Source organism: Streptopelia decaocto (assembly GCF_964273445.1).
Source record: "Streptopelia decaocto genome assembly, chromosome: 14".
NCBI lineage: Eukaryota > Metazoa > Chordata > Aves > Columbiformes > Columbidae > Streptopelia > Streptopelia decaocto.
In genome coordinates, this window is record NC_138669.1 from 7788632 (window position 1) to 7901131 (window position 112500).

Genomic DNA, 112500 nt, shown 5'->3' on the forward strand with positions numbered 1-112500 from the left:
AAATTGACATCTGTGAATAGTTTTTACTGATTCTACCAGAGCTATGTCTGAGCCAATTTTAGTCATTGGTTTTGCTGTGGACTTAAAACAGCATGATTGTCTCCACCATCTGTGTGAACTGGCCCCATTTTCTAGCTGACTGTTACAAACCTTTTCCCAGCTTTAAATCACTTGGACACATATTTGTTCAGGGCTCCCAAACCTTCCTGAGAAAATCTAAGATTCCCCCAGCATCCTAACACCACCTACACAGTTCCTTTCAAGCAATCCTTACCTGCTTCTGGAACTAGAGATAAAGCCTCTAAATTAGAGTTTCTTGACACATAGGAAGTGCTGCTTTCCGGAAATAGTTTCTCTCTTGTATTCGATTTGGAAGATAAAAAAGGGGATGCAGCAGAGGGAGTGGTCCACAAATGGAACCCACCATCCATTCACAAGGATTTCCTTCCCATCTGAATTGCACTGGAGAACGACTTAGGCTGGGTATAAACAGGTTTAAATTTTGCACCATAACAGCAATGGATCTCTGCAAACAAAAGCACGTTGCTGGCACAAGCTGGTTAAAATAAATTGGAAGCCATGCTCACAGCCAGCTCACAGTGAAGGCCTCCTAGTCTGGTCCATGTTCCCAAACTTTTAAAAGCGCAAATTAATCCTAAAGTCTTTTCCAAGAAGAAATTGTTCGAGAGAATTAGCCCTTACAGGCAACCAATTGAACTCAGAGGCTCTTGCCATCAAAAATCAGCCCCCGTTCCTCCTGCTCTAACCACTGACCCAACCTGCTGCCCATGTCACATACTCCTTCCTTGATTTTAAGATCAGAAAGTCCTAATTTTTCTGTGCAGGGAGGGTACTTACCAATAAGCTTACAGTGCAGCAAGCAACAAAACTGTCCTGGTCTGTTAAGATGGTTTTGAGCTTTTCTGAGCAGCTTTGAACAAACTCAGGCTGAGTCCAGAGCAGCTTCTCTGTCTCCTCTGAGCAAAAAGTCAGGAAACATTTGGGCTCTTGATGACTTATTTAAGTCTTGATGCTTTTTAACCCCAAGGGCTGCAGCTGTGTTTGCAGCAGTTTGCAATTTTAAGCCCTGGTTGTGCTCTGCAGATTGGGGCAGCTGAGCTGGTGGACATCACCCCAAAACCAGCTGGTTATCCTGCAAGCTTTATGTAAATATTTGTAAGTGGCACATCTGTCTGAATTACAGCCATGCCCTCCTGGATTGTTAATTGTGGGTGTTAATTCAGTTCTGGCGACCAGTTTACATAAATTAGGGAGCTGGCAATGAGCAAGCTTTGAGGAGATGGGATATGGATATAGTGAAGGCTGATTTTTTTTTCTCTCTGAAATGTATTTTCTCCTAAACTAGTACCCCATCCCAAAGCTTGAATTACTGGGGGGGGAACAAAAACAAACAAACCAAAACAAACAAAACCAGAGTGATCCAGCTCTGATTGTTGAAAGCAAGCAGTGTGGTTTTGTTTTTACCCCAGTGCTGGTGTGTCCAACTCACACCAGTAGTCTAGTTGACTTTAATTGGCTATATAAAAAGAAAAGGATTTGGCATTTAATTTTGATGGCTTACCCACTGGGCAAGAGACAGAACCAGTGTAACTCGGCACAGCTCCGCTGGCAGGTGAGCATTCGCTTTCTCCAAACACTGGCCTTAGGTCTGGCATATCTTTGGTTGATATTCTTATCCATGTCATTCTCTGTCTTCTGCCTGAAATTACTATGATCATGAGCCATTTTTCCTCTGTCACGTTCTTCTGTTCTCCCAAGCAATCATGCATTTAACACTGCAACCACTGACACAAATGATACAGCTGTTTAACCGTCAAGACACCCAGGATTTGTCCCAAAGCCGGTCAAGTGTCCCTTGTTTGGATAGAAGCTCTAAACAGGGAAGTCAGAGTTTCCTTTAGCAGCATATGTTTGTAAATAAAGTATTGCTGCCTTCAAGGAGCAGTAAGCATGTATTGCCTGCTGGGGGAAAAAAATCAATGTCTTCCCCATAAATATGTGTATTCTGCAAATGAAACAGAGGTGATTTTATCTTTGTCTGCCTCTTGCTTTCTTGAAACTCTGCTTTCTTCAGACATTTCACAACTTAAACTTGAGACTTACAGAAATACCCCCAAACGTGTGCTAGTAGAGAGAGATTCCTCTTTGTCAGTCAAGATGGATCTGCAGTCACCTACCCATATACTGTGTCAGACCATCATGCTGCACCTATGAAAAAATCCATGTGCCACCTGGCATTGCCCACCATAAACACTGTAATATTTACTGCACTGTTAGAAAGAGCTTTGCAAGAGGAACAGAGAAATGCATTATTAATAACCATCTATTTTATGGGTGGCTCTTTAGAAAGATCAGTGGTCAGGCAGGAGGGGTACGGGATCAGATTCAGATTAAAGGAAGGAAAGAATACGAGAAGCACAGGCTGGAAATCTACTGAGATAATCTGGTCAGATGCACATGTGCTTAAACTGTAATTAAACTGTCTAATTAACTGAAATAGTTGCTGCAAGCGTATTTTGCGCTGTGACTTTGTCTCGACTCAATTACACACTTCATATCTTCTAGATGGTTGGTGAATAAGAGGAATATGGCACCTCCTTGAAAAATGTCAACCTGAAAAAGCAAAACTAAGTAAAAATGTGGTTATTCCCTCTGTCCTGTCTGAAATGAGATTGCCAGCTCCCCAATGCACTGAGTGATGCCTGCTTGCTTGCTTTTTCCTTCTGTAAAATGCCTCTCAAGCCTTTGGGCCATCTATTATAGTCAGAGCATCCTGATCCCCATCCTTGCTGCCACTGCATGTTGTTTTACATCCCAGATTGTCTCAAATCCAAGGAGCCAAACCCACCATTGATGCAATGAATCTGAACAGGACTGCGGCTGGTTGACTTTTTGACCCTTCTTCCCAATACATACACTAAGAACAATGAATTTCATCCACTTTGGTGACAATTCAGCCACATCCAGGCTGGTCCAGAGCTCATTAAGGCTGGCAGGAGTCTTCCCAATGCTCCAACAGACGCTGGAGCAGACCTGCTGCCATGTGCATTGCAGGCGGGTGCCACCGCTACCGAAGCACGATCGCGGTGCATCACTGCATCCAGCAACCAGACTTTCCAGAACAAAAGCTTTAGGGTTTTTTGTTTCATTTTTTTTTGCTCTGACTGGCTGATACTTTTTATGGAACCACTCCAGGGCCAGGTTGTAGTTTTGTAATTGTACAGGGCTGTCATCCTCATAAATATTAAACACCGCTTCCAAGTGAAACTGTAGCTCCTTTTATTGCACAAAGCGATGGATATCCCAGCTGAAACCATCCTGCTTCCTTGCTGGTGCCTGCTGAAAAGTGACTGTGGTTCAAAATATTTATCGATGCTTTGTTGTATTGGGAGAATGCTCAGTGACAGATGGACACTCTCTTTAAAACCTCAACGTATGCAAATCTCCATACAAAAGAGCCCAGGATGTTTTTAATATCACACACTTGCCTCAGGACATGTTTTTAAATCCCCACTTACCAAGGGCCCTGGCTTTTTATCAGTCAAACGCCGTAAGCACTATGTCAATGTGGACATCTGGCCGCGTGTTTAAAAAAATTTTTATTTGCTAAAATATTTAGTGATGTGACAGGGGTTTTAACTGGGGACGTCAGGTCTAATGGCATATGTTTCAACCCAACTGCTCAGAGAGGACAAACTAACGAGGTAGCTGTTCGGGGCAGTTTACCATTTGGTGTGTAGGAAGGCAAAAAAAGGGAGAGGACCAAAACCAGGCGTTATTCTTGACTAGTGCCAGGGCATGAAGAATTTGGGTTAAACACACTGAAATAGCTCATTTGGATTATTCTGATTCCCCTCCATCACTTTGACATGCAAGAGAAAGTGTGGTAAGGATGTGTGTGGGTTTTAATAGCTTCTCCCCGGTTTTCAGGCTGTTGAGGTTGGCCAAGGAGGTTGACTCCAACTGTTCCCACCTGGGAGCCTGAGCAGCAGTGAAAAGCAGTTTGGGACTGGTGGGGAAGGTTGAGAGGAGAATCCCAAGGAGTAAAGGAATGAAAAATAACACATAAAAGTGTCTTGAGCCTTTCAGGTTTCTTTCAGACCTCTTGCATTTAGCACTGAGTTACTCTGACAATTCCCACTCAACGCCATCTGGGGAGCAAGTCTCAGAACTTCTCGCAGGTTTTTGGTGCTCCATCAGCATCCAGACCATGAAAGAGTTCTGATCTCAGCAATACCAAGGATCGACTTTTCTTTGGTCCAATTAATCCTGGCAAATACTCTTCAAGGAGACCATCAAGGTGGGAATTGTACAGAAAGTATTGAATAAAAAACAGCATCCTACAGTAAATCATGCCAGGGTTGTTTGCTGGAACTTTTTGAGGCCCCAGCCTGGTGTCAGAAGCCCTTTTGCTTTCAGAACAGTCACCTTTTAGCTTTAAAAATTGGATATGCAAAAGTGATTTCCAGCCTACTATGCACGGATGTGCCACGATACATTTTGTAATAGCAGGAGCATCAGCTAATTGTTGCTCACCTGCTAGAGCTATTCTGTTCCCAATTAACACCCCTATTATTAGAAAGTCACCACAAGTGAATTGAAACATCAGGCATGTTTGCCTTCTGCATGGGCAACCAGGCAGCCTGAATTGCTTAGAGAAATCCAGGCTTCCTCACCTCAGTGCTAAGGCTAAATCTGAGGATCGTCATTTAAAACCATCATTAACTATTTCATTGCTGCCATTTCAAAAGGAATTTATGTGAAACTGCTGCTGCTACAAAACGAGCTTGTGAAGGCAGAAAGTAATGTGGGTCACGTCACTGTTGTCATGTTTGATGGTAAGGATTGAAGAATCACTTCATTTGAGGGCAAAAGTTTCCTCTTCCTTCATTCAAGGAGAAAAATCAACCAGAAGAACCAACCCGCTGTCTGCCCCTTTGTCTTGTGCACACGGGATACCTGTGTTTTATGTCACTGCATTATTCATGTCTACATTTGATTAACTAAGACCCCTTGGGGTTTAATGGTATTCAGGGTGGATGCAGATATGTCAGCATGCCACTGAGTTTTAGGTCAATATGTTAGAATAAATGAAGCCACTTTCTCTTAAAATAAAGTGCTGCCTCTTGTACTGGCTGGCAAACGTTGCATCAGTCCATTTCTCTTGTAAAATGAATAAGAAAACAAATTAGGTGGAAGAGCTGCATATTACAATGCAATGTGATGATGTAAGGCTAATGAACAGCGAAATCAATTAATTTCAGCTCATTTATGCAGAAAAGGCCAAACTGTGTCAGAGCGCAGCTCCATCCGTATTAGTGTCCTGTCTCTGCTGGTGACCAGAACTCTGCTGAAGGTCCAACAGCCACCAGATGCTGATGTGATCAAGTCAGGTGTGAAATCTGAACACACCACCATCAGAAACAGGTTTGGATCCTGGAGCATGAGGTTCTTCTCTCTTCCAAAGTGCTGTTTATTGTGATCATTGGCGGGGGCGGGGGGGGGGCGGGGGGAAGTATTTAAATTGAGTTTATTAAAATTGGTTTTACCTGGGAGGTGCAGAGATATTACAGTAGAGCCTAAAAGGTCTGACAGGAGATACCTGGACCTTCTTCTGACGGTTGTGCCTGTAGAAAAGGGAGGGTTTCTGCAGGGGTGAACCAGCAGAAGACAATTGCCACACAGTTCCAGTGGTCATTCAGGGACCTCCTGGGTTTGGTGCCTCCCACCACAGAGTTCCCAGCTCTGCATCTGCTCTACCCTTGGAAGAAAAGATTTCTGCTTTCTGCCCTTTTCTCTTCTGAAAAGAGAAAAAATGTCAGGACTGGATCCAAGGCATATCGAAAGAATGAGACATCATGGTAGGCATCAAGCACTATGTTAGATTTGCTGCTTATTTTTCGAACAAGATGGTGATACAGCTCTCCTGAAGTTAAAGCTTTTTAGCAAACCCCTAAATTACTTCATTTTTTAAATAAAAAGTTATTTTTCTCCTGCATATATTACTTCCTTTGTGCCATGTGCTTGTCTTTGCTGCATTTCTCCTGAGAACAGTTGGTCACTCTATTTCTATGAAGTATTAATACCCCACCAGTGATATTTATGTACCCAGATCTCTTTTTTTTTTTACCTTTAGATGTTCAACAGCATGAATATTCTTATTTTTTATTTAAAACTAATTTGGAGTTCTCGCTCTCTAAGGGGTTTCTAATCACCAAAAAGTGCCTGAGGCTAGAACTGATTGACAGGAAAACGTTGTGGCTTCTGAAAAGTAAACTGGCTATTGACAGAGCGGTATACAAAGGAAAATGCTAAATGCTTATTATTTATGAGCTATTAGGGAAAATGTTATTAGCATCTGTTTCCCACATGGGCAAAAACACCTGTCAGACATCAGGAAACTATAAAACGATGCACAGTTAATAGTTACTTTGTTTAAAAAGTCATTAAAATTGAATGTCAGCTAAAACTTAGGAAAACATTATTCTTCAAACAACTTTTAATCTTGCTGTTCAAAAAAAAAATAGAAAAGACCTTGCCACATTTTAATTTCTGGGAGCAAAAAGGCAGAAGACGTTTGATTTGAAAGTGATGAGGTGACTTCTGGTACACAACAAACAAGGTATTGAAAAAAAAACACAGAGGAAAAAAGGACAAGTTGGCTCCTCTCCTGGACTTGTACAACAGAGGGAAAGCAGAGCAAGGTCAGGCGCTTACATGGGTTTTCAGCGCACATCTTGGGGATGTTTGCATTTAATTGAACCTGTAAATAGGATGCGTCTGTCTGTCTCTGCCACGATGCTCTTCCCAGGTGGAGCTAAATCATAGAATGGCAATGGTTTGACTCCAGAGCCGGCACTGGCCACAGACCAGGCTGGGGGCAGGAGTCATTGGTGGCCTTTCTGCAGCAATAGCAATTACCTTAACGGGTTGCACTTAATGGGCAGACTAATGGTTGACTCTTCTCCCAAGTGGGAGAAACCTCAGGAGCATCATGAGAGCTGAACCATGGCCAAACTCTGCTCTGCACAGGGTGAGTCACATCCAGGTTGGACTTTCTTGTGTCTGCAAATATAAAGGAAAATTGTGGCCCAGGTGTCCCAGAGAGACCGACACACTCCTGTCCCCCAGTCTGCATCACATCTGAATAGAGATTGACTGTATTTTTATGACTTTTCCAACTGCAGAGTTGCAAAGAGCTGTGTCTAAAAACACCCCAAGCATCTCTCTGCCCTACAGCAAGAAAGGGGGTAAGGCTGGGATAATCCAGGCATTTCATGCTCAGTATATTTAGATGTAGTCTATCAAGACTTGCCCTAAATCAGCACTACTTTTTAGAGTTACTGAAGAAAATGAAGACTCATCTGGGGTTTTCCACCTTGGATCTAGCCAGTATTACAGATCAGATAAATGGCCTTGATTCTTATTTTTACAAAAGCCGTAGCATCTTTTGCTGTTCTATGTGCCATCAAAATTTATTTACATAGGGAGCCATTTTCCTTTTACAAATTCATATATGTTTTTTCAAGCAGCCTTCTTCAGGAAGCGAACCTGAGCTCCGTGTTCTATAGAAAGCTGAGCACACCCCCAGCATTTTAACAGTCATATAAACAACCATGGTAAAACCAAAGGCTTTTTTTGACACACGTTGCAATGGCACTTTTCCCTCCAGCTTGGTTGCAACTTTAGCACAGGTGGTGAAACCAAACCCAGGGGGTCTTGAATGGATGTAGGGCCTAAAGGTGAAAATATGCTTAAAATATTCTGTTCTTAGTGTCTGAGCAAGTATAACAGCAAAATATACACACACAAGCCTTGGTGGTGAACAGAAACATGATCCATCTTCCCACAATTGCACAAAATACCTGATGTTGCAAAGTAAGAAAATCCTTTGTCTATACAATTTATGTTCCCACCTGAATAGGAATTTCATATCTGGAGTTTTACTTTGGGAAATAGAAAAAATAATCTTTAAAACAACCCCTCACCCCAAAGTCATCCTTGGTTTGACTTGCGGTGAATGGGATCTTAGTGATCCAGGACACAAGGACAAACCCAACGTGACACCAGTAAAAACGCCAAAGAAATAGAACATAAAATATTGCTTGTCTATTTAAATTACTTAATGTTATTAACATTAATTACCATATTCGGATACCCTGAGTGATTCACAGGTTTTCCCTCCCACATCTTCTCCTCCAAAGTTTAACTCTGAATTTTGACACCTGCTTGTTTTCTCCATCCATTTCCGTAGAGCAGCAGAAGGAGTTGGGCAGACGGCGTCTCCCCGTCCTGGTCCTCTTTGCTCCAAACCTTATTTCCTCTACATCTCCTTTTGCACCACAGCCACAAGTCCCAGTTTGGTGTGACCCAGTTTCCAGCTGTCACGTCCATGGGGTTATTGGGGGCTCTGGAAGGGTTTGGCCAAGACCCAGGGTGGGCTCAGTTAGTGCTGTTGGGTATCAGAGACTCACAGGTGATGAGGTTAAAGAGATACTGGTGGAGTTCAGCACTCCAGCACAATAAGAAGGTCATATTTTAATATAAATAGGAGTATAAATTATTTTCACCTGATGAAACTGTCTGGTCTGCTCAAAGGAAAGAGCATCCTCACCATGTGAGGGGCCGAGGAATTTGGATGTCCCCAAGACATGCTGGCAACATAATAGCAGGAAAAAGGATGCCTCATCTTCTGAAAATGGCCAGGTAGGGAGGCAGAAGATGCTTTTAGTTCATTATGAAATTAATTTCTGGGGTTGGTTCCGATGACACTGTTGACACTTCAACAGCATAGGACAAAGCAGTGACTTTCCAACCAGCATCATAAGCAGATGTGCTTTCCAAAACCCTGATCCAGACCCCAGATGCCTTCAGAAGGACATGGGGCTGCCTCTCGCCCTTCCCACCCTCTCTCCGAGGTCTCCTCTGCCTTGTCCCGTCCTCCAGGCAGGAGCCCTCCTGGGTGGGTGCTTCAATATCAGGCTGGAGCTGCCTTTGATGTGCCATTTTCTCTTTGAAATGCAATGTCTCGCTCATCTAATCCCCATTACATTTGGGAAGCTTCTCTTCATTCTTTCAGATCAGGATGTCAGGGGAGTAGAGTTTATTTTTGAAAGGGGAGAGCTTGAAGTTTTTTTGTTTTTTTTTTAAACGTAAATGCCTTTTTTTTGATCAAAATGTAAATGAACCCCTTTGGTGGTTGTTTTTGGTGGGGTTGGGTTGAGGTTTTATTTTTTTGTGGGGTTTGAGGTTCTTTTGCTTGAGATAGTAAATAGCTCTCAGGCACCTTGGATCTGTTTTCCCCAACTTTCCCTTGATGCTTACTGTATAGTCCATTTATTTCAAATCTCTAAATTGTCTTTACCAAGCATTTATGTGAGTACACTCGAGAAAAAGCTGTACTTAAACTCAACAGAAACCAACACCGTGCCCACTCCACTCCCAGGGAGTAAATCCTAATTAGTAGAATATGCAAAGACCAAAACCTGCTGTAATTTGTCCGATTTGGCTCATTGAAATGATCACCCCCAACCCCTGTGCCCATGACAAAATGATGGGTACTTTCTTTCCAAGGAACCAGTGTGAAGGATGGGAGCTGTGCTCGAGCTGCTCCCAAATCCCCCAAATCTGCATTTTTCACTTTGAAACAACTCGTCCTCAGTCTGTTTCTCCCCACACTCACCTTTCCCTCTCCCAATCTTGAAAGTTAGAAACATCTTTTCTATTCCAGAGGCCAAAGGGCTAAACTTGCCTTTAATTAAAATGCATATTCTTTAATTAAAGGCCCCATAACACATGAAGGGCATTCATTGAAATACGATGTGTGACATAGTCATTACCCTGCTGTTAATTACTAATTAATGAAGCTATTTCAATTAATAGCTTCCCCACTGTCACTCTGGCTTTGACAGGGCTCCGTGCTGAGAAGCCGTAGTGGAATCACAGGCGATCGTAACTCCTGGAACGGCACCAAAAGGCATCAGCTGAATATTCATGTCGGACGATGTTAACACTTTTCAATTAAACATAATAAAGTAAAAGCTCCGTCAAAAGTGTATATCAAACATGCGTCAGCCTTTCCCTCTCCCCCTGTTCTCTTCCAGCTTGTCAAAAATAACTAGAAAGAAGTAGAAAAAAAAAAAAATTGGGGTTTTTTTCTTTCCTTCTGACACTCCAGGCCTATCAAGCAAAGGATGCTGCTACATGCGGGGAAGATTTAAAATGAGCTCAGGCTCTCACAGGCAGCTCTTTTCCCTCCAAGGTCTGAGCGTCGCATCGTTCTCCTCTTTTCTCTCCCTTTCCTACCATAAAACTGCAGCGGGGACAGGTCCTCGGTGCCTTCCCTGCCTTGGGCTGAATTTGGGGAGCTCAGGAGCAACGTGTTTCCTTTCCCCACTTAAAGAAATCGCTTCCCAAGTGCAGGTTGTAATTACTGAGCTGTGTCACCAAAGAGGCTGCTGCTAAGGGCTGGTATAAGGAACAGTGTGAAAGAAGCTATTTTGCAGTTGACGATAATTTATATCAGGCCTAAAAAAAATGCAAAGCTGTGATGAGCTCTCTTGGGCGCCATCTGGTAGAAGTTTTCCATTCAAAACACTCGGAAAGTGAAACCAAGAGAAAGTCCTGTGGAGTATATGGGTATTGAACCGCAAATGGTTTATTTTAAGAGCTGTTTTTTTCAGGCAAACCTTGAGGAAGGAGAGGAATCTTTTAGAGAGAAACTATTATTTATAGAAAACAAGAAATTGGGGAGAAAGGAAGATATTTTCCAGCTATCCGTATTGTTTGGGTACACAGAGGTCTTGTATGATTTGTTGCAGAAAGCAAAAAAGAGGGTGACCTGGTGTGGGATACTTCTGCGATGGGAACAGGGAGGGGAGATGGAGATTCCTGTGGAAAGAAGGAGGAAAGCAAGAGGGACTGCAAGGAAATGCTTCAATGCATGTCCCGGCTTGCAGTTTCTCTCTGAAGCCAAGCAAGACAATACTCATTACGTTGTGTGTTGGCAATGCATTGCTGAGGTATTAGCTAAGAGCCCATCATGTGATGGGACTAATAAATAAATCACGTGGGGTGTGTTTATTCTTTGTGTTAGGTTGTGTTTCTGCATTTCAGTGTCTCAAATCGGGCTGTGGCACAGAGGGAAATGTCCTTACTGCCCAATCCTGAACATCAGCTGGAGAAATGATTCCTGGTAGTTCTAAGAAAATGCAAATCCATGTGTTATGTTTGTTGTTTAGCAATGGTAATGAAACTAAAGAATTGGGAGGCCATGTGGTTTATCAGCCCTGGGTGGAGCGATCCATCCCCCATTTCCTTCTCCATCCTTCCGGACATGTCAATGATTTTCTTTGACACTTCAGAATTTCCCACTCTGCTCCTAGACCAAGACTGGAAGCTCAAATCAAACCAGGTCTTAAAACCAAGTATTTCAGACTCTCAGAAAACTGTGGCTACAACACCCCGCGCCTTCCTTGGGTTGGAGGGCTGTGACCTTTTCCTGCTCTGCAGCAGCTGCCAGATGTGCTGATGATAAGTCAGGACAATTTCCCCTGCAGGCACCAGTCCCCAGCTGGCTTTCTAACACCTACTCTGCCTTACAGCAGTGTTGTTTGCAAACCTGGGACCATGCAAAGAGTACAAGCAGATGAAGTGGTCAATACGCAGAAGAAAATTCCCTGGGAGGGATAGGCAGTCCTTCTGAATGCTTTCTTTTGTCCCCATGCCAAAAATCTGATTTTTTTATTCCTTTTCTTTTTCCTTATGGCCATCACCATAAAGCCAAGTGAAAGAGGAGCCCAGATGATCTGTCCAAGCATGACAGAGGATCAATCGTTTTTTGTCTGGCTGATGAACATCTAAAGGCTGGTCTCTGAGGTCTTAATTAGGGTTCGGGGCTCATTCACCTCCACCTCTCCTGGGACAAGGTTTTGCTTCTTCTGCTCAATTATCCACAGTGTCTCCTCCACGTGCAGGACAGACCAGGAGGGACGGAGCTTTAGCTCCATTTTAGTTGTAACCTCTGAAGCATAATTCAGAACCACACATTGCTATAAAGGCTCCACAGATTGTTCTTATAACATAATAGGCCCTTGATCTGCTACTTTTGTGCAGGGTATGGAGGCCAAATTAGTTAATTGGACAGACCCTTATGTCGTTTGAATGCTGTGTACTCTTGCACGTGGTGGCAAGTGGTGCTACACAGGGATTTGTACCCAACTTCCTTGGTGCTGGTAGTAATTTTCTGTCTGATGTGTATCTGTTTTTATTCTTTATTATTAGCAAAGTAACAAAAAGGCAGATTTCACACAAATCACCCTTTGTATATTTATGATGGGAAATGCCGGTGTTAAAAAAGATACTGACGCTCCAACGCCAGTGCTGTGATCTTCTGCTGTCTGTCTCTGGCCATTAAAGATGCTCCTCCATGCCTGCAAAAGAAAAAATTGTTTCAGGATATGATGAGAGAAGTATTGGCTGAGATCGGAGTTGCCCTTCCCTGGAAATATTAATCCACTAAACATGGATGAATCTCCTGGAATAATCCTCTCTAATGCACGTCCAGGAAATCAATTCAATGCTTTATTCTTTAATCCAGAAATCTCCAAGGAGGAGGAGGAGGAGGAGGAGGGAAAGGATGAACAGTCACTAGTGGAAGAGGATAAAAATCAGCACTGCATTTAAGGAAAAGAGAGAAAACAGTGTCTTTACGGGGAGCAGTAACACGTTCTTACCAGCCCAGTGGTAAAGATTTACCTACAAACACTGAAGCCCTGAGCGATGCCAAAATGTGCTGTTTCTTACTCATGCTGTAGGTTTTGGCTCTGCATTAAACCTGCCAGAAAAGGGCAGGTGCTAAAGAAAACCCCTCCTGGTTGGCAGTGCTCTGGGACCCTCCTGCAGGCAGATGCCTTATTGGAGCTGTCAGCCTCGGCCCCTCTCAATCCAAACAGCAAAAAACCCCAGTAATACCGCACATTGCATCACCTTGGAGTTATATTTACAAGCCAGATTTTCATGTGTCTGCACCATGTGTGTTTTAACTGCGACCATGCACAAAGGTCCAACCCACACAGGCAGGTCTCAGCCAGGGTAACTTCCACGGCAAATTCGGGAGATTATTAGTGTGTGTATTAGCACGTCTGATTTTGAAACACCAGTGAATCTGGTTCGGTTTCCATCCTGAACAGCTTTATCCATATCCTTTAAACCTGTGAGTAATATATCTTAATGATGCTCTTCCAGGCATGGTTTCTATCCTAAGCACTTTAAAATACAGCCAGTTCCAGGCATGTTTATCTTTCAGTTGTCTCAAGAAGTTCCCATTTTCCAACACCAAGCTATTATGAAGGATTTCTAAAGCCTGCCAAGAAGAGTTTGTCCATCTCTCTGTTCCCGGATAGTCAGTAATTTTATCCTAACTTGTTTCAAAGCTATACAGTGCATTTCTGAAAATACTTAAATAACCTGGGGGTGCTGAGAGAGATCAGTTGGTATTTGATAGAGCTCAAAGGATGAAGAGCTGTATCTGGAGTTTGGTGACATAAAGGCTAAAGCTTTTCATCCAGTTTGTGACAGTCATGAAACAAGGAAAAAAAAAAATTATTTGGAGTGAATCAGAATTTTCCCACAGTTTTTAATCCCCCAAAAATGCATCACTTGACTAAGCTATAAGTTAAATTTTAATTTCGTGCTCTCAGCTGACTCCAGGCACAAAATCCCCAGAAAACAGGCACCCTTTTGAAAAGGTTTGTCATGGTCCCTGGATCTGAACCTTTTTGTCCAGGTGCAGAACAGCCCATCTCCCACCGGCCCTGGTTCTCCTGGAAGGACAGCCCAGGGCTGTGCAAATATTTCTCAGGTCACACACTTTGCTGCAATTTGTGTCCTACTTAGAGGGTTCTGTGTAATGAAATCAGGAGGATGGAAGTCCAGGTGGCTCCTGCAGTGGGAAGTGCAGCCTCCAGCCTTTTTCAAAGCACGATTGTGCCCCAGATGGGCTGAAAAAAAAATGAAATAAAGCAGATCACAATAAACTACTCACCTGGAGACCTCTCTCTGATATCTGATTATGCTCTTGCTGATAATACTGTTTGTTCAGGGAGGTTATAATAAATAAGTAAATAAATAAGTAAATAAGCGGGGTCAGGGGTGCAGAAGAAGAGGACATGTCCTTCCCTGAGCCTGGGGTGTGCAGGGACCTCATCTGCTCCCCCAAACCAGCTCAGGGTGCTCATGGAGAGGGGCTGAGAGAGGGAGGGACAGCGGGATGCAGGAGCCGGAGGGAGGATGCTGGAGAAGGCAGCACACAGAGCTGCAGGTACCGAGTAGCAACAGCAAAACCACACGAAGGCAACAGCAGCTGGGAGATTTGTGACACTGGGTTTATGGGCACGAGCCGTAGCTTCTTGTTTGGGGCAAAATAAGAGAAAAAGCATAAAAAGGCTTCTGTGACCAGCCAAAGTTTGCACCAGCTCTGGGTATTTGAAGGGCTGAGGATGAATCTCATAGAAGTGTAACCCATGCAGGTACATGGGAGAGACTGAAAATGAATGGCTTTGTACAAGACTCAGTAGGAAAGCAGGGAAAAATCCCAATGTGAAAGGAATTTAACAGCTGCAATGAACCTAAATGGTTGCACAGGAAAATCCCCTGTCAACCACAAACCATTTGCTTTTAATGAGAATGCAGGACACGCACGAGCAGGTTGCTAATTCTTTGTGTAAAATCCTACCGATAATTGCTACATGTGTACCTTTCCATTGTGTCCTATGGAAGTGGGATTTTTATTTTTTCATTTGGAGATGAAATTACAAGCTATTTATTAGGGAATAATTAATGCCGAAGTGCCAGAAGATCGTGCCTGGCGCTGTGTTTGGAAGAACAGGAGCGAGTCACCAGTAAATTGGTAGTTCGACAGAGCAGGGGAAAGCAATTTGGGAAAGACTCAAGGGATCAGCAGAAGCTCGTCTGGCAGGCACTTCCTCAGTCAAACCATTAATTTTTGTTAATCCTTTGCAAAAATCTGGTGATTTGGGAACAAAATTTCACAATAATTTCAGTACTGCTTTAGGAGGCCAAATCCTATTACTGGATAACGGGACTTTGGCCTCCCAGGAACAGAGACACTTTGGAAGATGTGGGTTTATAGTAGGTTCTCTTTTCATTATTGGATTAAAACCTACTCCACCCTTAATCCTGCACAGGGAACTGTGTAAGCGGGGAGCTACACCAGTCTGGAAACCAACTGAAGCATAAAACCCCAGTGACCATTCCTGCGGCTGGCGCTCACACTCTGATTTCGGGTTATTCCTGGGACTTTCTGCTGATGGAGCTGGGATAGCCTGGCTCAAAATGATGCCACAAGGATCTCCCTGCTCAGAGACACCCCCAAAAATGGCATCCCACGACCACTGGCATTTTGGAGGTATTTTGGTAGAGGAGAAAAGCTCTTTTCTTTTTCAAAACACACTGTACTTGTGGGAATTAAGATTGGTTTTCATGTGGTTTTCAGGCCACCTGCCCTGAGGACAGTTATGAACAAAACCAGGAAAATTATTTTGAAGAAAGAAACAAAACTGAGAAGAAAAATCAGGGAGAGCATTTAAAGCTGCTGGTGGGAGCTTGATGCCCTGGACCGCAACTCCCTGCCATTGCCCCCCCCCATTTTTAATTACAAGCAGTCAAACTGTAAAGACCTTAATGGACATCTTAATTATTGCATTAAAGTTTGAAATGGAAAATTCCTCATTACGTGCCATGAAGTAGGTCACGGCTGCAATAAATGATGATATTTTGCTTGTTACGGCACTGGGTGCCCTTTGCAGAATGGTTGTGACTTTGGGGCACGTCCCAGCCCCGGGGACCTGGCAGGTGGATGTTAGATCAGGTTTCTGCTGTGAGAGCATCTGCTTGTGTTTTCAAGGCGAACGTATCAGTGATAAATGCTCTTCGCTATTTCTTTTCTCCTCCACACAGTGCTTTTTTTCTTCTGTGTTTTGCTTTCCATCTGCTCGGATGGGTTTATTGATTTAGTGTTATGCAAACTGCAATAAAACAGTATTCTTCCAATGCTCCAGAGCCAGCTACTGAATGTGCCCCAAACAATTTAAATACAAACCAACCCTTCAATTCCAGCTCTCGGCAGGAACACAATGTACCTGTGATTTATCAGCCTTTAAGCCCAGTCACAAATTCCCAGTCCCTTTTGCACCGTACCAGTCCCAGCCCGTCCAGTTTAAGGAATATGGCAGAGCTCCTTTTCTCTCACGATTTTCACACTTGCAGGATACCATGAAGAAGAACAGGGCAAGGTTTAAGGTGGGTCTGTGACTTCTTAGAGCTTTTCAGGTCAAAATGGCTTAGGTGTGTATGTCAGGGGTTGGCTATACCTTTACAAGAGGAGCAAAAGGACAGGAAAAGTTAAGAATAACTTGCATTCTGCTGAATTACCTTCAGCATCACTTTCATAACATAAAGTTTCCTTTTTTTTTTCAGAGCACATTGAGAAGAGAATTAGTGGAGTCTGCAGTCTTTATTTTCTTGATTGTGTGACTCTAAAATTCCTTTAGTGGCTGCTCCTCCATGGGGCTGGGATCTGCTCACTGCCAGGTGTTACAGCTGTGCCACCTCTGCCAGCCAAACAAGCCATACCAGCCATTCCAGCTGTGCCAGCTGTGCCAGGCCCAGCAGCTCTTGGCCAGCCAGGAGCTGCCACATCCCAAATCTAACAGCTCCCTCTGTTGGCATCTGTTCGAACCTCTCAGTGAAGATGGAAAAAAGATGGCAATGTATTAATTATTTAGTCCAGTCTCCAGGTGGAAGGTGATCTGCCCGCAGGGGCACATCCCACCTCACCAAACACTTGTTTCATTTGTGTTATTACTCTAAAAATTTCTATCAGACTATGTCTCCTGATGCTGCAGTGACCACAGCTCTACTGAAAACAGCTTTTCAGTCATTTTTCCAAAATAAGTGGAAAGAAGATGTAGCTGGATGTGTTCTGAGGTCCAACATCCAAGTATATGTGAGGATACTGGGAAAATCTGCCAGCCCAGATATTCTCACAGCTTCCCCGTCCTCTCACACCAGCCCTAAGGAGTTAATCACACTAAACACACTTGAGGTCCGTCTGTCCCTTACTGATCACCAAGTTAGCATCTCTGCATTCAAAGAAAAACCAGACAGCCTGCAAATTATTCACTACCTTTATTTTTTTCAGGTCCTTCCATAAAAAAAACCCTCAGATGGCAAGCTTTGGCAAGGTTGCTTAAACAAATATTAGCACAGCAATGTCAAATGGTTTCAATACTTCACCAAAGAGGTAAGAATATAATAAAACCTAAACCTCAATTGTACTCCAAATATTTAACTTATTAGCCCGTTTACAGGGACAGATAATCCGGACAACCCACAAAAACGTTAGCTGGATTTACAGCGAAGGCCAGAAATGTTGACTTTCCTTTAACAATCTCAGTTCCAGATTTCCCAGTTTGTAGAACCAAGGGATGCCCAAGCTGCCTGGGTCAAATGTGAGTGATTCAAACCGATCAACTCGTCCACAGAAAATGGTGCAACCAGCAAAGACAACCAGAATTCACTCCTTGTGCTCCTGAACTGCAATGCTGAACAGCTGGGGAAGATGTTGGGTTTGTTTTTTGGTTTTTGTGGGTTTTTTTTTTATAAAAAAGCCACCTTTTTTTTTTTTTTTTCCTGTGTTGCCATAGAAAAAGCCATGCAAACAATCTGCTGGGACTGGGGGAGGGACAAGGCTGGCAGACATGTCTGCACAGCCTCGGGCCTTTGGCAAGCCTGGTTTCCATTTGCTCTGTGTGCCCTCCCCATTTTACCCGCTGATTCTAAGGTGCTTCCCAGCAGCATCCACGTGTCCTGGCTCTGCAGCACCCCACATACAGGGTTGTACCTGTGGTGGTAACCAGTCTTTTAGAGAAAAAAAGCACAGAAGGAGAAAAAAATACTTTCTTATCTCTCTGGCCCCCGACCAGACCACACTGATCCTCCATTCTCTTGTGAAGACATCAGGCAGCTGCATCTTTATCTCCTAATACCCCCAATAAGCTCAGCTTAGTTTAGTGGCACTCATTTGGATCTCTGCACTTAAAAGGCTGTCTGTATTTTCACTATAAACCCAGCTATTCACAAACTTAACATGGCTCCAAATGTCTTCCAAGAGGAAATTGGGCCAAAACAAAAAGAGAAGCAGGGGATAATTTATTTTTTCTTAAGGAAAATGCATCTGAACCTATAGCTTTCCCGCACAGCGAGGTCCCTTGGGAAATCAGCTCCCAAGTCTCAGCTGAAGTTTCCTTGTAAGTACGAGAGAAATCAAAGAGATTCTTTCAGGCTGCAAGCAATGGGTGCAAGGAAAAGCAATGAATTGGTTTAATATGAAATGTCCCATTTAAAATGGATCCTACAAAGCCAGAAACTGTAGGCTGGAATATTCTCTCCTTCTAGGAATACTGTGGGTTTTGGTGGGAGTACCACTCAAAATAAGAATGCAGAATCAGGCCTCACATAGATAAAATATAGAATTTGGTACCTAAATTTAAAAATATTTATAAATAACTTAAGACATTCAGGCTCAGAGGTGTGTACAGCCGAGTACTCCCCTCTGACAGGGGGAACAGCAAGGATCCACATACAGTGCTATTGATCCCCAGTGCAGAGATTTGCTTTATGCTTAATGTTGAAACAAAACCTGCCTGTTGCAGGCTCTTTGGAAAGCCTCCTGCACCCCTTTGAGAGCACATGGAGGACACGTCTAATCAAGAGGAAAGCATCTGGGAGTGTAGATCCATCGCACAGAACACAACCTGTTGTTCTTACACATTCACAGCACATGGCAAACCAGATCCCAGGGGACTCCTCGGCTGCACCTAGAGTGCGAAGTCAAGCGCAGCTAAGCCTGACCATGGGCAACTGCAGTTTTCCTTGGCTCAGAGATGGTCAACCTCGGCTCAGAGCTGAAGATAAGTGACCTGGGAGAGGAGGGAGCCCTCAAGCTCTGCCCTTGAGCAAAGCTGGGCTCAGCTGGTTCGGGCCATCGGCTCTGCAACCTCCTGGCTCAGCTTTCCTTCCACGCAGGGAAGGAAATATTGATGTAGTCTCATCATGCCCCTGGGTCTACAGGAGACATCCAGCCAGAAGCTTTCCCCTGAATGGAAGCCTTGAATCCATCTCACAACCCATTTTCTTGTACACCTGGCTTGTTCCTGCTGAGCAGATGGCAAAATGAAGGCACATGAGGGAGGGTTAAGGTCAGAGGTACATTCGTTTGGATTATTCCTTTCCTGGAGCTCCAACAACATGTGTCAGGTGGCAGCCGGAGAGCTGGCCATCGTCCCTGCTGTCACAGGATGGTGGAGAACAGAGGGACCCACTCCTGATACAGCAAAGCAGGTCCCCTTGGTGAGGGACCACTCCAGTGCAGAGCACCCGAACCGCAGCTCCCTTTGGGTTAAGCTGCTTTGGCCACGTAGATATTTGTCCACTAGACATGGACTGGGGTAAACAAGTCCCATGGGCCATATCTTCACTGGAGATGTTGAGCTGGATGGCTCTAGAGGCCATCAGCCATGCCCTGAGCAAAAAATGAACCCTAGATTTTCTTTCTCCCATAGGTTTCATTCAGACCCATTATGTACTTGGTCTCAGTATATTTTTTTTTCCCTGTTAATCACCTAAAAAAAAATAAAGTTCTTTGGCACTTGTGCGACAATGACATATAGATGTGACATTTCGGCTGCTTGCTGGACTCATCTCTAGAGGTCCATATATTCAGAGTCTGTGTCCACCCTCTGGGCTGCTCCAAACATGAGGAATGCACAGAGGCCAATGTTGTTAACAGCAGCCACCAGGTTGAAAACAGAAATCCAGGAGCCAGTCGTCTCAATCAGGTGGCCAGCCAAGTACACGCAAATGACACCTGGGACAGGAGAGAACAGAAATGCAAAGGTTCTGGGGCCAGACCCTGCCTGGAGAGGAGAGCAGGACTCCCCAGGAAAGGATGAGCTGCAGAGAGGTCTCTTACCTAGGAGGGCTCCACCTGTATTCCCAACACCTGCGAAGAAAAAAGAGAAATTGCATATTCAAAACACAGACACAAGATGAAATTTTGTACAATGAGGGTGATGAGAGCCTGTCCCAGTTTGGCCAGAGAGGTGGTGGATGAACCATCCCTGGAAACATCCCAGGCCAGGCTGGACGGGGCTCTGAGCAACCTGAGCTGGTGAAGATGTCCCTGCTCATGGCAGGGGGGGCACTGGGGGAGCTTTGAAGGTCCCTTCAACCCAAACTGTTCTGTGATTCTATGGGTGCTTTCATCCAGGCTCCCACCTGACACCCCAGCTGTGCACAGCGAAACACTTTGCCAATGGCTGGGACAACTGACACTCCCTTTGGTGCAGGGAAGCATTTGGCAAATCAAAGCCACATTAGTGCATTACCAGCCCCTGGCAATGGCAGGTGTATCACAGAAAGAAACTGAGGGTACAAATACCAAGTAGACGTTGCACAGAGCAACTCGAACCTTAATTCAAACGACCGTGCAACCCCCGTCCCGTACACCCCAGCTCTGCAGCAAAACCGACACCCCACAGGAATCCTCACCAAACAGCAAGCCAGCACACGAGGGGGCCAGATCCTGGACATTCACTGAAATGCCACTAGTGAGAAACAGAGAGGGGGAGATGGCTGTTTTAATGGAGCACGACTGCTTTTTCATCATTTACAGAGAGTTTAGTTTTTCAAACAAAAGGAAAGGATCCTGGACAATAAATGACACTGTCAGGAGAAAGGAGGAAAGAGGCTGAGAGTGAAGCAGCACAGTAGAGCACCAGGAGGAAAAGGATTCAAATTAAAGTGGTCAGAGAGACCAAAATGCAATTCCCTTCCCGCTTCATCTCTCTAATCTCTGCCTGGTCCAATGTGCCCTCGGTACATCCAGCCCTTCCCCATGACACAGGTTTGCCAGACCAGTCCCAACCCAGCGGGCACTGAACTCCACCGGCCTCGCACACGAGGCTCAGACAAGTGTTGGTTCTTGCTCTGACAGTCAGATGGAGGCAGCCTCCTCCAAAACCCCAAAATGCCGAGCGTGGGGTCAGAGCCAAGGGGCACAGCTCCTGGTGTTATCATGTTTGTTACCTGTGGTTAAAGGTCTGAAGTCCAACAGAGGCGGAAGCAAACACTATCGCCTTGCAAAAACTGGATGTCTGGCCCAGGCATAAAGCAAAAATGCTCGAGACACCAGAGCCTATGACCTGGAAGAGGGGAAAATTAAGTACCACAGCACATTTTCTGCAAGGAAGAAAGCAACTTCTTTCACAGACAAACTGTCCCCTTTTACAATGGCATGAGCTTGGATCCACCAGGTGCTTCTCAGGCCATTTTTTCCCTGGTGTCCTGCTGTTCTGTGCCACAGGTGTGTTGAGAGGGATGCGGTGCTGCAGAGGAGAGGACACTCTGTGCTCTACCCAGCATTTCTGTTTCTGCTCACCCATGTATTGCTATTTCCTAGTGTCTAGGGAGTCGTTTGAAGTAACAGCATGGGGTCAGCCTTTGCCTGGGACAGAACACCTCTTTGGAGCACTCACGAATCTCTGTGCTCAATGTTATTGTTGGCCCGTGCTCTGTTTCTCCATCAGGTTTTTCCTCCGGATTGCATTTCCCATACGCACTGAGCACTAGTCTATATGCAAAGCTACAAAGCCTTTCCTCCTTCCACTTAAACCCACCAACCCTGCTCCACCCGGGTCTCATGTGCCATGCAAGCTGAGCTCAGCAGGCAGCCCCAGTGTCATTCCTGCGGTTTCACCTCTCTCACCTGCATGAACTTACGGACAGTGATGGTTTTGTACCCTGGAAGAGAAAGGAGAGTCACAGTTAAGCACAGCTCAGCAGGTCTGAGCTCAGGTGGCCAAGAGACCACAGGGTAAGGGCATTTCAGAGGGTCAGACTTCATCTCCAGGTGGATGTTGTGACTGAGATCAAAAGGAGCCCCAAATACACAGATGGATTTGGATCCTACACTATTTAACCCATTTTCATATCAGAACCTCACCTTGTCTATTTGGTGGGTCTTTTCCCTACCAACAAGCCCACCTCCTCCCACTCAGATCTTCTTTCCACATCACATAAGAGCTGAGGAAAACCCAAAAGAGCTCTTACCCTGGTTGATCAAATGATCAGACAGAAATCCACTGAACAAGCTCGTGGGAATTGCAACCAGCCAGGGGACGACATTAAACACCCAACCCTGAAAGAGAGTGAAAAATCAAGAGAGGTTTGCTGTCAGAGATTAGTTTGTTTTCAAATATTGCATTTGATAGCCTGCAATATTAGTAGAAGGGAAGAAAAATGAAGTGATCAGCACTTCTTGAAGGATCTCAGCAAGCTCTCAGCTACAGCCTGCACCACTCCAGGGTGGCAGAAGCATCACAGGGCTGTGGCATTTAGTAGCTTTGTTCTTTTTCCTTCTGTCCTGGTGATTCTGCATCCAGTGGGGAGGCAGAAAACTCTGTTTGCTCTGGGAAAGAGGGATTAAATGTGGCAAAGTTTACTGTTCAGCAAGGTGATGTGGCAGAGAGCCACCAAGCCCTGGAAAGCAAGCTGGAGATTCTACTCTGTCCCATGGGTTGTCAGTAAAGCTGGCAGCAACATTTCTGACATCAGCTATAACCTCATTAGCAGCATTACTGCGAAGCTGGGGGAACACAGCTGGATTTTCTAATGCCAGGATTAGGTAACATTATGGCTAGCAGCATACTTTGGTCTATTTTCAATTAAGAGAGCTTGCTGCAGTTGTAATCACAGACGATTACTGATCATTTGGATTACAGCTGCTCAGATGTGTTTTGATGCCCAGGTCCCTGGAGGACCTGAAATCAGTGCAGGCTGAGCTGGGTTTCACCTCAGCTGGTTGAACCTCCCCATCCATCCATGGAGACAGCCCTCGCTTCCTCGGGAGGCAGGACGCCCGGCTTCAGGATGCTCAGGAAGGCTGAATAATCTTGGGTATAAATAATCCTCTTTCAGCTGCTCCTGGAAATCGTACCAAGACCCACCTGCATCTTTCATTGCCTTGGAAACTTTGGGTCTTTGTCACTTTGGAAAATGTTACCCCATAGGACTTGTAGTTTAATATCTCCAGTATCTGAGGTTGCTCAGCAAGTCAACCGCAACACACCACTCTTGTCTCATCCCTATGGCCCATCGCCCTGAGCAGCATCAGCTGAAATCCTCCGTCACCTCCATCCAGGTGGGCTGGGGCAGCAGTGGAGGCAGCTCACCTGCAGAAAGGGACTTTAACTGGTAGGTGACATTGGTTTCCACACTAAGGATTATCACCCGTCCTTAAAATCAAGCATCCTCAAGCCCCATTTATTAAAATGTAGGAAGCGATTATCAGATGCAGGAATGCTATATAGAGCATCTTACATAAGGGCACCACGATATAATGCTTAACAGATGGTAAATTACTGCTGCACAAGCATATTACTCGAGGTGCACAGATCTCGTCACAACAATATGTTTGCTGGTTTAAGAGATGATTTTAATATAAATATCAAGCATGCCATAAAGCGCCTTATACATGTAATATGAAAAGGCATTTGTAAGAAGCTCTGGAAATTATAAAAAACGAACAGAGACATTGTGGAAAAGATTGTCTGAGTTTCTGAGAACAAGAGCACCAGCTCTCAGCCCAGCTGAGTACTGCCTAGTTTTCTGAAATATGGGGACATTGTTTGTGCTGAGGAGAAGGAAGCTTTCATAATATTTTTGAAGTACAAGTTTTTAGTGATAGTTATCGTTTTCACAGGCAGCTCTGTGAAAACCCAGGAGTGAATGGGTTGATGGTCATTTGCAATAATGTCATGAGGTCTGTGCCATTTGAAAACCATTCTTCACTGAGAAGAAAAGCAGACTAAACCCCAATTATAACCCTTTCTTCCCTCCTGGAAGGTGCCCCAGCTCTGCCACACTTCTGCAACCCTAAGGAAGCGACTGGAATCCAGCCTCTGCCTACCTGGATGGAGGATGCTTGCACCTCAGGCTGGATATGAGGAAGAAATTTTTGACACAGAGGGTGGTGAGAGCCTGGCCCAGGTTGCCCAGAGAGGTGGTGGATAAACCATCCCTGGAGACATCCCAGGCCAGGCTGGATGGGGCTCTGAGCAACCTGAGCTGGTGAAGATGTCCCTGCTCGTGGCAGGGGTGGCACTGGGGGAGCTGGGAAGGTCCCTTCAACCCAAACTGTTCTATGATTCTATCTACAAATGCATGTGAGTGGGGGTAACAGCTCCCAACCCCACAGGGAAACCTCACACCCCCTCCTGCTCTCACCAAGTTCCTTTGCCATCACCTTGTTCCTTGCCACCATCACCAAGTTCCAAATCCATCACCCCAACCAACCCCTTTGGACAGGAACCCAGCACTACCTCATTTGCACGGAGACCGGCAATGCCTGTGCCTCAGAGCCAACTTACCTTTGACTCAGGGAAAGTTTCCTTAAAGAAAGTTGGCAGCCAGGAAAGGAGAGTGAAAAACGTGCTGGCCGTGCAAAGCTGAGCGATGATGACAGCCCTAGAAATACACAGCGGGGAGAAAATAATCAGGAGTGACGGGTCACGCCGGGTGGGAAACGTGCACTCGAGCAACCCAATATTTCAGTTCCTGGGCTATAAATAAATCCCTCACAGCGCTACGATTGCTTCCTGAGATTTTTTTCATAGATAACTGCTCCTTTTGGCTCGCACCACTCCTTCCCTCGCTGCCCTCACCCTCCAGCGCCCAACGTCAGTCCCAGGTTCAGACAAGGTTAATTGCGGCAGCGGTTGTTCGAGTGCATTTCCCACCAGTCCCTTGAGTGCTGCAAGAGCTGCCCGGTTCCAAGAGGTGTCGTTTGGGGTTTTCTAGGGATTTGTTATCAGCAGATGCTCCGTGGTTATTCAAGGCAGGAATGGGCTCGCTGCCTCTGCAGCCTCCCTGTCTTTAAACAGCCCTTGGGAATGTGCTCGGATAAGCTTCAGTACCAAATGCAGAATGCCAAAGAAAATAATGGCTAATTAAAAAGATGTTTTGCCAGCAATGAGAACACAGCTACCTACCATATTGGTGCCTTCCTAAACAACTGCTTCCAGGGAACTTTGGTCTGCTTAGTTATCGAGAGGCTTCTTATTAAATAATCGATGGGGATGATGAGTTCTGCAGGGAAGAAAACATCCAAAGGAAAGCTCTGATCGGTAATTTTCTTTGCAGCTGGAGGGAGCCCTGAGAGATCACTATACAACTACCTTTAATCCTCTAACCCTTGTTTTTTAGCTATACCACCATTGAATGCTAAGGAAAACACCTTGTTATGTTGACCGAAATTTTTCCACTGCATCCACACACTTCCCCATCCAACCATCTTCACACACTTGTTATTTCTCTCATAATTAAATAAAATCCCTTGGGCAGGGAGCAGGTTTAGATTTTGTGCAGCACCAGCTCCTGGTGAGCTGGGCTTCCATACCATGCTCGCACTAATAATGCTGTAACCAGGTGTAATGATTTCCCCATGTGTGGAATTACTCACAGACAGCTATTTGGGAGGAGATATTCTGGATTAACCGCTTTTTAAAAGCTCTATGTGTAGATGCTCTTAGTTTGGAATAAGTATCTTGCCCTGCTTTAGCTTAATCCACTTTGAAGATCATGCTCTGTTCAGTGTTTTCACTGGTGCTTAAGGGTACCGAGGAGTCAGATCAGGCTCTCAACAGTAACATAATCCACCGTGGGACTTGAAATAGGAAATCAGCAATGTAAGAGCTCAAAACCTTGTTTCTAGGTTTAGTGTCTTGGATAGAGACACAGCATGTATTATAAAACACATCTGAACAAAAGGGCTTTATGTAAAACCAGGCATGATCTTAGAAATATGGGGGATTTACGGAAAATAAAGGAGAAGAGCCATCAGGTCGCGCAGCCTCAGCAGCACAGGTGGCGGCACTTACCTTTCTCACTCAGGAGGTACTTGCAGGTGCAGTAAACCCAGAGCAAAGTGAGCAAACCAGAGAAATAGAAAACACTCTCCCAGCCGTACCAGTCCAGGAGGAGAGACCCTGCACCGCCGATCACCAGCGTCCTGCAAGGGAAGCCACACTGGGATTTACGGGTCTGGGTAAGAGCGTTTGGGCTGCAGATGTCAGTGGGAAATGCTCCCTGGGGTGGATGCTGCGTGTCACCAAATGCACTTTAAAGAGCCCATCTGCATGGTCACCTCGTGACTATGCAACCTGCCCTGTTCCCTGTGTGACATCTCAGGATCCTCATCTGGGCAGGAGAAATCACTACAGGATCTCACGCTCGCCTGTCCTGCACTGAAATGTGCTCATTGGGGAAAGAAAATGAGGTTGCTGGTGTGCAGAAACTATCTCAGAGAACGTATAAATCAGCCAAAGAAATGAGTACGCTGGAAAACTAAGTGATTAAATACAGTAACATTTCTATTTGGCTTTTAAGCAGCCCTTCCATTTAGACAGTGCATTCTGAGCAGAGCTGGGAAAGTTGTATTATCTCCGTTCATCAGCGAGGACAGGTGAACAGTCTCAGGCTGACCCTTGCTCTTCCTACTGAATCAGGCTGTTTCCCATAGTAATTAAAAGTTGCAAACACTCTTCAAAGCCTGGCTTGAAAAGAAAGGAAAAAAAATCAAACCATAAATCTTTGACATACACGACAGCAACTGCCTGAGGCTTCCTCAGCCACAGCCGGTGTCCTCAAGGACCCAGGAATCCCCATGTACTTTGGGCTGCAAGTTTTGCCTCCAACTGTTTAATGGCATTTCATCACGTGTGATGTCCGGAGACCGTCACTCACCACTCAAAGCATTGTGAACTTACCCAAACTGCGAGCCGGTCCCCACGGTGCTGTAGGTGAAGGCTCGTTCGCTCTCCCGGACCTTCTGGGACAGGAGACTGGCCAGGGATGGGAAATACACCCCTGCGAGCGAGGGAGCGAGGCAGGAGCGGTCAGGCTCCTGTGCCCTCACCAGCAAATCAAAAGCAAATTTAAAAGAGCCAGCAGGAGCCAAACATTGAGACAAAGCAACAAAACCTTCAGTGAATTCATAACAGGGATGTAAAATAAAATGAGTGAATTCAACCCCATGAAAGGTTTGTTTGTGCGTTCTCCGTAATCACCTGCTTCATCATCACTGCTGCTACTGTAAGTCCATCAGTGTCGATGCACTTATCCCAACGGTTCCCTTAGCAAGAGAGGAGAAAAATCATCCCAAATTATCCAGAAGTTTTGGCAAGGACCAATTTTCCCTGAGTGCTTTGAAAGAGTTTAAAACGTGGGAAATCAAGCAGGAGCAGTGATGATTTCAGAGCCAGCAGCCCTTGTCTGGCAGAGATCTCTACAGGGGAATGATTTGTCAGCCACTTTCTCTAGAAATGTCACTTTCTTTTCCCATGGAAGTTCTGGATGTGAAGGCAGTTTTGAGGCAGAGGAGGAGGGGTCCATGCACTGCCAGCCACAACTCGCATCTGAATTTACTGCATATGGGAGGAGGCCCCTGAGCAGACGGACGCACAGACACACACCCAGGACGCAGGTCTCACCTTGCAGCAGCCCCATGAGGAACCTGGAGCAGGTCATGAAAATGAGATGGGCCGAAGTGAGGTGGGTGAGCACCGGGGTGAGGACCGTGAGGAACCCCCATGCTGACGCCGAGAGGAGGAGAACCTTCTCACCTCCTATTCTGGAACAGAAAGCACGCTATCAAAAACAAGCAGGGGGCAAAAGGGCACAGCCCCCCAGGCCAAAACTCAAGTGTTCTTCCCAGTTCAGCCTGTTTTCAAGAGCAAACTTTCCATCAAACCTGTTCTTCTCCTCTTACAGATGAGAAGACCAACCCCAGGACACGACTGCACTGATGCGCTCCAGTCTCTGATGGAGAAGCCCAAGCTGCTGTCACCGTTCTGCTTTTCTTAACCAGTGACGGTGTTTTCTCTTCCATTTGCTCTTTTGCATCAGCTTTGTCTGTTCACATTTGTTGATTTTTGCAGGCATTTGCTTGCGAACTATTAAGGAACATAATTAAATAGCATAGTGCGCTGCCTGGATAAAGTACTCCTTCCAGGCACGTGTTTCTCACAAAAGAGGAAAGCCCTCCTCACTAAGAACAGGGTGGCTGGGGAAAGGAACTGAAGCAGATAATTACTCATATCTTTCATTATAACTAACTGTGAAAGTTTGTTTTCAATTGATACGATAAAATGAAGACACTAGATTTTCCCAAATACGATAGAAACCGTGATGGGTACTTGCATGTGAAAAGATTGCACAAAAATATAGGGTGGAAAAACTGGAGGCATTGAACTGAAAATGAAGATATGACTGCAGATCATATAGAAAAAAGCTGTATTCCTTCCTAAAAGGAAATATTTTCTTCTCATGGTTATTGATTGCAGCTATAAACCCTTCCAAATGGCTGTCCAGCACCACTGGGATTAAACTGTCTGTTAATGGACAAATAACACTCCTGGTGAGCAGCAGCTATGAACTATACAAAGAGCATCAGCATTTATCACATTTCTAAAATAAAGCCTGCTTGATACCCACTACTTCTTTCATCATCTTTACATGTAAGCTTGTGGCTTTGCTTTTTTTATTCCAATTAATGAACCAGTACTGAAAACAACCTCCATCAGAAAAAGATATGCTGATATAAAAGTGCCCTTCACTGTTTCCAGGTGAAAAAAAAACAAACCTATGTTGGTCTAAGTGTCCATTAACATGACTGTAGATCTGTCCTGGCAGCTGCTCTGCAAGAACCGCAGAGGCTTTGACCGTTGTGGGGACTGTCCCTCTGCAAGTCCCCCAGCACATGCTGCTCTATAAGCATAGTGCCAATTTTAATACCCAGAGATCTAACCAGACAGTCAAAACCACATGTGCCCTTTCTGAATCACAGCTACAGACCCTGAGTGATGGAGAGACCTCAGCTGCTTTCAGAGCAACCTGCGGAGCCCCACAAAGCTTCTCCCCATGGACACACTTCACCCTCCCATTCCATCGCTGTTCCAGGGTGAAAATTTCACAGCCACTCTTGAGACATGAACTTGGAGGTGAAAACCAAGTGAAGTGTCATTTCATGGAATCATAGAATGGTTTTGGTTGGAAAAGACCCTCCAGATCATTGAGTCCAACCATAACCCAACACTGCCACTAACCCATGTCCCTGAGAAGGTCATCTCCTCATCTGTTCAACCCCTCCGGGGATGGTGACTTCACCACTGCCCTGGGCAGCCTGTTCCAATGCCCAACAGCCCTTTGGGGAAGAAATTGTTCCTAAGTTCCAATCTCAACCTCCCCTGGCGCAACTTGAGGCCGTTTCCTCTCATCCTGATGCTTATTCCTGGGGAGCAGAGCCCGACCCCCCTGGCTCAAAGCTCCTTTCAGGCAGTTCAGAGATCAGAAGGTCTCCCCTGAGCTCCTGTTCTCCAGCTGAACCCCCCAGGTCCCTCAGCCGCTCCCATCACACTTGTGCTCCAGCCCCTGAAACAAAAGCCTGAGCAGAGGTAAAAAACAAAACAAAACAAAACATGAGAATAATTTCCAGTACTGATCACTGATATGTCCCCCGATAATCTGTGTCAAGCAGTAGCCCCAGAAGAAGCTGCTGAGCACGATGCCGGACTGCTTCTTGTCCCAGTCGAAGTGGGTGCTCAGGGCGATGGCGCAGATGGGGACGGTGACGCGGGCGCAGTACAGCAGGCATGTCCCCAGTAGCAGCATCACCGTCCAGACGCGGGACTCGGGCCTGCAAGGATGGAGAGGAGGATGGGGACAGGGCAGAGGGAATGGTCTGCCTGGTAGATCCACGCACAGGAAGGACTTACTGGTCAGACTGGTTTGCTCAAAAGCTGCAATGAGTCTTGATTAAATGAAGGTCAGTGCAATCCCCCTGTGGCACAGTCGTTCTGACACAGGGCGCATTGCATCTGGTGACTTTTATCACAGAATCACAGATTCTAACTTTCATCCCAAACATTATTCAACTCCAGCAGTAAAATAATGTCTGTCCATAGGCTGCAGGGTGGAATGGGCTGCTCAGACACTGTTGACTGCAAAACAATGCAAAGGCAGGGGAAAAACCTGGTTTATTTGCTTTTTTTCCCCAAACAAAAACTTCAGAAACTATTCCTTAAAAGATAAGAATAACAAAGGAAAGGTCAGTGCATGAGGTTGGAAGCACTTGCATGAGACGTGAGATGCACCATTCTTGCAGCAAACATTTGTTATTTGGCGTTCCTACCCATTCCCCAAGAGAAGCAGCATGTGTTGCCCTTCCTAAAGAGGAGGGAGATGCAGGAATTCTCTAGTGAGAGACAAGACATGAGGGGGTTGAATAGCCCAGAGAGATGAGCAAGATAATCCAGCCTGGCCTGACAAGAAGTTTAAGATAATATGAGTAATAATAAGTTAACAGAATATATGTTTTGGTGCATGAGCATTCAGCCCCAAGAAAAGTGCTCCTGCAAAAGATACAGGCTGGAAATAAGTGGGAAGGCAATTTTCTCCTGTTCCAAGTCAGTGACGTGCTTCTGGAGCAGAGACCCACATTTCACTGCAAACTTCAGGCCCCAGGTGTAGCTGAACTCCTCTGCCCTAGTGTCAGTCTGGGTCCCCCTTTCTCCGTGAATTATGGAGTTAAAAGCTCAGTGAGAACACCCACTATTTGTATTATTTGTATTTGGTTATTCTTACACCCAGAGGCCAGAGCACAAAGCACTGAGCAAACAGACTCTCTCTGCTCCAGAGACGGGGAATTCACTGTACCGGGGCATTAACCTCTGTGCTTTCCACCCGACTAAACATCCCCACCTTCTGCGTGGGAAATAACCTGGGTCACTTCTTACACTGAAATGAGCGGTTATTTCTCTGTACTGGAATTATGATAAATGTAGGTTAATTCCCCACAGCACAAAACCATTTATAAATGTGTCAAATGGCCCGTCATGGAGAGAGGCAAAGGAACAATGAAAAGTAAACCACACCAGGCAGTTGTACCCACTGGAGGTGGATTTATTGCTGTTTCCTGATGAGGCAGATAAGCAACTCAGTGCAAACTCTGGCAGGAGGAACTGGAAGTGTTTCAGTTGATGCTTTGAGGGTTGGAACTGTCTTTGCACACACAAAAATGTACAGAATGACACAGGAACTAAAAAAACCTCACAAATCTTTGCTGGAAGAATAAGTAACCAAGGGCTGACCTGCCTCAGCCAGTTGAGCTGGCAGACAAACACCTTCAGAATCCCTCCTGGTCTTATGTCAAGAGGAAGATATGCAGCAATCATATCTTCATTTGCTGCAAAGCCAAAGGTGATTTGTTTTTTTAATCACCTGCCCTGGGCACCTCTGGCAGCAGCGGCTCTACCAACCTCGTCTCCCTACAGCAAAGCACAGCAAAGCCAATGGATCCTGGATGCTGTGTGTTGGGGTCAGATCAACCCCAGCACGATGACACAGGCAGGTGATTTTGGGTAAAAATCCCCCATCAGAGGTGAGGGGTACCCAGTGATGGAAAATGCTACGGAGAGCCCTCAGAGGGCTGCCTCAGGATGATCCAGCATCAGATGCACCTGCAGAAATGGGCTGTTGCCCATCCGGGGCCACAATCACTCCTGCTATCTATAATTAGCACAGAGATGATTAATGTGAGTACTGAACCTGCAACAATTGAAGTGACCAAGTAAAACACAGCAGCCTGCGATGCGCATAGGTATTTCCTATTATTTAGCCACCGAAACAGTTTTCTAAATTGTGTTTTTCCCCTGAAGCACAGGGAGAGCTTTATAAGCCTTCTTGCTGTCAGGAGCGGGGCTGAGCTCTGCCGCTTCCCCCAGTGCTTATTCTGATGAGCGCAGCAGCATTTTAATGGGATATTTGATCAACGGTTCTTCCTTGGCCTTAAACCCTACACAGCTGTGCAAGGTGTAAGATGGAGAGGAAAAAGACCTGTACAGCTCAACTAGATTTTACTCTGCTTCTTTTCATAATATTGCCAAGGTCTGTTCGCTCCAACGGGTGTTTGCAACTAGGAGAAGTAAAACCTGTGCACAGCAATGCCAGTGTCCAGGGGAGGTGCAGGGGAGCACGGTTTGGTGCTAAGGGGTTAAACCCAAAAAAGCAATGAGCACGCTGCACTGGGGACACGTAAGGGACTTGGGGGTGGCAGGGGGATGTAGCCAGACCAGTAGCACTGGGTTATCCAGGCAGCAAGTCCAACCTGCCCAAGTGCTGGAAACAAAGTGCAATGTGGCTCCCTGCAAAAGCACAACAGCAAAGCGCAGCTGGGACACAGCAGTGGGAAGAGATCACCCAGCAGAGATCTTCTCCCAATAAGCTTCATCCCAGCTGATATTTTGCCAAAAACCCAGTGAATGATTTTCACTTGACTTTTGTTATTTTTTCAAAAGTACTAAATTAGTCTCGGGGTATGTGACATGGTGTCAATACTCTCTTTGATTACTACTCCATTCTACACATTTATATTCATTTTCTGTAGAATCACAACAGTTTGGGTTGAAGGGACCTTCCCAGCTCATCCAGTACCATCCCTGCCATGAGCAGGGACATCTTCACCACCTCGGGTTGCTCAGAGCCCCGTCCAGCCTGGCCTGGGATGTCTCCAGGCATGGGGCACCCAACACATCTCTGGGCAACCTGGGCCAGGCTCTCACCACCCATGTGTTTAAAGCATCAGTAGAGACTTATGCTCATAAAAAGTGGGAAGTATAAAGATGGCTTCAGGTACCACTCACTCCGTAGGTAGCATATATCCAGCTAGGAGAATCCACTCAAACAACATGAGTGTCAAATGTAATCACGAGCTGCCCACACCCACCTGAAAGCACAGCAAGAATTATTTCTCTGCAAGGACAATGATGTGCTTGCATCAGAGGGAAGAGCTTTGTAAATGCATTTTCTCCTAATTATAGTTATCACAGAGGCTGCCGATGACTCACTGTTCTGCTCAGTGCAAAACAACAACAGCAAAGGTTACAGCAGAAACCCTGACTAGCACAAAGGGGAAAAATTAAAACTCTCCTTCAAAACGAAAGAATAATGACAAATCAAACAGTTTTTGTAGGTAATAAGAGCTGCCTGAGAAGCAGAGCTTTACCAGCACTAATAAACTAAATCTAATGGCTTCCCTGAGGAGGGAGGTAGAGATAGCCTGTGCTGGAGATAACCAAACTGAGTCAGAGTAAAGCACATCTAAACCTAAGGAAGTCACAGCTGTTGGTGTCAACAGTGTCACCATGCCCATCTCACCAGCCATGGGAACACACCAAGCATCCCCACATCCCTGTGCCCGTCCTGACCGGACCCCAGCTACGTGGGACAGAAACCTCCATGGGAGGGGACAGCCACCTCCAAACCGCAGGGCAGGTGAATCACCGGAGCTTGTCTGAACGCATCTAATTGACTTAATTGCATGCTGTGTGATGGTGGCGGCTCCTCGCTGCCCGGGCTGAGCTCTCCTGACCCGTCGTGCCGTTCTGCTCACAACAGGCACTGCAGGTGCATCCCCTCCCGCATCTCACTCTTCACGGAGCAAAGCAGCCTTGCAGCTCGAAAACACTTCCTATTTCATCAACCTACAATCACCACCCAGACTGGCTATAATTAGCTCGAGCCCTAATGACTCTTCCTGGGTAGCTATTTGCATGGCAGCAGCCCTATATTTGAGCAGACCTGTCTGATGCCCCCTGGTTCTCCTCCTCCAAACACAGCCCTGGGCGCTGCGTGGTCAGAGCTTTGCTTCAAAACATCCAGTGATTCCCCTGGAAGCCAGCTCCCACTAATCCAGCAGGTCTCTGCTTACAGCACAGCGGTTAAGATTGATTTTCAAGGACGCCTGAGAGACTCAAAGGGGCAAAACCAAGGCGAGCCGTCCCGCCGTGGCAGGAGAGCCAGCAGCACAGGGTATCTTTATCTCCAGCATGTTTTCCTGCTGGAGGAATTTCTCTGGTAGATGCCACAGAGCAAATATTTACTCAGCTTTATTTCTCTTGACTTGCTTCCCTCCTTTCCCCCATCTGCAGGTCTGTCTGTTTGCAGACACTGCAGGTCACTGTTAACATGGACTTGCTGAATTTTAGGCTATCAATTAGATGACAGTTCAGCATCTCCCTCAAGGCACAAGTCTGGACTGTTCAGTGTTTTGAGGTGGTATGAGAGCTGTGTTAGACAACAAGACTACCAACAGTCTGTCCCAGCAACAGCTCTTGGCCAGAAGCTGTCTCCAAGGTTTGTGCGTGTTTTCCGTAATTGGAAGTGGGAGAAGAACCGGGAGCTGCAGCTCCTGACCTGTATCAGAACTGGCTGTGGTCAAGGTGGGCGCAGGTATCATTGGCAGGGCATTACCACCCACCCCCAGGATATCTCTGCCTCAGTTCTCTTCTGTAAAAAGAGACTAAAACGAGCTCTGTGGGAGGTACATGGAGGGTACATCACCTGGAGCCACCTCCTGTATCCCCAGACCGCTCACTCGTCCCAGCCGCCAGCAGTGGCTACTCACCCATCCCTGCAAGAACCCCAGGATGGGGATGAGCCCCCATGGTGGCACCGAGCTCCCAGACACACTGCAGGGCCACCAGCTCCCAACCAATGGCACCCAGTAGCCCAAACACGAGGACACCTCCCAGGGGAATGTCTCCAGCACAGGCATCCGGTGCTGTGGTCCCCCCTGGGGACACACCTGGGGACATTCTGCTCCCCATGACCCATTCCCATGGGAGCATCACCCTTCGAAAACCTCTTTTCCAGCTTACCTGCCTATGGCTTTAATTTACTGTAATGTCCAACACAACCACGGCCTGACTGACGTGATGTAACCACAACATCATGCAGACACTTCCGTGCCAGCAGATAATACCCAGGTAGTTATTTTTAACCCAGTTTGACAGTCCTCTCACTTCTCTTTGTTTTTCTCAAGAACAATTTCTGATTCTCTTGCAAATCTAACATGCTTTTCAAGAGAGAGGTTTGTTGGGTTTTTTTTCCCCTCCTTGAGTTGATTTTGTCGTGGTGCAGACTGGCTCCAAGCCAATGATTTGTCGCTGTCAAAAGCAGCTTTGGGGTTTAGAGGAGGGGTTTTTGCCTTTTTTCCAGCCCACCAGCTGACAGCCACCGCGAGCAGCACACAGGACACTGGCCTTTTTTTTCCTGGGAAAGCTGCTGGTTTCCTGTCAGCACAAACTCCTTCCGCAGAGCAACAAAGTGGTGCTCAGCACGTGTGGCTCTGGGTTTATTCCCGCTCTTCATTTCTTGCTTTTGGCAAAAGCAAAGATAAAATTAGATTTCAGCCGCTCCTATGAGCTGGAAATAGTTGTTAAATTCCAGGTGGAGATGGTGGGAAAACATACTAATAAAGTGCTTACATGCTTTGCACACTGATCTAAGACCATACATGGATCAGCCAGAGATGAAATGCGTCCCTTGGTTACATTTTCCACGTGAAAAAAGGTTCTTAGCAAGGTCACGAGGAACTTGTACAATAAAGAAATCCAACCAAAAAAAAAAGAAAAAAAAAAGAAAAAAATAAATGCAACTGAAGCTGCAATGTTGACAAAAGATCAGGGCACAGAGCTCAGAAAAACAACGTGACCGTTGGCTCCGGGCAGTGTGGTCAGGAGACTGGAGACCAGCTTGTGGCCGGTGGTACAACTGCTTTTATCTCTGGACCCTGAAGAAACTGCGATTATAATAATCCCTTGTCTTGGGGTGTAGCCAGAGGCTGGGTGGTGCCGGGTGGTTCCAGGAGTCATTTGCTTCCCAGGACACGCTGACTCTTCCATGTTGTATTTCTCTCCTGGAGGTACCGTCCAAAATGTGATCCCCGTGTCTACCGCTGGACCTGCCCGTGGCTCTGTGTGCAGCCTTTAGTGATAAACAGATGTCCCAGTGCTTCGGTCTCTCCTCCAGTTAAACCAGAGGTGCCAACACACTTCTACTGCCAGAAGGATCCTGCTTGGGCATGTTAAGATCTCCATTAAAAAGTGCTATTCAAATGTCCAGAGGCACTACATAAACATGGGGGCATTTTCAAGCCCCAAACAGAAATCTTGCTGTTCTTGGCAGAGCAAGAGGAGATGTGTAATAATGGAGCCATTGGAAACCTGCAGAAAAGTTTGGGAAAGGGAGCTGGAGAGGCAGGATAAAATGTAGGGCAAGAACAGCAGAAGAGGGAGGAAAAGCCAGCTGAAAAAAGGGAGGACAAAAGAAGAAGCAGCATGAGAAGAATAAACCTGCCAAGATAACCGTTTATCTCTCCTTGCACTGAGGGTGCAGACGGACCTTGGAAGGCCGCCTGGCCTGACTTTTATTGGAGCACGGAAGGAGAATCCATGTCAGTTCCCGCACTTAACAAAACCTTGCCTCCATGGCAATAACTCATTACCTGGAAATGGCGAGAGCTATTTATTTGCATATGCTGTTTAAAAACCATCCACCAAATTGGTTTGAAACCAGTCAGCGAGGTGTTTTATACAACTCGACCGACCTGCTGGCGTGATCTGGTGGATCGCTCCCTTTTTCTGCTCCCCCCTTCCCATTCCCACCCTGCACTGCCCTGTTTGTTTTAGACCATAAAACCTCCATAAAACCTCCCCAAACAAGAGCTGCGACCACGTGCACACATCACCTCAGCTTCTGTGAATTACTGCAATATAGATAACGATCTGATTGGAGATATGGTTATCCGGCTGCTCCTTTGCATTAACCAGATTCTTTCAATGACTAGCAGCACTTAAGATAGTCAGAATCTCTTCAAAACACATCTGTCTGGACCAACAGACTGTCTTCATCAACAGTTTCTTGTTTTGGAAAGTGTTATTGATGGTTTCTTTTTTTTTTCAAAAAAAAAAAATTCAGAAACTGGAGGGTTCATTCTGGCCAAATGTATTCCATTTTTTTCTAGAGGAAAAACGTTCAAATTTCTAGCAATCCTAGTGCCAAAGGTCGGGTTTTGAGACCTATGCCCTCACTCTTGAGATGAGCGTGGGTTTGATCAGACTTGCAGGTCTCTGACTGCAGGACAAGTCTCCCTTGGGACAGCAGTTTAACGCCAGCTATTGATCTGTTGCCACTGCAGGGAGCAATTGATGATAAACCTTAATTTACCCAGCAGCTAATTGCTACAGGCGACTGTGGCTGCCAGGCGTCAGTTCCTCTTTGTGGCAGCGTTAAACCAAAGCCAATTTCAAAAGTGCAGAGGTGACACGGTGAAGTTCAGGGGCTCCCAGCTTGGAAAAGCCTCTGACCATCACTTCCAGCTGCCCCACGGTACTTCTGCGTCACCATCTCACCCTGCCCCGGCTGGGAGAAGCGGCAGCTCCTGAGGTCGAGGAGCTGGATGACTTTGCCAGAGTGGCAGAGAGGAGCAGCGCTGCCCCACGTCTCCCAGCTCCGTCCCTGGTTTGTAGCCTCTGCTCCAAACACAAGACCACCCTGTGTTTGCTTATGCGCCTACTGTTAAAACTGGGCAGCTTGGGCTTAAGAGTGTTTTTAACTATTTCAGTTCCTCCATTTGAAGAACAGTTCGTGCTGTTTAGCTGCTGCCCAGCTGCTATTCGAGGCTTTATCTTAATTAATTACTATCACCAGTACAAATATCCCTGCGGGAACACTTCGATAAGAACCTCTTAGTGGCTTCAATGGCATGTTTAAATAACTGACTACAGGCCAGAAATAAGCTCAATAGACTTTTTTCCCCGGTGTTTCTCAGTAATTCAACATCTTCCCCCTTTCCTCAACCGTCTCTGGTGGAGCTGGTGGAGCTGGCGGAGTGAGGCAGTGGGGACACTCCGGGCCGGTGGGTCCGCGTCCCCTGTACCGTCCTCCTGCACCCTCGGCGGGGCAGACGAGGGGCTGGGACCGGCGGCATCCCAGCGGGGAGCACCGGGCACCTCCCGAAACCGCCTCTCCAGGAAGGGTTCAGGCTGCCTGACCCCCTCCATCCGGAACCTGCATCAGGAGGTGGCGGAGGGGACCTCCGGCTAAACCTGCCCGAAGCTGCGGGGAGTCCCGGGGCCGGGAAGGGACCGGCCGGGGGATGCGAGGACGTCCCGGGCGAGAGCTGCAAGGAGGGGAGCGGCTTTTCCCGGGAGCGGCTCCATCCTTACCTGGACCAGTACGGGTCCCCGCCGCCATCCCTCCTCATGCCGTCGCGCTGCTCGGCGCTGCACAGCGGCACATTCCTGCCGCCGGCACCCGCGGCCATGCGGGCAGCGCCTTCCGCCTCCGCCGCTTCACATCGCGGCGGCCGCCGGGCTCCCTCCCCCCGCCGAGCGGCGGCCACGTGTCAGCGCCTCCCGCCGCCGTTCCGGGAAGTCCCGCCGGCCGCGCCGCTTCCCGGGGCCGCCGGCAACGCGGGGACCCGCTGCCGCTGGCCCGGGGCGGCCTCGCACCCCGGGCGCCCGGAGGGTGAACGGGCTGGGGTCGGTTTCTCCATCGAACACCAACGAATAGGTGTTGTGGTTTTTCTATTTTCTTTTCCTTTTTTTTCTCTCTTTATTTTTTCCCATTGTTTTTCCCCTTTTTCTTCTTTTTCCTCCTCCGGTAAATAGTTAACAACCCCATCGGCAAAGTCGAGCAGGGTTGACAGCGAGGACTAAGCAGGGTCTCTCCCTCTGACATTTGGAAAGTGCAACACTGCCGGTGAGGCGGCCCCTGCTCCTCTGGCTTTCACAGGTTTGCCAGCGGAAAAGTCTCTGTCTCTGCTTTTTAAGCATTAGAGCTCAATATGATATTCCCACCCGAAGAATTTCAGGACAAAAAATAATAGGAATCCGTAGTTGCAGCTTGACTTAACTCTGTTGGATAGAGCTGTTACCTTGCTGTATCTGAGAGAGATTATCAGACTCCTTTATGGAAATAGATAATTAAAATGATGGTTATCTCAGTCCAAAACAAGAGGACTCGTGACTCACTTCAGGGCAATGAATGAGCAGGCACAGAGCTTTGTGAAGACATAATTCAGGTGATTTTGTGCCCCATGGCAGAACTTCAGGATGCAGGAGCTCCCGCTCAGCCAAGCCACGGTCCTACATGGCCCTTGGGAAAGGGACCGCAGCTCCTGGGCTGCACCAACAGGAACAGGGTGCAGGTGCAGGGCAGGCACCTCCCGTCTGCTCCTCCAGCAGCCACCAGCCTGGAAATGCTCATTCAATTCAGCCTTTGGCAGACTGCTGGTTTGTTACCTCACCCATTCTCCTAACCTGGACACTTTGCAGGTCCCCAAAGAGCAGCCACTTTCATCAAGAGCGGTGACAGTATTGAGCTGAACCTTAGAGAGTGAAGTAGCAAAAGGTTCTTCACACACTGTGGAGACATTTTCCAGGTCTCCACGGCTGACAAAAGCTTTAATCATGAAAGCAGACTTCATTCTTTACTTCAGAATTTCTTCCTCAGAGGAAAGAGATCTGCCCCAAAAGGCCTGTGGCACAATCACGGTCACATAGACCTGCTACCAACAGAGAAAACAAACAATCCAACCAGCTTTGGTGCAAGTGGAAACCGAGGGGAACCACATGTAGTAACCACAGGGCTCAACCTTCATCCTGTTGCAGGCTTTCCTTCCTTTATTGGGACAGGAAACTGGAAACTATAAAGAAAGTCATTTTATTCACTCTGCTACTGTGCCCATTTCCAGAAGAGGGAGCCAAGTCATGGTAAAATGCAGCCAAAAATCAGAACCCTTGTTCAATTGGTTGTTTTTCTAAATAGTGTATATGTTCGAAGCTCACGAGTGCTGATGTAACTACAGAAGTGAAATGTGTGTAGTATGCTCAGAAAAGAACTGAAAAGGTAACCACCACTACAGAAAATTATCATTAACTCATTATTAACTCATAAATCATTAACTCATCCCCATGTATGACTTGGTACTGTTCCGTCTCACTGCTGTGGGATGCAAGCACCTTCAACACAGACACTGCAACATTTCCTACTGACTTGCTAAAATTATCATTCAATTTGGAAATTAGGCACATCACACAAAGTTTTCTGTATTCGTTGTACTCTTCTAGGTCCTCCTCTTGCACTGCTCAGCATTACCTCCTCAATTAATAGCTTGTTTGACTAATTTACTTCTCACGTAAGCACCTAGTTTTACTGTAAAAAATAGCTGCAGTTTAAAAAAGTGCTTAAACATAACATCCATCACATACAGATAAATAATTTTAAAAGGTAAAAACAAAGACGTGGTTCCTTTTACTGCTGCGTAATTTCCTAGAAGCCAACCTCCCGCCAAGCTGATTAAATGGCAAATGGAATCGGTTCAGAAGACAGGTGCTGAGTAAAGAAAATGATCTTACGCAAGAACACAATCTTCTCTGGTTTTTTGTGTTCAGCTTAATCTGTCAAAAGATTAAACCAAACAAAAGATTATTGGGTTAATATTTCAGCTGACATTTACTACTATTGAAGTTTAGTCAGACAATGGTTGTATTATTTGAAGATTTGATGAAGTTAAGCACAGATCAAGGCCAAAGGCGTGTGAAAGGAGAAATACCCACACGCATTCCACAAAGGACAATTTTTGTCCCAGAGACGATGGTCCAACTGCAGCTTCAAAGCTCCTGCTCACCAAGAGCAGCTTCAGTGCAACTTGTCCGCACTCTGAAGAAAACGCACGTGGCTTCTAGTGCTAAATAATGCGACTTTGCAAACCCACTGCAGACAGCAATACGCTGAAAAATAAGCAAATTATCGGAGAAGCTGGTGTTCAGTGGACAGCAACTCCCATGCCAAAACTGACCCAGGTGGGTGTGAGTAGCAGCATCCTGTTGGAATCCCCAACTAACACGTGAAAGGCGAAGGGAGAGGGAAATAATACAAATAATTTCTACCACCTGGACGTGTCCATCAAGAAATAAATATAATTTGGAGGGGGTTGTTCACAAGCTTTGTGTTTTGTCAGCTATGGGACACTTGCTCACAAAACAGCGATAAACCTACTCGTCCTTTTTCATTAAGAACTTTATACCAAAACCAGATACTGACCAGTGACATGCTTCTGGATGGATGAGAGATTCACAGTGCAGGTTGGGACCCATCTCAACTTGCTGTAGCCTAAAGGCAGATTGGGCGCAAAAAATATGCATTTCTATTCTTTGCGGCAAGGATGTTTTCAGCTGCTGTTGGCAGCAGGAAGCCCCATTATCCGTGAAGATACGACACACAGGGATCACGCTCCAACTCAATTTAATAAGCTTCTTAATGAACTTGGACAGAAAGTGGTTTGAAGTAAGTCGAGCAACACTCAACTACTAGTCAAGGATTTTTTTTTAAGTAATGCTTTTAAGCTTATACTCAAGCATACAAAGCATAAATTTTACAAATTAAAAACAATAAAGTCATCCTAGAATAACATCATGGCTTCTCTTATATGTACAAGGAGTGGAAAGCAGACAGAATTCCTTCCAGCTAATTTCACACATCTCCAATGCTACATAATTGCTCTCCACATTCATTTCCATTTTTCTTTCAGTGTGGGTGGAAGGAGCTGAAAGTGTTTCAATGAAATAACCTTAAAGAGCGAGAGGTGCTTCCCCAGGTTCCAAGCTGTGTACGTTTGCCTCTTCAAAAGCCTTGAGAGGAAAAGCTTTACTTCAAATTCTGCTGTTGGTTCCTGTGCAGCAGCCTCTGTTTTTCCAGCTCTATGAAATCAAACAGTTCGGTATTTCTCAGGAAGTACCACCAGTACTTCATCTTCATGGAAACCCAGTACCTCCCACCCTTCCCAACTGACTCCTCTGTACAACAGAAGCAAACACAGTTTAGCTCAGATTTGACAGGCAGAAAAGAAACACGGGAACAGTGAAGGTGACAGTTATTGGGGAGGCGAGAGGTATTGGAAAAGCAGATTTGTAGCCTAATCAAAACACACCTGATACACAGCCTTGCTGCAGAGGGGATATTTACAACCCAACTTCTTCATGTCCACAGCGTTAATGGAAAAAATAACATTTGCTTCCAACAAAGGGAAGGCTGGGGGAGGAATGAGCGTAGTGCACCACGCTTAGTTAACAGATTGGTTCGCCACCATTGAGTTGGGAACAGATCTTCTTACAAAAGTTATTTTCATCTTGTTCTAAATTAAGTGGAACAAAATACGTATTTTTACACTAAAGCAAACTGATCAAAGTGGCATTTAATAATATTTGTTAAAGTGGTTATCTAACAAAAATGGGTTAACAAAATCCCATTCATTAGTAGTCACCAAATAAGACATTTCGCATGCATATGACAAAAGTTCAGTCGTGTACTGAGAGGTCTGTTTACTGTGTACAATATTTCCATAAATTATAATATGCTTCACAGCCCCTACCATTCAAGAATATTTCAAACAGATTATATATTATATTTGTATATGCAAACTATTTTATATACACTAATATAAAGATCCTTAGAAGTACCATTATCACTACCTTTCTGCTTTCTCTAAAATGCATAGCTTTCGAATATTTTCTTGCAGTTACCAAAAACTTTACAGATTAAAGCTGCTTATCAATGTGGCATGTTCATAAAAACAAAGTGAAATAGTTCTATACTAATTTTATATTAAACCCCTTAAAAAACATGTTTATTTTTTAATGGAAAAAAAACACAAGCTAGTGAAAATTCAAGTAATCTATGCTCGATCTTTGCCCAAATACTATATGAAATTAATGTAGCGTTCTAGAAGTACAGTGAACTTCTCAACCAGGACCGTAATACTGCATTTCTCATGGAGAAAAATGCGAGTCATGCCACAAAAACGCACCACTTTCCACTTCATCCAGGAGAAGCTTTAGATGAGATTTAACAACACAAGTGTCAAAACAGAGGAAAAGCTGATCAGTTACAGAGGAAGAAATCTGAGCTATTCCAGTTTTGTTTCTGCAGTTTGTTATTAAACAAAGTTACATTAACCATACAGTTTCTCACAAACTAAAAGTTTATATGTGGTTTTTAGACATCAACCGAATGGAAAAGGGAAAAATAAACAAAAAGGGAAAAAAAAACCCAACCCAAACCCCACAACTGTTCAAAGTTTAGTGTGAGAATAACCAGCCCGGGTGAAGGAAAGCCAGACCGCAGCTGCAGCTGGGGGGCTACTGATCGCTTGTTTGTCATGTATAAACTTTAAGACTCGGTATCACAAATGCCTCAAAGTGGAGAACAGCACGATCAGTAATAAATGGGAACAAATCACTTTGTTATATCCATCATCTAGCTTAACCTTGGCGCTCGGCTCTCTAATAGCTGCTTAATAAACAACAGTTTCCCCCCACAGAAAATAGCTACACGAGTAAACAGTGTTCACAGTAATGCAATCAGTAACAGGTTTTGTTATTTTCCATAAGTCAGGTGTATCTGCAAAGCTTTATACAGTTTAATGCATAAGTATTCCAGTAAAATTAAGTGAAAACTAAGTTTCATTCTACAGGGTAATATCTACCATACAAGACTAGATTATGTACAGTATGGGACTGGTGTGACAACTCGCCGTGCCTCATGATGTTCAGCTATTTCACCCATCGGTCTTTGTTCAGCAAATCTCTAAGAACCTGATATACGGACCTAAAAATCTAGAGATCGATGTGGCAAGATTAGTGCTTACTTCCACTGGATATATACCAGCGTACAGTGCTGAAAAATTAAGTCGACCAGAACATCCCATACCCAGAAGATCACAATTTGTTGACTTGAAAGTCTGGACTTGACATGTAAGCCATTAAAACTATAACCCTAACTGGAGTGAGAACAGTCAGTAAACAAATACAGGTGAAGATGAACTGCATCTCTTCAGAAAGGTGAGGAAGAATCAAGAGAATGGAGATTTCTCATTTTAGACAGCCCTGCTCTGCTCAGCTCAAGGCATGAAAACAGCCCAAGTAGCTCTAAAACTACAATTGTTTTTTAGCAAGAATAAAGGCAAATCCTGCGCAAGACGAGGCATCGGAGGCTTCAACGAGCATCTCTCCCCCCACATCATTTCCTAACACAAGCACGTCTCCCAGCTTACAAACATCCAGTGGCCTTCAAAGCTTTAGTGGAATCACTGCAGTGTCTACAGCTGCAAATTTAATATAGGGGGAAAAGGCCCCTGTTAACAAAAATGCTCAAATGCCTCTGGGGCCATTTTGGTCATCTGCGAAAATTAAGAAAAAAACCCAAAACTTATTTCCAACAATACTCCTCCTGAAAAGATGGGTGACTGATCCATTATGAACATAGCTCTCACCATATAAAGCACCAAAAAGTCAGAAACAAGGAAAAAAAAAGTCCTTAAATTATGATTTACAAGTTTGTACACTATTTCCTAAGCAAAACGGTTGATCTTACTGCAAAGTTTATAGAGGAAAACTTGACCAGTTACTTTTAAGGGGAATGTATATCTGGCTATAACTTAAAGGTAGAAAATATTCACTGTTCTATATACACATTTCAAACAGGAGACAGTTAAACTTAACTGAATAGTTGCCAATATAACTCCGTGTTAACTCACCGGCCACTAAACTAGGCATCAGCAGCCAATTAGAAAGCTTGAGTTCTGTACTTTAAAAATGCTATTTTATATCCTGTCCTGTTTTTTAAAAATGTATTATAGTGCATAGCCTAAGTCAGACTTTCAAAGAGATACAGCGCCTTTCAATGCAGTTTTTGCAGCATTTAAAAGGGACTTTTCTCCCTTCAAATTAGATGTTCATTGAAAAATCTGAATTGAGTGCTGTACTGTAGTAAAAATATTTCAGTCACAGACTGATATAAACGTATACTGTGCAGTACTAAGATTGTTTGATGTCCATCTGCACACTTTTTACTTGGGTTCTTCAATTGTCCCCTTGCTGAGGTCTGTCATTTTGGGATATTTCACTTTCTTCTGGTCCAGCTCATTCTGAGCCCACAGTAGTAGCTTCAGCAATTTTGCCAGCTTGGGTGTTGATTCACGATTTTCATAGTCTAGAACAGCTTGATTAACCTCACTCCATACCTGGAAAAGAAATACTGGAGTTCAGTAATAGTTTTCCTATGATTAACAGTGCAAATGTCACGCAGACACCAAAAAGATCACAACTAGTGCACTAATTCCTCAAAAGTGGGTCGGGACAAAGCTCTCTAGACCCTGAGCGTGGAGAAAACAAGGAAGAGAGCCAAGGAGTTGAATATATTAGCACCATTTTTTTTAATTTTGCTTAAGAAATACTTCTGTTCTTTTGCATACCACTATATGCACTTTTTCTAAACATTTCAAAAATATTTGGACATCGTTTTCACCACATATGAATAAAAGACATCGATTTCCTTTTGAGAAAGGACTACCTTCTGTCGCTGCATCATGTTCAGCAAGTCTCCAAATGGTGATTCTTCGGGATTATCAAAGGCAAGCAAAGCCAGCGTACGCTCCATTTCTGTCAGGCATTCCCTGCTCTCCTCGCCTTGTTCTGCTAATTGGGTCTGAGCAAATTCCAGAGCTGCTTCTGTCTCGCGCTGCCGAATCAGTTCAATCAAATGCTGCTGCTACATGTGAAAGACAGAGCAATATTAGCTACACAATTAACGAATATTCAGTATTTCAAGAGCGCAATCTTCAGACATTTAGTGTGCAATTCGAGACAAACACTAATCCATAATTTGACAGTTTGAGGTCAGTTCTTCTCAATGTGTAAGACAAGGAGCAGACTCATCTACAAAATTACTGAAAAAGGTAACCTGATGCTTTTCAGTGACAGGTTTTGAAAAGATGTGTTACTAAAGGAACTACTAGAAATTCAGACTAGCAGTAATTGGCAGTTGATAAGTCCGAGGCCACAGCAGCTGCTGCTGTAAGTTTTCATGTTACTAATTGTATAAGACGGCTCTTGCATTATGCCACAAAGTTTCCTATTGCTACAAAACGATGCCAAGAACAAACACGTGAAATTGCATCCAGTTCAGGCACAAACTTCCCAACATACTCTTAAAACATGCACTATTTTTTCTAGTTTCTCAGCAACCTCTCAAACAAAGATGAAGTTTGCCACCCGTCCTTACCTGCAAATGAAAGTAAAGATATCTGTTTGTATCTAGCAATTCTGGATGGAGGCTGTTTATTAACGCGATAGCTTCTTGAATCTGCCCTTTCAATATCATTTCTCGAATTTTTATTCTTTCATCGAGAGTCTCTAAATCAACACTGGGTTCAATTCCAGACTCCATTCGAAATTTCTCTGCTGCTTCTTTAAAGCCCTCTGAAATAGAAACATTTTAACTATAAAATATACTCAATGAAACACTTTTTAAAAATATCAGCTTAAATGAAAATATTTGAGTATTGCCTGTGGATTTTGGGAGTTTAAAGATTAAGTCTAAACTTGTGAAAAATTCCTATCTGTTTAAATAGACTTTATCCAACAGGCATCTAACAGTACATGCTCAATTCATTCCTAACTCAAGTGCCCTCATTCTTTAAGGATGCACACAACTTGTAGTCCAATACCTCTTAACTTGAAAGCTTGTTTTTTACTTAAACAGAACAGAGTACCTATTCCAAAAATGGGATTTTCAAAATCACATTTTCAAAATTTGGGTGGTTTTGCTTCTCCCTCTAGTCCCCAAATCTGTTTACACAGACAAAGCAGTTTTACTGAGAAGAAACAAAGAAAAAATTTTGCTTTCTCATACTAACACTGTTTTTTTAAAAGTTGCAACTGCTACTTAAATCCTAAGTCATACTTTCATCCACACAAAAACTATTTATGCCACTAAGATGCTCTTCCTTCATCCCAGAGGCTTCACCTACACACCAATGTAAACAGGGGTGTAGATCGGATGCAGCCGCCTCCGCCCTGGTGCAGCTTCCCGGGATGGTACGCAGCATAATTGCTTGGGGCAATTTCCCAGCGTTTTTGATTGTTCTAAGTACAAAGTTGGGCTCTATGCTGAAGGGGTTAATATTTTTGGTCTCAAACTATTTTGACACCAGTGCCCTTTTGGAGTTTGTCTTTCCAGCCAATTAAAACTTGCTTCTGACAGTTGTTCTGTGAAGCTCTCAGAGTGCTACTTAACAACTGTAATATAGCTGGATCTCTGGTTTAATGGCACAAAATAGGACAACATACAGAAGTGTGTCATGTTTGTTAACAACATTTCAGAAAATACTTTATTTTCTGTGTCTTTTAGCAGGAGAGTTAAGGTTAATAAATGTCAGTCTCTGAATCTTACTCAGTTTTCACTTAAGAGAACATAAGAGCAGTTGCACATTGCTAAAAGAAGCCAACAGCAACCACCGAATCCTTAAAGCCCTAAATCTCACTCCATCTAGTAGCGTATTCTAGCCCAAACCGTCTGTCTTGATAAAATAAGTGACAAGCAGTTAAGAGCCTCCTCGCATTACTACTCATTTTTACCTGTAACAAGGTAGTTCATGATAAGGCGGTTCATGTCTGCTCTCTGGATATGCAAGTTATTAAGTTTTTCCATCCATTCATCTTTCGTGATTTCATCAGGTTTTTCTGCATAACTCATCCTGGACTCTTACTACAAGAAAATAAAAGCATCTCATTTAACATGGTTCAAAAAGAAGTAAGTTTAATGTGTATAAGCTCTGTGTTACTACCATCTTTATATAAAATACTGTTTATGAGATCTTTTAAATTAATAGTCCAAAAGAGCTCCTTTTCCTCTCAAAACACATTTTCCTTTTTCATCCTCGCTCCTGCACTCTTTCACATCTGCTCGCCAGTCACTAAAGCTGCTTTCATCCACAGTCAGAATAAAAAAATCAAATACCATCTTATTGTACATACTCTTAAGTCCACTCCAAATAAATCTCATTTACAAGTTATACAGAACATGCGCCATCACAAAGTGGCACAAGTGAATCAAAGAATTTGACAGCTGGCCATAAAAATTGTAACAAACCTTTAAAGCAAAGACTATACAAGCAAGACTTGCTTTAAAGTTTTCACCAAAACCTAGACAGGACAGTTCCATATATTGTATAGCTACAAAACAGTACATGACACATCATCCAATGTATAACTTAGAAGACTTCCACTAACTTAGCTTTGCTGTCCCCGAAAGTACTCCAGTTAACACCACTAAAATGCCATCTCCTAGGATTTTTCTCAACTACATATTCTTTTCAGATTTGCAAGCAAAGCACTTAGCTAAAATTTAAGCCGACTTTTAATAATTTCTACCTTCAAGTCACGATCACAAGGGCAGCAAAGGGAGAGGAGAGGCGGCAACAACAACAGCAACAGGCTCCGCCGCCTCTCCCGCACAAACACGAGCGGCAGCGCGCCCTCTCATCCTCGGCCAGTTTCCAACAGGTTCTTCTCCCTCTCAACTACCGCCGGCCCCAGAGAAGTCGGCCGGCGGCCGGCAGGACCAGCCCGGGACGCTGAGGGGCCGATTGCTCCTGTTCACGCCGCTCCCAACCACGCGACAGGGGGACGGGGCTGCGGCGGCTACAGCCCCGCGCGGTCCCCGCCCGCCGGGACAGCCCGACCTCCCCTCGCAGCGCCGCGGCCCCTGCCCGCCCCCAGCCCGTGAGGCGCTGCCCCTGATCCGGCCATCCCCGCGGCCCGAGCCACCCAAGCCCTCGGCCTCAGTCGCCACAGGCCCAGCGCCTCCCCGACACACAGAGCGGCCGCCAGCGGGCCGACCCGCCGGGCCAAGGGAAGGGCCCCGCCAGCCCCCGTCCCCCGAGGGAAGGAGCGGGCCCGCCGGCGCCATCTTACCCAGCGCGCCGCGGTGCCGGCTCCGACGCACGAACGCGGGCCCCTCCGCCGCCTCCGCCAGGCCGCTGGCGCGCAGATCTCGCGAGAACAGTCCTCTCGGCCAATCAGCGCCCGGAGAGGGGCGAGAACATGCAACCATAGAGTCGACCTTCGGGATAGAGTGTACGTGTGGCCGTGTGGTACACCCCGGCCGGAGGGAGGTGGTACCATAGAGGCCGCGCGGGGTGGCGGAGCCTCAGTAATGCAGAGGTGGGCCCGATCCCGCCGCGGCCACCGTAGCGCGGGGCGAGCGGGGCCGCAGGATGGCTGCACCGGGCAGCCGCGGGGACAGGGCCAGCCCGTGGGGATGGGCGCACTGGAGCAGAGGGAGACGAGGGCCAGACCTTGCCCCTGTCCTGCCTGCTCACGGCTGCACAGACGTCGGGACAGGGCCCGTGCTGGCTCCGCCATGCTGTCTTTGCCAGCGGCTGCTCGGTGACTCGTGTTCCCCTGACGCTTGAATAACGGCCGAGGTGACAGCGGGGACCTCCCTGGGAGAGGGACACCAACCCCGAAGCAGAAATTCCCTGTCGGGCCTCTGCCCGCAGAGCTCACCCTGCCAATCTGCGGGGTTAATGTAAAGGGAGAATCACAGAACGTCCTGAGTTGGGAGGGACCCACAAGGATCATCGAGTCCAACTCCCGTCCCTGCACAGGACACCCCACGGTTCACACCGTGTGTCTGCAGACGTTGTCCAGGCTCTTCTTGAACACTGTCAGGCTTGGGGCCGTGACACCTCCCTGGGGACCCTGTTCCAGTGTCCTGTACCCTCTGGGTGAAGAACCTTTTCCTCATGTCCAACCTGACCCTCCCCTGGCACATCTTCCTGCCATTCCCTCAGGTCCTGTCATTTGTCACTAAAGAGAGGAACTCGGTGCCCACCCGTCCTCCCTGCCTTGTGAGGAAGCTGTAATGGCAATGAGGTTTCCTCTCAGTCTCCTTGAAGCTGAACAAACCGAGTGACTTTAGCCACTCCTCATACAGCTTCCTCTCCAAACCCTTCACCAACTTTGTAGAAGGGCAGGTATAGCTCCCAGCCCAGTGTATCGATGTACAGTTCCACCAATATCCATGACTGTCGATTGGCCGGACTGTGAACCACGGGAGCTCAGCGCTCCGATTTGTGATCTCTGCCAAAAATCCACGTTGGCTGCTGAGTTAATAAACCTGTTGTGGCAAGATTCAGTGGGGTTTGTGGGTCAAAGCGCTTCCCAGAAAGTCCAAGGCAACACCTCAATTTACATATTTAAATGAAGAACAGGCTTAAGAGGTACTTTTATGTGTGAAATGCTGCAATTGTATTTCTCAGAAAAACATAATTTCACACAGAGAGGGGATATAGATACAATTACTCATTTTTCACTCTCTTTTTTGTACCTGTGCCATAAAGTGTGGCCTCCAAACCTCACTTTTGTTACAATTTTCCCTACATTGAAATGGAGAAAAGCCACGATGTAATCAGTAATTTATTATTCTAACTTGTTTTCCCAAACTAACCTCCAAATTTATAAAGACTGCAGAGTTGTGGACAAAAAGCCTCCAATATAAACATTACATATCTATATATCAATACATGCCATTAGTTGTTAGCCGTGTGACAAAGCTACGGCATGACAAGGATTCCCATTGATCAGGCTTTAATCTAAAAACTAATCGCAATGAATTTCAGTAACTGGGAAATACCAGCTCTGGTTTTGAAGCAGTAGGTTTGTAAATCTCTCCTCTGGCTCAGCTGGCCTGGCTGGTTCTTGTCAGCTCCTCCCCAAAAGGCGGCGTTTTTCAGGAGATTTCCATAAAGAGGAAGAGGGGAGGAAGAAGCTTCTCCTTGGGGCGACTTCCTGGCTTTTTTTTTGCAGAGGGAAACGCACCCGGAGCAGAGAGGAGGCAGCAGAATGTAATTCGTACCACAGTTGCTGTTTACAGGTACAGAATAAGTGTAATCGCTTTCTAATAAGTAGAATAACATATTGACTAAGTAAGCTAAAAATGTGAATGTGTGAGCTACTGTTTCACAGCCTACTTCATGGTGTGGTGCTAACACCTGCTTTTTCAATCAAATGCAACAGGAATTTACCACTCTATTGTACCTGAGCTGAAGCAAAGTAGAAATGGGGTAAAACCAGCTCCTGACTTGTGGTTTTGCTTGTCGTGAAAAATAGTTTAGGGTTTTTTTTAGGAGTTTTTTTTTTTTTTTCCTGACAATAATGTTAACATAATGTTAACAAAAATAAGTTTGTAATGTTTTTGTGCAGAATACCATGGCCAGCTGCATTCTCCTCTTTTTTTTCCCCTTTCATATGCTTTCTGTAGCTTTTTGATGGTTTTGGTAATGTCAGGCCTTAAAAACTGAGCTTTTGTTTGAGAGGCTTTATAACCACCTTAGTTGCAACAAACACACTTTGAATGTTACTATTGAAGCATTTTCTTACCAAGTCTGGAAACAAAATGACTTTCTAATGCATGAATTCTTTCTATTTGGTTAAATAATAAAAAATAGTGCTACTTGTACTGGTTTTTTTTTTGATGGTAGTATTGGCCCAAAGTGGTAAAATCCTAAGTATACAAAAACTTATAACATTCCTTTATCTTGTACAGGGCTTTTTTTTCCCCTACTAATGATCTGGGTGCAATGGAAACTCTGCACGTGTGGGGGATTGAGCAGTATCTTGAGTAATGACACATATTTTATACTAACTCCTGATAAAAGTCTGCCTAGTCACCTTCTGTATTCCCCTCTTTTTTACTTGTATCTCACTGAATAAATGTTTAATCATCCCATGTACAATACCTGCTGCTGTCTGTAGTGAAGAGGAACATTTATGTTCCCTGTGTTTCATAGCCTGGAATACTCAAGGACTTGGAAATACCAAACTTGTGTGGCTGTTCTTTGTTAAACCTCACAAAATTAAGAAGGGAGTTGTGCAAAAAGCTTCCTATATAATTTTTCCTTTTCCTGGGACTAAAAGCCCTTACATTCTCCTCAAAGTTGGAACCAAACCTTTCTTTCATTACTCAGGGAAAACCTTGCAGGATACTTTTGTGACTCTGGATTTGGCATCGAATCATAGAGTGCATGGAAACGAACTGCTTTGCTCTTGGGAAACTCTCTTGTGGCTTCAAGATTCCACAGTCCTGCAAGAATCTTGAAATGAGGACAGTAATATGGGAAGTTGAACTTTTGGGCAAGACTACAAAACTGAGATTGAAAGAAACATACAGTAACTAATTCAGTGCATTTTATAGAATTTTTATATGGATTAAGGTTTGATAAATCCTAATTTCAAAAAAGTATTTTGATGACTGATATTTGGAGTTGATTAGACTGAATCCCAAACCAAATCACTAATTCCTGGAGAAGTCATAAAAAAAAAACTGAAAAAAAAAAGTATATATTGCAGGGGGAGGAAGAGTGTTTATCTAGAATTGGAAGGAAAAGAATCTGGAAGTTTGTCATCTTGTAAGAAAGGGGATTGCTTTATTTATTTAAATATGCTAAACTCTCAGTAAAGTATTTCTCTGTGCTCCTCTAGTCTTTATGACAAATGAAGTATCAGCAGCCTCAGTGAATCAAGGACACAGAAGATACACTGGATTGAACACCTGACATATCTTCTGAGTGATGTGCTGAACTCTGAGGGCAGAGGCCTCTCTCTACCAAAAAAAAAAAAAAAAAAAGTAAAGCTGGAGCACAGCCAACAGAAATCAGTCTCTTCTGACTTTAAATTATTAATCCCTTGAAAAAAAGGGGAAAAAAGGCAAAACAATGATAGAGATGGAGAAGGGAGGAGAAATCATCCCTACTCTTTTCATGGGCTAACTCGGTCTCTAGCTTTAACCTGGCTGCTGAAATAATTGGCTGCCCAGCACACTGAGTGAGGAAGGACTGAGAGAAGGGGTGAACATAAAGTAAGTATTTAAGGGCTTTGCACTTTCAAACACTGGAAGAGGTCACCACCTTGGTGAAGGGAAAGGCGGGTGAGAGAGAAGTGACACCCTTGGTCTGGGGAGACATCTCTGCAACACAAAGATGATGCCTTAGTGCCTGTCACAAATAGCTTATGGGTCACGCATAAAGACCCTTGTGTGACATACTGCAAATATAAGTAAGGGCAATTTGTAGACACTCAAAGTTTAAAACAAAGAATTAGGGAAACCCAAGGGGTAAACAAACTTCTGTCAGCTGCAGAGGACAGTCTCAGTGTACAGACTGCTTATTAGTGGAAAAGGTTTTGGAAAGCAGCGGAAAAAAGTTAAGGAGAGTTAGTGCTGAGGGATTTGTAGATATCTTAGCATAAGCTTCTCTGGTGTTTAAGAAGGGGAGATAGATAAGGTGCTTTATTAGGCTGTTTTAGAAGCTGATTAATAGTGATTAATCTCTGCTAGGATTGCCCAGCAATGTTTTCAGTTCAAGCCAGTTAGAAGGTATTGTGAAGTTATATGAGAGGAGACCTAAACTGAAAGAAAACTCACATTATATGGATCACCAAAAAAGCTCCTCTGTGTGCTGCCAGGACAATGCAGATTCAGACAAGTAGCCCAGGAGTAAATTTCCCAAATTAAGGGAAATCAGGCTCTAACAGGAAAACAATTAGGAAGGGAGTGAAGTGGGGAAAGAACTGAGGTGCTGAGGGTTCCATTTAAGTGAAGGTGACACAGGTGCTTAGTCAGCAGAGATAGATACTCTGATTTGGGCTCTAACAAAAACTGTGAGGTTTTTTCTGGGTCAAAAGTGTTAATGTGCTTTAGCTGCTGTTCACTGGGTGTGTAGAATGAATCAGTATTATGTTAAGATGGTGTAAACCTCTTGCTAAATGTGTGTAAGAGGCATTTAATACTGGCTTCACTATGGGATCCCCTATTGCAGGCACCTCCTGTTCACTGTTGGTGTGCAATTCCTTGTTTTGCTTGTTCCCTTTCCCTTGGTGTGAATTGCTGGTTTTGAGCACTCCCTAGATGCTACATTTGTCCATTAACAACATCTCTTTAGCTTTTCCCAGGACATAAATCACAGTGCGGCTTGATCTACTGAATCACAAGGTATTTCCCCTCCGTGTGCTTTTGATTTATTGTAGTCCTGTAGCTGTAGAGTAAAAATTAAACTTCTGTTTCCCTTTAATAATGGTGTCTTGTACTTTTGCACACCTCTTGGTGTTCCTGTGTGAAGTAAGTATTAATACTGTCCAGTTTTACAGGTGGAGAAAGAGGCTGACTATGCTATCAGGAAAAAGGCTAATAGTAGTGCTTCCAACATTATCCTGAGGTTTTACCACCAGAAGTCTTCTACAGAGTATTCTCTAGAATGTAGATTTTCAGAAGATATAATCAAATTACTCAATAGAATCCTGTAATGCTATAGAATTAATGCTAAGTATGTTTTTGCTTCCTCATGTTTTTACTCAATCAATTGTAGTAAATACTGCACTCATCTGGAATCCAACTGCAATCAATTTTATCAACCTATAAGAAAAAATGTGCGGGATCAGGGTCAATCAGAGTCAAACCTCACATTTCCAACTGCCTGAAAGGCTCCTCAGATGTTCAGGTCAGGAGTGTTCGCATGGCCTTGTTGGTCCCTTGGGACCCCTCAGCAGTTGTGATTTGTAGGTGTTTCTGCTGGTTAATATCACAAATGCTGACAGTGGGAACAATAGGAGTTAACTCTCTGTAACTCTTTATAGCAGCTTGGATCCTGGAGAGATATTTTTCAGTAGCCCAACCTTTTTTAAGGGTTTGTTTACTGGGAAGTCTCCTTGCAGTGGATGAGCTGATCCAGTGAATACTTCCCTTCCACAGCACCCTGTACTTTGGACCCAAGGGAAAGGGTTATTGCAGCAATTGCTGTTTGATTTTCTGAAGCAGATGGGGTAGAATAGGAAAAACAAAACCACCATGGAACAAGCAGAGGTGGGAAGCAAAGCTGCTGTGAGCAGCTGGGCCAGCAGATGAGCTCCTCTGCCATGTCGATCCTGTGACAAAGCTGTACTGGTGTGCGTGAGAAGTCTCACTGTAAGCAAAAAAGGTATTTAGTGCTGCTACAATGCGGTTTTGCTTTGCAACTTCTCCAATAATGAATAAAACTGTGGTTCCTGTGAGGTAAGGTCACCCCGTGTTTTTTGGTGAGAAAGATGAAAGCCGGTGTTGTTGATCTCTAGAACTCATCTGCAGCAGAAGCCCTGAGGTGACATGGGCGGCCTGCCTCGAGTTTTCCCCAGTGGCTTCAGGAACAGCAGTGTCTGGCTGCCTGGAGCTGACGGGACGGGGACTCCGTGGGCGGCCTCGCCTCTACGGCTGTGTGGAAAACGCCTGAGGCTCGCCCGGAGCTGAAGGGAGGCGGAGAGGGGCGGGCGGGGGGTGACCGAATAGGGGGGTGACCGGGCAGGGGGGCACGAGCCGGCCTTTTCCCGCCCAGCGCCCCGCGGTGAGGGAGCACGCGCCGCCGAGGCGGGAGGCGGAGCCAACGCCAACCGAAGTCTTCCGAGGTGCCGTGCGCAAAAGCGGCGCGGGCGCTCTAGGCAGCCGTTGGCCGCTCTAGGCAGTCGTTGGTCGCTGACTCGCTGTCTGTGGTAGCGGAGGAGGAGCGTCCCCGCCCAGCGCTTGGGAGAGGTTGCGAGGAGGAAATGGCGGCTCGGCTCGGCTGAGATCCGCGGCGGCGGCGGCGAGATCGCCCTCACCCCCTCCCCGCGGTGAGTGAGGGAGGCAGCCGGAGAAGCACCGGGACGGGAGGAGAAAGGGAAGGGGGCCGCCTCTGCGGCGGAGGAGGTCGCGGAAAAGAGGCAACGGCCTCCTGCGGCCTGGACGCCTTCGGGCTCGACTAGAAAATGGAGGCGGGCGGGTGGTGCGGGTCAGGGCGGCCGGAGGGACCGCGGAGGGGGAGTGAGGGAGGGTAGCGCGGCCTGTTTTCAGGAGACCGCCGGTGCGGCTGCAGGGTACCGGCACACCGGAGGCCTGGCCCGGTTCCAGAGGAGGTCGGCGACTCAGTGCGGCCCCCACCCCCGGAGGGAGCCAGAAGCCGCCGCCCCATGAGCTGATAAGGCGGTTGGGCCGGAGCGGAACGGCCGCCTCCCCGGGCGGGAAGGCGGGCTCCTCCATCTTGTGAGGAGAGACACAGAGGGGACGGTTTGTGCTGTGAGGCTATGGACGCCGGCGAGCTCCTCACTGGCGTCACAACCGACTTCAACCGCCTTTAACCGCCTCTCTCGTTCGTTGTCACCGTTGCCGTAGTACCGGCCCCGGGGTTCTCGGCGTCGGCGGTGCCGATCGCCGCGGGGGATGCGGAAAACCCACCCGAAATCTCATCCCGGGGCTGGGGGCTTCGGAGGGTGGGGGTAAAATTAACCTGCTTTGAGGTGACTTTTCCCTGGGCGAGGAAGGTGATTTCCATATTGGTGAGTTATACAACGAAAGTCGAACTTTATCACGTTTCTCGCAGGGGAAAAGAAGAGGGGTTGGATTTTTAGACAGTAGTAATTACTGTCTGGCTTTAAATATTCAGTAATTTCCCTGTCAATAACTATTCCTCGTGTCTTGCACTATTAAATACTGTCTCTTGGAGGTGATGGTAGTTTGAGCTGCTTATTTTATTTCGCTTGCAAAAGCCATTTTTTGATGGTGACCCAAATTCGTTTTATACAGTTATTTTCAGTTTATACCTCCAAGTGATAGTTATATTTTAGTAGTGGTTTAAGAAGATTTTATCTTTTTAGCTCGGAAAGAACGTTACAATATTTTTAACATGTTACAAAATGTGTGTTACACTCTCACTGCTGTTTGTATGTTCAGTAATTCAGAACAGTGTAACATGCTGTTTTTCTTGTGTTCATGTTTTCCTTTTAGGAACTTAAGAGAGGCAAAAAATTCTAATTAATTTAACTCCAAAGAATGTATATAGCATTCATAGTTTCTCTAGTTTTTATGTATAATCTTTGATTTTTATTTTTTTTTTTTTCAGAAATAGCTGTTTTGAATACTTAATCATCACAGCCTTGTTTAAGTAAATTTCTTGGCAGCTGATATTCAGCTATATTTTGCTTTATTTTATGAGAACTTTTTCACTGCTTTTTGTTTGTGTTTTACACAGTTTTCTTAAAGGGTAATTTGAATTGGTTTAGCTTCAACTGTGTTTCTGCTTCTACAAACAATTTAATAGCTTTTTTAGCAATTTAATTCCTGGTCAATGAAAAATTATCTATATAGTTACAGTACAAGTGTAGCATATACTGTGTTAATTGTAATAGATATTTTGGGTTCTGCTCCACTTTTATGCATGCCAGCTGCTTATTAGCGTTGACATTTGGAACTTTCTATAGGAATAAATATAGAAGTACACTCAAAATAGCTGTTCAGTCAGGCCTTAAATTTTTTTTTCCCTTGATGATTCCAGGAACATATTGCACATAAAGGATTTTTTTAATGGACTTTGGTCGAAGAATAAAGGCTTATGTTAGCCTTCAGCCTATTTTGAGACCACATGACTCCAGTGATTTGCAAATCAAATGACTGTTGATTTCAAGACTAGCATTTAAATTTTTTTTTTTTTTCAAAATTTCTGTGTTGTTTTGTTTTTAAGGGGTGTTTTCATTAATTTCTACGGGTGTGTAAATGAAGTTTTTGTTCTGCTACAAATTTATATGCATTACAAAATACTTAGAGATTTAAAAACTTTTCAAATATAAAATAATAGAGATAATTCACACAGTGTTTTGGAGGGTGCATTTCATATAACTAAGATGTCTCGAGTTTAAAAACCAAACAAGCTTGAAACTCCCCAAAGCAATGCTAATAGAATTGTATGAGTCCAAAATAGTAAATAAAATTGAATAAATATTTTTCAGTGGGGGACTCATCAAAAGGCAGTGTTTGATCTAATTAATCCTGCTTCACTACTGAGATTTTTCTGGCAGTAGCTTATGTTGTTTCTGTTTTAAGATAGTAATTGTTTTTATCGTTGTAACTTAAAACTGTGCAATTTTAATTCTGTGTACAGCCTGAAAATTCAGCTAGAAATACTAAGCGGAGAGAGAAAGGGCAGGATTATAGGAGTTAAGCTGAGGGTTTAAAAAAAAAATGTAACTGATAAAACGGAGGAAGAAGGGATTGAACTCAGCAAGAGGAAGATCGGATAGCTTTAGTTGACAGAAGTGATCGTGTCTATCTGCACTAGTTTTATGCTCTAGTGCACTTTTCTGCCTGGTATCTCTTGTAGTGCTACAAGTAGTAGGACAGTGGTAGGATATTTAAGGAGAGGATTTTAATACTAAGTCAGATTGATCTAGTTTACGCAATAACCGATGGCTTTTTTGTGCACTGTCAGGCTTTTCTCCTCAGTAGGAGAATCTTCAGTCTTCTGTCAGTTAATGCTTTGAGGGTCGTAGGGTGGTATCAAGAGCATTGATAGACTTTGAAGTTAGCTCCTTAACTGGCAATAAGATTTTTCCTAAGGCACAAAGACTAAATGTGCATTATCTGTGTTCTCACAGTAAACTCTAAGAATTAGGAACTGAACTGTGTTGCTGAAAATATATTTTCAGTGACTTGAAGAGGTCAAGTTCAGTAGCAGAAATTGAACATCAGGCAAGTAAGTAATAGGCATTTGTAAAATGTTTTTATTCAGGGTGATGGAAAAAGAAACAGTAAAAGTTTGTAACTGATATTTCTGTTGCCTAAACTGTAGCTTGTAAAGTTGGCTTTTACTGGGACCTTTAGAAGGTTTATGGTACAGAGATAGTTATGTTTGCTTTTTTAGTTTAAGCTTTTGACCACAGAAAGCTGCCTTTTTTCTCCCTTAATCTATGTAAAAGAGAAATGAGGAAAAAAAAGAGAACTGCCTACACTGGTGAATCTGCTCACAACTTTTCTTAATGAGCAAAATCTGTTTGCCATCTCATTTTTACTTATACTATTCAGACGCTGAAAGCAGAAATAAACCTGACCAAAAGATTAAATTTTATTTTGTTGCCTTTAGGTAAATGTTCATTGTTGGGTCAGGTATGGGATTAGCTTACTCAGAAGAATGTGAATAAAAGGCTTCAGAAGGTATTATAGGAGTAGTAAAAAAGCCAAATGTCAGTCTGTTAGTAACACAACAGAGTGTACCTGCCTAGTCTTCTAAGCTCTCATGAAACTCTGGACTAGAAAACACCAATGTCATGTATATAATACTTTTCTTTCACCTAAATGTTTCCTCAAATGCAGAAAACACTGAACTGAATACAATTCTTGTGTATCAAACATAATTACGGACCTGCAGGTTGGCAGATGTGCGTGGTCGTAAGTGCCTCGTGTTAAAGTTTGATTTTTGCTAAAATTCCGTCAGTGCAGTTGTCAGTTCCAGTTCTTTGCCCAGCTCCTGACCGGCAGAGCAGTGCTGGCAAAAGCTCTAAGCTCTGCACAAACATCTTAGAATCTGTTTGCTAATGTAACTTTTTTCATTCAAGGAATTTGAGTGAACTTTCAAAGTCTTTACTTCCTCCTGAGATAAACTGCTTCCCTGCTTGGAAGGGCCTGTACTCATGTGTTGATAGAGCTTTGTTAGTTATTCCGTGTGCTCCGCACCAGGCTGGTGCACGCCTGTACCACCCTGCAAACACACCACTTGTACAGGTAAAAGTACAGTTCTGCAGGTGTCATTAGCCAGCTCTCTGCTGATTCGGGGCTGTACCCTTAACGTTCCTGACTTCTGCAGTTGTAAGAGTGAATATCTCTAGTGTAGATACAATCACAGTCTTGTCTACTATTAAATAAAATTTTCATGGTTGCCGGATTACTGGTGGGCCTGCAGCTAAAGTGCCTTGAATGTTTCTATGAGAAAGCACTATTTAGCTGAATTTAGCAGTGGGAACTTTGGTTCAAAGAAGCACTCTTTGCTACTTATCTAGAATAAAGTACACTTGTAATACCTGTTGCTGTTCTCATTCTGCTGCACTGCCTCCTGAGTGGTCCATCCCTCCTTTGATGTATTTTTTTTATAACTGTTCTGATCCTGTATGACACAATTTGAAACAAGAAATTTTAAAAAATGTTTGGGAAGATGATTTTCTAGTTTGAAAGACATCCAAATAAACTTCAGTGTGTGTGTATTTTGTGTTGCATAAACTAGGGAGTAACTTCATGCAATTTTGCTCGGAGTAGTTATGTTGTACTGTGGAGTCGCTCATTTTCTGTTCTGACTGCTGCGCACCAGTCTGTGCTGTGTGTGCGTGGTGATGTCGTTCTGTGCATGCACATCGAATTCAACACTTCCAGGAGGTCCCACACCTGCTGCACAGGCATGGGGTTGCTGTCCTGTGCGTGCTGTGCATGCGGTTAGCGTCGTGCAAGGCACTGGCCTCCTTAGGAGGCTCACACAAGGTAAGTGAGCAGCCTGACAGAAATCATGGCAAGGGTGATGGTGTATCTATTAGTTTCAGACATACGGTGGAGAGGGTTTATAATAATGGCTGACCAAAGACATTTTAATTTGGCAAAGTTAATTTATTATTACAAGCACAGAGACCAAATGAATGTATTTACTGTTTCTAAGGGAAGCTGTTTAACTTCTTGGAACAAATCCATTTGCTTAATTCTTCTAAAAAGTAAGCTGTCACATTGGTTTTCTATGAAGTTTATTGTCAATTTAGGATATTGCCTTGATACCTTTCTCAAGTGGAAAAAAAAGTGGTTGTATGGAATTTACAAATGTATTGAGCCTGAGTCATTTTTCATGAGAGAAAAGTCTAAAAGAAAATTGAACACCTGTTTTTGCATCTTTGGGGATTAAAAAAAAGTAGTTAATGTTTATATTTTAAATCTTATTAGGTGGTTTGCATCAGTGCTGCATCTTGATAATATTTGGTATCATGTAAATATGCACTTAATGGGGTCTCTTGTACCAAGACAGGACAAATATTTTGAACCATACCATGGACATTTGAAATAATTTTTCAACACCAAGCAAAAATCGCAACTTCATTCAAAGTCAGAAAGTCTGCAAACCACAAAACTTCATTGAAATGGTCTCTGTGGTTTTCCAGGCATGTCTGACAGTAGAAAGGTGGTAGTGAGTGACACTGCTGAATTATTTGTGGTACCACATCATGAAGCCACAAGGTCCCAAGAGTACCTTCAAAAATTCTGTGATAAAATGTCAGTGAGATTGAGGAAGGAGGTTTCAACAGGTGCAGAAGCCTCTGAATTATTTTTCTGCCCCACTCCTCCCCATGCAACTCTTTCTATCCTGGGGCAGCCTAATCTCCCATGGTAGCCAAGTCAGTTCTCTTTCATTACTTTTGGTAGGAACTTAGATGGGGTACTACCCAGTGCTTCCCAGTTACTGAAAAATGAGGCTTTACAAACACTGGAACCTGTCTTTGTGAAGGGAGATAGGGAGATGAGGGAAGAACCAGCAGCTCTGAGTGGAAGGGTGGGATGTGAATTGAGTTGTAGGTGTCAGTGGTGCCATCCCTGACAATACTGTGTTCTATGCATCTGGGGTTGAAATACTGAGATGCTAAAAGCTACCTTAAAACTAGATCTTGGTGGTACTTTGCCCTAATTTGGCTATATAGCGCTGCTTATATTTGCCTCTAATGCATTATTTGAGAAGAGTACACATTTCTTAAATTAGGATGGGGTATTTCTGAGGAACATGACTGTATTAATGAATTGCGTATTACTTAATCTGCACTGTGCACATTTCAAAACTTGTTAATTTTTTTAAATGGGAATAATATATTGAGTCCAGAGTAGGAAGGAATTACCTAGCACTTTAAAGGTGTTAGTATTGTGGGTATGTGAGGTACTAGGTTTGTTCATAGTCTTGGAATTAATTTAGTGTGTTTATAGCCAGCATAGTATTTACAGGTAAGTGTTACATTTTCTGTAGCATTATTTCCGTTTGGTTTTATTCTTCTAGGTCTAAATATAAGCAGTGAAATAATTCAATTTTATGCAAGTTTTATTTTAACATGATCTTTCAAATAGAACTTATTCCTGGCATAAAATCTTTGTATTTACCAGGGATATCTGGACTTTTGACCTTGAACTGCAGCTTATCTATAGCAGTCACACAGTTAGATAGTAAATTATTTGGCGGGCACAGAAGGGTGTTCAAGATAACAGCAGTTTTCTTATGTTTCCTCACATCCAGACTTGAGCCTTACAGCTGCTGCCTTTCACACTCTTCAACTCTCATAACTTCTCTCTTGTTATGACATTCCCATTTCACAACTTTCTGAAAGGTGTTTTCCTGTTTCAGAAGGAAAATACTTAAATCAGTAGGCAGTGGATACATTTTATATGAAAATAAAAGACCATGTGCTAGTTGTGGGAGGAATTGGTGCACTGTATGATCACAGCATCTGTAGCACAGATGTGACTGTTCCATCAGGTCTGTGCATGCTCATGTGCACCTACAAATGTCAGGGATTCTCTGCACCAGCCTTAAGACAGGCTTAAACCAAGCAGGTTCTCCTCAGAGCAGCGGTGGAACATTGAAGTTTCATCACCTGATTTTTCCCTTGCTTCTCATCTAAGTAGTCTCCTCCTGTATCTTTGGTGAATGAGCAGATGGAGGGAACTGCATCACAACCCTGTGTTATGGAAACTTTTCCAGTGCTGGTGCAGAACCTGTTTCCTGCTGTTGTCAGGGGTCAGTGGATTGGACCTTTTGTCCGGGGTCTGAATGGAGCTGCTCATTTATCTACAAAGTAGGTTTTGCCCTACTGACTTCCTTTGGGTTGCTTTCGTAATGATTGTTGATGCAAGGGATTAATTTTGCTGCTGCTTAGTAGAAAGAATACAGGTTCCCCAGATGTCATCTTTGACAAATAGGGATGTAGAGTAATTTTCGGTGGGATCAGTCTTCTGAGTGGGAGCAGCATCAGCTAAGCTATACTTGCGTTTCTTTTATTTGCATCAGAAATTATGTCCTTATATGAGTTCTCAGCCAATTTTTTTGTATCATGTGATATTAAAAAGTTTGCTTATTAGGAATTTTTAAACTCTGGCCAAGCCCAGTGCTTCACAGGGAATAAAACAAGGAAGCAGTGTCAGTTGTGATTGGATTTACTGTTACATCATTCTGGAATGGATTTCTGTTCTGTTCAAAACATCTTGCAGTTTTGATGTTTAAGAAACCTATCCTGGATGTTTTGGTTCCAGACAAATATCTTACATGTCAAGCCTTTTAATTCTGAAGAAGCTCACGGAAAAATATACTAAAGGCCAGTTACAAGTCATTCTAACCGAAGCTAATATCTTGTATTCTGGCACAGACTGGATTTGTGTCAGGATGTGGAGATGAAACTGTTCACTGATTAATGATATTTGCTTTTAAAAGCTAGGGGGTATAAGACTCTTATGCTTTGAGTTTCTTTGCAGTCTTGAGCCTTATATTGGCCACTGTGGTTGAGAGTTCTGTCCTGTCCTTGGACACTGGCCATTTGATTTCTGTAATGTATCTAAAACATTACTAAAGTGCTCATGCAAGGTGCTTGTGTAATCTCTAAATAACGAGATTCCAGAATTTGTGCAGATTACAGCAAACTGGCTGAGTATGGAAGAGTGCTAACGTCCAAGAACATGGAAAAAGGGGCAGCATATTTTGTTGTCAAGCTGTTGACAATTAAGATTAACATTAATGACAGGATAAAGATCACAAATCTTTCAAATAGATTCTTTAAAAAACTACATAAAATAGCTAGCAAGCTGCAACTGAAGAATTTACCCTGAATTTTGGCATAGGTGGTGGTGGTGGGTTTTTTTTTTGTTTGTTTTTGGTACACGGGTCCTCAGATGAAGGAGAAATTATTTCTTTTGGGTTTTTTTTAGTTCATCGTAAAGATTTTATTACTAAGCTGTCTTTCAAGAGCCTTTGTTTTCAGAGTGAAGTCTTCCTGGTTAACTGAGGCAGAGAATTCTTAATGCAGTTAAAATGACAAGTTCTAGAAAAGACAAAATCTTTATGCAGTCAGTGGACACATTGAATGTTTTATTACCTCTTAGGGAAATGAGAGAAAAAATAAAAGTGGAGATACTGACCTGAATATGTATTTGTTGGTAACTTGTTGATTTGACCTTTGTCTAAAAATGTAAACACACACAAAAAAGGGGAAATGTTGGTTTTATTTAAAAGCTTTGCTCTGTCATAATCAGATTAAAATGTTATTTTGAGACATGCCAAAAAGGGCTTAGTAAAGTCAGCATTGGCAGATGCAAGTGTCTTCAAAACTGCATGTCCTGCAGTTAACATCCCTCAGCCTGTGTTCCTGGCTGAGATAATCTCTCTCCCTTCCTTCTTGCCTGAGACCTGTGGGTTACAAAGATGGCAGTAGGTAGCAGTAATGCCTTTCTTGAGGGTTTGTTTGAAAGTGAGAGTACTAATATATTTACAGAAAAAAAAAATTAAAGCTTTCTCTTTATGGATTGATAAAGACTTGTTGGAAGATGAACTTAAATATGTGTTGTGTGTTGTGAACAAGCAGTTTTGTAGTAGCAGGTTTTGGAATCTGGGAATATCTTTTCTGTCTCTTAGATTGGCTGCTGATACTGCTCTGAAATTTCTTCAAGCTATATGTACTAAAATCCTTACGGTTTTGAAGTAGTTAGGGAATCCAGAAAGATGCTGAACATCGGTGATGGCTTCTGGAGCCTTACAGAGTGGGCAACCCCGTGTTTTTGGGTTTGTCACTGCTTAAGAATAGTTGATAAAATTGAAATTAAAAGCTTGTGACAGTTTTGAGAATTTTCTAGGTCAGGATACTTTTGTGCTTCAATTGCTTCTGGAGTTTAGGTCCAGCATGAATTCAAGTGTCTAACTTGCGGGAACAGGAGCATTTTGGCTGCAAACTAATTGGGGAGGAAAAACCTGAATAAATGCTTTCTTGGCTGAACATTCTCAAGATATTGGGCATCAGCTTTATGTTCCAATTTTAGATCAGTGAGAGCAACAAGATCCTGCACCAGCTCAGCCTGTGTGAGAGGATCTTGTTCTCCATCCCTCTTGCACCTCTTTACACTGGTTCTGATGTTAGTTATTTTTATCCTTTTGGATTGCTCTTTGGTGGGTTCATTTTCTGCTGGATTCAGAAGCCGAGTCTCTACTGAGGAGTCGGGTGACTGACTGTATGTGTGGCAGAGACCATGTCACTGAGCATGGGAGAAGGGAGCAGGACAGGAGCAGCCCAGGTAGCATAGGGTTGTACTTTGTTCTTCATAGTCCATAAATGTGGATCTGATAAGCACTGTGAATCCTTTGTTTAATGAGGACCTGGAGTGTTTTTTATGTAACCATTTAAATCAGCTTGGGGTTTGTATTGGCAAAGCATTCTTCATCTGGGAAGGGGGATGAGATTTTTTTCCTTTAAGAAGCTCTTGATTTGTTTCTAACTTTATTTATAGTAGGCCTTAAAAGCTTACACCTTTTCACAGTGGAGATCACTTATCACAGATGTTGTTAACCTAAGCAAAAGCAGAGGACATTTTGAATAAGCAACAGTGTATATGTTTATTATTTACATGATTTTGAGATTCTTGCCTCAATTTTTCGAAAGGTACATAATATACTTTCTGTAGGTGATGTGGCAGCAATGCAGGATGGTGCCTGGTGGGAGCTGTCTATTTGGGGAAGTACAATAATTTTCAGTTTCCAGCTAGAATTGCCAGTTTTAGAAATGTGATTAATTTGCTGTATTAGGAGGAATAAGACTAAGTTGATCATGGACATACACTTCCTTTAAAACAAGATAAACAGTTTGATGCTTCAGCTTATGTTTCTGTCAGCATTTCAACTACAACTGAAGAGCAAACTGAAGAACAAAATGAACAAAAAAAATCACATTCAGTTGGGAAGAGAAACAGATATTTGAAGACTTCCAAAGTTGTCTTATGTTGTAGTAAATATTTTTGCAGGCAGTTAGTAGAACATTTGCTTAGAAGTGCCAGCAGGCTTGGTAGGTTTAAAAAGTGTAATTGTGAGCTTTTTGCTTTTATGTTTTAATAATCTTTGATTTTTCAGCTCCTTTTAGGCATTTAAGTTTAACCGTCATTAAGATGCAGTTCTGCAAGAGATTCATCACAAATAAGTTGAAATTTATTCTGTTTTTCATGAAAAATAATGTAGGCCAAATGGCAAGAGGAAAAAATGGAGGTACTAAATAATAATAATACTAAGAAACCACGCATTTTATAGCAAATGTCGGGGGTATGCAATTTTAGTGTTTTAAGTGTACTGAATTTTTATACTTCTCAAATATGTAATTATTTTAAAATTGCAGTTCTGTTAAAGTTTTTTCCTGTAGGTAATAGAGGTGATAATACAGGTAATAATGAAATGTAGTAATGCAAAAAACAGTATGATTCTTGCATAGAATCTCCTAATTTTCAATTATTATTTGTGTTAAATACATAATTGTGCTCTAGGAAGACAATACTTTAGCTAATTATTTCTTTAGTGTGTTACTGGATAAATGATTCAAATAGGATGCACTTTTTGCATGTTCTAGAGGCATAGTTTGTTTTCATAGTTTAATATTATAGAGTTGAACAAGAAGTGATTAGCTGATTTTCCCTCTTCCTTTAGGCATATCACTTAACAATTGTCTGATGTCTGATAAGTTGGAGATTCTGAACAGAGTGATTGAAAAGTTATTAAAGAACAGTAGAGCGGAAGAAGGTTCTTTTAAATCAGACTGTCTTCAGCCATCAGTGACTGACTCCCCGGATATAATCACTGATTCAGATATTGGACCAAAATACGTACTAGAGCAGGTATTAAATAGCATGAGATATAGCACAAGGGACTTGAAAATTAGTTTATTGTATTTTTTTTTCTCTTCTCTTTTTGGAGTGGGAATAGTTAGCTGAGGGAAAGAATGTGGATAATGTATGTAATCCCTAATAAATGAGGTCTAACTTCTGCAAGGAAATACTGGTGTGGATGTAGCTATACACTCATTTTTTTTCCTAATTCTGCATTGCCAGAGTCATGCAAATTTTGAGGTTTATTGGTCACGAAATAATAAAGTGATGCACTGATGAAAATCAGATTTGGGGTGGGCTTTTTCTTTTTCCCTCTCCTTATTGTTGAGATAGTGACATGGCATTGGAGAATACCTAGAGATGATACTTGCTTAAGAAGTAAAATGTGTTTCTAAACAGCAAAGGTGCTTTAAAATTTGGGGGCTTGAGAGAACTGAAGAAAAGTGCCGTATTCTTTAAAAAGAAAAGTCAAGCTGTGTATTGGCGTGTCTGTGAAGGATTATGTATTCTGTTCTTAAATTTACATGTCTCCCCACTGGGAGTGTTAACAGTAAGTTTTTACTCCTTTGAAAGAATTATTAATGTTTTAGTTACTTCCTACCCCTACTTCCTACCCCTACTGTTTTCCCACATCCTTAGTTGCAGAATGCTGACACACAGAGTCTGTGTCTGGTTTTGTTCTTTTTTTTTCTCTGATAGATTTTATAGGCCAGTTCACAAGTGACTTTTTCTGTCCTGTCCATCTGGTCCTCATTTTCCTCCTAAATTCTTCTCTAGTGTTCTTCCACATTGGTAGACTACTTTGGGTTAAATGCAGGCATTTCCTACTGATTTTCAAGCTCTTGCCAGCTCAGAAACAAGCACTCAATGTTCCATTGCCATTCTGCATGTGAATTGGGACCCTGCAATAAACAGTTGTTCAGGTGGCTTTAATGAAAGCCTGGTCGTTTTGAAATATTTTCCAAGGGTTAATTCTTGGAAGAATGTGGTGTTATTGATATAATCTGCTGTCCTTCAAATAAAGCTTCTGAAATTTTCTACATTGCAAAGCCTATTAGTGAAAGGGACAGTGATAAGGAATATTCCTTAATTCTGAAGCTCTGCTATAAATTTTTATTTTCCCACCTTGCAAAACCACGGAGTAGCCTCTTGGATTTAAATCCTCAAAGCTGCAAGTGTTTTATGTGATGAAATGTAGTACAAACCAGTAAATCATCCAAACTGTAACCTTGGCCATGCTGATGGAGTTTAAAAGCATTTCTGCATTTTCATAGCACAAAATACAGTTATTCAATTTCATTCTCAAAATGCTTTTAAATACTGTAAATGGAATAGGCCTGTTGATTACAGTTTATTACTGCTCTTGGAAGTCTCAATAGGATCTAGATGAATTGATCAGAGTGTGATCGTATTTTTTGTTTATTTCAAAAGTCTCGGCTGTTGATAAGCGGTGGAGGTGGTATTGCTTTACTTCAACTTTTCTTTCCAGTTTCAGTGTCTTTCAGAATTATAAAACAGTCAAGAAGGCAAAATAACAGAGTTTGCTTTATAATGTAACAGAGGCAAACCAGTTCCAAATGTATGTAAACAATAGTAAGATAAGTTTATAAATATATCAATGCCTTATTTTGCTTGCTTTTTTTTTTTTTTTTTTTTTTTTTTTCCCCCAGGAGCCAGCAGAAAAAGGATTGACAGTACCTGCTGGCAGCTCAAAGACTTCGTTTGGTGCTTCCGCATCAGAAGATTCAGCGTGTGCTGACCAGATAATGCTGAATATTGATGTTTTGCCGCCATGGATCTCTAATTTTTATACAGGTCTGCCGGGAGGAACCATTCTACCCCCTGATACTCCAATAGGTAAGACATACAGAGGACATTGAAGAGATGAATTAATTCTTTACATTTTATCTGGAATTTAAATATCAGAATTTGGATTACTTCTGCTTGTAGCTTTTAACAATTTTTCATTTTCCAAAGTAACCAAAGATGTAAGATTTAACTGTTTTGACTGTTCCTTTACTTCCATTGTAGCCTTTTTCTGATGTGAATATAATTTTAGTGTTGTGTTTAAAAAAATATATAGTTGGTGATTTTTTTTTAGGGGGGAAGTTAATTTCATATTGGATTGAAGTCATTTCAGCTTTTTACCTGTGTATTACAGGCTTAAAATTAACTTTTTATTCTGGCTGTAATGTTAAAAGTTATTAGTTCCTATTTAAATTGATCTTCTGGACTCTGCTGCTTTTACAGCGACATTTACAATACCTCAGTGAAATGACTCAAGTTACAACTTAGGTGTTAATTTTTTTAGCGTATCTGCATGGATGTTAAAGTTTCCATAGCATTGACAGTTACGTTTCTGTCATAGCATCGTTAAATATAATACTGGAAAGCAGAGGGGTTGCACGATAGAGAGATCATGTTTGATAAGGCAGAACAGCAATGCAACTGGTGCAGTATATGAAATAAGGAGGCATTTATCAGCATTTGTACACTGCAGGAGTGGGAAAAGCTCACTGGGACCTTGCAGCTGTAATATGTGCAGCTGTTAGAAATGCCTTTGATTCTTTCAGCAAGTATTGCTATTTAGGAATTCTGCTACTGGTCCCTTTTGGCTTAACCTGTGCAATTCTTGAGCCAAGAATACACATAGAACTACTTCAACAAATGTTCTTAGGGGGAGAGCTGCGAGATCTTTTCTTGTTTTTAAAGAACTGTTTCTGTTTACACAGTTCAATACTTACTGCTGCATATTAGAGTTTCACATGAGAAATGGAATTGCAGTGACTGCAAAGCGTAGTTTCAGCATTCGTTTACGAGAGCATTTACATGGCATGAAGCTCATTTAAAACATTGCACCATGATGTAACACTAATACTCATTCAAACTAGGTTATTCCTGAATTACTCAAAGTGCCGTTTCAGATGTTTCTGTCTTCTCAAATAAGAGAGTCTCCTACTATGCTGGAGAAGACTTTTGAGAAAAAGGGGATTTTTTTTTTTTTGCATTCTCATAGATCAAATAGGCTGAAAACCTTTTTGTAAATAACCTGTCAAGGAGCAGCCTTTCTGAAGTTTAAGTCAACACAAATTATTTGTTTTCTAGAGAGATATTTGACAAGATTTTTTGTTCTTTTTCTGTGTAATTTCTGCTGTCCAGTAAACCTTGTTAGAGTATGAAGGGGAAGTGTTCTTGTATCCTGAATACAAACAAATGTTTCTGAAACAACTTAAAACCAGCAGCTAATCTGTTTAATAAACAAGAGATAGACCTAGTGTATGTTAAGAAGGAAGACTAGGGTATTTCTCTGGTTTTACATTTTGTTTAAAATCCAAAACCTCATTATTGTTTAACTAGCCTTATATTATCTAAACAGCTTTGAATTATTTTGAACTGGCTGCTGTTTCCACATTGCTTCTTATTGTCCTGCAGGTAATCAGCAGTCCTTTCTACCAGAAAAGGTCATTGCTATCAAATACCATCCTCACCTTTCAACCAGTAACGGCATTTGTACCACCTGTTTAGGTGACATCCTGTTCTACTCTGTGGTCTTTCACTCTGGTGCACAGACAGTTATGTGTCTGTGAAAGGAGTGGAATAGGTTCATACCATGAAAGATTTTTTTGAGAAATATCAGAAATCCTAAGGCTATTTAATAAAATATGTCAGTATAATGTCCAGACCCATATATTTAAGTTAGTGCTTTGTCTTTGAAGGAGTTTAGTCAGCTTTTTGTTGGTATTCAGTGACTGTTAGTGGCTTGAAATTCAAGTGTTTGTGACAATAGCATAATGGGATTACATCAGAATGTTTATTACTTAGTCTATGAATAATTTTGAATCTGAGTTTTGAACCTTGTGTTTCTCTTCAGCTTTTCAGTGTGATGAAGGTGTTTACCTTCCTCTTGAATATGTTGTGCCTCCAAAGCCACTGCTATTAGATTTTGTATCTTATACTGACAACATGGAAAAGAGTTCTCCTGGTAAGGTTTCTTCCTTTCAAATTGAGCAGAAAATATGCTTATTTGTTCATTGTGTGTGTATATCTGTATATACATATATTTTTTAATAACAGAAGGGTTTAACAGCTGGTTTATGTTGTCACAGTTTAATTTATGTTGTCACATTTAATTGCTACTGCTGTGGTGTTACATTCACAAGAAAGCATTTTATCTGTTTTCAGAGTCATAAAATGAGGTGGAGATATATATATTATCAAAAAGAAAATAATACTATGTTGGAAAAAAAATATTTTAAGAATAAATTTTCACCATCAGTTTAATAACTATTCCCTTGTTTTTAGCATCAGTTTTGGATGAGAAAGGTGAGCAAAGCAATGAGGAGGAGCAAAAAACTGTCAAGCCTACAAGTAAAGAGTTCAGGAAAACCTGGGGGTTTCGAAGGACGACAATCGCCAAGCGAGAAGGTGCAGGAGATGCTGACATGGACTCTAGTGAGCAACAGCCACAACAGCAGCAAAGCTTAAACCTCAGGCGGAGTGGACGGCAACCAAAGCGAACGGAAAGAGTGGAAGAATTTCTTACAACGGTGAGACGCAGAGGAAGGAGGACTGTTCCTACCACACTGGAAGATTCCAGTGAACCAGCGTCCTGTACAGCAACAGATGCTGAAACCGCTTCAGAAGACAGTGTTGAGAGCACTCCAGAGATAAAACCTGCAACTCAGAGGATTAGGACTAGGAGTAGTAAGGATCAGAAAGGCTCTAAAAGCAGATGCACAAAAGAGGAAGAAGAAGAAGAGGAGGAAGAGGAGGAGGAGATAGATGATGATGATACTTCTGATAGTGATAGTGATGGGTTAACACTAAAGGAACTGCAGAATCGGCTAAGAAACAAACGTGTCGAACAAAAACCTGCGCAGATGGCGTTGAAGGACATACAGACATGCCTGAGGCAAAGAAATCCAGAACAGGATCCTACAGAAACAGGTGATGTCCAGTCTGAAAAACAAGTTGAGCCTGAGTTGTCTGTCAAACAAGAGCCTGAGACTGCAGACAACATTGAGGTCGCAAGTCAAGTGGTTGTGTCAGAGGCAAACACTGAAGATCTTCAGGTTGAGGATGAGGTGAAGCCTGCCCTTGGCATAAAAGGGGTCTCGGATGAGGAACCCGAAGAACCGCCCAAAAGCAAACCTGAATCTGAGATTTATGACCCAAATGCACTGTATTGTATTTGTCGTCAGCCTCACAACAACAGGTAGGCAAAGGTTTCAACTGAAAGTGCAGTGCAAGTAGGTGGAATTTTTCTATGATGAAAAATTCCACTAATGCTAATGCTTAATTTTTGAGTATATGTAAATGACGTGCTGGGTTTGTTTGGGGTTTGGGGTGGAGTTTATAACAAATATTTAAAAGAGGGGATAAATGGAAACAGAAATGAACCTTGAGGCAGAGCAGTACTGGTACTTTAGAGGGATATCTAAGATCTGCTGCTGGGAATACCTGTTGAACATTGTCTCTTGATTTCACCATGTTTTACTGTTCTTTGTTTTATATTTTTTTTCAGGTTTATGATTTGTTGTGATAGATGCGAGGAATGGTTTCATGGGGACTGCGTGGGTATTTCTGAGGCTCGAGGGCGATTGCTGGAAAGGAATGGTGAGGACTATATCTGTCCAAACTGCACCATTTTGCAGGGACAGGATGAGCCAGTCTCAGAAACAGAGCAGCAGGAAGCTAAATTGGGGCAAGGAAATGTGGATGGCACAGAATTCACAAGCATAGGAACAATTGAACAAAAATCTGTCGAGGACCAAGGTATCAAGGGTAGGATTGAAAAAGCTGCAAATCCAAGTGGGAAGAAAAAACTAAAGATATTTCAGCCTGTAAGTATTTTGTTCTTTATTTTTCTTGTTTCACAGAGTACATTGAGACAATGGCTTACTTGTGTGGCTGTAAGGCTTAAAAAAACCCCTGATGATTATTACTGTTTAGCAGCAGTAAAGGAACTAAAACAAAGTGTTATTTTTGAACTGGGGAACTTAAAAGTTTTATGTAGGTGTAAGGAAATGCCACACTACGTGCTTTGTGTTATTCTGCCTTTTATAAATACTGTTTTGGAAATCAAATAATAAGTGTCCTTTTAAAAAATATATTAGAATTATGGACTAATTTATGCTAGCTTTGAAATAATCTCTAACAACTTTGAACATTTTCAATGATAGTGAAACTTTTTACTTACTATTGACAAGTATCTGTTGGAGTTAATTCCAGCTGTACTTCCTCTCTATTTTCAATTAGTTTTTGAAGTTCTGATGTTTGTCCTGATGCTTCTTAAAGTTATTAGTACATAGAGAATTGCCTTGTACTGCCCTTTTTTAACATAAAAAATGTGTATTTTGAATTATCACAAATTCTGGCATAAAATACACAAGACGCTTACATTTTGTAGTAGCAAATTCCATGTCCAACTCAAAATACAGGCAAAGAAGCTTCTTCAGCTCAATGTACACAGATTTAAAAACTTCGTTCTATAGTGGTTGTCTTTGTAGTTCCTCAGCAACTGTGCTAATGCCAACATCTTGAACATTTTCATTTTTTTTCTTACTATGCCTTGAAGAGCATGTTTAGTGTATTAGCACTTTGGGACAGACTCCTTTTTGGTGCTTTCCTTAAGCCCTTATAGCTGTGGAGTTTTGTCATCGTCTGAGTAAATAACCTTAATTAGAAATGACAGCTCAGTTAATCTGAAGTTTGAGATGCTTCGTAGGGAATGTGAATTGATACTTCTTTCTTGTATTTCACACTTAAGTGTGTACAAAATAGAAAAGTATTCTAAAGCATAAGATTAATTTTTATAGGAAAATTCCAAAACTCAGGTTTTATCAGATTGCAGCAGATATTGCTGTATTACTGACTTCTCACTGGGGAAAAATAAGCCACACTTTGCAAATAGTATTTTTTTTTTTAAACTGGAAATATTCCTGAAAAAGTTACTTTTGGTAATTATAAATTGCAGGTTATTGATGGGAGTGAGGCTGTCCAGAGTACAGTAGTTCCAAGTGTTAGGTGTCTTGTGTAACATTTTTAGGAGTAATCTAGAAGAGTGAGACTAAAAGGCATAATACCTGGAGGTGATATGTTGGAGCCTAAAGAGCTTTCAGATATTTCTGGACTTCAACCTGATGTCCTTTAAGGAATGGGCTATTTTCTTAATGTTAACATTTGAAGAGGAAGTGCTTAGTATATAACACTTTGGTATAAATGGAGAGTAATGGTGAAGTAGAGGAAAATACAAATTGCATATGCAAACTTGTCAGTGTGTAAGAAGCATTAGGCTATGGCAGGATTGTCTAGCAGAATGTTGTGTTTATGTAAGTTGGAGACTTCTAAAATTAAACTTGCTAAACCTTTAGAGCAAGAATGATCTGTACACCTCAATAGCTGAGTTCCTCCTTCTGCTGTGCGCATGGATGAGGACAGCTGCTGCTGGGGAGACATAAAATGTGTTTTAGAAACGTTGCTCTTGAAAAACCAGTTCTGTGTTGTCAAGGACATTTTTTTACATGTTGTAAAGGATCAGACAGAAGCATTTGTGGGCTTATGTGATCTGATAATTTAGGAAACCAGCCTCCCTTAGTTGACTGCTGGCAGACCAAGCACTTGAAAATACAGTACATTCTGAAAATAGTGTGTTAAAAGAGTAAAATTCTGTTTATACCACTAATGAAAGTTGTTTTCATGCTGGTAATCATGTAAGTCACTAAGAGTTGTAGCTGTGGTCTGTGCATATGATATTTAAGCATTTGTATTTGTTGTTTCCTCTTTGATGTTTGAACTCACTCTGTTTCCATCTCTAGGTAATTGAAGCTCCTGGTGCGTCCAAGTGCATTGGTCCCGGCTGTTTTAATTTGGCTCAGCCCGATTCCGTGTATTGCAGCAATGACTGTATCCTCAAACACGCTGCAGCCACTATGAAGTTTTTAAGTGCTGGCAAAGATTCAAAACCAAAACCTAAAGAGAAGATCAAACCAAAATCTGAAAAGCCTGGCATGCCAAAATCTCAGCTGCAGGTAAGTGAATGTTTCTGATCCAGAACAGCTGTCCTGAAGCACAGTAGCTTATTTCTGTGTTCTCCTTTTTGAGACAAATAAAATTCTGAAGTCTTGCTTTGAAAAGGAACTATTTTTATTTTTTTTACTAATTTTTTGGTCTCTTTGTTTGATTCTTCTGACAACAAAATTTTTTCTTGACACTTTTTAAAAATCTTAATAGCTGCCTCTAGATAAAGACAGTTTCTTGAAAGGACCTTGTAGAAGGTAGTGCAATTTACAAAAGAAAAATCCAAATTAATTTAGCTTTAAAGAAAAAGTATAAGCAGTACACCTTTTTATTTTAATTCAATTCCAAAATAACTTAACCTTTTAAAAGTCACAGTTACTGGGTTTTGGACATAAATTTGGAGTTACTGTGAATTGTGAGCTAATATGACTGCATTGTATGTGTGCTTCAGGAAGCAAAAAGAATTCAATGACCAGTAGTTTTTCAAACAAACAGACCAAAAAAGAAAAAACCCTGAACCAACTCAGTGTTGGTTTGGGGATGGTTTCTTTACCATTCTTTTTTCCTGAAGTTACAGTGTGCATTATCCTTGCTTTATAGATGTGAAGGTTAAATTACCTCATTGCAAGTGCATGTGCAGGAGCTTACTGTAAAAGAAATTTATGTGCTTGTATGTAACTATATCTTCACTTGTTTGCAAACTATTAGATGATTATTAGTAATTAAGCCTCTTTTAATCATACAGGCAACTACTAAGCCTCTTTCAAACCAAAAGAGACCATTTCCTGAGAAAAGAGACATGAATACAAAGAAAACTATTTTGACAACGGCCAAGACGGAGGCAAATGCTCAACCTGTTGCTAGAGAGACCCCGGCAGAACACACCACACCGTCCTGGGCAAGCGATCATAATTACAATGCTGTAAAGCCTGAAAGGACTCCTGCCATATCATCTTCACTGTTGTTCAAATGTATGTATCGCATAGGGATATTCCTGAATAATCATTTACATTTTTTTTGAATACCCATCCATTCTAGGCTCTGCAAGACTAGGGAGTTTAGGATTTGTTTTTTTCTTGATATGGCACCAAACCACTTTTCTCCACCTTCAAAGATTCACACACAAAGATGCACACAAATGGGAGACACTTGTAGAAGTTCAACTTGTATTGTATAACAGTTGTATGATTAAGAGCCTGTCAATCTGCCCAGCTGGTTTCTGGATGAAAACGACATGGTTAAGCTTTAAATTTTTCCCATAAAGACAATAACAGTTTCTAATATAGAAAGGGTAAGTATTTATATGTTTGTTATGTTTTACAAAAAGGTTGCACAGTGTGTGCCCTGAATCAGCAATTGCCTGTACTAATTTGAATTGTATTTTTGTAATTTAGATTTGGCACCTGTCTCTCAGGTCTTGCATTTTCAGTGCTAGTGCCGAGAATGAAACCTTCAACGTGGTATCCAACGATACTTTACACTTCTGCAAACAACTTTTAACTGTCAAGTATATCCAAGTTCTTCCTGCTGCTTTTCTTCCTTACATGAAATAATTTAAGGATCATTCTTTACTTTTAAGTTTGTGGGGAGGCAGTACTGTTTTATTTTTTTTCCTATTTATATGTTCATTCTTCACACATTATCCACACACACAAGAACACATCTGAAGTGGCTGGTAGGCAGAGATATTGCCATGCATATTTTTGCAGGTTTTTAATAGCATCCTTGTAACTCTCACAAAGGTAAGTGATACTGCTTTATGGCCTGAACAGGTCTTTCTGCTAATGACATTTTTTGATGTAGTTTTTGTAATGCAGAGGTAGAACTTCAGATGAAATCTTGATGTTTACAAAACACATGGTCCGGTGTCTAATGTTTTTACTCACTTGAAGATTAATGAATTCAGAAATTCCATTCCCACAGCTTTCTTAACCACACTTGAGCCAATTTTACATTTTATTTTGAAAAATAAACCTTAGTTATTAAACACACTATATATAAAGTAGCTGATAAGTTTAGAAATTATCTTTAAGATGAGTTTTTTTTTTTTAAGATTTAGTTTTTAAACACTGAGGGAACACCAGCTACCTTAAACTGCTGTTCATTATTATAACACATAGTAGACTTACTAAGTATATTTTATTTGTATTTACTGACATCAAATATTTAAATGGTCATGATTTTTTCCTGCAAATTTTTGTTGCATATTTTGTTACTTGGACCCCTTGTCTTTTTTATAGTGAATGCTTAAGACACATATTTTGATAACCTTGCATTTTTTTTAAGTTTCTTTTAAAGAAATTGTAGCTTGTTTGTTTTTTTGGTTTTGTGTTTTTTTTTGTTTTGTTTTGGTTTTTTTTTTTTTCTTTTTTCTGTAACAGTAGGGTTTAAACATAACGAAAATTAGGAGAGAAAGCTATAAAGGAATCTATAAGGGCTTATTTTACATGTAAAATTTCAGTGATACTTTGTCTCATAACCGAATCAGTTAAAATGTCCTTATTGCCTTAGTTTTTTTTTCCAGGAGACAGGAATACAGGTTTTCGGGCAGCAAGTTTGAAGTTTTTTTTAAGGGGGGTTGCTCTTAAGTTTTACCACACTGGCAGTTATACAGTTTTAATCAATTCCAGTAGAAAACTGGATTCCTGTAGTTAAATTGGTTCAAAAATATGTATATACCAGACTTTAGTAACAAATAGAAAACCACCTAGTTCATGTGATGAAGAAACCTCGTATCAAATGCAAGGAAGAACTTCAGATGCTGTTATTAAGGTAAGTTGTACAAATATGCGGAGACTGTGCCATTACTGAATTGCCAGGGAAATTGTGTATTTGTGGAAAAACCTGTCCTGCTTTTTGATTGAGTGGGTCTGATCTGTAATCTTCCTGAGAAGCTGCTGTTGCGTCATCTTTAAGAGCGTTCTACAAGATTTCATTTCTTTAACAAATCTTTATATACCGTTCAAATCATAGAAGTTACAGCATTGTGGAAGTTCATGTGAGGCGTCTCACTTCACTTCAAGTATCTAAAAGTTAGAATTACTTAAGTCTAACTAGTCTGTCAAGACAAACACCGTCAGTGGGCAAAACATATAATCTGGTTTAGACACTAATCTTGGAAAAAAGTGACTCACTGTTTAGAAATGCTTATTTCTGAGCATTGATTTTGAAAGACATTTGACTAGTTCAGACATCTGGGTGTCTAACGTTTGGACTGAAGGTCTCATAGAGGAGGCCAAGGCCGGCATCTTCTGAATACAGTATTTCAAACCACAGCCTGCGTTCTCCCACAGCCTCAAGCCACGTTCTGCAAAGCCTTTCTTGTGACTTCAGTGCACGCGGCACTTTAGGAATTAAGGAAACTTAATGCGATTAACAGAGTTACTCTCTAATACTCTGTCCAGCGGTCAGTTTATCATATTTTATACATGAATTTACTTTACACGTTTACTCTGTACTCGTCAGATACAAGATTTTCTTGTTATGTATGGCAGTAGTTTTAAGTAGTAGCAAGAAGATCAAGCCACTCTTACAGACCTACTGGGCGATAGGGGCATAGAGTACTATATTTGCATCTAAACCCTTCCACTAGGCCACCTTTTCTCCTCCCAAACTGTTCTGTATTTTAAAAAAAAAAGAAGGTGGCTACTTGGTGCTAGTAGTATGCAGTTATGTAGAGCAGTGATTTCTTTTTCTCTGCTACACCACTCATTCATGTTTCTTTGCTTCCTAATTTTTTTTTTCAGTAGCTTTTTTGGGGATAAGTTAGGGCTGTACTTGAAATTATCTTTGTACACCAAAATCTGGAGCCTGGTTAGGACTGTCCAACATCTTGATGTTCCCGGTGAACAGAATCATAGAATCCTATTTATCCACTTAATAACTAGAGTGGGAAATACCTTGAACTTGCTTTGATAAGTGAATATTAAGTACAAGTGCTTTTAAAGTTGCAAGCAGTGTTTGAGCTACACATGTAAGAAGAGATAAGCTCTGCATCACATTCCCTTTCAGAAATGTTGTTTTAATTTTGTTAGGAAAATAATATGCGGTGCTCAGCTTTTACATTGAATTTCAAAGTCATCCTAGCTTCTAAATTGATACAAGTATACGGATTGTTGAGATCTAGGAACGTTCAGAAATTCGAGTTTTGGTAGAAATCCTGAATTTGTCATGTGAGCGTTAGTTATCAATATGTAGGTCATATCAAAGGACATCTAAAATTCACAACAAAAGCAAAACGGACTCATCATCTATTAAAATCATGTAGGTGTTTGTGAGGAAGCACCACCCAAAACGATTACTGAAACGTTTCAGTGTGGTAGCAGATTAACATACATCTTAAAATAACAGGAACCATTATTTTTAGTTATACTGAAGGAAGACAATCTTTAAGCAGCATAAACACGTTTTTCCAGAAGGAGCCACAAAAGCAGTTTGCATCCACTCCTTGTGTGACTCTGCTGAGAACTTCTATACTTAGTTTTACACTAATTAATATCATGTTTTGCATTTGTAACAGTGTTTGCCCACTACATTCACTGCTGCCCTGTGGAAAGGGGGTAAAGGAACCCTTCAAACCTGATGTTTGCTGATGCAGAAGTTTCTCAGCAGTATCAGTGTGTATGTCTGAAGCACCTGAACTCAGGTTTTCCGCTTGATAGAGCAAAACTTGAGACTTTTTTTTCTGTATTTTTGCTGTTAATTGTCAAATAGAAGTCAGCAGCAAATGTATGAGCAGTTTTAAAATAGCAAATGAATCCAGAAGGAGGAGAAAATGGTAGATGTTTGCAGTATCCAGATTTTTAAACTACCTAGTTATAAGTATACTATAATAACTACGCATCAGTGCTTCAAATCTTTGAGGTTCAGCTGACTGACCTTCTTAGACTTAAATACAGGATGTCCTGTGTTTGTAGTACCTCCTGCTTTACAGCAGTGAATTATGGAGAGAGCTTAATGCTGCCACCTCCTGGAGGTGGAAGGGCAGGTTTGTAGCACCCTGCCTCGGGTGATACAAATTTCCTTTTATTATCCCCTTCAGTTTTCTTCATTTCTTCTGCAGCTAAATTTTCCTACACCCAAGACCTGTTCACAAAGTTAAAAATCACAGGTGCAAGGGGCACTTGGGCTGCTTTGTTCCTGTACACGTCTAACAAAATACGGAGACGTAAAGGGAATACAGGGAGACGTAAAGGGAATACAGTGATACTGGGATACATCAGAAAATGTGCCTACCAAAATGCTTAGATAATAGCATACATAATTTATGCATTTTTTTCTTGTGTAATTTCTTTGTTTTACTGTGATAACAGTATGATGACAGGAAAGAAAGAAAATATATCACTGTAAAGACAGCAGGGGAAATGTATTACACTCAGGACAGCAATTATGACTTAGGAGGTAGAAGTGGTGTAGGAAGCTGTAGTGTTGTGAAAAAAAAAATAAGGCCTTGTCTGCACACAGACTGGTGCCAGTTTAATGCTTCTCTTCAGGCAAGATTGAACCAACTTAAGTTGTGACTGTTCAGCCGAGTGCAGTGTATGTGTATATTCTGCTCTTGGTTCAGCTATTAAAAATACTCAACTACTAACTATAAAAAAATATTTACTTAAACTGAGGAGCTGTTCTTAAGTCATAAGTATGTTTGTCTGCAAGGGTTGAAATGGTAGTTAAACTTACTGCCTGGTCTTGGTCTGAGTGCTTCCCCATAGGATAAACAAGCCTGTGCCAGGTTCGATACTGTTGTAACTAAATTACTTCTGGCATCTGAATTAACTCCTTGAAAGCTCAGATATCTTAATGCTCTATCCTGTAATGTAAACCCATACTAAGAGGCAATAAGTATTGACTAGTACTAGAGGAATAAAAATTATTTACTTTATGCTACTGGCCATTTTCTGGGACCTGTGGCTGCTGTTTATGTATGTCTGGCCTTAACCCTTTGTAACTAGCAGAGTTCTCAGAAAAGATGCTAACAAACCAAATAATGATCAGAATACCTAAGATGAGTCTGCCAGAACTTCTGAGAAATTCACGCTGGATATCTTCTGGCTTTGCAAAGATGATAGTACAGGAGTGGCTGGTGTGAGGCAGCTCTGCTGCTGAACTTGAACCCCAAGGCCTGTGCTGGGGCTGCCTGTGCTCCCAACCGTGCTGTGGGCTGAGGCAGAACAGTGGTGGCTGCTGAAGCCACCATTCCCTGGGACCCAGCCCATTAAAAGGAGCGGTGGGATCCTTGGAGAGCAATTTATCATCTGGCTGTGAACTCCTGGAGCTCCCCTTCTCTGCTCTACAAGGTATGTTACATCTGCCTGGCAGCCACCTGAAGATTTGTGCAGTGTCTTTTTAAGTTAGGAAGGTTGGTCCCTGTTGCTGGTGTGTCCTGTTTTGCCTTTGAAGCACCGCCAAGGTGCTCGGAGGACAGAAAGCCAGCGCTCCTGCCACATTAGTTGCCTGGCTTCAGTATAAGGGGAGATATTTGGGGGTCAGAAACCTGGTACAACCTCCGAATGCACTTTGAAAATCAGGGTGGTTTACCTCTTGTCATCAACACTGAAAGTGATGAAAGTTTGATTAAAAAAAATCACCACCCTCTATTGCTGTTCTCCTTTCTTTTGCTAATATTACTTTAGTTATTTGAACTTGCTCACTTGACTGCATAGCCAGTGAAGATCTTCCTCTGCTAGTCCCCAAATAAAAGGGTTTTTTTGGGGTGATCTCTTGCACTTTGGAGTCAAGTTTTGCTGCTGATCTTGGTGCTGAGGATTTGTTGTGTCTGATCTGTACTGAACTCGGAACCTGAAGATGGCCTGTGCCTGCAAGGAGTGCTGATACCAATCCATAAATGGTCTGGAAAATACGGAGCCCTTTGTTTGCAGCACCAGATAGTGCCTCTCACTCGGGAGTTGGTGTAGTAGTGAAGATGTAGTGGTCTAATGTAGAGCCCATAAATCACTTTAATGTAGATTAAAACAAATCTTTGAGTGTCAAAGCTACAGATTTGCATGAGCACAGCTACAGCCTTGGCTTGAAAGCAAACAAATCACCACCACAGAAAGGGTCTTTGTGTCAGAATTTCTTAAATTAATTAACTTTGAAACTGGGTTTACTTTCTTTGTGTGCCTGAATGTAAAGGCTTGGCACACAGGCAGCTTAATTAGGAGCTTCTCGTGGTGAAGATTAGAACTGATAAAAGGCTTTTGCAGAAAACCAGCTGGACAGGAGGCACGCCTTTGAAACAGGAGTGTTTGATAATAAAAGTTTGATTTGGTCTTGATATTAGAAGCAGACACCTTCCGTAGGCAATTAGCCGTGAAAACTAACAGAGGCCTATTTAAGAACAGTTCGACACTTGGAATTATTCAGAACTAACACTCAGCTAACTTTGAGAGAAATGACGAAAAGTTTAGCAAAAACAGGTTTCAGGGAAGCACCAGCTGAACGCCAGAGGAGCTGCAGCGGTTACAAACCAGCTCACCGTGAGCACCCGGGGCAGCGGGTGCTCGGTGCCACCAGAGGGTGCTTCAGTGGCACTGAGCAGGAGCGGCCGCGACGGGTCCGAGGTGTCAGGGGGTGACTATGCACAGGCTGCTCTCGAAGAAAGGCTTCGAACGGGTAAGTAACTTGCCATTGTAGAGTGCTTTAGAACTGACAGCAAAAGCACCTGCTCACCCGTGTATTTTGTTCAATTTTTGCAAAGTTAAATAATGCATCTAAATGTTTCACTTCAGAAGAAATATCCCAGATTCAAGTTCGATACCAGGCACTGCATTGGGGTGGATGGGTTGGTTAGAATTCTGCTCTGTTCGGAATTTTGGGGTCATCCAACAAGTCCATTTAGGACATGGGATCAGTGGCAAGGAGAAGCTATTGGAACAACACCAGCTTTGAATTTGAGAAATCCCGCCCATCCTTCGTTTCATCAGTTTTACAAAGGGGAAAATGCAGTTCCTAAATTTACCATTATTGGGAAATAGGGTTGAGATGTTTGATCTCCATCCTTTTCTGCTGTGGTGTGTGCCGAAACGTGCTGCCCTCACCCGCAAGGGTCAGCCCGGACCCGCAGCGTGTTGGGACAACATTCAGAGCACGGGGCAGAGCAGCCTCCTGCGGCTGAGCTGGGAGGAGCCGCAGGACCACACAGCCCTGCTGGACAGTCCCACAGGCTGGGGCTGAGTGGCACTCTGAATGCTGGCTGGGCTTTTTTGTGTGAATTCCTAAGTAGGTTATTGCTTCTGGCTGGTCTTTTCAGACCTGCATTCCTATCAGATGTTAAAGCTGTTGTCAAGGCCAGTGCTGTTGCCTGTCTTTAGAGATCAGCTCTTCTCAAAATACATAATTACTCAGCTCTGGCCAGCCTTTTTTCAGGCTGTAGGAGATTGCCTTCTGAAGGGTATTTTTGCCTTTTTAACAACTGCAAAGCTGCACTAGTGTGAATTTTCCTCCCTCTAATTTGATTTTTTTTTTTTTTTTAAATAGCGTAAATCCTTTTAAGTGAGTAAATGGTCCACTTTAAAAGGTGGATCACAGGTGGCTGTATTCTGCTTCTTAGGTTTTATTATTCGTAGTGTGGAATGTTACAGAAATCTTATTACAGAACATCACTGAATGTTAGTAACCAACTTTCTTACTGCTAGTGCCTTACCACCCTGTATGCTGTGCATACTTCTGAAAGTTACTTGCGGTGTGTTGTCTTGTTTTTCCTAAAGTTCTCTATTTTAGTGACAGAGGAGCATGAAAAGTACCTGTAGAACCCCCACGCTTCAACAGCCTCTGGGCTGGCAAAGGTTCACCGATGCGCCCGGCAGCGTCTTGCAAGGTGCCGAGTTGCTGACATCCTGTTCCCGCTGCGGAAAGTTCTGTGTGAGCTGGACAAATCAGTGCAGCCATCAGCCTGTGCTCCTCACACGCTGCCTGGGGGAATTTTATCCTGGGGGGAACAAAAACTAGACAAGTGTAGATGGAGAAGAACGCAGGGGAATATTAAGACAGTATTAGATACTAGAGGCGAGAGCTCTGTTTGTATGAACAGCTAAATTTTTAATTCTGTAGAGAGACTTCTCATAATTAGTACTGTGTAACAATCAGCTTGCACAGCTGCAAGATGGCTTTTGCAAAAGTCTCTAGTGGTCTGTAGTAAAAGCTTTAAAAAAAAAAAAATTCTGAGCCTTACAGTATCATTATGAAACAGGCTATTCAGGAAGTGTAACTGCATGTGGTTTATCTACACATCTTCTAAAACTTAGCATCAGCTACAGGAAGAAATTACAGATCTTTGAAGAACTGCAGTTTGAATAATTTTAAAACTTTGCGCAGAAAAGTAATAGCCCATTTTTTCTGGTATTTAGAAATTGGATAAAACTAGAGAATGTCTACAGCAAAATAACCTGTCACAAATGAGATAGTTTAAACAGAAACTAGGCATGCTCGTGGTGCTTTTTTGAAGTGGCTTTTAAAGCTATTCCAAAGAAAGATTTGGTGGAGGGGAAAGGAGGAAGAACCAGAATAGGCTTGAATGCAGAATACAGAAATACTCTGAGGAGGTCAGAGGAAGAGCAAAGTTTCCTTTGGGTAATTCCCGTGCTGGTGGTGTAAAACACAACCTCCCAGTGAGGTGAGGGAATATGATAGATGTGTATCCCACAAATCCTCCACACAAAATTAAACAGCGCTGCCCCGTGGAAGTCGTTCTTGAATTGGACCTCAACAACCACATTATGATGCTGAAATGTCGATGCTGAGATGTACAAAATGAAGTACATGTAGCCATTGGGTTTTCAATGGACCGCTCTGTAACACAGTAGATAATGTGGTGGTTACGTCCTCCACCTCTTACAGAAGTTTTGTTCTTAACTGCCTGTTGTAACATTTGGCTGAGCTTGACGGGCAATTTCCTTAGGGGATGGGGACGGCTTCTGTGTCTGTTGACATCTAGTGGGAGAGATGGTAGTGATGTCTGTAGTGAACACACCATGGTAACACTGTTCCTTAAGCCTTGCGTGGAATGCATTTTTTCTGCCAGGGGATTCCCTGGGTTTCTCTCTGGAGAGGAGCCAACTCATCAGCTCCATCTGCATCTTTCAGTCTTTTTAGCCTGTGCCTCTCTTCAGTCAATAAGAATCCTGTTGCTGTCCTAATAAATGGTTCACAGGACAAAATGGGGAAAATAGGAATTAATGTTTTGTTTTTAATACCTTTTCTAACATCAAGCCAAGGAGGCACATCTGTGTGTTCAGAAGTGCTGAAGAGAAGCACCACTAAACGCCTTATTCTGGCACTGGTCTTCAGTTTGTGGTGAAACTCTGTGTTGTCCTGTCAGGCTGGATAGCAGTCATCTCCATCCTTTTATTTTAAATTTAAGAGCATTTATTGTAGGTACACTGGGGCTACTGATGGAAAGGACTGGAATCATCACAGTATGAAATCCTAGTGGCCAGTAGGTACAGTAGCCATTGACTGGGTCGTGTCTTCATGGACTGCAAGGCCAAGCAATTTGAAACCTGTGGTCTGACAATACCTGTCCCATTGCATCTCGCATCAATTGCTGAGCAACTGTAATATCCATTCAGAAGTTAAACTTGGTGTACAGCTCTCTGAGAAGAGTACAAATTTCTGTTACCTCTTTCAAACGTACACGTACCACAGTTCCATACCTGTCAGGAGCCGGGGTAAGCTTGGGGTGCTCGTGTTGCCCCACAGGAAGCAGCTCCTGCTCCATCCTCATGCTCGGCTCGTGCTGGGGCACCTTGGATCCAAGACCCATGTAACAACAGTGAGTTGGTTCCGCTGAATTACATGGCAGCACATTAAGCTTGCCAATAAAACCCAAAACTTGATAGGACAAAAATTCTGGCTTCTCAGAGTCAGGATAAGAGGTTTTTTAGATTAGATTCATCTACAGCCGTCACAGGTCAGTTACGTATGTCAGATTTAAATAGGCCGGATTCTCTATCAAAATGTGCACACTATTTGACAGTGTCCTTCAAATAGTGTGCTGTAAATTTGCAAAAATACTTGGTAGATGTGCTGAATAGCCTCCATGTGACTGAGTTAGTATGTACAAAATCTGTACCATCCATCAACTTTTCAACAAGTACTGCTAGGCAGGCAGTTTTAATAGCTATAAAGTAGTGGTCTAGTTTGAAACTTAAACTTTCATGAAGCTTATTAAATATTTGCATATTATTGGCTAAAGAAACAGGATTACACCCCTTATTTTTGAAACCTTTCTAAATAGTCATGATGTCTACTTGCCAGAATAAAGGATGCTTCTGCATCTTGGACACTTACTTATTCTGCTGCCCTTCAACCCTGGGAACTTCAATCTACCTTCATACTAGTACATTTATTTATTTTACACATACGTGTTCTTACTATGATGTAGCTGTTTGTAAGATAGAAAGGTTTGTGCTGTGAATATAGTTCTCATACATACAACATCTGATTGGCACAAAACATCTTGGTTGTACTATGTTTAGTTTTATCAATGTAGTTCTTATTAACTAATTTGAACTAATCACTAAAAAGATAGCGTATAGAGGATTAAATACAAAGTTAGAATTTCACATTTTGTACTTCTGCTGTAAACAAAAGAACTAAATGTCTTAGCACTGAGAACTGAATTTTACTGTTGTCATTCTGAAACCCGAGCTGTGCTGTCCTGCCTTTCCATGACAAGTCACAGAAACATCCTTCTGTCCCACCTGTCTGACAAGATACAGTTCTGTGCAGAACACACAATAAACCAGGAAAAAGAGAATGCAAGTAGAGTAATTCCTGCAGTGTTATCAGTGTGTGCGTTTTGGATATTCGCCTCTCAATTCAAGGCTATTAAAAGAGGTTGGCTTTTTACCATCAGGAATATTCCCTGCTCCCCCTTTCTCCCTCCCGGGATTGCCAAAGCCTCCGACAATTGGGGCAGTGAGACAGGGGAGGGGGGGATGGACGGACAGACAGATGGACGAGAAGATGCTGTGGGTCACATGGGAGGGATCTCACAGTAACCAGGACTAGTGGGAATAGTGTGAGAATAATAATATACTTTCAAAAAAAATCTTCACATTATTTGAAATTACTTAATGTATTACAGCAGCTGATTTTGGTTTATACTTTAAGTAGCTGAATCTTAGAAAAAATCCTCAAGGTGTCCACTTGTCAAATGCGTTTAGGAAAAGAACAAGATAAACATATAATGTTTCTGGGTGTTCTGGCTTCTCCGTGTTTTCCAGCAGAAGCAGCACACAACCCCATACTGAGCCTTACAGAAGTTCAAGTACAGTATCATTTCTTAGTTGATCTTAACCGCCGGTTTCTGTATTTGTGGTAAAACTGCCAGCAGTGAGAGCCCATTGAAAGAAGCTGGGGTTAGAAGTGCTTTTCTGCTGTAAGCACATGCTGACATGCTGGTGGTACCTGAATGTTACGGAGAAGGGTTATAAGGCCGTTTCCTCCCAAAATGAGGGTGTATCACGTTATTTCTCTTGAACATTTCAAAATCTTCCCTGATTTTTGAGGGATGTTTCTCATTGGAAGCTTGTGCTGATTTGTGGGATTTCTTGAACCGGATATCACAGGAGTGGTTCATCTCCTTCAAGTCTGTCTCAGAACAGATTGGGCAATTTTGACCCTTTCTAGTAATTTCAGCTCTCGTTATAGCAGAGCTGGAAGGTGAAGAGGGACCTTTTGGTCCTTGATAGTTACTGAAAGTTAAATTCCTGGCTCTTTCCCTGGAAAGTTGCATTTTGCAACCAGAGCTTCTGGGCTAATTCATGTACAATTTTCACTAGCTACAAACATCAGATGAGAAATTAATTTGCTAACTGGTCAGTGATTATGTGAAAAAAAAGGCATGGGAGAAAACTTGGCTTTTCTCATTGGAACAATTGCATTTCAGGAGTTGCTTTAGGTTGTTTCCATCAGAAAACTTCCCTGTTTGAGCTGTCAGGATAAAAGTGCCAGCGTTAGTTTGCTGTAATGTCTTGTAAATTATGTTTTGTTTGCTGGGGGGGGGGGGGCGTGTGTGGTTTTGGTTTTGGCTTTTTTTGCTGTGTTGAATTTTTCTTGTCAGTGCCAGAAGGTGGACAAATTAAACCCGATCTGAAGAAATACTTGCTGTTAAAGTCCTGTGCAAGTGTAACTTCAACATGTGTGAAAAATGGAGCCTTTATTTATACTTTGTGAATTTTCTTACGTATGCATGTATGAATTATTCTGTTAACATCAGGAAAAATATTTAAATGCAGAATCTGAATATTGTGAACGGAATAGTTTGAGAATGGGAATTAAATGGCCGTAGCCTGATCATCAATATTAATGTTTAATTATTCTATAAATCTAGAATTTAGCTAGGAACTGAATAGGAAGATCGACTGTTAGTTTATGGCAATGTCATCTCTATGGTATTCATGCTAGCAACTAAGTAGATTAAGCAACTTCTCTTCTATGCAGTTTGTCTTTGCTTGCTCTTTAAAATGAAAAATCTGGTTGAAATGGTTTATTAAACTTCAATAATCCTAAACTTAATGCAGTTTCAAATTATGGACTCTGTCATCGGCTCAGCCCCGGAATAAACTGGTTCCCTAAGATACTATGAGAATGTTTCTGTTTAAATGTCAAATGGGGGTTGTATTGTTTGTGGGTTTTGGTTTGGTTTTTAATGTGTGGAAGTTTGGGCTGGTTTTGAAGCTTAACCATGAAATCCCTGGAATCCCACTCAGGAATCTTTGAAGGTGGTGCCTTTTTTTTTTCCCCCAGTTTCCTTGAGTAGATTGTAAATACAATTTTGAGCTTTCAGAGCCAAAGTGGAACTCTTTTTAAACTCTTTAGTTGGCATGTGAGACAAAATACTCTGAAAGATCAAAGACAAATTGCTTCAAAAAGGTGTGTTTTTAAAATTACTTTTAAGTAAATAGCTTAAATTGCCTACTTGGTAATTATTTTCTAGAGATGTTATTTCACAGTCTTTTCTTTATAAATTGGTACCTGGTCTCCATGAATAGGAAGTTATAAAGTTAAGCCTTTAATATTGTGCTTCCTTCTTTGTTTTAACAGCTCAAAGGGAAGAGAAAAGGAAAGAGGATAGAGCAGAGTCGGCATCCAAGAAAGCTGTTGCATCTCTTAAGGAGAGACAGACGCCTTCTCTCACTAAAAACCTTCCTTCCAAGAAGTCCCCATCCTTCTCTAACACATCACTAGCGAAGCAACAGCTTAAACCTTCTGCTGGAAGTTTCAAAGTTATAATTCCCAAGAAACCTTTGACTGCACCAGGCAGTGCCCATCCGTCAGGCAGTGTTCCCTCATCAGGCACTGTTCCTTCCAAACAGTCAAGTCTTTCGCACGGAGCATCTGTTTCCAAAAAACCAGCCACATCTTTCGGTTTGGGTGGAGGGCTCAAAAAGCCTTCACCCTCTTCCGTTTCTGTCGCGTCCGGAAGTAATCAAGCCAAAGCATCAGCCAGCCCTGTCCAGTCACAAACCAACTCTCAGATTCGACAAAATATTCGACGGTCCCTAAAAGAAATTTTGTGGAAGAGGTGGGAATTCAAAGCACTTAATATATATATAGGAAGCTACAACTAGAAGTAAATGTTTAGCTTGCAGAGTTTTGTTTACTTCTTGATAAGGGATATTGAAGGATTTAATTTATACTACAAAATTAAAAGTATAATGGGTATTCAGGTTTATATTAAAAAAATGTGTATGTAAAAAAGCCTTTAAAATAAAAGAAACATCACTATTCCATTTATATTGAGGCAGATACAGCTGAAAAATAAAACTACACCATAAAAGCTTTTATAATGCAGGTGCTCTGGAGTTTTAAAATTTAATGGCTTACTGAAGTAGAGATTCCTTCCCCTCCCAACACAGAAAACAACAAACCCTCAAGGAATATTAAGCTAGTGCCAGCCAGCAATACTGACTGTAGAGCACCGCACTCTGGTATCGCCTCTGAAATGGAAATGCTCTTCACAGGGGAGAATGTGGGACTAAAACTCGAGCGTGTGGGCTGTTATGTGTCGTTACAGCAGAGAAACCCCTGTGAAACCTGCCTGGATTTCCCCAGGGCTGCTCAAGGACAGCAGGGGGGGATCCCAGAGCTCAGAGTTCAAGGTCCTGAGATAGACTTGGGTTTTGCAATGTCTTTTCAAGGAGTCCCGAGTCCTCCCTGAGCGAGGAGGAGCCTGGCTTGGCTCCTTTGAAACGTTCGTTTGATGAATGTGCCTGAAGATTCACGCCTAACATAAATGCACGTACCCTTTTTTGTTTTTAACAGAGTCAATGATAGCGATGATCTGGTCATGACAGAGAGTGAAGTAGGGAAAGTAGCTTTCAATATTGAAAAGGAGATGTTCAATTTGTTCCATGTTACGGACAACAGATACAAGAGTAAATACCGTAGCATCATGTTCAATCTCAAGGACCCCAAAAACCAGGTTTGGAATTTCCTTAAACAGTAAACATATACTGAAATATACTGCTGTTTTTTAATGATATGTCAAACTGCCACCTCAACATTAAGAGTTTCAAGATAGAGACTTCTGAATTATAAAATATTATTACAAAGCCATTCAAATCTTCAAATAAAATTTTACCCAAGTAGGAGTTCTAAGTCTACTTTAGTTGGTCATGTGTGTTTGTTAAGTTTGGGCATTTGGTGTGAAATTTTTATTAACAGAATGGCTTTCTTAAAATAAACACAGACTTTATTGATTTCTCCTCTTGTGACAATCTGTAGGATGTGTTGAGTATTGCCCATGTACATGACCATATTTATGATTTAAAATAAAAAATAGATGCTGGTACAGATGAAAATATTCACTAGAGAACACTTGTAACTTTTAAAAAAAATTCTACAATAGATATGAAATAGGAGAGTGGCTGTTCAACTTCTGACATTCCTATTCAATTATATTCATAGTTCTTTATGATAATGAGGAAAATTTGTACTTGGTGTTTATTTCCTCCTTATGCTTGCTGCACCTTTCCAAATTTGCTTGTAAGTAGCCAGTGTTTTTAATAAGGAATTAAGAAACTAGAACAGGTTTTGCCTGTTAAACACTGCAAGTCTGTTAGTTCCCCAGGCAGTTTCTCTTCACTATAGCAACAAAGTCTGGTTTGTTTTCAGGGACTTTTTCATCGTGTCCTTCGAGAGGAAATCTCACTGTCAAAACTAGTGAGAATGAAACCAGAGGAACTTTTATCTAAAGAACTGTCTGTATGGAAAGAGAAACCAGCTAAGGCAGTAAGTAACTTTATTTTCCTGTGTCCTTAGATACGAATTAAGAGCAAGTTTTCCAGCCCTTGCTTCCCATTTTATGTTAATGCACCATTTTCTTCCTAATGAAATACTAATAATGTTCAGTTTCAATATAGTTTTTCTCTACCACCAGCCAAATGATAACAAAGTATGGAATAAAATCATAAAATAAATATGTGGACGTTTTACCAAAATGGTTTTGTTTCAGGTGATAGAGTCAAGAAGCAAATCTCATGAAATCAAGAAAACAGCTGTAAAACGGGAACATGTGCCAGCTGTGAATATGGAAGATTCTCCGCCAGTGTCTGATTCCGATGTAAGTATTGGCTATTGCTTCAGCATGAACATATCGAGAGAGATCAGCAATGTAGATTGTTCAGTGAACTATAAGGACACTATTAGTGCGTAGGTGTGCTGTGAGCATTTTTCCTTTTAGTTTGAAGGAATGCAACAACCAAATGATAGGTATACTTTGCGTGCATTTCTAAAATGCTGTGTATTTTTCAGCCCTTGCTGTCTATTTACAGAGAAATCTTATTTCTAAACATTAGCTATCCACAACATCATGGAATGAAATGAGGACAAATGCTTTTTGAGAACTCTGACATTATGAGCCTTTACCAAGGCCTTTAATCTTTTTTTAAAGAACCAAAGTTAATTAACAGTTTCCAAAGTATTTTTTATGGTTGAAATTAACGATCAACTGGAATATTTTGTGTTTATTCACTTTTAGGAGCAGCAAGAGTCATCCCGAAGTGCACCGAGTTTAAACAGTGCTCCTGCTCTGGATGTTTTTAGCAGTATGTTGAAGGATACAACAAGTCAACATCGAGCTCATCTTTTTGACCTGAACTGCAAAATCTGTACAGGTATCTACAGTGCCGACTTTGTGCGAAGTAAAGGAATGGTTATGTTAAGAGTATTGTTTCCTTATTTGTGTTTCTCCAAACTATTTCATAAAATAGTAATCAAAAGTTTTTATATAGGTCAGATTTCAGCCTCAGAAGATGAAGTACCAACTAAGAAGATAAAGTCAATGGCTCCTGCTAAAAAGGCGGAGTCGAAATCAAAGCCTGAAGTTCAACCGAAGTATGAAAGTTCTGCACCATCCCCACCAGCAGAACCCGCCAAAGAGACTGTTCCTGAAAATGCGATGGAAACTGAAGTTGCACCAGCAGCAGAAACAGTTTCTCAGACAAACGTAGAAGGAACTTACATTCCTACAACCCAGGGCCACAACAACACAGATTCTTCTGTCCCTGAAGAGCCTCCTGCTTTTCCTGCTTCTTGTGCTGCTGGAGTTGTCACAACCGTGACAGTTTCAGGCAGAGACCCCAGGACAGCCATGAGCGGCTCCTTGGGGGTTGTGACACCAGCCCTACGTTCTGGTCCTGCAGCCGACAAAGTTTCAATGGGGGAGACAAAACAGGAGACTCCCAAACCAGTGATGACCATCCCCAAATCAATATTAACAAAACCATCGTCCTCACCAGATCCAAGATACTTAGCGGTTCATCAGTCACCCAATATCAAGTGCGTATATTTGATAGTAAGCCAAGCTGCTGAATCTTTAATGTTTTATCTTAATATGTCCCGTTCCCCTCCCTACAATCAAAAAGCATGTTCAACTTTAAAGTTCAGGTGACCTGATTCAGATTTTTAATTTACTATCTCCTCATTTACCTGCTCTAGTTGGTAGAATTTTTGGAGCATTTTTATTCAGAGCAGATTCTATTACTTGAGAATCTCAGGCACATACTGTTGACTCAATTAATGGGATATATATAATTCGGATTAGTTTGTTACAGAGTCGGGATCACAACAGTTACAGTGCTAACCTAATTTCCTAAAAGTCTTCTCTTTTGGCATCTTTTTGCCTGTCTGCAGCTACAAGTTTATTTTCCGTTATTCCTTGTTTTTTTCGCTGATATCAAATTAATGGAAAACATCAACAAAGCATTTAGTAAAAATTCTGTTGTTTGATTAAATTAAAGTACTTAATCAGTAGGAGGAGGGAAGAAAAGAAAAAGGAAGGGACCATTCTGGTTTGTATTCTGTAACCTCTCTGTTTTGGATTTGTTTTGCAGTGTTGCAGAGCCACGCTCACCTCAAGACAGCGACACTTCCCTGTTCCTCTCTCGTCTCAATACCATTTGGAAAGGATTTATTAACATGCAAAGTGTGGCCAAATTTGTCACCAAAGCATATCCTGTGTCCGGGTGCTTTGATTATCTTAGTGAGGTCAGCACTGACGTGTTTCTGTGTTTAGAATTGATCTGTACTGCAGTTCTTGTTGCTCGAAAGGCTGGGGTCACTATATATTCTAATATTGAAACTGTCGGGCAATGGCATCTCTTGAGTAATAGGAAAAGTAGCTCAAGAAAAGAAAAAAAAAACTTCCTAAAAATTCCTCACAAGTTGTGAAGCATTCTCATGTCTTTAAACATATTTATATGTGTGTCAGGATCTAACATGGAATAGTACCTTTATTTTAGCTTCACTGTTTGAGAAGTTTTAGAGACAGTATTTTAAATCAGATGTCTTGCTCTGTTCTCACACTAGATGGGTCACTGATGTGATCTACTGCAAAAGTTTGTTTTGGCTGTGTATTAGAAATATCATCCTTTTTCCTAATTTGCAAATCAGTCAGTTGGATGATATTATTCTGGGAGGGTGTACATTTAAATAACGAGATAGTATACAGGTTTATGCTAAAATTAATAAGCCTTTTTTTCTCTCTTAATAAGTGAATTTTATGTGACTGTTAGAAGTTTCAAACACAAGTGTGTGTTTTAGGACTTTCATTAGTGGGGTTGGTGCTTTTTGGTGTTTTTCTAAAATGGGTTTCAGTGTCCTCGTGACAGGGAATTCACTGGAATTCACGTGACTCGAGAAACTGAAAGGGTGGAGCAAATCAGTATTTCAAATAGCAACTTCCCTATAAAAACAAAGCCAATAATGAGCACACAGAATTATTAGACATTTTGCTGCTGTCCTTGTTGGGGAGTGCTTTTTCTCTTCCATGTATCCTTGTGGTAACATGTCATAGTAAAACACCTTGACATTTAGAAATAGCCCGGCCAAAATTAGAAATGTATGAAAATTTACTAAAATTCTGCATTGTTGACTGGGCTGCTGGGATGGGGCAACCTGCACTGCTTTTAAATATTAAGTCTCTTTTGATTTTTCTCACACTACCGTGTAATACTTCTCGTTTAGGATTTACCAGATACAATTCATATTGGTGGGAGGATCTCACCGAAGACAGTCTGGGATTATGTTGGCAAACTCAAATCTTCACTTTCTAAGGTATTCACTTAAAATCCTTTGCAAAACCCAGAAGAAAAATGCAGCAATTTAAATGTCAGCTTTTTATAATATAAATTAGTAAACAGCAACTACTGATATAGATCACACCTGGAAAACTACCGACACTACTTATTCCTTTGTAATTTTTGACTTATCGAAGAAACATGTTCATTGAGCTGCAGATCGCTTGATCTGCATAGTAGTAAAATCTTCATGCTGTTTATTCATTTGTGACTGAACATAAGTGATAAATGTCCAATTTATTTTTACCCCTGGAATTTTCCCTTTACCATTTTATTTGCTGGTATGTTACAGGTTGCATTTTTCCACTTTGCTTTTGTATTACAGGAATTGTGTTTGATTCGTTTCCATCCTGCAACAGAAGAAGAAGAAGTTGCCTATATCTCTCTCTACTCCTATTTTAGCAGTCGTGGTCGGTTTGGTGTTGTAGCTAATAACAACAGACATATCAAGGATCTCTACCTGATTCCCCTGAGTTCTAAGGACCCAATTCCTTCAAAACTCTTGCCCTTTGAGGGCCCAGGTAAGCACAAACCAGGGGAGGTTAAATGCTAGGTAAAAATCACAAAACAAAAGTCAATCTGAGACGAGTTGTTGTAGAATGTTTAAGCATTATTAAATTTTTCTGTATAAAACCAATTTTAAAGTAAGTAAATAGGGAAAAATTGGAAATCTAACTTGGTTCAAGGTAAAATTGTCTGACATTTACGTAGCCTTTACAACGAGATGCTTAAATACTATTAGGAGGAGGAGTTTACTTGTAAAGTCAAGTATGTGGAACAGCCACTATATAAAAAAAAAAAAAAAAAACAAACACAACAACAACAACAAAAAAACAATAACAAAAAACCCCCACCCCATCTTCAGCAACCCATAAATCCACAAAACCTGGGTCCTTACAATCCATTCACCATCACATAAATCAAGCAGGAAACTTGGTCCACAGAGGAGTCAAGAAATCTGTGAAGACAAAGGTAACACTTCCAGTGGTTTCGCTGTGTTGTCTTTGTCTCATGGTAACTCTCACGGTGCACAAGGTGTTCAAAATACTTTGTTCTAGATGGTACAAACTCTACCCAAATCACTGACTTCTGAAAATCGGTTTGTTGTGGAGGAATGGGATCCACATTCCTTAGGTCTAGTAGGTGGGATAGGCAGGTTATATTGTAATCTTCTGGTTTTAGATAAAATTCCCAGAACTCATGCTTGAGTTTGCTCCATGTTTGTGCCTTGAACATGGTGACAGAAGAACTGAAAATTAATTCAGCCACAAAGCACCCTCCTATTAAAAAATTTGAAGTCATCTTCATCTGAGGATGGAGGAGCTGCATATGCTTAGTTTCCAAATAAGCATCTGGGGTTTTATATAAAATAACAACAAATAAAATTGAGAAGATGAAGAACTGCAGGTTACAATTGTCATAACAGTGGTTTGCAAAATATTAAATGGTAAGTATGAAACAGCAAACGTGAAAGGAGCTGACCTTTTCCACACCCCAAATACAAATTCAGGACTAAACGCAATAAAACATTCTCAGAGCTGATATTCAGGAGTAACAACGTACAGGCCAGGTTTTCACATTTTAGCAGCATATGACTTGAACAGCAACAAGTGGTACATCATAAGTAAAATGCTCTCCCTTCCTGCATGAGATTGCAAAGGGACACATGGTGTAACAGATCCATAAAAGACCCACTTAGAGTTCTGCTGTCAGCTCATGTGTCTTGGAAACTCCTGGAGCAGCCTTTACCTCATAATTGTGCCAAGTTGGGTCATATTTTCAAAACACATCCAGTATCGGGGGGCAAAACACTCAGGTAAGCTGTTCTGTTCTTGTGTATGTATTAAAACCACAGCGTGAAAGAGATGTAATCCATACTTTTTAATAACATTTGATGGAATTTAACACTTTTTCTTTCTTTCATAATCAATAAAAATATTTTACGGAAAGTGGTCATTGTCTTCTTAAAGCTAATCGTGTACCTTCCAGTAGATCTGAGTGAGGACTCAAAGCATTGTGCTCTAGATAGCTTGAGATGATTTGATAAATGACTGGATGAGGGGGAGGGAAAGGACACTAAACCCCTGCCACTCCAGAGGTTAGAGGATATTCCAGCTGTATCAACCAGTTCATCAGGCATGTATGGGTTACGGATTTCTCCTCTTTTCTGATGGACTGGATTTGAAACACTACTGAGGACTTCTGAACTGCGCTAGTACCTAGAAGATCTACAAAAAACTTTGACATGGGTCATTTAAAAGCAGAGGAAAATGGAAGGTTATCCGTATTTATTTTTAGTTCAACTCAAACATTTCTTACCAGATTTGATGTACCAGTAGGCTGTTCTGCAATGGTTTACTGTATGTGAATTTACTTGTCTGTCACATACACACTTGGGTTATTTAGCACTTTCATGTGTAGGTCTTAAAACACTTTGTAAAGAATAGTATAATCAGCCTTAATTACCAATAGAAAGAGTGGTTTATTATGGGATTTAGTGGCAGTGTTAGGAATGTAACATAGATCTTACATAGTTAATAAAACAGAAAAGGATTCCACAAATTAAATATCTCTTTTGGTAGTTTACAGGAAGAAGTATGGGTTTTTTTTTTCCTGAAGGCATGAGATCTCCTGCTGTTTAGAATGCTGTTAAAAATGGCAACATATGGAACACAATTTTAATTGTATTAGGTCTCTTTGAGCACCTGGTGGAAGGTGTCCCTGCCTTTGGCAGGGGGGTGGAACTAAATGATCTTTACGGTCCCTTCCAGCCCAAACCATTCCATAATCCTGTGATCTTGGCACGTACCGTTATGAAAAGCAGCAGGACTAGGAGAACATGGCATTACAAACCTTATTTTCTGTGCCAGCCGCTTCAGTCAGCAATGGTACCTGAATGTGCCGCAGTGTTACAATGCAGGAAGTGATCTATATCCTAAATAAATTAGAGTTGTCAGTTGCTTACATGATTAATTAGGACATGTAGATAAATGGTGTTAATATTTAAAGAAAATATTTGTATTGGTCTCTGCAGCTTAAAAATGTCCACCATGGGTATGCTTAGTCTGTTCCCGTGGTTTGTCAGTGACATACAGAAATTGGGTGAAGGTCTTTACCAGTACAGGGAACTTCTCTCCAGCTGATGAGGAGAGGGAAAGATGTGGCCATTATACGCAGAAATATGGTAAAACTAATTTAATGAAAAAACGCTTTTAAGGGTAAGAAAAACATTCAATAGTCGTATTTAGCATATCCTGTTCTAATGGCTTTAGTTAGAGGATGTAACTCAACAAAACGAGCATGTGGACTTCAAATACATAGTAGTATAATAACTACTTTATAAATAATTAGCACTGAAAGCTGCTAACTGTGCCAGCACAGCTTTCAGCACTTTTTAAATGCTTGCTTGTGAAAGACAGTCCACAGACTGCAGCCCACAGTTTCATGATTACCTAAAATTAGGCACTCAGCCTATTTATAAATATTGAGTAGGGACCTTTGACGTGTTGTTCTGGCTGTGTGTTCCATTCAAAAGAAGCATTTGATCACTTTGAACTGAGTGCATGCAGAAGCCAGGTTAGACGTAACTTCTGATACTTGTGTAAAATTACAATATCAAAATGTGAAGTTTTTATGAGGTTATTATACGACGACTAAACAAATTATAACATTTTTAGCTTGCTCCTGGAATGTATTGTCTTGAAAGTGTGTTAAAATGTTACTGGTTTAATTAGTGACTTGATCTCTGTTTCTTACAAGGATTCAAAACTGATTTTTCAGTAGTTGTTTTTTATCAGATATCCTGTCTGACAGATTTTTGAAACCTGTTAATTTCAATTATTCAGTATTTGAGCCACAGAAGAACAACAAATGCCTATTAGGAGTTTTTGGATGAGCACCAATTTGTGAGAGACTCTGCACTGGTCTACACTGACCACATGTGGAGCTGTTGTTCGTATGCTGATAAACTATAAAGTAAATTCACATACAGTGAACCATTTCTAACTCCTGAGCCTATTCTGACTGTAAACTGTCAATGTGTTTTTTCCCGCTTGTCTTGAATTGTGCCTTGATCTTATATAGTAATATAATTTCATTTAAGATAGTAAATTATTGTGAACAGAACTGCTAGTATTGCTTTTAGGCTGTGGGTGCAAATGAGTATTTGGATAAGTCAAGTATTTACGTGGTACTTTCTGAGTAATCTTAGATTCACTGAAAATAATTCTTTGTTTTGTTCCTGTCCTGCCTTATTTCATTGCACATCTCAGCATCCCAACCCCTCTGAAAGGGCAGATTTTTGTATGTACTGAATTATTAGCAAATCTTAGGTCTGGTAATATAGCTGGTTAATTTTCCTCATCTTATTTTTTTTTCTGAATACGAAAAAAAAAATTGGCAACACTTAGTAACAGTGAAATCTTGCGTTTCTCTGTTACTGCCTCCTGGCTGGATAATAACTAATGGCACACAGGAGGGAAAAGACAGTGGCCCTCAAATGAGGGCCCTTTGAAAGTCATTAAATCCACAAGTTAAACAGCTCCTTGCTATACGGATTTTCTATACTTGCCACTTGTACTTTAAAGGATTTATTCCCTGCCCTTCGTTCTGGACACATTTATCTTCCAGAAGTGCCAGTGGGAACTGTGCACGTAAACCAAAGGAATACAGTAACGTTAACACAGACCTGTGCATTCTTCCGTTTTACCCGAAACTTTGCCATCATTTTTAGATAGACTTCTCCAAGTAGTCAAGTCTGAAGGTTTCACAAAGGACTAATTGCTTTTTACTGATAGAAAAGTCTTACAGCATCGAACAGAATCCTGCCCGCCCTGCTCTGCACACCCGGATCAGCCCCGAGCAGGGAACTCAAACACCCAGTGGCCCTTGGCTTGTTTGCTACATTTAGTTATCAGTTTCTCTGCTTCTTTCATTTAAAAATAATATCTAGCTGGAATAAAAAATAAGCAGGAAGTGGGTTACAAGCTTGAATGCTGTTTCCAAACACAGTTTGTTTGAGGTTATCATTTTAGCAATTACTGGTGTTTGTTTGACTTAGAGATAGACAAAATATTTCTAGACTGGTGTAAACACCAATGTAGCATTTTAGCACAGATTATAACAGAAATGTTTAGCTCAGGCTTTCTCACTTTTCAATATCTCTGTGTATGCAACATATTTGCAAACTATTTAAAAGTAAATATGATTTTTCAGGGGAAGAGGTAGGGGTGGTTGAACAAAAACAAAAACGATGTAACAGTACAAAAAATGTGAAAACTTACTTGGTTTTGAACATTTTCAGAGACACTTTTTAATAATGATACTTGTTTCTTAGATCTTTTATTAGAAATATCAAGGGAGGAATTAAAAATTGTTTAGTATATACAAATATATATAAAAAGTTAAGAAACACAGATGTGTATGCTTATGGACTACTGAAAATTGCCAAAAGGTCATCTAATGGAATTTAGAAAAAATGTTATATTTATGACTTTTGTAGCTGCTGCTATATAAAATAATAAGTTTCTACTGAAAGCATAATTAAAAATTAGGTTTTTACATATACAATCTTTCTGTTTCCTTTCAGGTCTTGAGTTATCTCGGCCCAATTTAATTCTTGGATTGGTTATCTGTCAGAAAGGGAAACGTCCTGCAACTGGCATTGAAGCGGAAAAGATAGAGGAAAAGCGAAGCAGAATTCAAGCACATGAGGAAACTGAAATGTCACTGTTCTCTAAAGGGCCACTAGCTGCTTCGCAAGAAAAGAGAACTCCGAAGTACTCAATTTATTCAGGAGATTCAACTGTAAGCACAACACCACCCGGATCTCCTCCTCCACCTCCACCTCCGCTTCCCATTCCAGACACCTCAGCAGTTACACCTTCAGTATTAAAAATACTGTCCTCGATTAAAAGTGGAACCACAACTACGGTAGCACCACCAGTTTCAACTGCTGCTTCTGCAACCGTTACTGCTACATCTTCATCCTCCAAAACTGCCACACCTCTCGAGCACATCCTGCAGACGCTTTTTGGCAAAAAGAAAACTTTTGAGCCACTTGCTAAAGATTCTGAAACTGTCCAGTCTTCAAATCAGGAAGGCCAAGCTGCTGCTGATGGAGGAATGTCGGCTGTTCCTTTGTTAGATCCCATCGTGCAACAGTTTGGACAGATGTCAAAAGACAAAGCTATAGAAGAGGAGGAGGATGACAGACCCTATGATCCTGAAGAAGAATATGGTCCAGAGAAAGCTTTTGAAATGCAGACTAGTGAAAGTGAGAAACGATATAATGTGGAAAAGCCATCTAATACAGCAGAACTAGAGGATGAGGCCTACGATCCAGAAGATGAAACTATCTTGGAAGAAGCAAAAGTGACTGTTGATGATTTACCTAACAAAATGTATTCAGACACTAAAAGCAGTTCTTCAGAAACACCTGCTTCGTATGTGCCTGATCTATCTGCATCCTCCTCCTTGGTGGAACAGCAAAAAATGTTGGAAGAATTAAACAAACAAATAGAAGAACAGAAAAGACAACTAGAGGAACAAGAAGAAGCCCTCAGACAACAAAGAGCAGCTGTTGGTGTTTCAATGGCTCATTTTTCAGTGTCTGATGCTTTGATGTCGCCACCACCAAAATCTTCTCTAATAAAAGGTGAATTATTCCATCAGGACCAGCAGGCTATGCAAAAAGTAGATCTACCTTCATCTTTAAATCAGCAAGCACAAGTTTTAAACCAAGGCTGTGACCCAAGGCAGAACAGAGACCCTCGACAAGCCAGAAGGATGGCGACAGAGACTAATGACAGTGCTGATTCTCGAATGAAGCCACAGGTGGTACAGAATGAGATAGTCACAGTTGAAATGGCTCCAGCAAGTTTCCCAAATGCTTTGCAGACTTCCCTTGGTATGGAAGATAAAACTTTAATTTCTGCTGCTCAGCCTGGTTTTAGTGGTGATAACTGGGTTTCAAGTGAAACATCTTCTATGGTGTCCCAAAAAGAGGCATCTAATAGCCAATTTGAAAACACTGCTCAAGTTAATTTGGAAAACATGAGTCAAACAGCTTCTGGAGAACCTTCTGTGTCCAAACCTTTACGTAAAGTGCTGCTTCCAACACCTCCAAGTACATCTTTCCAGCCTAATTTCTCCACATCAAATGACAGTCAGTCTTTGCAAGATATGCATCAAGTACCATGGTCAAATGAGTCAAAGGAACTAATGGGAAGGGACTCTTTTTCAAATGCAATGTTTACTTCTCAGGAACAGGTAGCTGGTCACTTTGACCCAGGTCTTTCATCCATGCAATATGACGAACAGAGAAATCCTCAGTCTCATCAGTTTGTAGAACAAACTGAACCTCCATTAGTTCAGACTGAGGGCGGACCTATTCCACAGCACTTTGAAGAAAACAGAGTTGGACCTTCTTTTTCTTTGTCTGGGCAGAAAGGTGGGCCCCCACCATCGATGATGCTCAACGCACCCGGAGGACCTCCTGGACCTAATTTTAGAGGACCGGCACCACAGTTCTCTGAAGAGCATGGTTCTCCAAATAATGATGGGCAAAGAGGACCTGCCTCTGGAAGATTTGGAGGTCAAAAGGGTCCCATTCCTTCTTTATTTTCTACACAACATGGACCACCATCTCTTTTTGGTGATCATAGGGGCCCAGCCCCTTCTTATCATGGTGTTCCAAGAGGAATGTCACCATCTCAGTTTGAAGATCATAGGGAACCTCACATGGAACAAAGGGAATTCTCAGATCCCCAATATAATGAAATGATGGGGCCTCCAGGACAGTTCGAAGGACCAGATCCACCTCAGTTTATGGGAAACCGAGGTCCTTCGCCTTTTCCTTTTGGAGGTCAAAGACGACCCTCACCAGCTCCATTTAAAGGACAGAGAGGAGGCCCTCAGTTTGGAGGGCCAAGAGGTCCAGCCCCAAGTCACTTTGGGGGACCAAGAGGGCCTCACCCCAATCAATTTGAAGGGCAGAGAGGTCCAGCTCCAAATCATATGCCTGGTCCAAGAGGACTTTTGCCACAGCCATTTGAAGAACGGAGAGGGAGTCCACCACCCAGATTTGCCAACCAAAGAGGTCCAGCCCCACTCCAGTTTGGAGGACCAAGAGGAGCTGCACCTGCAATGTTTCCAGAGGAGAATGAACCTCCCCCTTCTAGATTTCATTTCCAAGGTCAGTCACCACAAGGTATGAAGTCAACCCCAAGACCACTTCTGGACCTTCCAAGCCATCCACCATCCCACAGAAAAGAGATGTGGGAGGAAGCTGGACCATCTACATCTCTTCCCAATATTTCTGGACAAGGATCTGAGTCAGAAGGACAGTGGTCAGCACCTGAGTTCCGAGAAGGGAAAAATCCTGAATTTAGAGGCCAGACATTTGAAGGGAGACAGAGAGAGAGATACGAAGGAGGAAATAAAGACAAGGCTTTAGATCAGCCAGAGCCTCAGCAAGCAGATAATCGACAAGGTCGACCCTTTGAGGAAAGGCGAAGGGAGCGAGAACATGGCAGGCCTTGGGAAAGAGACCGTGGCCGAAACTGGAATAGAGACAGGGACTGGGAGAGGCACAGAGACAAGGAATGGGACAAAAACAGAAACCAAAACAGAGATAAGGATTCGGAGCGGGGTAAAGAATGGGAAAGAAACCGAGACCGAGAAAGAACAAGAACCAGGGACAGAGAATCCTACAGGAGACGTGACAGAGACCGATCAAGGAGCAGAGACCGAGACCGCGACAGGGACCGGGATCGCAGCAGGGAAAAAGACAGAGAGAGAGAGAGAGATCGAGACCGGGACAGAGACAGAGGAAAAGATCGCAAAGATCGGAGCAAGAGCAAGGAAACTGGGAAAGAGACAAAGCCAGAAACACCGAAGGAAACTCCGAAGCCAACAGAAATGGAGGCTTCGTCTTCCACTAATCAGTCCTAGAAATAGGACTGATCATATATTTCCCATAAATAATAGACTTTTACAACACAGCAAGGACTGAGTCAACATCTGTATATACTGTATATTTTCACCTTTACAAAAACACCGTTGTACAACTAGCCTTACAAAACCTACGGACAAATTAGCAATTTTTGAACAACTGTGAATGAAAATACTCAAATGGACAAAAGGCAAGGACATACTGGACTTTCACTTGCTGCATTTTGTGCATAATGTTTTTCTTATACAAATTCACAGCATTACCTGTACTGAAATTTTGAGTTTTTTTCTACTTGCATCTTTAAATTTCCATTTACAGTACCAAAATGGAAAAAAGTCTAAGAAGAGCATATTGCTTTTTAAGATTATAAAGTTATGTTTTCCAGTAACTTGAATTGTAATTTTATAAGAGAATTTAATCCAGACCTTAGGAGCCATACCTTTACATCTCATGGACGTGATTTTTTGGTGTCAACGTTTTTCCCCAGCACACGCTTTGAAAAAAGGCGTCGAACTGTTGCTGTCTTGTTTATTTTACAGCAGAAGGGTCGTCTGTATTTAGGAAAAGGCTGCAGAAGAACAATGTCAATAATTACTTGGGACTGACAGAGGATTTGAAAGTGGAATGTTTATAAGCTTCAAGTGCACTATCTCCCTTTTTATATCCGGGTATTTTGTGTTTCAGAATCCATCTGTTAAACGTACAGCAAAGAAACAAAGTCGTCATTAATTTTTTTCATGAGGCCAAGGGGTTTTAAACGTCACATTTTTACAAATCTGTAATGAAAGAACATACCTGAGTAGCACCTTGATAACCAGTAAAACTTTTAAATTAAACCATCAGATGTTTATTTGAAAAAGGCTAAGACTACAAATGAATTCGTTACTAAAGGAAAGAAGAATAAGTTAGTTAAACAGGCCACTAAATCTGTTACTTTGAACTGATTTAGTGAAGCATGTGTTTTTGTTTTGCTTTGGTTTTGCAGAATTTTACCATAGACTTAAGAAATATTCCCATTTGATTTTCCTTTTCATTCTGAAAGTGTTTTGCTCTTGAGAAAAAAAAAAAAAACCCTGTCACTATTTTTCTGTTAGACCCTCCTTAGGCTGGTAGTATATATAAAATCCCCACTGAAGATGTTACTGCATAAAGTTTGGTACTTCATGGTGTGTTTCAAGAGGGAAGTTTTTCACTGTGAAATACATTTCATCGCTACTTTCTGTCTATTCTTCAAGCATGTCATTCTAAAGTATTAAATAAAACCCCTCTTAATTTATTTCACCATGTAGATTAACAGTTGGGTAAATATTTTGATATTTTTTATAAAATAGTTTTGGAAATGTGAAATTAGATTCCTATAAAATTTGCATCTTGAAGACTAAGTGACAAGTAGCGTATGCCGTGTATCTCACTGCGGATTTTACAGTTCATATTGGTGCATCTTGGAAGTCCTTAAACACCAAGGATTTGCTGGTTGAAATGGTCATCGGGGTTTGGAACCTGTAGACAAAATGTTAAAATGCAGACAGTTGGTATTAAATGCAAACATCTTCTGTGGTGTAAGGTTTTTTTTCCCTAATGAGATGTTTCTAATTTAAAGACATACATAAAAGTATGCAAAAAAGTGTGTTTGTTTAGGTTTACTTGACAGAAATTTCTGTAAATTTTATTTTATATGGCAAAATATATCCTGTACTTTATGGGACTTCACAGGTTTTTGTTACTGTAATTAGAATAAACATCTACAGAGAACTGTTGTCCTTTTCTTAAATCTGTATGTGCCTATTATTTTCCAAGTATTATGACTTCTAAACAAGGCACAGGAGTCACTGCAAGAGACTGAGGGCACATGGGTTTCATTTCCTCATTATTTAATGGAGGACTGAAAACATTACTACCAAGTGATGAATTGTAGACATTCCAAAATTCATATGAAAATCTGTGCCTGTGATTTCCCTCTGGGTTCTAAAACATTCCCTAATTCTGCTTATTTTTAAAAATTAGAATTAGTAAGTTAGTAATTTGTAGAGTTGACACCAAAAGACCTAAAGAAAATAAAAAATATTAATTCATTCAAGTCAGCTTTGAATTTAATAAAGACTCTGTTCACACCGTTTATCAATTCCTTGACCTTTTTTATTTATAAAATAGATGTGTGGCTTTTCATCTTCTAGGAAACTCCTTCACCACAGATCACTTTGGGGAATCTGTTCATGATTCAGATAAATTCATCCTCCCACAGATGGAGTGACAGAAAAACAACAGCAGAGACAAACTTTCTGTAGAGACAGCTTTCTGTAGTTTACAATGACCTGCGCTTGGATTTGGCAGCAAGGCTCCTGCGTTCCGCACTGCGGCAGACAGTAAAGCCAGCCTGAAGATAACATCATTTAACATCATTTAACTCAATTTACAGAGACTAAAATTGGTATTGGCTTATTATCATGCATTGCAAGAAAAAGGAAAATAGTTCACTGGCTTTGTTCAAACTTTTGATTAACATGAAATAACTATTTTCAGCTTTTCTCTGTACACAGTTAACTTTCCAAATTCTAAATTTTTACATGAAAGCCCATAGAAGGTTTAAATATAAGCAGAAAGATTATTACATCTAGAACACAGTAATTTTTTGCATTCTAAAGGAGACTCTGCAGGATTCGAGGAGGGAAAAGTGCATGCACAATGCTGCTTATAAAACTTAGGCTTTCGTTTCTGGAGGAAAATCACCGGCGTCACTTCCAGCGTTACGGGGCCCGAGGGTGCGAGATGGCGACGTGAGGGGACCCCCCGCTGCCCTCTCGGCGCTTCCCCTGGACGTTTCCTCACAGACCCCGCTCCACCGCCGCCGGGACTGGGCAACACACAAACCCCAAGGCCAGGCCGGGAAGGCGGAGGCGAAGTGTCCATCGCCGCCCTGCGCCGGGCCCTTCCCCGCGGGGCTTCGGGGCCACCACAGACCCACCCCCGCCATGGCGCCGGCGGGGGCGGAGCCTCCGCCTGAGGGCGGGGCCGACGGGCGGGGCCGGCACCGCCTGAGGGGCGGAGCCTCCGCCTGAGGGGCGGGGCGGGGGCAGCGCATGCGCACGGGCGGGCGGCGGTTGCGCGCGGCGGTTGGGGCGCGTTGGCCGGTGCCCGGAGCGTTGGGGCGGCCTGAGGGGGCGGGGGGTTCCCGTTCTCCGCCTCCCCTTCTCAGCCTTTCCGTCTCCCCCGCCTTCTCTTTCTCGCCTCCCCCGGCGGGCGTGGCGGAGCAGGGGGTGAGCTGCCCCCCCCCAAGGCTCCTGTCGGCCGGAGCTTGAACCGTCCGCGTTCCCCGGGCCCCACAGGCGCAGGGGGCTCCCCTGAGGGAGGTTCAGGCCGCAGAGAGCCCAGAGCCGCCCGGCCCAGCCCGAGTGTTGGCAGGTGAAAGCCGTTTCTCGTGAGCAGCTGTGCTGGTGTTGGGGGTGTGGGGGTCACCTGGGCTTAGAGGGGACACTGGAGGGGGGAACACGGTGACACCGGCTGGCACTGCACTGCCAGGAGCCTGTTCCTTGCCATATTGCTTCGTGGCCATGCAGAAGTGCAAGTTTTTTTGCCACCCCGCCCTTTTTTAATGGGTATCGCTGCTAATTCTTGCAGGTTTTGTGGTTTACTGTTGAAAAGAGCCGTTGGTAACTGCTTAGGTTTACTGTAGTCATGTCAGGATCGGCCCCAGAGGAGCCTCAGACTTCTATTCCTCAGAGCACAGCTTGTGTTCCCGACCCCGCTCCCGTTGCTGTCGGACCCGGAGGCTCAAGTGACGTTGCCTTTGGTGAGCACAATCTTAGCTTCACCACCACGGACGTCAGCCTGGTGGAGATGATGGAAATTGAGTATACGCAGCTGCAGCACATACTTTACTCACATACGGAAGCACAAGCTAGTGAAGGTGAAGTGGAAACTAGGCTTAATTCTTTCTCCTCCCTTGGTAATTCTGCAGACTCCTCTCTGCACCAGAGCTCGGTGAATGCCAGTCAGGAGGGGTGTTCATCAAACAGCTCTGGGAGCCAGGTGGTTTACCCAGTTATCTGTCAGTCGGGATTACCCTCTGACAGCAGTTTGCTAAGTTCAAACCCACGTTTAGGCTACGCTGACTTTCAGGAGCTCAGAATGATGTTACTTAGCGAGTCGAACCTCCCTTTGAACCAAACAGATAAAACGCCCAACAGCGGCTCTGTAGAAGTCCCAGGACGCAGTTTAGTAAAAGTTAAACATGGTGAAAATTTTGGTGGGACGAATAAAGGAAACATACTTGTTGAAAATTCGGCACTGGCGCCAGAGCCTAGATCTAAATCTGCAGTCAGAGTTCGGTTGGAAGACAGATTCAACAGCATCCAGACAGAAAACCCCAGATGTCAAGAATCCCAAGAATCTGGAGTAACTCTTAACAAGTGTGTTGCAATTAATTTTAGTTTTTGTTGTTAAACTATATATCATAGAGTTCAAAACCGTTTTTTCTAAACTAAACCTAAGAACAGTACTTTTTTTACTACATGAAAATGATGGGTTGGGCTTTTTTAAACTATGCCAGTCAAACGTAGGTGCAGCTCTGCTGATTAGACCCTCTGTGTGTTGCATAAATGGTCACCATGTAGTTCCAAAATTAATTACTTTACAACTTTATTCTTGATAACAACATGTAATGTAAATAGAGGTGAGAGAAGAACATTGCCTAGTTTTGACATGCGACTTGCTAAAAGCACAGTAGATTTTTTATCATAATCAATATTAAGAGCAATTGATTAGTGTTGAAATGTGGAGGCCTGACTATAGGAAAAACTATGAGCAACAATAGTGTTTTACAGTCTGGCCCTGTAACTGTATTAGTGTGCTGATAAAACTTTTCATTGAGGCATAAAGTCGAATTGTTTCTGCACAGAATAAAATACCTTCTCAGCTAATTTTTTTTGTCCCTGAAGTCAGCAATATGGCAATAACAATGATTTCTGCTTATAGTAAATTAAAGTGGTTTCTTGCTGATAGATACCAAAGTATGTGTAGCTCTGAATTTTTCTGCACTTGTTTTCAAGTAGTCAGTCTGGTCTATTTTGTTGTTGTTGTATTTTTTTTTTTTTTTTAAGTTTAGTAACATTGATTCGGCAGCCGTCAGAACTGATCGGTGTTCCTGTTCATCAGCAAGAGAACAAGTGTCCTGCGTTAGGGAAAAATAAGACTGCACCTGCCACCCCTTCTTTACAGTTCACATACCCGTTATTTACTATGAACACGTGTTCCACTGCTGGAGGTGCTAATCCTCCGCAAACACAGGTACGTCATTATCCATCAATCACTAGTGGTACTCCGCTAATTTCAAATTATTAGTTAACCTCCTAGGTGTAATATAATTCTGAAGGTTTGTGTTGAAGTGTGACTTCATTGAAATAGGGATGATCGGGATGATCTGTAATGCAAATTATTTATTCTTATGTCAAAACCATTGAAAATACTTATTCAAATTAATCATTTGGCATGTATAATAATGTGCACTCAGGTGATGACGAGGAGGTCATTAGATTAGATACTTTTTTCCTCAAGTTTATCAGTGTATCATCAGCTTCATTTCTGCGAGATGAGGAGACACTTAGTACCATTTTCTATGGTTCCTTTTTTTCTCATTCATTTTGATGAAAAAGGTTTTTTGATAGCACGGCAGTTGAAAATGTCAGGGGTATCGCAAAAAGATTAATCGGGCTGTCAAAATCCTGGGGTTGTGTGCAGAAGTAATCGAGATTTATTGTGATACAAAGCATTGAATCACGGGGCTAAAACTTGGGAAATTAACATGAAGATATCAAAATAGTCTCTTTTTTATGTATATAGTCCTTTTAAGTATTTCCTTGTTGCTTTTTACAGACCTCTGGAACATCTTGCACTATTTTGGAAGCTGCCAAACATCAGGACCTGGGGATTCCCAAGACATTCTCTTTCTGCTATCAGGAAATTGAATCCACAAAACAGACAGTAGGTGCTATGAATAAAGCTTTGCCTGAGGAAGTCTGGATTAAAGTTGGAGGTAAACCATTCATCATCTTTTTACTTTGCTTTCTCTTGGCCTTCAAATCTACATTTTTTTCTGGATTTGTGTCGTTTTGTTAGAATGAATATGATTTTAGTGAATCATATGACATGGGTTTTATGTCTGAGATGTACTATAGACAATATGGGACTCCAAAAAAGTTCAACATCTGTGATTGCAGCTGTACATTGGAAGTTGTTTAGCGCTTCCAGCTTGACATGAGAAAACCTGAGATTGCAAAGTACCTTTGAAAATTTGGGCTTAGAATAAACAACTGGTTTCTTTCTACATTTTCTGACCCCAAAGTTGATATAGCAGATCCAGTCAGAATAAACTGAAGAGCATTTAAGGGATGGCCTCACATGCTTATGAAAGGTTAGGTGGATTTTGAAAGAGCAAGCAGATGGAGATGTGCTACTATAAAAGTCGATGTAGGTTGGCAGTAAAGCTTCAAAGGTTATTTCACATAAGTGAGCAAAAATAATTTTTCCATTATCAATATCTTCAGTGATGAGTGGGAGAGTTATAAATAGGTTCTTCTTCTTGTTTTTCCAAGAAGACACCTTATGCAAGCAAGCAATAAACAGAAGAAGTTGCAGCCGAATAAACCCATCGGATACAAACGTAGATCGCAAACCTCTTAGTGAAATTCAGAATATGTGCGATGACAGCCAGAGCTCTGTGTCTGCCCAGGGCACCTGGCAGGCGGCACAGCCCGGGGCGAGCATGCAGATGCAGAGTGTGACACAGGACGGGATCGCCCAGCGAAGGGAAAGACACAACCGCATGGAGAGGGACAGGAGGTAATTTCTGTGATAAGTGGCAAGATAAAGTTTTTGAAGCCTAAAATACTCATACTGTAATATTCCCCGTCAGTAGCCAGAGTAAAATGTAAATTTGACATATTTTGTTTTACCTACAAGAAAAAGCAGCGCAGGTGGTGAGGGTTTGGTGGTGGTAGAGGAAAAAAATACGTATGTTTCATTGTGGTGGGTTTTTTTTACTCTATAAACAAAGAAAAATATTTCAAAACATTTAACCAGTTCTATAAAGATAAGGTAGCCTGGGTATAACATGACTGATATACAAATATAAAGCTCGTAGCAAACAACAAGAAGTCTCCGCAGTCAGTGGCAGGTAGCGCCTGTGAGGAGTCTTCCTTTTTTCATTGTTTTCGTTCCCTCTCACCCATCAGTACAAAACCTTTTGTATTTATCTGCAGGCGCAGAATCCGGATTTGTTGTGATGAGCTGAATCTCCTGGTCCCGTTCTGTACTGTCGACACTGATAAAGCAACAACTTTACAATGGACAACCGCGTTTCTGAAGTACATTCAGGAAAGGCACGGCGACTCTCTGAAACAGGTTGTTAAATCTAATTTCTTTTTTGTTCTTGAGAAAATACAAAATGTTTTTACACTAAAAGTACCTGGAATGCTTCTGCTTAATGCCGTTTGTGAAGGACCACTGTATCATTGAAACTTCCTTTTAAAAATGTTGTGGGGTTTGTTTTGTTGTTTTTTTTCTTTAACTAGCTGGTGCAGTTCAGTAGTATGAAACCATAAGCTGTCCTCAGGGTTTTCAAAACAGATTTTTGGTTTTGTTTTTTAGCTTAGTCCAATTCCTGAGTATCATACTGGCTGGACAACAATGTGAATTGAAGTCCTCTTCAGCCATTCCCTCCTCCCCTCTTAATTTTCTCTGTTTCCCGCATTTCGCGGCATTGTCTTCTAGTTAGTTTCCATGAACTAGTAGTTCAGTGATGGGTCTGGCTCTGCTGAGTGTCCTCGGAGAATAGATGGAGTGTGTAGAGGAAAACCTGCTTGTCAAACACTGGAATGGCTCCTCAGCATCTCCTGTTCAAGGTCTATTAGGGATTTTTTTAAGACACGAGCGATACATCTCATTGTTATTTATTTTTTTGTATTTTGATTTTTAGGAATTTGAGACTGTGTTCTGTGGTAAAACAGGCAGGAGACTAAAAACAGCAAGATCAGACTCATTTGTAACCTGTCCAGTGCAGGAAAACACGCACAGCTATGGAGACCAAGTAGTCTGAACTGCCCGCCTTGAAGCGTATGACAAGTGTGGCTTAATTAACAAAGGCCTAAATATTTTATTTTACATGCTGAATGTGAATTGCAAAAATAGAACTTGTAAAAATATATAAATAGAGCTTTAAAGAAAACATATTCTTTATTCAAAATGGAAATGAAAGTTAACTACCAGCAATAGCAATCAGTGCTCTGTTAAAAGGGCTTTGAGGCCAGAAGCTGCAAAAAAATGTCATGACAGCCAAGTATTTTTCCCTTTTAGTTATTACAAATATGTTCAGGGTTTTTTTTGTGGGCTTTTACTTTGTTGTTGTTGTGTGAGGTTTTGTTTTGGGTTTTTTTTTAAGATCTAATACAGTTGTAGAATAGTTGTAGAACGTCAGTCCTGTTATTTTAATGACTAGATGCAAATGTAATTTTCAAGTGTAAAAAGAAATTAAAGTTAGCCTATTATTATAATGCCCTTTTTTCCGTTAAAAATGTAAATGTTATATTGGTTAAGTGCATAGTTTCCAAACTGTGCTGATCTTATGAAGTTCATTTGCTGTACATATTTTAACGTACTTGGCCCCGAAGAGCAATACAATGGTGTTAGCATTTATTTTAAATACAGTGCTGTTTTTAATGTCTGTCACACAACTGTCCAAGAGTTTCTTGTGTTGTTACTTTAATTCAAGAGTGGCATATTGTAAACAGATTATTTAAATGCATAAACTATTTTCATATTTAAAGATTAATATGACTCTTCTTTGTTCATAAGCTTTAGCATATAGAGCAGAAATAGAATAGTGCGTGAGCTGAGAGTGGTTTTATTTTGGTTTTTATATAGATGATGCTAGCAGGTTTTAAAGTACAAAAAAGGTCTCTCAAAATAAATAGTGTTTTAAATCACGGGTATGGGCAATTTTGCAGCAACTTATTTCCAAACAATCCTAGTAAAACCAGTTCTGGGGAATGGAGTTCAGCCGAGTTAATTTGATGTGTTTAATGACACTTAGAACATCACAAAGAAAAGGTTACAAAAAAAATCTCCTTTTATTTTTACAACAGTTCATACAGGTGTTTTGGGCTGGACTTTAAAAGAGCATCTTGTCTTATTTAGGGTTTCATTCACACTTCCTGTGCAAATAGCTTCAGTAGAGGTGGTGAAAATGCTGTTACTTAATTTCCTTTATTATCATATGGAAATATACAAAAATTCTCCCCTGTAAATTAAATATATACATTACACCTTTTGCAGAATTTGATTGCAAGAGGATTACTATTAATA

The 112500-nt window shown here is 42.1% G+C and overlaps 4 protein-coding genes across 8 annotated transcripts; 2 read left to right on the forward strand and 2 right to left on the reverse strand.

Annotated features, from left to right (window-relative positions):
* Positions 1–17210: 17210 nt before the first annotated feature.
* On the reverse strand, positions 17211–38694 carry SLC17A9 (solute carrier family 17 member 9). Of its 2 annotated transcripts, none has more exons than XM_082065420.1 (13): positions 38226–38692; positions 29657–29854; positions 27651–27790; positions 26928–27027; positions 26040–26170; positions 25152–25248; positions 24531–24627; positions 22213–22300; positions 21869–21903; positions 21190–21305; positions 20653–20708; positions 20075–20104; positions 17211–19969 (listed from the first exon to the last, which is right to left on the reverse strand). In XM_082065420.1, exons 1-13 carry the CDS (start codon positions 38321–38323, stop codon positions 19806–19808), a joined length of 1350 nt encoding a protein of 449 aa, XP_081921546.1. In that variant the 5' UTR covers positions 38324–38692; the 3' UTR covers positions 17211–19805. The 2 variants fall into 2 exon arrangements, with proteins under 2 accessions (XP_081921546.1, XP_081921547.1); XM_082065421.1 differs by having other exon boundaries at positions 19927–19969; positions 20573–20708; positions 38226–38694.
* Positions 38695–41290: 2596 nt separating this feature from the next.
* Positions 41291–48906, reverse strand: GID8 (GID complex subunit 8 homolog). Its single transcript, XM_082065820.1, has 5 exons — positions 48816–48906; positions 47478–47607; positions 46123–46319; positions 45412–45609; positions 41291–45082 (listed from the first exon to the last, which is right to left on the reverse strand). The coding sequence occupies exons 2-5, from the start codon at positions 47593–47595 to the stop codon at positions 44909–44911; spliced, it is 687 nt and encodes a 228-aa protein (XP_081921946.1). The 5' UTR covers positions 47596–47607; positions 48816–48906; the 3' UTR covers positions 41291–44908.
* Positions 48907–50578: 1672 nt separating this feature from the next.
* Positions 50579–105259, forward strand: DIDO1 (death inducer-obliterator 1). 3 transcript variants are annotated; one of them, XM_082065665.1, is made up of 18 exons: positions 50579–50778; positions 66410–66597; positions 68259–68445; positions 70460–70570; positions 70891–71803; positions 72113–72431; positions 74406–74618; positions 75353–75578; positions 88657–89137; positions 89878–90037; positions 90730–90846; positions 91070–91177; positions 91595–91730; positions 91848–92394; positions 92949–93102; positions 94081–94170; positions 94519–94714; positions 99781–105259. In XM_082065665.1, the coding sequence occupies exons 2-18, from the start codon at positions 66433–66435 to the stop codon at positions 103143–103145; spliced, it is 7488 nt and encodes a 2495-aa protein (XP_081921791.1). In that variant the 5' UTR covers positions 50579–50778; positions 66410–66432; the 3' UTR covers positions 103146–105259. The 3 variants fall into 3 exon arrangements, with proteins under 3 accessions (XP_081921791.1, XP_081921792.1, XP_081921790.1); XM_082065664.1 differs by lacking the exon at positions 50579–50778 and adding an exon at positions 55450–55538; XM_082065666.1 differs by lacking the exons at positions 50579–50778; positions 66410–66597 and adding an exon at positions 55427–55538 and having other exon boundaries at positions 99781–104903.
* Positions 105260–106245: 986 nt separating this feature from the next.
* On the forward strand, positions 106246–111254 carry TCFL5 (transcription factor like 5). Of its 2 annotated transcripts, none has more exons than XM_082065706.1 (7): positions 106246–106545; positions 106762–107552; positions 108243–108429; positions 109015–109174; positions 109734–109980; positions 110400–110541; positions 111116–111254. In XM_082065706.1, the coding sequence occupies exons 2-7, from the start codon at positions 106819–106821 to the stop codon at positions 111233–111235; spliced, it is 1590 nt and encodes a 529-aa protein (XP_081921832.1). In that variant the 5' UTR covers positions 106246–106545; positions 106762–106818; the 3' UTR covers positions 111236–111254. The 2 variants fall into 2 exon arrangements, with proteins under 2 accessions (XP_081921832.1, XP_081921833.1); XM_082065707.1 differs by having other exon boundaries at positions 106817–107552.
* Positions 111255–112500: the final 1246 nt, after the last annotated feature.

What these genes read in the sequence shown, in the direction of transcription:
- SLC17A9 (XM_082065420.1), bottom strand. Translation starts at nt 38,323, where the DNA reads ATGGCCGCGGGTGCCGGCGGCAGGAATGTGCCGCTGTGCAGCGCCGAG. An exon ending in CTTCAGACCTTTAACCACAG is followed by an intron (nt 20,709 to 21,189) that starts GTAACAAACATG and finishes GTTTCTCACTAG; the next exon opens with TGGCATTTCAGTGAATGTCC. An exon ending in TACAGGTGGAGCCCTCCTAG is followed by an intron (nt 19,970 to 20,074) that starts GTAAGAGACCTC and finishes CTCCTGTCCCAG; the next exon opens with GTGTCATTTGCGTGTACTTG.
- GID8 (XM_082065820.1), bottom strand. Translation starts at nt 47,595, where the DNA reads ATGAGTTATGCAGAAAAACCTGATGAAATCACGAAAGATGAATGGATG. An exon ending in ATCTTTACTTTCATTTGCAG is followed by an intron (nt 45,610 to 46,122) that starts GTAAGGACGGGT and finishes TTTCACATGTAG; the next exon opens with CAGCAGCATTTGATTGAACT. An exon ending in ACATGATGCAGCGACAGAAG is followed by an intron (nt 45,083 to 45,411) that starts GTAGTCCTTTCT and finishes TTTCTTTTCCAG; the next exon opens with GTATGGAGTGAGGTTAATCA.
- DIDO1 (XM_082065665.1), top strand. Translation starts at nt 66,433, where the DNA reads ATGTCTGATAAGTTGGAGATTCTGAACAGAGTGATTGAAAAGTTATTA. An exon ending in AAGAGAAACCAGCTAAGGCA is followed by an intron (nt 90,847 to 91,069) that starts GTAAGTAACTTT and finishes GTTTTGTTTCAG; the next exon opens with GTGATAGAGTCAAGAAGCAA. An exon ending in CATCAGTCACCCAATATCAA is followed by an intron (nt 92,395 to 92,948) that starts GTGCGTATATTT and finishes TTTGTTTTGCAG; the next exon opens with TGTTGCAGAGCCACGCTCAC.
- TCFL5 (XM_082065706.1), top strand. Translation starts at nt 106,819, where the DNA reads ATGTCAGGATCGGCCCCAGAGGAGCCTCAGACTTCTATTCCTCAGAGC. An exon ending in CGCATGGAGAGGGACAGGAG is followed by an intron (nt 109,981 to 110,399) that starts GTAATTTCTGTG and finishes ATTTATCTGCAG; the next exon opens with GCGCAGAATCCGGATTTGTT. An exon ending in ACGGCGACTCTCTGAAACAG is followed by an intron (nt 110,542 to 111,115) that starts GTTGTTAAATCT and finishes TTTGATTTTTAG; the next exon opens with GAATTTGAGACTGTGTTCTG.